This window comes from Juglans microcarpa x Juglans regia, chromosome 5D, assembly GCF_004785595.1.
Source record: "Juglans microcarpa x Juglans regia isolate MS1-56 chromosome 5D, Jm3101_v1.0, whole genome shotgun sequence".
Taxonomy (NCBI): domain Eukaryota; kingdom Viridiplantae; phylum Streptophyta; class Magnoliopsida; order Fagales; family Juglandaceae; genus Juglans; species Juglans microcarpa x Juglans regia.
Genome location: NC_054602.1, coordinates 5,144,560 through 5,274,372, shown reverse-complemented (window position 1 = coordinate 5,274,372; position 129,813 = coordinate 5,144,560). Strand labels below are relative to the sequence as shown.

The window sequence follows — 129,813 nt, the reverse complement described above, 5'->3', positions numbered from 1 at the left end:
AATAAACAATTCTAACTCAAGCCCGGCTCAACTCAAACTCGTTTGTAGGACGAGCTCGAGTTGAGAGTTGAACTTATTGAGAGCTCGAATAAAGAATAAAAAAAAAATCTCAAGTTCAAGCCAGTTGAGTATTTTGAGTCGAGCCGAACTCGACAAGCCAAAAACATGCTTGGCTCAACTCGTTTACTGTCCTAATTTTATCATTTTTCAAAAATATTGCTTCCAATTTTCACTTGGTCTTTATTACGTCATTTACAAATTTATACTTTTTTACTTATAGAGCCTTCTTGTTTTTTTAATTTAAAAACATAAAACAGGAATTAACTGCTAGGTTCCCGATTACCTTGAAGCACCGTTAAGAGCTGAATCTCTTTTGATAATGCCTAACTACAGCTTAACACCGGCTTGATTTTTAAATCTCTTGCATGTATGTGTGTAGAATTTTCTCGCAGTCGGCTCAACTGTTCATATTTCGGTTATATAAAATGTTAAAAAAACAACAGCACAATAGACCATGCGGAGAACGAAGGGAATACCTTTTTAGAAAATTTATATTCTTCATACTTTACACCACACAACACATAATTTTTTTATTTTTTTCTTTTACCAAATATATAGTGAATAGATAAAGTGAAGAAAAAATCAATTAGTTTAAGAAGAATAAAACCAAAAAATAAAAAAAATTAACAAAAAGTATGAAGTGTGTGAAGATGATAAATCCCAAACTTCTACCTTTTATAGCCTCGAAATATCCTTGGAAAACCAAAAGAAAAATAAAAATGTATCTTTGAAAAGTACAAGATGTTGCTGTAATAGGCATTTGCTGGCCGATGCAGAGCAGGCTGGCACCATTCAAGCAAAAATCCTTCCATCACGACCAGATTCAAATACTTCCTTCTATCAAGAGCGAATTCTGTCAATAATCTCTTGGTAACAGTGATGTAGACAAATAAAATTATCCATCTGGAAGAGGTTTTCCCAATAATACACAGAATAGATACATCAAGGTTTGAGCCAGAAGCTTCAAAATCTGCAAACTGGGCATTGAAGAGAATCAGGAAAGGCCAAGGTATTTAAAATGAGATTTACCACAAAACGTTGTGATGTCCTAAAGAGGATGTCATAAACATTATCAAACGACAATTAAATTAACAAAAAAAAAAAAAAAAAAAATCTTCGTAGCTTACAATTGCCAGAAAATGGAATACAATTTGCAAAATAAAGTCATCCTGGGGATATGTTGACCTCAAAACCCAAATTTCAGATTTGACAGAATCCTGCTTTTGCATGACAGGAACACGACACACTAAACTAATACATAACATGGTACTATCATCAGATCCAAGTGAAATTGGTCACTCTAGAAAAAAAAAATCTTCTCCGAAGTTTCTATCCACCTAAATTCCTAATCAATGTCTCCTCTAAATGTCAGTAATTGAACTACAATATAGGTATCCATCACCACGAAGCTTGTTTTCCATTTATGCAGGGAGGGAGGGGGAGTGCACCTAACAGACAAATATGTCATGAAGTGACGCAGTCATCTATACAACTTGAACCCATGTTCCACCACACATCGGACAGCCATAAGCCCAGCGGCTGATCCACCAAGTTTCCCGATCATTTTGATTAGGTGGGTGAGAAGCACCCGGTGAAGCAAAAGCGGAAGTCTGCCGCAAACATCTTATACACTGGATCACAAGAAGTCAAAATATCACAAAGTTAGATTAGGAAGAAAGAGCACATGCAAGCACAATGGCATAGGGAGGAGGGAAGGAGGATGAGAAAGAAAAAAGAAAAAACAGAACAGAACACACAAAAGGTATGTAGGATTATACTCAAACACTAGTCATAACTAATGCAAAAATACCAACGGCATTCACTAATTTTCTCAGGTATCAGTACTTTTCATGATATTGCCGATAAATAAATAGATGAGAAGTGCAAACATTGCCTAAAATACACATTTTTTGGTGTTTGCTAAAGGATCTTTTCATTCAAGTGGATCTAAGAAATCAGTGATTTTAAAAGAAAAAAATAGTACCCAATACTTATAGAATTTTTTAGGTGGAACCCATAGTTCTGCTGATCTGTTCATACATTATGGAATATTCTTAATGTCTGCACATCTTTATCAAGTGATTCTAAGCCAAAGGACACTAATCTACCAGGGACATTGGAAGTTCAAGACAAAACAAATAAAGCAGCAGAAAGAGGACAACAATTAGAAACAAGGAGGCTATCAAACCTTATACCAAACACCTTCAAGGCCAGTCTTCCACACAGCAGTAACAACATCTCTACGAGAACCCATTATACCAAGATATGCTCCCAGTCCTACAGAAGTGTTCAAGCCAAAAGCTGCATCTCTTTCAGACATCCTGCGTTTCCTCGGCCACAGGCTATGGGGACCATAATAGACATCTGAATTTTCCAATGAGTTGAAATCAATCGGGTCTCCAGAATTTCTTAGCTTGGGAGAGTCATCTAGATGACCCATATCATCTGGATCAGACCAAGGCCCACCATACATATTCCGCCTGTGCCACTCTTCAGCAGGAGGATGGAGTTCTAGCTCACGGAGTAACAGACCAGCAGCGTCTGCACCTCTAGGCCGGGGCATATTCTGCAGAATGTCGATAAGTTCAGGAGAATAACTAACAAAAGGTAACAAGAAAAATGACACTGATTACAAAAACTTCAAAGCAAGCAGAGTCTGGACGAAGTTAAGGTTCAGTTGTAGTGCCCAAGCACATAATTTTATTACAGACTTCCAAGCTCTAAACAGCCCTTCGAAATTGTAGTAGAAAAGCACAATCTACCAAACTCTTTTTTTTTTTTTTTTTTTGTGATAAGTACAATCTACCAAACTCTTATCAGTATAACATTTTACTACCCAAGGGATTTTCATTTATATTGGAGGTTTCCAAAACAATACAGGATTACTCTACTCTTTGGCAGAATCATCAATAAATAGTGATAGCCAACCTGATTTTAGCTTCTTTATGATCAGCAAGTTTTTAAGTAGGTTAAAATGCACAGTTACCTGCATATGTGGGCCAAGGGAAGCTTCTACAACCTCTGGAAGTACTGTATAATTTCCGTCAATGTAATGCAGCCGCACCTGGATGTTGTTGCTCCCCACCTGAGAAACAGGTAAGGGATGTGCCAGGCCAACTGTTCGCCGACAAAGATCCATAAGTATAAGGAAAAGGACCCTCACCTGCATGACATCAATGCAGAGTTCTGCGTCAAACCTTGTCTCGTTATGAACATGAAACCAGACAATTTTTCTTGGTTCATGAATCAAACAAATTTCATTTTTCCATATTTGAAAAATACTTGGTGCTTCATTTCTGTGGAGTTTGAATTGATACAAGAGCATCATCTTTCACCTCCTCAAAAGTGTATCCTTGACCGGCATTTCCAGAACCTAATCTTGACCGGCCAGCAGGTCCTTCTTCAACTCCTTTTGCCCCAGGTAGGAGTTGATTAACTCTAGATATCTGACCATCTTCCGACCTGGCCACAGCTGAAGCTGGTTTTGCAGAGACAGAATTGATCTCCTCCAACTTGCTAGGAGCACTGGGCTGAGGTTTTTGCATATTTGTTTCAGCATTTCTCTGTGCACCCAAAAGAAAGCGGGGAAGCTGTGTTCGCCGAAAGAAAAAACAGAAAAGCAAAAGTTGGCATAATCGATGAAGAAAATGGCAATCCCCAATAAGCCTAACAGCAGGTGTTCCTGGAAAAGTTCCTGTGTTAATGCTTATCGGCATGAAAGATGATGGACCACTTATAGGGTTTGGAGTTGAGTTGGACACTCCGTCATTTGTGCTACTGATCTTAGCAATAGCACCTTGTACCCAAGCTTGCATTTGGGTGCTTCCTGTGGAGCTTGCAGTACCACTTTGACCTCCTGGACAATATGGCATTAAATGGTTAGATGAAATGCAGAAAAGATAATTTTTAAACTCTTGCTCTTTTTCTTTTCGTGGTAGTTGGGTGTATCCTTTTGTATACTGTGTACAAGGGTAGCGCCCCTCTGCGCTTTTAATTAAACTGCATTACTTATAGAAAAAGAAAAAGAAATGCAGCATTGACATCAATGAAGAAAGGGGAAGCAAGTTCTCAGAAAATGCACATAAAGGGAGCAGCTTGTTTCTTGAGACTTTTTTTTTGAATAATAATTCCTGTTTCTTGCAACTTTATCTTGAGTAGGTCAAAAAACATTGTTGTACCAATCCTTCTCATCTCTTAAGTAGGTCAAAAATGGTGTGTGACTGATCACCATGTGCTCAATTTTTTAATTTAATCACGTATAGTTAGTACTCTAGAATTTGACCTCTCCTCTGATTTAACCAACCAATGAAATTCTATTCTTCTATATATTTTAATTGTCATCTGAAACATGGGACATACTGACCCTGACTTGTGGCAGGAGTTGCAGAACTTTGGGTAGGACTAGCCACCATGTTGCGATTGCTTCCAGTGCCAGCAGTAACCGCATGACTAGCCAACGTGCGGCAGAAACTTGCATAGCGCCTCAAGCGTGTAATGAAATGTGAAGCTAGATCAAGAACAGCATCAACATATGCCTGCATTATATTCTAACAATTAGAAAAGCTCAAAGAGTAGGGAAAACTCTAACAAAATAGAAGTACCATATCAAGGAACAAATTAACTAGCTGATGAAGGGACAGATCCCTTTGGCCAGCTAAATGACAGTATTAAGGCTAAAGCTGAAATTATCAGCCCAAAACTGGCCAACATAAATGGCTTTGCTTAGGTTTCACTGTCTAAGCTATATGGCCTAGATATAGCCAAAACCCTACTGCATTTCCATAGTATTTACTGAAATATTTACTTTATCTAATAGTCAGGGAGCAGCCTTGGGGGGAGGGTGGGACATCATATCAGCAAAGAAAACAACCACACCACATTATAGGACCGGGATCTACGAGACAACAAAGAAATAATCACTAGCATTGGCAGATCTTTCATCAACAGATCTTAAGTGTTTAAAATTTCAGTGAGCTGGCAAAAAAAAAAAAAAAAAAAAAAAAGATGAAGGAAAAGATTGAGGACACAACAGGTGATATGAAAATTCCGAAAAGTCGGAATAGAGCAAGGGGAAACCTGAATACTCAGTACTAGTGCAGGTTCAACAGCCATTGCTTCAGGATCAATGCCAGATAACGTCTCACCAGATGCGTGCCATGGCTCAGGTACTAAAGCTGAAGGATTTAACAAAGCTGATTCGATTCCTTTCCCCAGCATATCCAGCAGCAACCTTGCTTGCATATCAAGAACCATTGCCCTAACTTCTTGTGCATTTGTACCTTCCAGTAGCCTGCACTTTATCCTGTCTAGACTCTGCATAATGCAAAACCAAGTCTCTTTCATGAATAATTAAAACCAGTGAATAAAATTTTTTTTTGATAAGTACCAGTGAATAAAAATTACGAACCAAAGAAGTTTTTTTTTTTTTTTTTTTTTTACAAGTGTGAACCAAACAAGTGAAGTTAATGAGCATCAAAATAACACCCTTCCTTTCTTCCCTGGCAGGATGCATCCTATAAGACAGTATGACAACTCCAAGCCAACATTAAGCTTTCAGAATATTACATGACAAATGTGTGTCAGCTAGAGATATGGAAAACAGGAAGGCCACCTATGTCGACTCTTCATATCAATTCTAAAGCAAGTTGCAGTCCAGAACTTTACCGAAGGTCATTTTAATGTTATAATAGAAAAATAATGTCCTCAATTAGATGGCAATTGGAGCATTGCAATGTCATTCAGCAGTAGCAGAAACTTTCTAGTGAATGTCCCATAACTTCACCATAGATCACAACTACCAAATATATTCCGGAACATGTCGTATTAAAACATATTAATAATGTCTTCTAGAGTCTGTGGAAGGCTTGGAGCACTATGGGAAGACACAGATAACAACGATGGGACCCTTGGCTCTGGTTGCTGGGCCGTCCACAGCTCCGTCACTTGATCATGGTGTAACGCTGAGATCTAAAGTAGGGTCCGTTGAAGTTGCACATACAAGGTTGCCAGAGGTGAAGGGACTTGCTGCCAACCCTGAATCTCCAATGGAGAGTACCAATGGAGTTGTTAAGGAGGCACAGGATTTGAATAAGGGTTTATCGTTGGTGCCGTTTGGAACTACGTCGGGAACTATGTCGGGGGAAGATGTTGTCCCCTTGGTATCTCTTCCTCCATTAAACAATATAGATGTATCATCTTCGGATTGGGTTTTGCAAAAGGTTAATGAGATTCAGCATATTGTGAGAATTTCACATGGAGGATGTGAAGACCAATTTAAAGCACCACTCACTGCAATTGAGGCAAGCCACTCGCGTGATACCAAATCAAGCTTTAAGAAAAGCAGGGAGTTGAAGCGTCTTTCTTGTGCAATCAACTATGATGCTAAGGGCGGTAGCTCAAGTTGAGGGCATAGAGGGTGTTTTATTCCATAGAGCATCTTTCTCATAGAGAGTGTTTCGGGTGGAGGTTAGGCTACGGGAAACATTGGGTTGGGGTTGGGGAGGTGTGTTTTATTCCAACTCGGGCTTGATGTATTTTGGGTACTTTTTCGCGGGCTTTTTGGGACAGTAGGAGCTCTCTAAAATATGGGTTAGGGATTTTCTTGTATACATCTAGAAATATACATCCAATAATGAATGCGGGTTTTAATATATACATCCAGAAATATACTCTTTGAAAAAAGAAAAGATCAGAAGATTCCACAATAGCAAGCAAAACACGCATTCATTATTGCAAGTACAAATTGACAAACAAAATTTTCCAAAAGCTGAAAAAAGAACACTAAAAATATCAAAAAGAACAAAATTACAAGATTTTAAGAAGGCAAGAGTGCAGAGAAACATACAGGACCATACTGTTGTCTGTGCTGTGTAGAAGGAAGAGAATGAAAATCCGCATCCAAGACTGCAATGACACTGTTCAGAGAAACTGACAGCAAACAAGAACCATTGTCATCAATAAGAGTTGCTATAAACTTAATCTTGGAAAATCCATAAAAAAAGGTAACATAATTATATTAAATTTATCTTCTAATTCTCTTGCACTATAAACTTTCAGTCACACAATAATACTGCAGCGCATTTAGATATTCTTACCAATGCTGTCCTCAGCAGCACTCTGTGTACAGCCAACAGCATCCCACCAATCAACTCCAACCAAAAGGCTCCACCAAAATCTGCCCTAACAAATAGAAATCAGCACCACAATGCAAAACTTGGATAATTTATATGAAAATATCCACCAGCACTGACATGTGAACTACAAAAGTTACTCCTGGCACATAATATATCTCTCAAGTACTTTCTAAGTACCTCTCAGCAATTGCACGCTCCCAGGTTGATGAGTTGGCCTTTGCTTGACTACTTGGAACAGCAGGAGGAAGAACACGAATTATCTTCAACATTGTGCGGTCCTTGCTAGTGTCATGCCAAACAGAAGCTGAACAGCAGCTTGTTGAAGAGAAGGCAGGAGCCGCAATTGCAGATCCAACATTAATCTGATAGTTGTCAACAGGTGCAAAGTTTGGACCAGAAAAAATATGGACCCCACCCCGCAGAAAAGCAATAGCAATCTCGCCACCATGAGCAGAATAGACAATTCGAGCAAGTGTCCTAACATCACTTGGGAGATCAAAGGGATCAAAAATGACTTTTTGTCCCTTATCAACAGTCAGATCAGATGTCTTTCTTACATCAGAAGTGGGACCTGTTGCGGCTGCCTCATGAGATTTAAAATCATTAGTTGGAGGAATGCTTGTATCCACTTTAGACACCCAAACTGTTTGCATGGGTGCTTGCCCACCATAACTAGAAGTGGGGTTGCCAAATATTTGATGGAGGACAACAGGCTTAAGTGATGATTCCCAACGTTGCACTCTCCATCCTGTAATGGAAGGACCCTCATCCGGATCATAAGGAGACATGTACTGTCCTGCACAAGTGAAACTAGCTAAACCCACTAAATCTATTTACATGGTAAGTGAAGAGAAGTGAAGAGAACACAAGGCATCAGATCCAGCATTCTATAAAGTCTATACATGTAAATAAAACCAGAAATGCAAGTCTGTGAAATTTGGAAAGAAAGCCAGATGCCTATATGTCTGTTTGTTGAAAAAAAATAACAGATAAGGTTTTGTATTTATGCCTCATGTCTGTTAATGTGCTCACATCTCAGAACAATTGAAAGTTGGAAAGATTCAAAAAACAATTATATGAAAGAAAAAGTACATATTATATATCTACAAGAAGGATCACACAATATTCTGCACCTTTATGAAGCAATAAAAAAGACTTTAATTGAAGGGTGCCCAAGCTAGCATAAGATAGAGGACAGGGCATAAGTCAAAACTTACCGGTTATCCTCTTTCAGTTGGTTGTGTGATCATATCATGGAAACGTGAAAAATAATCACTACGTTGTGCAAAACTAACCGGTATATTACACAGGAATGAGGGCGGAAAGGGGGAAAATTGGGACACTTTGAATGGATAAAAAATTACATCTAAATACTTACACAAAAAATACATCTATATAAATTACAAAGCAACTGTTACTAATGGAAAAGCATGCCATCATCAATGCCTTGAATTACTCAAACAAATATCATCAATAAACAAATGCCTCCACTTCAGCAGCAGTATGAAACTGAATCTAAATAATAAATATATTTCAAGTGAGAATATATAGATTACCCTCAACTATCACAACAGCTATCACGGAACCACCACGGGTTGGATCAAAGGCAACGGCAGTAACCCCAGAACCCCATGTAGTGGTAGCTGCAGATTGAGCTGCAGCCTCAGGACTCACATAAGCAGAAAAGTTTGAAACTGGTGAGCAATGAAGTGGTACAGTGTCATTGAGATCTTGATCAGTCCTTTTTCCTTGCTTAGCTTCAGATATTAAATATTCTTGCCAACTAAATAAATATGCAGCCAAAGGGGCAAAACCTGCCCAACTGGGAGGATTAAGTGAAGGTGGGACCCCATTGCTTGAACTTGTCTTTGGAGTTGCTTGAAATGCATTTCCAGGGCCAGGAGTGACCTCCCAAACAACAACAGTGGATGGGTTCACGATAGGAACACCTGCCACATGCATAGCACCACTATCTGTTATGATGGCATCAGCAGCCATTATCCCACTAGGTCCAGCACCCAAAAGTCCTTTGCTTGTGCAAAACCACTTCGATGCTACACCATTCTGACTTGGAGGCCACTGTGACCAATGAAGTTGAACAGAGCCTGATGAGAAAACAGAACAGACGCACAGAAAGTTGGGCCACCGAGCTGAAACAAAAACCAAAGATTGCATCAGGTATAACATTCTTGATGGCAGTGTCCAGATTTAAGACACGTTTGTTTGAAAAATCAGACAACCACTAATTGGGAAGACATTATTGTTCATCATTATAATGGTAATGGTGCTAGCAGTTGTACCCATATAAATGAGGTAAATTGATACATTAATTTCTCCCACCTTTTAAAAGTAACACTAAATTTTCTCAGCTTCTGTTCATATCACATAGTTTTTGTCATATATAACTTCGAAAGAGAATACTTTATTTATGTGTACAGTGCATCCTTAAAAGGGCGCTATAACATAAAAAACTATCAGCAGAAAAACAACAGAAAAAATTTTACTTTTTGATAAGTAACAATAAAGAAAAGAAATGAACTATATCCTTCTCAACAATCTAGGATTCAGAATCTCATCCTCTCACTAGGCAGCATAGTTATGAGTGCAACTTCAAGAAATGCTTTTTTTATAGCATGCAACCTCACCACGCAAGGCCCTTCAAACCCACCCCTAGGGACTAAATCCCGGATACATGAAACCATCTACCGGAACTATGTATCAGGTAGTCCAGGGAAAATGCTAGTGCAGAATCGAACCCAGGATGTCTGAATCTAAAGCTCATCCCGAAAACGGCCTTTGGTCACTAGGCTCACCCTGATGAGTACAACATTAAGAAACTAAAACCATAGAACTATTGAAAACAAAAAAAACCCAGTAACAATCAAATTTATTTGATTTCCAGGATCTGAACCACCCAGTTTTGAGGTTCTTACTAACTAGAAAGTAAACATATCCTAAAAGTTAAATATAATGCACATCAAACCTTAAATTCCTCAACATACCCGAAGTTTGAGACTGCTGTGAAAGGAACTTTTCCTCAAAAGCTGACTTTGAGTTTACAGCGGTACCGGCTTTTGAGGAAAGCCACCTATACTGAGTTTTCAAAGAAGTAAAAATAAATAAGTAAAAAAGGCTAAAAAGTACAAAAAAACATAGCTTAGAAGAATTTATGCCTTATCATAAGTTGCTTCTAATAATAGAGCGAAATCAAGATATATCAACTCTATATGGCGCAATTAAATTTGCTTGATCTTATTTCTGTCCACATGACAAGAAGCTCAATGGCAACCATTAGTGCAGCTAAAACATTACAATCCAACCACCAAAATACATAATGAAATACAGAGCAAATAGATACATAATTGACGTATGTTATATACATGGAAGACAGCAATTGCCCAAATACCTGAGACACCCCTGATAGCCACTTTGTAACAACTGCAATATCCTGTCGCCATTCATGCTCAGGCTGCCAGCAGCTCGCATCACGTACCAGACTAGCTGATCCCTGAATGAATAGACCGCATTTAATAATGAAAATCAGCTAAAATATTTTTTTATAGGTAATCAAGAAATTTGATTCATAGAAGTAGGCAAAGCCCAAGTATACAGGGAGTAAAAAAACAGATAAAATATATAAAGACAAAAGGACACGCGAACAGGGAAAAGAGCCTAAACAAAAAGAAGTCAAACTCACTGGCCAACATTATTTCATTATGCAAACCCATGGTAATAACTTTTCTAGTGAAAAGCCATCTACACAAGTATTTAGAGAATTAACTCAGTAGCGTAGCTTACCTGAGAAGGCTGAGTCCAAATGGTTATGCTCCCATGAAAATTAGCTATTAGTAAGGCACGGGGGCAGGAAGTAGGAGACCACTCAATAAACTGAACAGAATCGCGTGGAGAATCTGGAAAAGGTATTCAATGCAAGAAATCATAAGTAACAAAGCCTGACCAATCCCTCCCCCCTTGTATAACATGACAATGAGTTCCATTTCCATTAAATTACACTTGCTATACCAAAAGGACATCCTAAACTTAGACCATATTTTTTTTTTTTTTTTTATAAGTAAGAAGAAATATATTAAGATATAAAAAAAGGTCAAGCCCAAGTACACAGGGAGTATACAAAACTTAGACCATATGATAAAAGTTGGACACTATTCCATATGTATAGCACCAATAAAGGTGGTGATAACAGCAGGGAACAGGTAAATCAATGAATTCAACTACAAAATAAGACATTGTTTTCAATACATCTAAGTTGCTTATGATATAAAGAGGTTTCACCGTCAAATATAGAACTGCAAAACTTTAATAGGAAACAATATATACAATTTTATAGCTTCAATAACTAGCATACGAACTGAAGGTCATCTGAAGCTGCATAAAACAATTCCATTTAAATTGTGGACATATTGAGGTTGGGGTTTTCGCTCAGGGAGCTATAAAATTGTATATATTGTTTCCTATTAAAATTTTGCAGTTTTAAATATATGTGCATAAAAAAAGGATCAGAGTTCAAACTCATACTTGCTTAGCTGGAAGGGTTGGACTGAGCTGGGTTATGCCAAAAGCAGTGGTCGACCTTCTAGCAAGCTGGACCAGCTTTCAAACTCATACTTGTTCCCAAGTGGAAGCCGCATGGAAAATGATGCCTTTGTGTATTATGTGGTGTATTTGGTTGGAAAGAAACGAGAGGTGCTTTAATGATAGGGAACGCAATGTAGATGAATTTTGGAAGTTTTTTATAAGCACTTTGCTTAGCTGGTTCTCCGCTATTGTACTCAAGGGAGGGGCTGTAAACGAGTTCTTGTCTTCGCTTTTCTAGTATTAGAATGTAACTAGGTGTTTCTTGAACCATGCAAGTTTAAGATCTCCAACTTTTACTTCTTGTATTCTTTTTTTCTATAAGTAAGACGAATTTTACCGAGTGAAGTAAATAGGCATAGCCCAAGTACATAGGAAGTACACATTTTTTCTTCTTGTATTCATATGGTTTTCATGGAACTATTTACACCAGCTCCCCATTTGAAATGCACCTCCTCTCTAACCCAGGCCTTTTAATGGTAATGTAAGAGCATTAGCTTCTCCCAAATTTAGGATTCTTAAAAGCAGAATAATAAGAAGATATAGGTCAAAATAAAGCCATTGGCACAGCACAAATGTAAAGAACAATACTAACAGAAGCAGTTCAGCACAAGATCAGAACAGTGAGCACCTAGATTTCAAATCCTATAGTAAGTATTTTCCTGACCTCCTAGAGGAAGCACACTAAAAATGCTGAACCGGCAATAGTGCTGTACATAGTTACAAGATCGAACAATTTAAAAAATCACAACCCAATGATGGAAATAAAGTGGCAATGTGCATGGAGATACCAGCTGTGACATTGAACACTGCACATTCAGTTGGTCGCTCTGGGATCACAATATGTATGGGGATCCAAAATGGTGGATTTGCATTAGAACTGCAAAATGAAGATACAAACAGGGAGACTTGTAAGCATACCATAACGCCATAACAAAACTAGTTCTTCATAAGAATTCTAACACACAATCTATATTATATGGTGAAAGGGCACGAGCAACTCAAAAAAGTATACCAACCTCAGAATTCTTGTGCAAGTCTCTGAGAATTCTAACACATAAATCTATATAATATGGTGAAATGGCACGGGCAACTCAAAAAAGTATACCAACCTCGGAATTCTTGCGCAAGTCTCTGATGCACAAGCTATGGCATTCAGTTTCCCACACCAAGCAACAGCACTGGAAAGACAAACAAAAGTAATATTGAAATCTTAAAGCAAAATTTCACTTAATAACTAGAAAATTGCAAATAGCAAAATTTTCACTAGCATATGAACAAAAAAGTATATAACTCGGTTTAAGATAAGCATATGAATTCAGATGGGCAAGCAAAATCTAAGTTTTAATTTTTCACTTGTATACTTATTGCGCCTTTAGTGCTTGTAATGATAGCTTTCTTATTACTTATTAAAAAATACACCAGGAATGTCATATAGTAGAACTTTTAAATCACACAACAACTGGCACAAGGCAATGTTATCATGAAGTCAATGATTTTTTTTTTTTTATAAGTAAACATTTATATTATATTAATACGAATAGGCATAGCCCAAGTACACAAAAGGGTATACAAGAGACAACACCTATTTAGGAAGAAGAGATAGAAATAAGAAAATCATGAAAATTGAGGCTGTTAAAATCTACAGCTTTGGCCCAAAAAAACAAGGTTCTAATAAAAAGTAAACTAATCTCCTCCAATGTCTTCAAACGTCCTATCATTTCTTTCCTCCCATATGCACCAAAGAATACATAGAGGAATTATCTTCCACACAGCTGAGATTTGTGGAATACCATCCAGATTCGTCCAACATGCCAGAAGTTCAACCACTGTTGCCGGCATAACCCAGGCTAGCTCTACTCGTCTGAATACCTCGACCCATAATGTTCTAACGACCTCACAATGTAATAGAAGATGGTCCATAATCTCGCCAAATTGTTTGCAAATACAACACTAGTCCACTACTATCGCCCCATGTTTTCGCAAATTATCTATCGTCAAGATCTTTCCCAAAGACGTTGTCCAAGCAAAGAATGCCGCCCTAGGAGGTGCCTTATATCTCCAAATTCTTCTCCATGGAAAGTGATTATTTTGCAGTTGTGTGAGGGCCTTATAGAAAAAACGAACTGAAAAAGTACCTTTTCTGGTAGGTACCCACCACAAAGTATCAACTCCTTGAGTACTTGGTCTCATGGAGTATAAGAGTCGGAAAAATTTGCAACATATTTTTGAAATATTACATTTTTCTTAGAAAGCGCGAAGGGCACAACCCTAGTACACAACATGCATACAAGAGAGACACTATCTAGAAGGAGAAAAGATACAAGAAGATCATGAAAGTTAAGCCCATTCTAGTCTATAGAAGATGCCCAAAAGGAAGAGAGTATTAATAAATAAAAGTTTTGAGCTCGTCCAGCATCCGTTCAAGGTCCTCAAAGCTCCTATCAATCATTTTTCTTGAAATACACCATACGAGGCAAGCATCCATTTGTGATTATTTTCACATAATTCACATGAAAACTTTTCTTTTTCCAACTTATTAGTAAAGCAAGGGATGGAAGCATTCAAACTACTACATCAAGACCTTAGAGATAAGAGAGGAGATCTCTTTACTGTATCAGGATTAAAACTGCCGAGTAAGCACCTTCACAGATTCATTAGTCTCCACTATCATCAAAAAGCGATTCTAGCCCGCAGCTTTAGGATAGCAATTCGCTTCCTACAATTTATTCATTCCTGATCTCCTTCAAGTTGTTCCGAATTTTCAAAGCAGCTGGAAAGTTGAGGTAAACTCCGATAATACTTACGAGTTTGGGAAGTAATTCCATCAGAAGTATTTTGCCTTTTGCTTTTTAAAAGGCCACGAGATTTATTATTAAAAAAAAAAAAAAGGCCAAAAAAGAGAAGCTTCAAAAAAACCAGCTAGTACGGAAAGCACGGGTAGACTAAACTCAAGCCCAAACACAATCAAAACCAAATTAAGGAAAAAAAACCATCGTAATTCGCTGAATTGGGCAAGAATCTCGATAAAAATTACCTAAAATTGCGACAAAGCTCGGGGACACTCATCTTGTGCTGCAAATTGGAGCGGGGCTGCTTAAGCCGGATACAGAAGACGGTGGCGGGACTCACAGAGTCCTCATCCATTGGATCGTCGGGCTTCTCCACGGCGTCCTCCTCTGCGGAAGCGGTCGGTTCGGTATCCTCAGCGCCCTTGGAAACTTCAATGGACTCAAAAGCCGCGGGCTCGTCCTCCGCTTCCTTAGGGCCCGAATCTTGACTCATCGCCAAACAAAACCCTAATTTATATAAAGAAAGAGCGAGAGAGTGAGAAAGAAGGAGAGAGAGAGAGATGTGAGTGGTGGAAAGTCGCAATTGAGGGCGACAGATATCCCTACAGTGACAGAGAGAGAGAGTAGTGGGGTTAGTGCGAGTGAGTGGGGAGGATTCACGATTTGGATTTTGGTTCGGCCTTTTTAATTTTTGTGTCTCTGTGTCTGTGTTTTAGGGCTAGCTTTTGCGTAAGAGCTCTTTCTCTCTGCCTCCCTGTGATTGGGAGGGGCAGGCAGTGCTGCTCGCTTTGTTCCCGATGTTTTTAATCAGTCATTTAGAAACAAAAACAAACGAAGCGCACTCCCTCCCACACGACGTGACAAAAGCTTTTTCGTGTAATAAACGGTATACCGTTAATGATTTTTTATTTTTAAGATAATAAATTCAAATGTTATAACTTAGGAATAATAAAACATCTTCACAACAGCGTAAAATAGAATAAGAACATAAAATATAATAATTTGTTCTGATATATGAACTTGTTTTATGAACAAAACTTCCTAGTGTCTTTTTAAGCATCAGCCCCATGTTCTTGGCACTAAAGTCGTCCTTAAAAGCACGCACTGCAACATCGACTATCTGGGTTGTTGCCAGTTGGATGGAGCGCCCATGCTGATAAAGAGTTGATTGGCTAGGAGAAGATATTTTGTCAATCTTGCCTGGAAAAATTGCCTTGGCTCAAAACACTACGTGAAGATGTGTCCTCCTTCTGCTCACTGTTTACATTCAAAAGGCTCCTGGGACAATTTCAGCCTCCAGAGCTACTACTGTTACGTAAAAATGGGGTCTATACGGACGACAGGACCAAGTCAATATGTCTGCAAGAAGAAAACTCTTTCCCTTTCTTCTCATTTTAGGCTCCTTTTAGATGTTAAAAATGATCATAGATTATCTAAATTGCTCTGTAAATACTAATATTTTATAGATCATATTAAAATGTATTTGAATATAAATATTAAGATTTTTGTTTAAATGATCACAAATTATCTAAATTGATTTGTAAAATATTAATATTTTATAGATCATATCACAGATGGGTTTGAAACTCAATCTTTTATTGTCAGGTTTTATTCATTTTACTTACCCAAAATTAAAACAATCTCAAATTCTTATAAAGAAATTTGAAAAAATCTTAAAATCTCCAAAACAAGTTTTACAGGCATTTGTCTTATCTCGACTCTCCAATGGTCCTATTTTCTGCGGGGACGAAATCTCTCGGATGCTACGCAATCCAGCTGTAACAACATATTTGAATATGTTGGAATTGGTCTATGAAAATATATTACACGTCGGATGAAATGAAAGAGAGGCTGGAAGTTGAAAAAACGCATCAAGCCAAGTCAAGCCATTGAAATTTGTGTCACCATGATGATGATGTGAAGGATTATAGCCCTCACATTGCTAAACAACAACCACAATAACAATAACAATAATAATAATAATAATAATAATAATAATAATAATTAATTAAAAGCTATTCTATGCAGGTCAATACTCACCCTCAAGATCCTTTTTCTTTATTTATTTTTTTATGTTTTTTGTATGATGATCTTTATCTTTATTACTCGTGAACTAACTATTTATTGATAGCTTGTTCTAATGCAAGAACCGGAAACAATTAAGAGGATGTTCCATATCAACTATACAATCTATTATAAATAAATATCCTTTTCTAAGTTGTGGGCAACTGAATTGTCTTCACGATATAAATATATATATATATGTATGTGTGTGTGTGTATATGACTGAACTGACACTCAACATATTTAGTCATACTAGCTGAAATATCTGAAATGAATATCTCAAAATAACTATCATTTTGCCACCTCTGATGAACTTTATTTACCACTTTTTAAGGTCACCTTCTAATATTAATTTGCTCATGCCCAGCTTAAGACCAAAGTTGATTGCTCCGAGTGCAGCTGTGGCCTCTGCTAGAAGTGGATCAGGAAAATATGCATGTTTCTTCCTCAAAATAGTCAAAAAGTTGCCTTCCTCATCTCTAACAACAACACTTATCCCTATTTTACACTGACTTGTATCAACTGTCACATTTCAGTTGATCTTACAGAAATCTTGAGGTAGACACTCCCATGTAACTCTCATTGTGTTTGTAGATGATGTCTGATTAACATCTCTTGAGTCCATAGCAGAAATATCAAACATCATTTGATTCACTCTGTGTACACACAATATTTGGATCAATGAGTATGTTCTTAAAAACAGATTCATTCATTCTCCACCATAAATTCCAGAGAATTAAAGATAGTTCAATCATCTCTTCCTTGTTTAGCTTTTTGAACATGTCTTGCAACAAGTTCTTAACACTTTTGTATGACAATTGACTTTCCTAAATTTTCCTGGAACATTGATCCTGAATATCAGTAGCTGAAGCACATTCCCAAAGTACGTGTTTTGTAGTTTCTGGTTCTAATAGACACATTAGGCAAATGGGGCCTTCCAAAATTTTCCTTTTGTGAAGATTGAATTTGGTAGGCAGAATATTCTTACATGCTCTCCACAATAAGTTCTTGGTTGCTGGTGGTATGACAAGCTTCCACAATCTGGTTCATTCTTCTCGAGAGTGGGAATTATGATAGTTTTGTCCTTTTTATCTTTTTTGCAGTTCTCCTTGTAAGTGATAAGCACTTCTAATTGTAAAAACTCCTTTTGCATTGCTTCTCCAAACCAACTTGTCTTACTAACTGTTCTGACTGATTGGGATCTGAATGATTAGGTTAGCTTCATTGTTAGTGAAAACTGCTTTGATTAAGGGTATGTTGCATTCATTGGTTTCTGGTTGAATAAGAACCTCCACTTTAGCATCATCCCCCAATAAATTGTTTCCATTTTGAAGTTTGTGTAAAGTAGGTTAAGGCAACCAAGGATCTGACCAAATTCTTACTGATTTGTCATTACCAATTCTCCATATGATTCCTTCTAGAAGTAGAGCTCTAGTAGATAAAATGCTTCTCCAAATATAAGAGGGATTGCTTCTCAACTTGGCATTGAAAAAAGTAGAATGAGGAAAATGTTTAACCAACAGGACTTTTGATGCCAGAGAACTTAGATTTTTAGTAGTCCTTCAACCTTGTTTTGCTAACAAAACAAGGTTAAAGTTCTTAAAATCTCTAAAATCAAACCCTCTACCTCTTTGGACTTCCCCATTTGAGACCAACTCAGCCAGTTCATTTTCCTCTCCTGGTTAGCTTGACCCCACCAGTACCCTCTAATTAGCCTATTTAGTTGTTTTAGCAAGCCTTTAGAAAGTTTAAAAACTTTCATAGAATAAGTAAGAATGGCTTGTATAATAGATTTTATCAGGATTTCCCACCCTGCTTGTGATAAAAACTTTAGCTTCTAATTGCTCATTTTGCCTATAACTTTGTCAAGTATTTCTTTGAAATCCTTGTTTCTTGATCTGCCTATCAAAGCTGGAAGGCCAAGACATTTATCATAAGAGCTGGTAATTCTGACCCCTGCAATTCTAGTAATGTTGACCCTTGTTGAGAGCCATATGTTTTTACTAAAAAAAAAGAAATGACTTTTCTTTATTCAGTCTTTGCCATGATGCTATTTCATATTGGCCTAAAAGATGTAGCATCCTAGTCCATTACAAAGATGGAGCTTGGCATAATAATGAACTATCATCTGCAAAAAATAGATGATTTATGTGAATTTGTCCTCTGCCTAGTGGTAGACCAATTATCATCCTTACTTCTTCTGCCTTGTAGAGCATTTAACTTAGGACCTCTTAACAAAATATAAATAGATAGGGTGACAATGGATCACCCTGTCTAATGCCTCGAGATGGAGTAATGATTGGTTGTAGGGGTCTATTAATTACGATAGAGTATGAGACTGCAGTTACACAGTTTAGAATTAGGTCAATCCATCTTCTGTTGAATTACATAATTTCCATCACAATTTCAATAAAGCTCCACTCCAACTTGTCATAAGCTTTACTCATATCCAACTTTAGAGCCATGTACCTAGTTAAACTTTTCATTTTATACTACATAGAACGCAAGGTTTCAAATGCAACTACTACATTATCTTCTATTAGTCTCCCTAAAACAAATGTACTCTTAGTTGGAAAAATGATATTAGGCAATATTGTCTTCAATCTGTTGGCCAGAACCTTAGCCATTACTTTGAATAAAACAATACACAAACTAATTGGCCGACATTTTATGACACTTGCGGGATTTTTGGTTTTTGGAATTAAGACTATAAAAGTCTCATTTATAGAAATGTCTCACCTATTTGTGTTCAATGCCATTGTGGTTGTTTCACATAGATCCTTACCTATAGTATCCCAATGCTGTTGAAAAAATCCAACTGAAAAACCATATGGTCTTGGAGAACTCATGGGGTTCATGTTAAGGACAACTTCCTGTGCCTATGAGCAAACAATTTCTTCTGAAATAGTATTGTTCATCTCCTATGTGATCAGTAATGACATAGACTCCACACATTGTAGTTGACCTGAGGGATTAAAAGTAGCAAACAGATTAGTGAAGAAATCCTGAAAAGTCTGATTTATACCTTGTGGAGTAGTATGAAGATGCCTATCACCCTCACTAATGCTATTAATAGAATTAATCTTGCGCCTCTGAGAAACACAAGTGTGAAAATACTTGGTATTTTTATCCCTATTTTTGAGCTATCTTTGTTTAGATCTTTGTTTCCACTTTAACTCATCTTGCTCCAATCTCATATTCACATGTATCTGAATCTGTTTTATTTCTTTCTGATCATTCCCTATGTTCCTCTCTTGAAGTTGTTTTACCTTGCCTAGTTGAGTTTTAATATCTTCTTTGGTTTCCTTCTCTTGGTTCTTGTTCCAGTTAATTAGCTGAATTCTACAATTGTCCAGATTGTTTGAGAAGGCTGCCATTGTCTTTCCATTTCTACTATTGTCATTCCATACTCTAGTGACCATTGCTTTACAATCACTGTTAAAGCCCCAACTGAGTTCATATCTGAAGAATCTTGCTCTCCTTCTTACAGGTTGAGTCTGAGTACTCAAGTTTGTTAGAAGAGGACTTTGATTTGAAGAACATGCTGCTAATGTGGTAACAGTAATAACTTGAAAATTACTCATACATTCAGTAGTAGCAAACACTCTATCTAACCTCTCATTGGTAAATTCAGGTCATTCTCTGTTATTGGATCAAGTGTGTTTGGTGCCAATGTATCCCATGTCACTTAAGTTACCGTCTTGCAAAGCTTGTCTAAATCTCTTCATTTGAGCAAAAGGTCTATGTGGTCCCCCATGTTTCTCATGTTGATGAAGTAATTCATTAAAATCTCTTAGGCACAGTCATGGTCTATGATCCAAAGGTTGTCAAAACCTTAATAACTACCAACTACCTTCTCTTTTTGCAGTTACTAGGTTGCCATAAAACCCTGTAAGGGTCCAAGCCTTCCCAATTTGTGGATCATTAACTTTGACATATATGTGTGAATTAGTATATGATTCAACTTCTATATCAAAACCAGAATTCCACAACATGGCCAACTTTCCACTACTCATTTTACTATTCATTGTAAAACTTATGTCAAAACCTATTTTATTTATAATTATTTCAATCCTCTCCCTCGTTCTCTTGGTTTCAATGATGAAGAGTAAGTGTGGGGACTTTTGGTTCACCATAAAATGAAGTTCTTGAACTGTTCGCGACAATTCTATGTAAGACATCTCATTGTTGATGGTGGGGCTGCCCAACAGCCTCCACCATATGTTCTTGAGTTATGCTTATTTCAGGATTGAGTCCCTATTTTTGTTTTTTGGTTAAACCTTGCTGATCTTCACTATCTATCATTTCTTTATCTCTTTTTCTACCACTTGTGCCACATGTGCTAGTGTCCCCACTTTCCATCTCATATGATCTTAGTAAGTTAACAACTATTGCCCTTCTTTTCCAACTCATTGTCTTTGGTGTTAGCTCCGCATTACTCAAAGAATCGAGTCTTGAATATACAAGATTACCTGGTGAAGAGCTGAGTAACTGAGTTGCTTGAATACTCCTAGAGGAACTGCTAAGGTTGTTATTCAAATTTTCCCGAACCTTATTAGCCTTGTAGCTCTCCTCTAATAAGGCTCTCTTCTGGTCTTCAAGTTGATCAACCCGCCTTTTGTACTCCAATTCTATTTTTTGTTTCCCTTTATCAACTGACACACCAGATGTGTTATAAATCTCAATATGTTGATTGTGAGAGGGTTCCAAGGAAACCTCTTCCTGATCACCATATCGAGTGATTAGACCCCTAATGAGTTGACCCTTACCAATTCCTTAGAAATAAGACTAAGTTTTGTTTCCCCTACCTCCTACTCTTTTGTCACCATTATCCATTAAATTAATAGTCGTGACCCTCAACCATTGATCATATTGGGATTGACCAGCTCCTCTTGTATTTATTTTGCCTCTTTCCAGAGCATAAACCTTGTCTACATGTCAAATTACCCCACATTGGAAACAAAATAAAGGCAGTCTCTCATATTTGAAGTCGATCTAGCTTTGTTTGCCCTCTATTCTAATCAGTCTCCCACGAGGTAAAAGCTTTGTGATATCCATATTTACCTTGATTCTTAGATATTTTTCCCAACCAACCTCATCCCCATCCACATCTACTGTTAAGACTTCCCTTACTAAGGAGCCAATTCTTTCCCCGCCTTCAGTTGTCATGGCTGCCAACGGCATACCATGCAGTTGGATCTAAAAAGGTTCATGAGTAAAAATCACCTCACTAGGAGGAGTACTGTTGTCAAAGGCTTGAATACAGATTAAGTTTTTATCAAAGGACCATGGTCTCCCATTTATCACATGTTCTATGTCCACAGCTTTCTGAAATTCAACTAAAAGCCTAACCCCACCTCATTGAAGATTAGAGATCCTTCAGGATTCTAGATTTTAGTCATGATAGCTTTGAAAGCTTTTTTATTTAGACTCTTTTCTAGAAGAAGACATATATGTACTCTAGCATCTACACGTTTTGTTTCATCTTCTGTAAAATCAACCTATTTTTTCTCTATTTTTGTTAGGTTAAAACCTTCCCAAAACTTAACTGGTTCATTTGCCATGCCCACGTGGTTAGTAACTGTCGATCAAAGCTATGTTATTTGCAAAAACCCTACTCCGCCTCACCCTTCTAAAAAGGAAAAGACAAACACCTTATGCGTTAAGAAAATGACTATGGAATAAGAAAATTTAAAACAAGAAAAAAACAATCGTGGGAACGGAAGAGACGTGTTAAGATGTGCCAGCCTATAGACTACAACTTGTCTCTTTTCATCGTATTGGCTCAGTTTCTTTGCTTGGGGGAATGACTTAAAGTTTTTAATACTAATAGAAAAGAATTAACAAAATTCTTATTCCTTCATGACCATTGACCACCTATATTTAGTTTGAATTTTTATTTTTAAATAAAAATAAAAAATGTTATTATTCATCATTAACTTATTCTATTTAGTCATATAAATTTATAAGTCACGTTTTAATTGATTTTCTTAATATTAACTACTTAAAACACAAATCTAGTTAAAATATATTATATCAATTTTTGTATCTGAATATTTTCTTGTAAAACATACAGAAAGAAATGAGATATATCTTTATAAGAGAGGATGAGAATGTCGTAGATATAAATAATCATCACGTATGTTGTTGAAAGATACGATGTGTTAAAACATGGGAGGAACAAGAAAACTCTACGTTTACAAAGTAATTTTATTAAAATAAATATATAAATTAATATGTTTAATAATGAGATACGTTATATTTATTTAAAATAAAAAATTAATCATTTAATATATGATATTTGATTATATTAATTTATATATTTGTTTTATAGAAAGGAAAATGATATTATGTTCCTGAGTTTATCCATTCAATTTGACTGCTCAAGTATTTTATTTTATTTTTTATCTTTTTTATTTAATAATTAAAAAATTAACTATTAATATATTGGTATTAAGAGTACAATTACTGTATTGACACACCAAGCCGACATATTTGGATGGCACTAAGAGCAATCTCAATAGATTAGCTAAAGCTAACCCAATTTTTTGCTTTTGTGATATGAAAATGCCTTTGCCTATTTCATTCACATCTAATTTTTATATTGGATTGTCTATTTATTCTTTATATAATAAATTAATATTTTTTTATACTTTTAATTAATTTATTTTTTATCATATTTTACTATTATACCAATTATATATTAATTAGTAATCATATTTCAATTAAATAAATGGTTAATAATGTTCTACTAAGAAAAAAAGTGCAATGCACAACGCATATTAAAAGTAATCTTATTTTAAGATTTGATTCATCTACAGTAAAGAGTAAAGATAACTTTTATTTTACATTTATTGCAGCATAGATTAGTTCTTCACACACTTTGCAATGTTTGCATAGTACACTGCATACGGTATTTTGGCCGCAAGTATTTTTTTTTAGCTTTGGCTCATCCATTGAGATTTAGAAGTGATTTGAATTCAGAGATAAATTAAGATGTGATAAAATTATTTATAAATAATAGAATAAAAGTTGATTATTTATTATATTTTGTATAAGAATTTGAAAAAATTATTTTGAGATTTAAAAAAATTGAATTGTTTATTATATTTTGTGTGAAAATTTAAGAAAATTATAATGATGAGATGAGATGAGTTTTGAATACAAACGAGACTTTAGATTCAAGAATCACTCTAATTTATTTCCATTTATCGTTACAAATTTTTTAAATTTTTATATAGAATATAATAAATAAATTTTTTTTAAAATTTTAGATTAATAATAATATTAAAAATAATATTTTAATAATATTTTATTTAATTTTTATTTAAAATCTTTTCACCTCAATTATTACCTAAAAACGAAATTCTACTGACACCAATCAATTTTCGGTTTTAAAAATCCGTACATTTCTACTGACGTCATAAAAGAGATTTTAATTTTGTTTTCAGCGGGCTAATGAGGTCAAGAACGGTCACTTTCGGGTACAGACTACAGAGAGCAGCGTGAAATTGGAAACGCGGAGAGGAGGAGGAAAAGAAAGAGAAGACCGGGGCAGGATTGCGTCATTATTGCAGCAGTCAAGGAAGCGAGGAGCATACATGTCACTCGAGACCGTTTCTCACTGGCCCAACAACTGACCCAAGAACAGAAGAAATCAGCCTCAACAACCTCCACTCATCTGCTATATTATTATTATTTATCACTGTTATAATCATTGAAGGTTTTAATTAAGATCTTAAAGCGGCTGCAATAAGGTACTATTTATTTTTACTTTTTCTAGGAGCAGCTGAAAAATCTCGGAAACAATATGATTTTCAAGGTCTCCTCCATACTTTTGTAACCGAATCAGGAGGGATCCAATTCCAAATCCGCTGAATTGGTTTGAATTGTTCTTACTCAGTTAATGAGGTAACTGATTGCTCTTAACTACAAAGTTGAATGAGCTCGATTGTGTTGCTTTTACGTTTGAAAGTGATCTTGAATTTTTCCTGCTTTTTGTTGAAGATTGCATTTGGGTTTGCTTTGGAGCTTAGATTAACTGAGATTTTTTTTTTGGTCATAATGCACGGGAATTTGGTGTTATGTGCTGATTCGTTCAAATTTTGCTTGAATCTGCGTCTTCTTATATAGAAATCGATTAGAAGAACGCAGGATCTTGGGACTCTTAATCGTATGTCGTAGAATTTATGCTGTTTTTGGGACTTATGGCTGCTCTTAGGGACGTGTTTTTGGTTTGGATGGATGAGCAGCTTGGCATTTGATTATTATCGAAGAACAAACTTTGTTTTGTTGCCTCGGGTGGGAAGGGAGTGGTTGCAAGTGGAATGTGATCTCTTCATATTGTAATTAACGTGTAAGAGACGGCGTTTTACGATTGTCAACGTTACGAGTAGTCTCTATGTTTCCTGTTTTAATTTTTATGCGTGAGATTGAGTACATGATGGGTGCCGCCTTTCATTTATGTACCGCATATGCAAACATACTAGGATGCATCCCAACTCCCCTGATTTCCGAAACCTACATGAACAAAATTGAAAGAAAATAACCAATAGCTACTCATGATGCTTCGGGAATTTAAAATAATCAAAATGAGGTCATAAGTTGAATTTCAACGGATTTTTCTGTTCTTAATTCGAAAATCTTCTTCAAGAAAGAAAAACGAGTGTTTTTGTTAATTTCTATTGAATGAGTCATCTCTGATCCATTCAATCTTGCAGGTGCAAGGTACAACTTTACACCAAGACGATAATAGCCGCATACTTTAGTTAATTATGAGTTGTAGCTGCTTTGGGGTCTCAAAAGTCAGGCGGATAGAGAGATCTGCTCATCACGAAATAGTAGGTACGTCACTTTTTTTCGTCATATTTTCTATTCTGTTAAGTACCACAGAAATTGTTACCTGATTTGTCTGTACTATGTGTGATGCGTAATGTCTGCTCCATCGGGGAGCTTTGTGCCCATTTGCATACGAGCAATGAAACGGCGTAATACTATTTTTGACACATGAAACAGTTCGAGGATCTTTTGTGTAGTTTTGCATGGGCCACTTTATGTGTAGTGTGTACCCTTCTAACCATAAGCCGAGGGGGTGAGGCCATTGATTCTGAGCTCTACATTCAGCTCCATTGATCTAAGAACAGGTCCTAGTGTAAGTAATGGTAACCGTTATAGACTGATGGCAAACAAACTTTGAGATACATCTAATCAACTTGCCAAATTGATTCTTTAATAGATTCATGGATTTGGAATCCGTTGGACAGGAGGCATTCTTTAAGGATGGCAAATGTATGGACCTAAAATTAAAAAAAAAAAAAGTCATAAGTGGTTATAAATTGGTCAACTGATGCCTAACCCTGTTCAAAGCCAGATGCAGTTTTATATTTTCATTATCACGGGGGTTTTCTGACGACCAACTGTCTCTCTTCCAGGAAAAAATTAAAAACTTCCCTACTAATCTTTATTAATCTCTCAGAAATAAATATTTCTCTATGAGATAATCTTAGCATTGTACTACTCCAGTCTTCACCGATAATATTACACCAACTAACCTAAAGCAAAGAAGAAGAAGAAGAAGAAGAAGAAGAAGAAAACTACTATATGGTGCTCGCAGCAACTTGTGCCATGGTGTCTCCTACAATGTTTATGTTTGATCAAAAGAAGAAGTTAATATTTTCTTTTTCATTTTGAGATTTTGTTCCATTTTGATTGTTGTTTAATTCTCTTTGATGTCTTGTATCTCATTCATGGCATGTTTACGTTTGATCAACAGAAGAAGTTAATATTTTTTTTCCATATTGCTTGTCGTTTAATTCTCATTGATGTCTGGATCACATTTGTTCAGTTAAAGTACTAGATTGGTTGAGACTCTAAGAATGGGAGATCCTGATTTGACCTGTGAAGCTGCCTCTGATTTTTTCTTAGCTGCTTTAGACATCTCTTGGTACTAACATCTTTGTACTCATTCTGACTTCAAAAAGAATTATTCACACGTGCTGTGTTGCATCCTCATCAAAGCTTTAGAAAGGCCCTTAAATGTAAAAAGTGAAAAACTTCCAACCAGTCCATCTATTCTTCTCCAAATAACAGCCCTCCAATGAGAAAATGTCACGTATGGGTCCCATTTTATCAACATTGTAACTGTAGCACAGACTAATCTTCATGAGAACAAAATTGGATCCCGCCAGAAATCCTTCTCCTCCCCCCTTATCCAGGCGAAATCCTTGCTCCGCGGACCCTCCCCCCCCCTCCTTCTCTCGCACTGGCGTCGAGCCCTCCCCCCCACCACCTCGCACCTGCGTCGAGCCCTCCCCCACCCCTCTCGAGCTGAACCCCGGACCCCCCCCCCCTCCCCAAGGCGAACCACCCTCACCCGAGGCCCTCCTTCCCCTACCTCTCTTAAACAAGCCCTCCCCTCGCCGCTGGTGGTGTCTGATTCCTACCCTCACACAAGTGTTGACCCTCACCTTCTCTTGACGGAAACTCACAATCTATCATACTTAAGGCATCCTTGAGCTGGAGCCTTATCCAACCTCTCAGCCGGGAAGCGATTGGACTCTTCATCCTTTCAGCCGATGATCGGCCACCAGTCATGAAGGCCAATGGTGATGTTATTTCTTATGAATTGAATTTGTGATAATGGATTTTTTGATGCTCTAGTTTTTTGTTCAAAACAAATGGTGATCTAAATTGGATTTGTGGTTATTTGATGCTTGTTTGAGTCTGTGATCTGAGTTGGTTTGTGTAAAAATCCAACTTCATAGAAGCCAAAGCATTGGTTTTTTGTTGAGTGCAAATGATTATCTGATATGGAATGATTTGAAATGGGTTTGTGATTACTAAGATGCATGTTTGGGTACGACGGCGATGGACACTGCTAAGGGGATGGTGGCGATGGACACTGCTGAGGCAAATGCACTGCTGTGGACAACGGTGAAACTTGATTGTTGTAGACGACGGTGAAACTTCACGACTGTGGACTCAAAGAGGGAACAATGTGAATGTTGGGTGACGGACGATGAACAAAGACAATGAAATTTTGGAATTATCGGATGCTTTGGTTTTATGTTATTTAGTGTAGACTTACTGACGTGGCGCCCTTTGATTGGGGGCTGTTAAAGGCCCAAAACCAGCAGGACCGTTCCAAAGAGGAACCGATGTAAAAAATGATTAATTGACCTCCGTTCCTTGACTTATTGTCTTTTCATGTCTTATTGCAAAATAGGAGTCGCAGTGTGACCATGCTTTGGGTTATGACTATTTCATCTGTAGTCATTGTTGATATTTTTATGCCATCATTTTTCGCCCCCTTTCTCTTAAGATTTTTATGCATTTCTAATTTTTTTTTTTCATCTCTTTGTTTTTATGTTTGTTCATTGTCTTCCATTTGTTATGCAGAGAACTTGCATGTGAATATTAAATATTTCCGCTACAATGAATTAAGATTGGCGACAGATAATTTTCATCCAAGCAATAAGTTAGGCCGAGGGGGTTTTGGAACCGTTTACAAGGTACTAGAATTTACATATGATTTTACCTTTCAATTGTGAAAGTGAAACTTATTATCAACAATCTTCACAGGTACGCATAGAACCATTAAGACATAGAGATACTGCTGCTTGCTTACCTTTTTTATTTTTCATTTCCTATGTCATTGTAATGGTCTTTTTCCATGGCAAGTTATGAAACATGCACTTTTGAATGAAGATTAGTTTTTGGGTCTAGATCTTCAATGGCATAAGAAAGCACCTTTCCATTGGTTGGTTCAAGATTTAGTGCACCAAAAAGTTGAAACCTGATTGCTGACAACCTCAACAACTTTTTAACATTACATTTATATCAAATTGGAGTTGGTTCACAGTAAACACCTAGATCCATGAAAACTTGGGTTTTGTTATCTTGCTATGCAACTTGCTTATTGATGTCTAGGGCACATATTATAAGCTAATCAAGCTGCGTTGAAGAAAATTAGTCACTGCTGTGAATTGGTTTTTCTGACTTCTTTCTCTATCGAAGAATATAATTATAGCTCGATTTTCTTAACTTGAATGTGTTTCTGGAGTGATGACTTTGGTGAGGGAAAATATGACTTAATTTAATTAATATATGAAGGAACATGAAGATGTTTTTTGTCCATCTAGTATTCAAAATAACTGTTAATTAATGCACTGCAATTTTTCTAGGGAACCCTAAAACATGGAATAGAAGTTGCTGTGAAGACACTTTCTGCCCAGTCGAAGCAGGGATTACATGAATTTTTGACGGAGATTAATACCATATCGAATGTCAGGCATCCAAACCTTGTTGAGTTGGTAGGCTGCTGTGTTGAAGGATCCAACCGAATTTTGGTCTATGAATATGCAGAAAATAACAACCTCGATCGTGCATTATTAGGTAATTCAGATTAGTCTGCAAGATGAACTCAATGCCTTTGTACATAATGAAGGATCAAAAATGTAATTTGTTTCCTAATGTTTGTAGGTTCAAATAGTTCGAAGATCAACTTGAATTGGGAGAAAAGATCTGCTATTTGCCTGGGCACTGCTAGGGGTCTTGCATTTCTTCATGAAGAACTTGTACCACATATTGTTCATAGAGACATTAAAGCTAGTAACATACTTCTCGAGAAAGATTTTAACCCGAAAATTGGAGACTTCGGGCTGGCTAAACTTTTCCCAGATGACATCACTCACATAAGCACAAGAATTGCGGGAACAACGTATGTCATCTTTCAGATTTCTGGTTGACTGATTTCATAGTTAAAGCTATATCTTCCTTGCATCATTAAAGATTTTGCCTTTCAAAATTCCGCCCTTCCATACTTTAATGTGCATAATCTACATTTCTGTAAGACTCTTAACTTTTATCTTATTTGAATTAGATGTTTCCACATACAAGGAAAATGTGTTAGATATTTAATCTTGCATGATCATTGAAAGCAAATGCATAACTCGTCTTTGTTCTATGCAGTGGTTATTTAGCACCAGAGTATGCCTTAGGGGGTCGTTTAACTATGAAAGCTGATGTTTACAGTTTTGGAGTTCTTATACTTGAAATTGTTAGCGGCAGAAGCAGTGCAAAGGAAAACTGGGGAGGGACGGAGAAAGTTCTCTTGGAATGGGTACGGTTGTCTTCCCTTTTCCTATTTTCAAAACATTTCTCAGTACCTTTTGACATCTACTGCTCCCCTCATTAATGAATTGCCAGTGCTTCTTTCTTTTCACTTTACCCTTGGACTCGAACCCCCATATTGGATCAAGAGCTCCTATACCAAATTTTAGTGCCTAAAATGAGAAAGAAATATACATATAAAATGAGTTATATAGCATTTATTGAGCATTTTATATTGCTCGGGAGACTTAACAGCTAACAGTAAATGTTGTAAGGTTTACTTTATGTGTTAATCTCTCGTGCACTATAAATCCTAGCGTCCAAATAAGAACCTCTCATATTCACTGGGTGTGGAAACCATTTGGAGCGAAGGCCATTAGCCTCTTTGTGCCTATCCCAACAATCCTCTGAATCATAAATAGCATTACTTTTGTAAGATTTTTTCTTAGACCAAACATTTATCTTGCTGTTATGTGATTCCTCAACCATCTCCTTCCCTTTAACAACTACTATTTGCCGTTATAGGCGTGGCAGCTCTACGAGGAAGAGAGACTTTTGCAGATTGTGGATCCAGATATGCAAGAATTTCCCAAGGAAGAAGTCATTAGATACATGAAGGTAGCCTTTTTCTGCACCCAAGCAGCAGCAAGCCGAAGGCCACTGATGAGCCAGGTAGTTGACATGCTTTCGAGGAACATCCGGCTCAACGAGAAACAACTTACTGCCCCTGGCCTTTTCACAGATTCGGGGGCATCTTCCTCCAAAAAAGAGTCATCCTCCGAGAGCACCAGCTATCGGATGAGCTCAGTCCCAGTAACAATCACTCAAGTAACCCCTAGATGAAGAACGAGGTTTAATAATTCCGGGGTGGATACAACTCACCAAAAGACCACCACCAACCTGTCATAGAGTGCATGCATCTCCCATTAGTCAAAATTATTATTATTTTTGTTTACTTAGTCACATAATTGTTATACATTTTTTTGGCCTTTGGATTGGGGATTCGAGCATAATCTCTTTCACACAAACGCACGCACTATTCTTTTCAGGTCCCAGGATTGATTCAAGTGGGAGGTCTGCGATTGCGTGGATAGCCTACAGTACAATTGTGCAGTATTTCATGTCATCGTTCATGTAGACATATTGTTATATGAGCAGAACAGTGAATTTGTTAACACGCGCTCTCTCTCTCTCTCTCTCTCGTGTATGCATGCCAGGAAACTGTCTCATCTTATGTGCACAAAATTCGCCGCCGTTTGCTTCAGTACAATTATTCTGTCTAGCTTGTAACATTTTCAACGTAGAACAAAGTGGTAACGTATGGTCATCATGATGCACATGTGACCTTTGCATAACATGCTCTTACCATCAAAACAAGTCTTCTCACAGAACGATCAACAGAACAAAAAGGTACCACAATTAGTTTTTGGGCTACATATGTATACCTGCAAGCTAGATCGATCCTCACAAAAGATAAAAAATCAAGGTACACATATGATAAACTTCATAAATGCCCTGCAAACAATGACCATTTTAAATATCCATCATAACACGTGCAACAAAGCAGAGCAAAAATGGGGGGGGGGGGGGGGGTCCTTCCAGTCGAAGCTGAATAAAAATGGACACAAGTATTATACACATGCTTATTCTCCGTGAGCAAACACACTGTAAGATGGCTAGTATTAAGATTTTAGAATCAGGGAATAAATTTTACAGGTTCAAAAAGAGAGCAAGATAGGTGGAGAAAAAACAGATATATAAAGAAAGACGCATGAAACAAAACACGTCATGTTTCTATGGCTATGCTGCAGACGGTTCCTCAGCGTTAGCAATAACTTGTTTGGAATCGTGTGAAGTACTGTTAGAGTTGGCATCTTTGGTCGGCAAAGCGGGCTCTCCTGCTGCAGATCCACTTGCATTTGATGCCGCATCTTTTTCATTTTTGGCATCTTTTCCTCCCTTCCCGTCTTTTCCATCCTTAGCAGGAGCAGGTGGAGGGGTAACCATGTGGGGAGGAGGAGTGTGCTTTAGCTTCACCAGTATTTGGCGCATCCTGGAAAGATCAGTGGGTTTCCCAGGCTTTGGGCCCTGAACAACTGTGATTGAGGGCTTCTTGTCCTGATCTTTCTTACCTCTCTTCTTCTCAATGTTAGGGACCTCATAAGGAATGAGATCCGCTATTGCTTTCCAGTACTGTTTGTCTGCCTCTTTATGAAACTTCTCTTGATTAGCCAAGGATAACTGCACCAGGGAAAAATTCAAGCATTAAAGCAGACTATAACCATAGTAGAAAATAGGGTGCGGCTATGTTAGCATTTCAACATTTTACCTTCTCCCTTTCTCTGTTGTTAGCCTTGTTAGTCTCAACATTGACCTTCCTTTTCTCATAAAAAGCTTGCATATACTCCTCAGCCTCTATGATAATCTGGATTCTCATTTCTTTCTCCCTCTTCTCCTTCTCCTCAAGCTGAATGGCATTTTGACTGCACCAGAAAATTCACAGTTCGTCCTTTCTTATATTTAATTGGCAGATAATTCCAACATAATTCAGAAAGATAAAAAAAAAAAAAAAAAGTTTCTTCACATTTATAATTATCAAACAACACAGAAGTGTTCCTTACTAGAAAAACCAGATCAATCAAGTGTTATACCAGACATTTGAATTGCCTAAAATTAATCCCTGTTCTTTCCAGCTATGCCAGGACCTGCCTGTATGATAAGTTAACTAAACTTGAATCTCACCGCATGTACAATGTGTGGGTGGAAATCACATATATGTGATCAAGCCCAGTAGTATGGCATGATGCACCTGTAGCAAACCCAAATTTGGTCACCGTGCAGTGATCAGCAACGCTTCTAACTAAAGACACAATATGCTGATGTTATAAACTTTGACCATCCTTATCTTTTTTTCTTTTGACCAACAATGGAAGTACCAAGACCCACAAACTCTTGAACAAGTGATAGCGTCACTGTTACTCTTCTCTATCTAAGTGATTATTTAAAGATCTTCGGTGACAATTCCTCTTCTTTCTCTTTCTAAGGCAGAATCCTGTCCACTCTAACATGCATGACATCTCAGGACCTCCCTGCATGAGACCAATGCTGCTCATCCATTGCAATCAAAGCACTCCCATAACATCTAAGCAAAATTTTTATCATTGAATTGAGGAAAAAGTTTGCCTACAGTCAGCAGAGCCTTAATCGTAACTGGTTAAAATCGGCTAAACATGAACCTAAGCTATACCTTCTCCCCCCACCCTCCTTTCTTTTTCCTTCCCTTTGGCTAAGGCCTAAAGTAATCCAAGAATTAACATTGAATCCATCTCTTGATCACTGCTGCTATTGCACAATTAAAGTTCCAACATCTGGCTTCAAGAGTACTTCCCACACAACATCCTGGGAATCTTCATCTATTAACAATAACTAAAATTCCCCAGAAGGCCTAGGTAATATGTAGCATACCAGAGCAGCACAGTCCATATGCCCCCCATGGATCGAGGTACTGAAGAGGTTAATGGAATGAATATGATCATGTAAAGTTGCAACCTTCGAAACACCAGGGACCACTTGTATTTCCACTCCTATACTAAAGAACCACATAATCACATCAATTTATGACATGAGCTACAATAATGAGTCATTCTCTACAGCGATATGTGCCACAAGTCCATGAAACATGATCCTCCAATGCAATAAATACTATCTGATAGGATGGTAAGGATTCAAGAATCATTAACTGGTTAAAAGCAGATATGTGAGGAATCCTTAACTACAGGAATTAAAACCATGGGGTCCCAATGAATGAGATTTGATCCTCGAGATTCCTCAGCATTATATGTTTTTTAATAAGTAAAATACGGATCTAACTGCACAGAGAGAGAAAATAAATCTATGTGGCACACAGATAGCCTAGATGCACAGTTACGTACAAAAACTATGCGTGTCCATGCAAGCATGCCATAAGACTCTGTGACGTCTTCAGGATCATAATGAATTAAGCCATCAACTAAGAAAACTTAATTCTACATCCAGATAATACAGACATTAAGCTGCACTTAACTAAAAGTGAACCAACTTCATTTACTATAATTCATAAACAAGATCAGAAAAAATAAGTTTCTATACATAATTCTCCAAAAAGCACAACTTCGCAGACACAATAAGAGTACCGTTCGATGCAACAGTTTCAACTAAACAACCAAGCAAAGAAAGTAAAAAATTGAAATTAACTATGAAAGAAAATCGAAAGAAATACAGATCTATGAACACTGCAACAAAATCCAAATTAGATCTGAAAGTTATCACATCAAAGAAATCAAATCTCAAAGAATTTTGATAGATAAGTAAGAAATCAACACATTAGAATCCTCACCGCCTCCATTCACGAAGAGCAAACCCTTCCTCGGGCTCCATCTCAGTAGGCGGTGGGAGCACGGGCCCATCCGAGACAAAAACGTCGTCATCAGCGCCGTTTTCACCTACACCGTAACCATTTCCGTTCTCCGCATGGATCTGATCGAACGGAGACTGGGAGTAGCTAACGTTTGGATCATCAAATCCAAAGATCACCGGAGAGTCAGAGGCGTGGTCGACGGCGATGTCACCGTCCGCAGGGAACCCTCCGGAGAAGTCTCCTGTGGCAGCTGGGAAGCTGGAGTAGGATCCGGATCCGTAACCGCCGCCAGTGAAGTTCTCCTCGTCGTCGTCAACGAAATGACGATCAGAAGAGTTCACGTTCATCTCCTCACCATCGATGCCGTACGCGTCGAAGGAAGACATCTCTCTCGAAATGCTACTTTGCCTGTATCGCACCCTCTCTCTGTAAAACGTACGATTTTTTTTTTTTTTTAGCCTCAGACAGCTTCGCGAACTCAGCTTCAGCTTTATATAGATCTCGAGCGCTTGGTTTTATTGATACTAAAACGACGTCGTTCTCCACTCTTTCTTTCAGCTTTTCCCTTTTGTTTTTATATAATTAATCGGTTTAGACGAAGACACATCAGTAACCAAGTAGAGAGTTATCCTCCTTTTCCTTTATCCAGTTTTTGGCACAACATAATGCATTTTTGCAAAACATAAATATCCAAAATTATATGAATAGAAATTGTATTTTTTTTTTTATTTAGCAAATTAGTCAAGACAGTTTAGTGTTTTTTTTTTCCCAAAATAAGCAAATCGTTAAGATAGTTTACAAATGATTCAAATGAATGAGAGTTATTCCGGCTAGGAATTATATTGCTTATGTAATAAGTAACAAGTATTGGCCGTATAATTAATTAATCACAATAACAAGGATGAAGGAAAACTGTGATAAAAAGGGACACATATGACCTAGATTGCAAATCCTTTAAAATTGGTAAACCCTCAAACTAAAACTGACCAAAGTTCACATAAAGATCAAGAGGGAACTAAGGAATTAGAAGTGCAATATGGAAGACAATGGTCTATGATCTTAGAAGAGATAACATGTCAAAGCCCACGAGAATGAGAGACAATTAAAAGGTGCTGCGATGGTGTCTATACTTAAGAGAAAAACAATTCTTGAGCATATTGCTTGTGGTATAATCTGGCCCAAATATAGTAAGTAATAAGTAACTCTCGGTTCAGCCTATTGTGGTTGCAACTTGAAGCCTTATCAACATAGAAATAAAAATGAACCTCTCCAAAAGTCACGGACAGCGAAACAACAACAAAGAGGTGAAAAATCTTATCAAGGTATAAGGGAAGGGCCTGCAAAGAGCAAAACCAAGTACAGGCACAAATATGTGAAATGCTATTTGGCATGCAAAATACCATCCATCATGGTTCCATATTTATTTTAATCACACAAAATTATTTTCATATATTTTAATGGGTCATCTTTTTTTCCCACCAACAAGAGCTAAGCTAAGCATAGTTGAGACGTACAAAGAACAAGATTTTGCTTAAAATAACAGACAAATAAACATGGTACGATTTTCAACATTTACTTCAAACATGCATGGACTCAAGTATTAATCATCTAACCTTTAACATATAAATATATAACATAAAAGTAACTTTGGGCATTAAGTGAATGTGTGTCATACAAATAGCAGGAGAGAGAGAGGTATTACAGAGGGAGGGAGGAGTTGGGCAGTAACACTGGGCACAGAGGGAGGGGCGACGGTGAAGCGGGACCCAGAGCAGAGGATGGGTGGCGGCGACGCGGCACCCAGAGCAGAGGAGGGGCGACGACGGGCTTTGAAGGTAGAAGACACCGAACAATAGAGATGAAACCCAGGCCACTGCTAAAGAGACGAAACCCAGGGCTGCAGATTTTGAATGGGAGAGGAAGTTGAAGAGAAGAGGGGGGCTCTGAAGGTAGAAGACACCGAAATGGCAGACGCGGGAATTCAAATGGGTTTTGAGAAAATGTAGGTTGTCTTTTCAAAACGCACATTTTGAGACAAAAAAAAAAACAAAATACAAAAAAAAAAAAAAAAAATACACGTAATGTGTGCAACAGCTGATGCGTGGACAGTGGCTACTTGTAGTTTTACTTGAGATAAGTAGGAAAAAAAGAAGAAGAATACAAATCAAGGATACTGGGGCATATTTTCAATTTTTGGATGGGAGCTCCTACATAGTATCTATTGTAGTGGATGCACATAATATATTCATTATGTAAATACTTTTGATCTATGTATTTTTTTTTTTCATTAGACGGTTTCTCTTATCTCTCTCATCCCTCCCATCATCTCTCTCATCCTCTCTCTCTCTCTCCTCGACTCTCTCTCATCAGAACGACTCTCTCTCTCCTCGACTCTCTCTCTCTCATCTTTGCTCTCTCTCTCACATCTCCGCTCTCTCTCATCTCTGCTCTCTCTCTCATCTCAAGCTCTTTCTCTCCTCGACTCTCTCTCTCTCACATCTCCGCTCTCTCTCTCATCTTGAGCTCTCTTATCGTCACTCTCTCTCTCTCCTCGAATCTCTCTCTCTCATCTCCGCTCTCTCTCTCATCTCGAGCTCTCTCTCTCTCATCTTGGTCTCTCTCTCCTCGACTCTCTCTCTCTCACTCATCTCGGTCTCTCTCATCGTCACTCTCTCTCTCATCTCCGCTCTCTCTCTCTCTCTCATCGTCGGTCTCTCTCTCATCAACTCTCTTAGTCTACAGTAATTTTGAATTTGAGAGATAAATATTATAGGGTATTTTCGTCATTTGACTTATGTCACGTAGGATGTGCAGCGGCTGCACCCACTACAGTGGTTTCTCCCCAGAGTTTTTCTTTTTGGATTCTCATGTCCTCGTGGGAAATATCTATCTTAGGGGAATATGGGTTTCTGACGCATTGTAAAAAGGCATCTCGCCGATGCAAGTGAAAGAAAGATTTAGATGTACGTGAAAAATGGTGAATTCAGTGAAAATTATTTTTTGTTATTTGCATTAAGAGCAAGTTTGAAAACTTTGAAAATCTCTCATCTCATCATTATAATTTTTTTAAATTATCACACAAAATAAAATAAACAATTCAACTTTTTCAAATCTTAAAACAAAAATAATATTAAAAAATATATTCTAACAATATTTTATTTAACTTTTTAACTTTAATCTCAACTTATCTCCGAAAACAAAGGAGGCTTAGAGGACAATGTTGGAATACATTTGTTTAGAAATACAACATTGGAATTTTCTTGTAGGCATATACAATATTAAAATAATATTATAAAATAATATAGAGTATGAATAAATTATATTTTTGTTTGTAATATGTTCTTACAAAATATAATTTATATATAATTTTAATAACATAATAATTTGTAGTTTATTGAGAATATCAGGTCGTTCATATTTTAAATAGAGTAATAATGAATAGAGTTCTAGTGTATGCAAGTTCCGTATATTCCATTTGAAAAAAAATTAGATAAATCTAAAATTCACATAAAAAATTATTTTTTTAGTGGTAATCCATACATTTTTTTTTATAACGAGTACGCGAAATTTGTCCATTCTAAAACTAAAAATATTATTTCTCTTTTAGATATTACAGTATTCATTCTCTAAGAGTATTAGTATTGGATTATTGATCTATATATTTATATAATATGACCTTAAATTAAGCTGTATTGGATTATGCATGTTTAAAAATTTGTATAGCTATAAACAATATTTTTACAAATTTAAATATGTACTGTACACTCTCTAAATCTTATTTTATTATTTTTTTCTCTCTCCACCAACGGATAGAATTTTAAGAAAAAAATTATAGTAGGTGTTAAATGATAGAATTTGTAGTGGTGCTAATTGTAAAATATAAAAAAAAAATTAAGAAAAAAATAAATAAATAAATAATGTTTTATTATTATTTGACTTAAAGATACATAATCTAATATAAGAGTTTTTTTTTTATATATAAAATCAATCTTCAAAATTTTTAGAATGGATGTAATTTTATATATGCGAATGGAGAAATGAATACTAGAAAATTCTTAAAATGGAATCCTAGCATTTTAAAATGGGAAAACAGACATGAGAAACATATGCCAATAAATACTGTTTAATTCTAAATAGTTGAATTTTGAAACAGCCAACCCACCCCGGTGCTAGAAAATAAATGGCTTTTTTATTGGAGCATATAAATGCCTTAATTAATTCCTGGCAGGTCCAGCTTCATGATTATCCTTTGATGGGATGGTCAATTTGATATATTAGGATCACTTTTAATACAAATAATAATATGCTCTGTAAGAAAATAAAAATAAAAATCCTACTAACAGTGACTGTTGGCTTTGAAAATTAAGGGAAAAATTGAGAACCAAAACTTGTTTGTAGGAATAAGGGTGTAACTGATCCATTTCGATTCAATTTTATAAAAATTTTAGAATTAAATCGGTATATATCGATTTTAGAAATTTAAGAATCGATTCATCACTAAAACTTAAACTTTTGATTTTTTCAGTTTCAATCCATTCTGATTTTTCGATTTATCATTTACACGTGTGACATTATATATGTTTAATATTATAATTTTTATAATACTAAACTTAATTGTACGAATTTAGTATTTATTATTAACAATTATTAATTCTTTAACTTTCAATTATAATAGTATAATATAAGTAATGTCTAACTTATTAGTAAGATTAATAAACTTGAATAACAAGATTAAAATAGTATAATTAGTGTCTAATTATACTAGTATATTAATTTTATGTTATAAGATTAATAGACTTAAATAAAAAGATTAGAATTTCATTTTATTTTAATTAGAAATGTAGCATATAATATATAATAATAAAAATATAAAAATTATATATAATATAATAAATTAAAAAAATATATGTACTGGTCAGGTTAGATTTAAACTGATTTTCAAAATATGAAAATCGGTATCACAACAATTTAGGGCTGGTTTTCGTTTTTAAGATTTACTACCGCACCGGACCTGTTACAAACCGGATAGAACCAGGTCTTGTTCGGTTCAATTAGTTTTTTGGTTTTTTCTTACACCCTTAGTAGGAACCAAAACTGATAACCAAAGGACAATGCTACTCTGTCCCATCTTTACCCTTGATGCAATTTCTTTTCTTTTTTGAAAAAAAAAATACACACACATACACTTTCAAAGTGAGGGCATTTTTAAGAGGCGACTAACATTTTCCAGACAAAAAAGTAGATTGAACTAGGTGTCGAGGATCCTCTGCCTTAATCTAAGGCCTTCCATATGTGCATCAATTGACCCTCAATTATAGGAGCTTGTTTAGATAATTCTTTCCATTTATTTTGTAATCAACACTTATGTGTAATTACGCCATTATACAATCTGTAAATGAATATATATATATATATATATATATATGAAAGGCTCTCACCACTCAAAAGTGTGGTGGTTTTCAAACATTCTCATGGCATCAGAGCATACCTGGATTAGCATCCCACGATCCCCAATGGCCTCTAATTCTTCTCCCACCCTCATTCCCTTAAACACCATGATTCACATGGTTACCATCAAACTCTCCTCCTCCAACTACCTCTTATGGAAGAGCCAACTTCTTTCACTTCTCGAGAGCCAAGGTCTGCTAGGTCATGTGGACGGTACCATTATGCCGCCACCTCCATTTGATCCTTCCACTTCTCAGACACCAAATACCAAACATGGCATGGAAAGCCACCGATCAGCGCCTACTAAGCCTTCTCCTCTCTTCTCTCACAAAGGAAGCCGTGGCTGAAGCCGTCAGCCTCTCCACATCCCACGAGGTCTGGACTACTCTCGAATATACCTTCAGCCACCGCTCCAAAGCCCGTGAAATAAGCCTCAAAGACAACCTCCAATTGATGAAGTGCGGCACACCTCCAGTTTCTCTACTACCCAAATGGCACAAACACCTCTCCCTTGCTTCCTGGATCTTGTGTCCAAGGCTGAGAGTTTTGAACTTTTTCAAAAATCTCTTGAGAGTCCAGCGCCTTCAGCTGCAGCGTTCACTGCTAACCGTGGCTCTTCTCAACGTGGGTGTGGCTCATCTAGCTTTAGACATGGCCTCGGAAATGGCCACAACCACGAGTCTTCCAATCACAAACAGGGTCGTGCCCAACCCACTCAAGGTCAAGGTCGCCGTCCACCACGGTGCCAGATTTGTTGATGGGAAGGTCACTATGCTGATTGGTGCAGGCAATGTTATGATCAGCACCAGCATGACCCCTCAGCGCACCTTGTAGAAGCTTTCAACGCTTCATGCTTTGTGTCTGGAAATGAAGCTTCGGATTGGTTCTTGGACACAGGGGCTTCAACCCATATGACTCCAGCCCACTCCACTTTGGACCAGTCCACCACTTACACGAGTAAGGAATGTGTGATTGTAGGGAATGGTGCATCACTTCCCATTACCCACATTGGTAAAATTTTCCCTTTCCCAGATCTTCATTTGTTAGATGTTTTCGTTGTCCCTCGCCTCACTAAAAATTTTTTGTCCTTTAGTAAGTTAACGCATGATTTTTCGTTATCCGTTTCATTTACTAATAATTTTTTCATTGTTTAGAATTATCAAACGGGAAGGGTGGCGGCAACCGGTAAATGAGATGGAGGCTTATATGTGCTAGAGCGCAGAAATTTTGTTTTTATTTCTGTCCTTAAAAATAAATATCTCCATACTTCTTATGATTTATGGCATTCTCGCATTGGACATGTGAATTATTCTGAAATAAAAAAGGACAGCTTTATCATTCTGAATCATCGTTTGCCTTATTCTCGTAATGAACATAGATCGTCTAATGTTTCAGATCTTATTCATTGCGATATCTGGGGTCCTTCCCCGTAAAATCAAATTTGAGTTTTGCCTACTATGTTTTATTCATTGGTGATTACCCTCATTTCACTTGGCTTTATCCTTGAAATTAAAATTTGGCTTCTATGATACTTTCATTCATTTTCAAAAATTTGTGGAAAATCAACATTATGCTCGTATCAAAATTTTTCAAAGTGACGATGGTGCAAAGCTTACTAGCAACTGCTTTAAAGCTCATCTCCGTACCTTTGGCACTTATCATCAACTCTCTTGTCCATATACCCCTGCCCAAAAGGGTCGCACAGAAAGAAAACACTGTCACGTGACTAAGACCGGCTTGGCCCTACTTTTTCATTCCCATACTTCCCCTCACTTTTGGGTTGACGTTTTTAGCACTGCAACTTATATCATCAACCGTTTGTCCACTCCACTTCTTGGAGATAAGTCCCCATTTGAGCTTCTATATGGTTCCTCTCCAAATTATAAAACTTTTCATCCATTTGGTTGTTGTATTTATCTTTATTTACGTGATTATATGCCTAACAAAATTTCTCCCCATATGATTCCTTGCATCTTTTTGGGTTATAACTCATCTTACAAAGGGTTCTGTTGTCTTGACCCTATCACCTCTAGGCTATATATCACCCGTCATGCTCAATTTGATGAGACTCACTTTCCCTTCCTCGATACCTCACAGGCTCAACCCATATCCTCCCTCCAATTTTCAAATTTTCTGGAACCTAGTCTTCCCCTACAGACATGCTACCATCTTCCCCTGCACCTCATTCTCGGCATATTACACAATCCAGATCTAACCTGTATTGTATTTGTACTGATTCAGTATATGAGTCTTTGTAGGCCAATGATTCTCTTGTAAGTCCATCTCCGCCGCACTCAGATCCTAACCCCGCTTCTCTTGAGCTCACCCCCGAGCTACATACCCCTGCTCCTGTTGCGGCTACTCCGATGGCTTCTCATCCCATACTTACAAGAGCCAAAACTGGTATTTTCAAAACTCGCCACCCAGCGAATCTTGCCCTCTTGGGATCCTCTGGTCTTCTCTCTGCTTTACTTGCATCCACTGAGCGCAAAAGATTCAAATCTGCTGCTAAGAATCCTGCTTTGCTCGCCGCTATGGATGAAGAAGTTCAAGCCCTGCAAACTAATCGTACATGGATTTTGGCTCCTCGACCTGCCAACACCAACATTGTGGATTCCAAATTAGTGTTTCAGACCAAATACTTACCCGATGGATCTATTGAGCGTCTCAAAACTAGCCTTGTTGCCAAAGGCTATACACAGGTACCTAGTCTCAACTACACTAACACTTTTAGCCCTGTTATCAAGGCTACCACTGTCCGTGTTGTCCTCTCTCTTGTTGTGACCAACAAATCGCCTCTCCGCCAACTTGATGTCAAAAATACATTTCTTAATGATCATCTTACTGAACATGTCTATATGGAACAACCTACTGGGTATATTGACCCCCGCTTCCCTAATCATGTCTGTCAGTTGAAGAAAGTTCTTTATGGCCTCAAACAGGCTCCTCGTGCCTGGTTTCAACAATTCAACTCTTTTCTCATTCAACTTGATTTTTATTGCAGTCGTGCCGACACACCACTCTTTGTCTTTCATAGGCAGACTGGCATTATTTATTTGGTTCTTTATGTTGATGACATCATTATTATAGGCAACAACTCATCTTTTATTGACAGCTTTACTTGTAAGCTTAATTATGAGTTCGCTACTAAGGATTTGGATTTTCTCAGTTACTTTCTTGGTCAGGAAGCCACATCCACCACTGATGGTCTCTTTATCAGTCAGCTGAGATATGCACGAGACATGCTCACGCGAGCTCAGTTACTTGACAGTAAGCCTGTTCACACCCCCATGGTTGTTTCTCAGCACATGTCTTCTGATGACCCTCTATTTTCGAATCATACTCTTTACCGATCTCTCGTTGGTGCTCTCTAGTATTTGACTATCATGCGTCCCAATATTGCTTACACTGTAAACTCTGTTAGTCAATTTCTGCACTCTCCGACTGAAGACCACTTTCTTGTTGTCAAGCACATTCTTCGCTATGTTAAGGGCACACTACATTTTGGCCTCACTTTTCATCCATTTGCTGCTCCTGATGCGTTAGTTGCTTATGCTGATGCCAACTGGTCAGGATGTCCTGACACTCGTCGCTCTACCTTTGGTTATTCTATTTACCTTGGTGACAACTTGGTTTCCTAGAGTGCCAATAAGCAACCTACTGTTTCTTGTTCAAGCTATGAGTCTGAGTATCGTGGCCTTGTTCTCACTGTCGTTAAACTTCTTTGGCTCACACATCTCCTTCGTGACCTTAGAATTTCTCTTCCACAGCAGCCTCTTGTGGCGCCCTCGACCCCCACGTGTTATTTTTGTGGAGTTCGTGACACGGGGATGATGATCACACAGATCACGCACCCCAACGACCAGTGCTCAGAGTGTGTACAACATGCAATAAGTGTACAAAAATAATATTCACAGCGGAGAAATAAAAAGGTATTTCTTTATTAAGTACCAGAATTGTTCAAAAATAGTAAAATAACTTTACAAGAATTATACAATCATCCGACAGATAAAATAAAGACAGGAAATAACATAAGGGAAACAAATCTCATAACGCTGAACAATATCTCAACAACTCAGACCTCCGATGGAGTTGATCCCTCGGGTTCATACTCGGGCTCTGCGTAACACTCTACAGCACCATAAGACGGAACCGTAGGGTAAAACACCACAATGAGATTATGACATCTCAGCAAATAATTAACCAAAATAACATCCAAGAGATTTAAAACACATTAATATATTCACGCGTCCTCGTACGAACAAATATTGCAGAAAACAAAACCACATTCTTTTTCCCAAAAATACAGTTTTAATACTCACGCCAAAAATCCCACTTTTGACCCAATCATAATCATTATTACAAAATTACGCATGCACCATGGTCTCCCCTATGGACAATCCGCACACTCTGGCTCTCATCGTCACATCACGGGTAACATCTGTGCATGAGACTTCGTAATGAGCGATACCCAGTTCTGCGCCTAGCGGGTACATGGCCAAGCATCCTCTAACCTCGCCAGCCAAAATGTTACGGAATCGGTACGAGAGCGTTACCCTCTCGTCCGTTCCCGTCGTCGCCCTGCGACAACTCAATGTACGTCACGTCAGTCTGTTACGCTCCTGAGTGACCAGAAGAGCTCCACCAAGATAATATCCTATCTCGGCTTGGGGTTGTGATACACATGCACCCACATAATTCAGTCTCATTTCCAGACAAACAACGACATCACAGCACAATTTATTTAAGACGATAAATGTGCATGACAATAATTTATTGGATGAAATATTAAATAACTCATTTACATAAATTAACCCTCCATTTACAATTATACAATTTCATAACTACACGCGTAATCCCAACCTCCAATCCGGCCCAAGGCCTAACACCAAAACCAACTACAATCACAACCCAACACTTCAACGACCCAAGGCCCAATTTCCAACAAACCAACAGTTTACAATTAAATAACAGTTATAAAGCCAATTTAAATCACTTGAGTCGCGATGGAAAAATTACATACACGAAGATTGAAAATTTTCTGGAAGATCGCGCAAGAGGAGTGTTGCCCAAGGTGGCGGCAGTGGCAATTTTGATGGGTTTCTCACAAGGGCAATTCGATCAAGGTGTAAAATAGATGAAAGAAAGAGTTCTGCTATGGTGGGTTGTGGTGGTGCACACGGCGGCGCAGGTTGGAACTCACGGCAGTGCTCGGCAAAATTGCTATAAAATTCTCAGGTTTACCACCCAAAAATTTACAGAGCAACAATTAAACACAAGCGAGATATAAGAGCTTAAGCAAGAGAGGGAAGATGAGTGACTGGAAAGACTTAATTTGAGAAACCCGTGGCCTATAAATAGACCAACTATGGCAGTTTGAGGAGCTATGTGTCGCATGGGTAGAGAAGATGAAAAAATAACGGCAGTGCAAGCCGTGGATAAGAGAAGTGATTTCGTGCGAATGAATGGCGCAGCAGCTAATAGCGCAACACAAAGCTCACTATCGGTTGACACGGAGCTGCTCAAGGTGGGTGGTGGCCGTGAGGAGCAGCAGTTCGACATCAAGGCTTTGGAGCCTTCACCGAACGACACGGAGAAGAAAGAAGGAAGGAGGAGGTGGAAGTGAAGGTGATGGGTGGCTTGATGTGGGTGAAATGCGTGGCTTAAGATCTGATTGGAGGAGAGGCTGGCGTCGGTAGCAGCTGCTGGAAGAAGAAGAAGGAAGAAGGTGGCGCACGGCGCAAGGAAGAAACTTATGAAACCCTAAGGGGTTCACCTCAAACGGCGCCGTTTCAGATAGTGGGAGGGGCTGGGTTCACTTAAACGCACGGGATGGGCTTCAAAGGCGCACACGGGTTGGGTTAAAACTCAAAAGGATTGAGCTTTAACACAACACACACTGGCTGGGTTTTAAAAACAGAACACACACACACAGCCCAAATAAAATCACTACAATAAACAAGCCCAAAAAATAAAACACAACAATTCAAAAACCCAAACCAAAAAATATACCAACATAAAATTAAAAATAAAATATAATAAAATAACACAAACAACATAATTAAAAATAACACATTTAAATAAGGAATTAAAAACACATGCAAAATTAGAGATCTCACATCTCTTCTCCTATGTGACAACAAAAGTGCAATTTTTTTGAGCTCCAACCCCATCTCTCACAAACGGGTCAAACATGTTGAGTTAGACTACCACTTTCTTCGTGAACTTGTTGCTGGCAAACTTCACACCCAATATGTGCCCTCTCACTTACAGGTTGTCGATATCTTCACCAAAAGTGTGCCTCGACCTCTCTTTCAATTTTTTCGCTCCAAGCTCCACGTCTGTTCAAATCCGATGCTCAGCTTATGGGGGGTGTTGAGGATCCTTTGCGTTAATCTAAGGCCTTCCATATGTGCATCCATTGACCCTCAATTATAGGAGCTTGTTTAGCTAATTCTTTCCATTTATTTTGTAATCAACACTTATGTGTAATTACACCGTTATACAATCTGTAAATGAATATATATATATATATATATATATTTATATGAAAGGCTCTCACCACTCAAAAGTGTAATGGTTTTCAAACATTCTCACTAGGGGCACTTTGGAAGGACAATCTATGACCAAATTAGACTACGATTCCGTTTGAATAGTAAAAGTGTTTCACCTCATCATTATAATTTTTTCACAAAATATAATAAATAATTAGACACTTTCAAATTTTAAAATAATAATAATATTAAAAAATAATATTTTAATAATATTTTATTTAATTTTTAATTTTTATCTAAAATTATCTCATTTCACTTTATTATCAAAACCGCACCTATTTGTTTGGAGTTTAGGCTGGATTGGGCCGTAGCTTCCTCGAGCCCAAGTTAGATATAAGAATTATTAGTTATTCGGGCTTGAAATGTTGGACCAGGTTATTATTATTTTAAAGAGGACCAGGTTATTATTAGTGATTATTATCAATGGCTGAAATACACTAATTTATTTAAAGATATTAATTAATTAACCTGAGGGCATTTAGTTTTGGATAGATAGATGATGCCTCGAGCCTTTCGTCCCACTGAATATTGTAGTTGTGATCAACTTACAGACGGGACAATGTGATGGAGGAAATTGATATCATTTACTTTCATAAAATTTTTTAATTTATTTAATCTAATAATTATAATTTTTTAAAATTTTTATATAAAATAAAATAAATAATTTAATATTTTTTAATTTTAAAATAAAAATATTTTAATAATATTTTATTTAAATTTTAATTTATATCTCAAACTCATATTATATCATATACAAAAATAAACGAGATTGAAGATTATAAAAAATCTAAGATGAAGTATATTGGAATAATTGAAAATGAGAGGAGGATGCACATTCGCAAGGAGGAATGAGATACTTTTCAAGATTACAAAAAATTTATATGAAATTTATCTATTTAAAATTTGTATTTTGTATTACTCATTGACAAGACATAATGGTATGTTAAAAAAAAGATTAATTTACTTGAAGAATTTTATATTAAATATTATTTACATGATATAATTTAATTTAAAAAATTTTAATCTCTAATTTTTAAAATGATTAAACATAATTTAATTTAAAAGATTTTAATCCATGATTAAGTATAATTTAATTTGAAATTTGTTAATACGAAATAAAAGAAAAACTCCGAGATCTCCAACTTTTGAAATGACTAAACTACCCTAGATCTGATGTCAAGTATCAACGCCGGAAAGGCGCTGGGCCGGACGTAGCCAGCCTCTTCGAGTTCGAACAAAAACTCGCACGGAATTTCATAAGCGGATCCAAAATCAGCCGCTTCGACCCCCCGTTGTCACACAAACACAAACACGCAGAGAGTCAATAGAGATATACTCCATCGCTCGTTCGCTCGCTCTTCGATTTGCCTTTTTCTTGATTGGTTCTCCTCAATTCTTTAACCCCAAATTTAAATTTTTACCCAAAAGCCCCTCAGTGTCGTCTAAATGCCCGGTTCAAGCGATTCGAGATAATCCCACCACCACTACCCAGAATCAACGATGATCGTCCGAACCTACGGTCGTCGCAACCGAGGCATTCCGAGGACTTGCTCTTCCGACATCTTAAACGACGTCGCACACGACGACCACTTTAAGGACTCTCTCTCAGAAGACAGCCCCCAAGAGCACGGCCTCGGTCTCTACACCGGTTTCGGCTTCTCGTCCCAGGAATCTTCCTCTCACCACTGGGCCTCCGACTCCGACCCTTACGGGTTTAATTCGAGGCCCGCTTTTGACGATTCGATAAACGGCGTTGTTAGGAGGCCGAAGAAACCGAGGAGGGCCGGGAATAGGGAGCCGGAGGTGATCAATAACTGTAGCAGGCCGTCGATTCCGGCCACCTCGACTCTGATGGAGGCCCAGGAGTTCGGGGAGATGATGGAGCACGTGGACGAGGTCAATTTCGCTTTGGATGGGCTCAGGAAAGGTCAGCCCGTTCGGATCAGGAGGGCGAGCTTGTTGTCTTTGCTGTCTATCTGCGGCACCGTGCAGCAGAGACGGCTTTTGCGGACTCAAGGGTACGTGAATTTCGATCATTCCTGTAATGGGTTTTGAGTTAAAATGTGAGATTTCATGTGTCTTTACTTGGAAATGGGGAAAGTATGTTTGGGATTTGCATATGGGGCTATGTAAAGTCCAATTTTGGTTTGGAAAGTTCTTGAATTGAAGTTTGTGGATATGTGTTCCATGGTGTTTTCTTATCATGTCTTCCCAGTTTTAATTGTAGATTATGACAAGAATGTTTTATATAGATTCATAAAGTTCATGTAAGTGCGTATGTGGCTTTGAAGCTTCATTGACGGTTCAGTGTGAGTTCTGTTAAAAAAAACTTAGTGTGACTAGCAATTGGTGTGTAGGAATGTGTATATAGGGGCGTGTTTAGCCCCTTGCTGTTTGATCTTGGCTATATTGGAAGGGGAGTTAGTTGTTATCATAATTTAACGTAGTACTCCTGATATTGGCTGGATTTTCTTGATTATGTGTCAGTTAATTTACTCTTTAGTTACCTTTTTTAGTGATGCAAGAAGTTACTCTCCATTTGATTCATTAAAAGAATGAATCACGAAGATTAGGTTTTATATAATTTCTTCCAAGTATTTGCTAATGAATAGGGCTGATGTGAAGTATGCATCTGTCTGAGTGTGCAAATTTGCACGCCCTTGTGGGAGTCTAGCTTGTGGCTTATAATATGTTTCGAGTGTTAGTCCGCTTGTGCTTATAAATAATTATAAATGAATTGTCAAATTTATGCTTTTGGAATTGTTTGACAGGAGACTAACAGTTTTCCTATGTTGAATGCACTTCATTGGAGTAGTCTCTTTTTCTTTTTCTTTTCTTTTCCCATATGATATTGACCATTGAAGAAATTTATTTTCTTCTTGTTTTGGCTATCTAAGACAATGCCATATGCAAGCGGTTAGGATGAGGTGGTTTGTGTTGTCCTGCTTTTATCGTAGCTACTTGTTTTATTTTTTATTTTTTTGATAAGTAAAAAATAAAATAAAAAAGAAAACAAGTAGCTACGTTATAAGTAGGACAACACACATGCAAGAATATGCATATCTTCATTCCCTTTCTGAAACCAATACACGTGCAAGACTGGGAATTTCTTACCCTAATCACTGAGTTATCTTGCTTTCAGGATGGCAAAGATGATAGTTGATGCTATTTTGGGTCTTAGCTTCGATGACTCACCCAGCAATCTGGCTGCTGCAGCTCTTTTTTGTGTTTTAGCCAGTGATGTAAGTGATGCGAATATTTATGCCAAAGTACAATAGCCAGTGATGTATAGTGCTTTTGTCTTATAAACTTATGAAAAGATGATAATTCTCCCAATGAAGAACATTCGTACACACGATCAAAGGCCTTTTTTGATTAAACAGATTTTCTATTGTGGTATTTTTTGAGTATGGAGATAAAAGTTAATTGACTTTGACCTGCCAAGGCCCTACATAAGGCCCATGATTTCATGGCAATTACGCTTAAGAATTTTTCTTTTGATTCAGAAGTGATAGAGAAGAGTAGAATTTAATGTCAACTAAACTAGATGCAAACTTATATAGATGCATTTGTCATGCATGGTGGGCCTCTCTTGGGTTATAAAAGGTTTTACTCATATGTTATTGAAAAGGTACTACCTCAAAATTTATATCTCCCATTTTATGACATTTTCAAGTGCTTTTCTATGTAAATTATATCTCAGAAAAAGAAAAAGATCCTATCTTTGTTGATGCTGTGTGATGAGTATGGAGAAAGTAAGTGTTTAAACATATTGAACATATATGTGAATAGTGTTTGTATTTGGTGCTTCACCCATTTATCCGAATATATTAGATTTTTTTTTTTCACTTTTGATTATGTAATAAGAACTTTTTGGTCATTCAAATATGCAATTTTTACTTGCATCATTGTGTTTATTCATTTTTCAGAATTGACCTTCATTCTTTGGGCATGCCTTTTATCATAGAAGTACAGTCCTGAAGGTCTAAATTCTCTATTTCAGGGCCAAGATGATCACCTTTTGGAATCACCCAGCTGCATTTATTTTCTAATCAAGTTGTTGAACCCAATGGTTTCGATGTCTGCTGAAGACAAAGAACCAAAAATAGGTCGCAAGCTTCTAGCATTACGTAACGTCACCAGTGTATGTCGTGATGCAGCAAAAAGAGTAGACTCCAGTTCTACTATTGTTTCCAAGGTTCGGGAAGTTCTTGTAAGTTGCAAGGAATTGAAATCAAGCTTTGAGGGTGATAGTGGAATGGTAAGGCCAGAGCTATGCCCAAAATGGATAGCTTTGTTAACTATGGAAAAAGCTTGCTTGACCACTATCTCTCTTGAAGGTAATGCAAGGAATTTCCCCTTCTGCACTCTGTATGAGAAGCTCATATTTATTTTTATGTCGGGATGAACTTGGATGGGGGTTTGTGCTATCAAGATTAATAGGGCTCACCCAATTTTATATATTTTGTGAAAAAACATATCAAAAGGATATATTTTGTGAAATGTATCCTGATCTAACCCGTTCAAATAGATCTACATACAATCTAATGTACCGCATCAAGCTATGTAAATTTATGAATTGGTTCCTTGTAATTCTATTTGTAGGCCCAACAATTTTCCTTTTCAAGTTGTAACATCAAGAGCTTTTCAAGATCTGGGTGCTTACCAGCTAGAAACTGAATTGGGATTTCATTTGTTTTAAGTATTTATTTATTTTTCCTAGCATATATTTTGCCCAGCTCAAGGTCTGTTTTCCAATAGAGTTCTTCTTTTGTCTTTCCTTTCCCATTGCAAAGTTCAGAATGCCTGTTACTGCTTTTTTTTTTTTAATCAGTAAACAAATTTTCTTGATAGAAATAGGCATAGCCCAAGTACACGGGACACATACAAGAGCAACACCTAGTCACGATTGCCTGTAACTGCATTTATCAATAATCAACCTAATCCAAACTGACATTTAATCCTTGAAGATGTGTTGTTTGCTTCTTTTGTCAATTACTGATCCGAATTGCAAGTTTCCTATGCTCTATTTTATACTTTTCACAACCATGATGGCTTTTATTTTATTTTATTTATGATGCTAGTATGTCAATGCGCAACAAATTGTCAAGTTCTTTTAGTTTGGGCAGGAATCTTTGCTATCCTCAAACATTGTTATTTTGTAGATAAACCATTATGCCCTATATATCCATGTTATATGTGTTTCTTTATCTTTTGTTCTTTCTGGGTTTTCCTCCCCTTATGTGTGTCTTTACATGCATTTAGAAACCACTGGTGGAGCAAGGAAGACTGGGGGCAATTTCAAGGAAAAGTTAAGAGAGCTTGGAGGACTTGATGCCGTCTTTGAAGTCATCATGAATTGTCATTCCGATATGGAGGTGTGAACCTGTATGTTTGTTTGATCTCATTATCTGTTTCATCCTTTTGCAAATGAAATGGTATAAATAAAGTAGAAGATGTCAAGAGGTCATAGTGCTATAACTTTTGAAGAATGTGTGCTTATCAAGAAGAAAAAAAAAAGGTGAATAATATGTTTCACTTTGTCATGTGTGCATTCTTTAGATTTTTCTAGCACTAATTCTTCGTTCCAACTATTCTTATTTTATGAGACATGAGAAACCATCAATGCCACCTCTAAGTTCTATCATTTCTTCATGAAATCTAAATTAATGTTGTCCCAATGATAATTTTTTTTTACTTTATAGGTGTCTTAATTTTTGAATGATGGTTGTGATTATTAAAAAATGATTCCTTATATTCTCTCCTGTTTGTTTCGATAGAATTGATTATATTTGATATTATTTGGGGAAGCTCTCAAACTACCAAATTTAATTGCAGGGTTGGATGGAGCATGGTTCAGTCACTCAGCATGTCAAGAATGGACTGAATCTACAAAGTCTGATGCAGCTATTGAAATGTTTGAAGATAATGGAAAATGCCACATTCCTTAGTAAAGATAATCAGGTGAAGTGAAATGTGATCTTAGCTTATCGTGAAATTTGCATTCTTTGAGTTTTCTTTGTTTCTTTCTCTTTTGATACATCTTTTACATAGATTTCTCCATAACAGAGTCATTTGCTTGGAATGAGAGGAAACTTGGATCCTCTGGCAACCCCACTGTCTTTTGTAGAGCTCATTATAAGTCTTATTAAGATTCTCTCAGGTAACTGAGAATAAAAAAATCGTTGCTTCTTATACCAACTACTACTTCCTTATTTGTTATGTAAAGAGCACGACTACTGTAAATATTGCTTTGGTCCCGTCTTTGTTATATATAGCACTTCTCTATTTACCTTTTGACAATTGTTGGTTTTGATTTTAGGTATTTATCTACATAGAATTTCTTCTGCCGCCTACAAGGATGAAAAGTCTAATAATCTCTCCAATGGGTCTGATCAGGCTTCTAAATTGGCTTTGACTGAGGACTACAAAGGTACTTGGTTGCAAACTACTCTCTCCCCCCTGTGCACACTTTCATTATTTGGATCTCTTATCATTATATTTATGTGCTTGTATGTTTCGGTAGAGTTTGGATAAAGGAGCGCTCAATAGAGGAACTAAGTGCTTTTTTTATTAGAACCTTATGTACATGGGCCATAGCTATAGACTTTAATGGCCTCGATTTGCATGACTTCCTTGTCTCTTTGATTCCACATATATAGAGCGTACCTTTGTATATCTTCTTGTGTACTTGGGTTATGCCTATATCATTATTTAATAAAATCGTTTACTTATAAAAAAAAAAAAAAGATGTTGGATAAAGTTTTTCATGATATAATTGAGGTTAAAATTGAATAAAAATATCAGTTGTACATATCTTCTCTTCATAATTTATGGATGATGTACATTTTGGGCAGAACAGTTGAACATTATGATGAGAAACTGATGAAAATCTCAATGACTTGGGTATTAAGTTAAGGGGCTTTACCACATGACCCTGGATTTTTTTTTTCGATTTATCATTTTGGTTTTGAAGTAGAAATGCCACCTCCAAAAGTTAAGTAAATCTCTACATTTTTCGATCATATTGTGTCTGTGTCTTTTTGCTCTGTGTGAAGACAAGGACCACTCTCTCTCCTAAATATTTTCTTTCCGTACAATTTTCCGTTTCCTCTTTTTCTTTTGGTTTTTTCTTGCTGCTTGGTTGGGGATTCATTAATGGCTTTTGCTCTGTGTGAAGATTAACGTACCGGGTGAAGATTTGGGTTTTCGTTGTGGGTTGGATTAGATGGGGAGATGCAATGAGGTTTTCATTGACCAGAAGCTTTTCGAGTTCAGGAGGGAAAATGATAGGTGGTGGAAAATTATAGAAAGTAGTCACCGTGTAGTGAAATACATAGCTTTAGATAATGAAGCTATGGGGTGGTTGGGTTCTATGGTGAGGGAATGTGCAGTGTTTAGGGGTGTTCATGAGTTTTTGAGAACTCGTAGAAAAGGATACACGGTGTTAATGGTGCGGAAGGGACATAATCATTATGGCAATTTCATTTCACTCTCAGAGTTTGGTCGTGATAAGAGGAGAGGTTTGATTGTTGTGCCGGAAGGGAGGAAGGGGGAGGGGTGGAAAAACTTTGGAGATACATTAATGGAGCTCCATGCATCCTCTGCTTCGTGCAGGAGAACCAGAGTAGTTCCTGTTGTTCAGACAGGTAACTTGAAGATGATCAGTGGAGATGGTGGTGTTGCTCCATCGTCGACGACAGGAGGTGCAAGGTCGTACAATGAGGTGCTTCAGAAGAAGGTAGTGCATCGAGCTGCTAGTGCTGCGGTGTCAGACGCGCGCATCCCAGAAGCTGTGCAGAGATGTGAGGGAGAAGACAGTGGGCTGTTAGGGCTTAATGAGGAAACTATTCTAAGGATTCTAGTTGGCTTAGAGGAAAAAGTGGGAGAAGTGTTAGAGGAAATCAATTATATGAAACGATGCGTTAAGGGCAAGGCAGAGATGAAGTTTGATATGGGCCCAGTAACGGGCCATAAGAGTGGGTCGTGTAACTCGGGTATGTGGGGATTTGGGATGGGTCGGGTCGCAGGCCAAATGAAGGCCTGGAGGGTTCAGGCTCCCACCGAAATATCGGGCTAGGAATCGAGTCGGGTTCCTGTGGCGCCGATATGTAGCTTGCCGGCACCACCACCGGCACAAAAATTTTCACTGGCCTCTGTTGACCACTTGGGTGTGCCGGTTGAGTTATTCCGACGAGAGGGGATGGAGGATGGTGAGATAGCGTTGGAGCCGGGAGCGATGGAGACCGTGAGTGAGGTTGTATCGTCATTGTCTCTTGAGGTGGAGCTGGGGGGTGGGCAGACGGAGTTGTTCGTGGAGAGTGTAGGCCAAGATGCCGTGCAGGTGCTGCCTGTGATGACGGATCTTGGGTTATCGAGAGATGACTCTGGGGTAATAACTCAGGAAATGGATGTTTGTAAAGGGCATAATGCTGGGGAAGATAGTGTCATTGAAAACTTGGTTTCAAGTGATGAACCAATTTCAGTGGGGGGCTCTGAACTGTCTTTGCTTTCCAAGGACAGTGCAGGCGAGGAGGGGGCAGCGACTCCTCTTTGTACACTTCCTCCTAGTTCTAATTATGGGAGTTGCTCGCCTAATTAGATTTTCAAGAAGTTAGAGGAGCTTCAAGATATTTTTGGGGTTTCTTTTGGAGGTTATGAAGAGCAATTTAACAACAAAACAGGATAGAGAACTTAAACGTTTAACGTGTTCCATTAATTATGATGTCAAGGAAGGGAGTAGCGGAAGGGATAGACCGAAAGGGAGGGGCAAGTTAAGTTTTTTATGAAGCCTAAGATTTTATCTTGGAACATACGGGGACTCAATGATAGTAATAAACGTCTTCGTATCAAATCTTTATTGAGGATGTGGAAGGGTGATGTGGTATGTTTACAAGAAACAAAATTGAGCCTCATTGATAGAAACATGGTGCGTAGTTTATGGGGATGCTCACATGTGGATTGGTCTTATTTGGCCTCACTGGGAGCCTCAGGTGGAGTGTTATTAATGTAGGATAAAAGAGTGGTTGAGGCGATCGAGGAGTGTGTTGGTGAGTTCTCAGTTTCGATTTTATTCAAAGATGTGAATGATGGATGGGAATGGGCTTTTGTAGGATGTTATGGTCCAAATATGGACAGTGATAGGCAAAGGTTGTGGGAGGAATTGACAGGTATTTACTCTTTATGGGATGTTCGGTGATGTATGGGTGGTGATTTCAACTGTACTCGCTTTCCTAGTGAACGTTCAGGGCATCATCGACATACTAGGGCTATGGAAGAATTCTCTGAGTTCATTTTTGATCTGGACCTTATGGACCTTCCCTTGGTGGGGGGTGAGTACACATGGTCAAATGGTCGGGCTTGGTCGAAGTTGGATAGATTCCTTGTCTCTCTGTCATGGGAAGCCCACTATCCAGAAGTAAGTCAAAAAAGGTTACCTTGAGTCAGTTCAGATCATTTTTCCATTCTTTTAGATTGCGGGGCATTCATAGGGGCCGCCGGTATTTCAAGTTTGAGAACATGTGGCTGACAGCGAATGTGATTGTAGAGACGGTGCGTGATTGGTGGGCATCGTATCAGTTTAGTGGCACTCCAAGTTTCATTTTAGCAGGTAAGCTTAAGGCTCTAAAACTAGATCTGAAAAAATAGAATTTGGAAGTTTTTGGTCACACAGACAATCAGAAGTCCACTTTGTTGGAGGAATTGCAGGATATAGAGGGTAAGGAATTATTGGGAGATGTCGCGGAGGAGGTATTATTGAGGAAGAGCACGGTTGTGGCAGAGTTGGAGAGGGTATTGTTGTCAGAGGAGATATCGTGGCGTCAAAAATCCAGGGCGCTATGGTTGAAAGAGGGTGATATATGTACAAAGTTTTTTCACAAAGTGGCTAATTCACATAGTTGTAACAATGCGATTGAGTCATTTCATTCTGGTACTCAGGTGTTATCCTCTCCTCCGGAATTAGAAAATCATGTTGCACATTATTATGACATTCTTCTCACCGAATCGGCAAATTGGAGGCCGAAGCTTGATGCTTTGTCTTTTGAGGTAATTGATCCGCAATATGTGAGTGTTTTGGAGAGACCGTTTGATGAAGAAGAGATTTTTAAGGTCATCTCTAGTATGGCTAAGGACAAAGCGCCAGGCTCGGATGGTTTCTCAATGGGTTTTTTTCAAACTTGTTGGGATGTAGTGAAAGGTGATGTCTTGCAGGTGTTCAATGAATTCTACGCCTTTCAGAAGTTTGAAAAATCCTTTAATGCGACATTTATTGCTCTCATCCCCAAGAAACACGGGGCTTCAAGCATTGAGGATTTTCGTCCTATAAGTTTGGTTAGTAGTGTTTATAAGATTATTTCGAAAGTTCTTGCTAATAGGCTAAGTCCAGTGTTGGAAAATATTATATCCAAGCCTCAGAATGCTTTTATTCGTGGGAGACATATTCTTGATTCGGTGCTCATAGCAAATGAGAGCCTCGATGCTGGATTGAGGGAGGGAAGCCTTGGTATTCTCTGCAAATTGGACATGGAGAAGGCTTATGATCATGTGAATTGGGAATTCCTCTTGTACATGCTTGAGAGGTGTGGCTTTGGAAATAGGTGGATTTCTTGGATGAGACATTGTATTTCAATTGCTCGTTTTTCAGTTCTAGTTAATGGTACCCCTGCTGGTTTTTTTGATAGCTCGAGGGGTTTGCGACAGGGAGATCCGTTATCTCCTTTTCTTTTTGTTATCGTTATGGAGGCATTGAGTAGGATGGTGCAGGCTACTGTTGATGGAGGTTTTTTATCGGGGTTTAAGGTGGGAAATGGCTTTGGTGGCCCATTTATCATCTCACATCTTCTTTTTGCAGATGACACGCTGATATTTTGTGAAGCGGATAGCAGTCAGGTCCAAACTCTACGAGCATTGTTACTTTGTTTCGAAGCAGTGTCAGGGTTCAAGGTGAACCTTAGTAAATCTGAGATGGTACCAGTGGGTGAGGTTCCTAATATCCGCAGTCTGGCAAGCTTTTTGGATTGCAGGGTGTCCTCACTACCATTGAAATATTTGGGTCTTCCGTTAGGAGCATCTTTCAAGAGTTGAGCTGTATGGGATGGGGTGGTGGAGAAGATAGAGAAAAGGCTGGCGGGATGGAAAATGGTGTATTTATCAAAGGGGGGGCGTCTTACTCTTATCAAGAGTACACTCACTAACCTCCCCACGTATTTCTTATCTCTTTTTCCTATGCCTGCAGGGGTGGTGAATAAGATTGAGAAACTTTTTAGGGCTTTCTTATGGGGAGGCATAGGGGAGGAGAAGAAATTCCACTTGGTTAGTTGGAAGACGGTATGTGCCCCGATTGTGAATGGTGGTTTGGGTGTTTGTAATTTGAGAACTTTTAATAAAGCACTATTGGGGAAATGGCTTTGGAGATATCATCGGGAGGGGGGGGAGCATTGTGGAAGGAAACTATAGATGCGAGATATGGTGTTGCTTGGGGCGGATGGTATTCCAACGAAGTGAGGGGGGTATGGAGTGGGGTTATGGAAGTACATAAGGAAGGGGTGGATATGTTTTGAAAATCATATTCGCTTTGTAGCCGGTGAGGGCAACCGAATCAGTTTTTGGCGGGATGTGTGGTGTGGAGATCATGCATTGGAAAGGGTTTTTTCGGCTTTACATCGTCTTGCAGCTAATAGGGAGGTTTCAGTAGCTGATGTGCGGATATTCTCTCATGGTTTATATCAGTGGAATATTCTGTTTAATAGAGATTTTCACGATTGGGAACTAGATATGGTTATTGACTTTTTCAGCCTATTACATTCCTCGGGGACTACTAGGGCACAGCATGATAGCTTGAAGTGGAGGTCTAGGGAGCATAAGTTATGTACTGTTAAGGTGTATTATAAACTTTTGATAACACGGGACCATACTCCATTCCCTTGGAAGAACATTTGGAGGTCTCATGTGCCTTCCAAAGTTGATTTCTTTGTTTGGAATGCCGCTCTTGGGAAGATCTTGACCACGGACAATTTGAGGAAGAGAGGATGTGTAGTGATGGATTGGTGCTACATGTGCAAAAAGAATGGGGAATTGGTGGATCACCTATTACTACATTGTGATGTAGCGAGGGTGTTGTGGGATGAGATCTTTCAGAGGGTTGGCGTCGCTTGGGTAATGCCTTTGAGGGTGGTGGATTTGATGGGCTGTTGGAGCAAATTGCAGGGCTGTCATCAAGTGGTAGCAGTTTGGAAGATGATTCCGTTGTATATCATGTGGTGCATTTGGATGGAAAGGAATGCGCGTTGTTTTGAAGACAAGGAACGCATAGTGGTGGAGCTGAAGAATTTCTTTCTAAATACCTTATTGCTTTGGTTTTCTGCTATTGTTTTAATTGGGAATAATATTCATGACTTCTTGTCTTTAGTTCATCGCTCTTAGAATGTATTTAGGTGTCCTGTGGTATACTTCCTGTGTACATGGTTTAGGCCTATTTCATTCAGATTAATAAAATTTATCTCTTACGTATCAAAAAAAAAAAAAGTAAATCTCTACAAAGTTGTTATTTGAACCTGTGTACTCGGGCTTCACCTTGACTTTCATTCTTTTTTTGTTATATTTAAAAATTTAATTGACTTTCATTCTTAATAAAATTCTTACTTATATAAAAAAAATTGTTCATCAAATGATAAATGAAACAGAATTGACAGCTGCCAGCTGCCTGGTAATTACTGCTCTGAAATCCTTATTATGACAAAACTGCATCGACCCTAGATTCTAAAATGATGTTCTTCTCCTCATTTCAGTGGACTGTACTGCATCTCTTCCCATCATTTCTGCTAGAAAGTTCAGTAGCACAGAGAGGACCTCCTCTCAGAAGAGCTTTAATGTATCCGGGAATGGCCATTTGTTGCCAAATACTTGGTTTGATTATTCCATATCCAGTTCTGAGACTACCAGTACTTCCAGGACTCATACTTCTTCATTAAAGATGAGAGCCAATTCTTCCACATCTGGCTTGTTCAGTGGAACTTCAAGGGGTTCAAATAGTGGAACGTTAATAACTGATAACGGTTCCAGCAGTCATTTTGGTCTTGGTAAGAGACCAAACTTTACTGAAGATGCCAAGTTTGAACTTCTAGAGGAAAGCCAGGATCCTTTTGCTTTTGATGAAGATGAGTTTGAGCCCTCTAAGTGGGATTTATTGTATAGGAAACCAAAAACAACTCGAACTCAAAAAAGTATGGTATCATACAGTAAACTTGAAGATGGGTGTCAATCTCAACTGAGGCAACAAGAATCGAGTAATTGTGAAAACGATAATTCCCTTGAACTTTCATGTCCGAGTGCTGTTGATGAAGAGGATTCCAGTCTTCTAGCTGACTGCCTTCTTGCTGCTGTTAAGGTATTTCACTGATTTAATGTTTGAAATTTTCCATATTTCAGTTTTGAGCCTTTGTGGCTTCTGCGTTATCGAGTGGAGGGTGATGGTATACTGTCCTTGTGGTCTACTAAACGAGACGTCCTCCTTGGTGTAACTTCGAGGGTTCTCTAATATGAATTAGCTGATCGAAAATTGAAATTGATTTATGTGGTTTGTGTTAGGATGGACAATTCGGTATTTAAATTTATATAAATTGTACTGGTATTCTTTCATGGCAGGTTCTAATGAACTTAACCAATGAAAACCCTGTTGGCTGTCGGCAAATAGCTGCCTGTGGAGGACTGGAGACTATGTCATCTTTGATTGCCGGTCACTTTCCTTCATTCAGCTCATCCTCATCTCCCTCTAGTGAGATAAAAGAGAGTAGCTTGAGCACTGTTCTTGACCGCCAGAACGATAGAGGACTCACTGATCAAGAGTTGGATTTTCTTGTTGCTATATTGGGCCTGCTTGTGAACTTGGTGGAGAAAGACGGTCATAACAGGTTAATTTTATTTGTCAAAAAAACTTTCTATATTGGTTCTTGGAGATGTTGGTGCCTATGGCAATTCAACTAGCATTCTAATTTTTCCATGCATTTATCAACCCTTCCTCCTCTTCCTATGATCGTTCAATTTATATATACTGGCTGTTGAAAGATGAGGCAGTTACCACTGCCTTTTCCAAATTTTGTGTGTTCATATTTTCCTTTATTGTGATATTCCCATATAGGTAGTGGGAAATGGTAAGTCACTATGCATGACTACATTACTTCCAAAATCCATAGTCAAAACAAGAAAACTATTAAATTAGTTTTTACCAAAAATCATTCAAATTTAAGTTCTATTTATGTGGTGCTTATGGCAAGAGCAGAATGATCGGACTTTTGAAAACAAGGAGCAGTCACTAGAGGAACTTCGCACACATTTTTTTCGTACTTTATTTCTATGGGCCATAGCTTTAGATTTTAATGGCCTGAATTTTCATGACTTTCTTGTTTCCAATACTGTGACCTAGATAGGTCTTATCTCTTGTGTACTTGGGCTTTGCCTATCTTTATTAATAACATTATCGTTTACTTAAAAAAAAAAAAAGATGTCAAGGAACCATAGGGCCTTCTGATGGGTTTGAGCATCTCTATTCTTTTACCACATCATGGTGGGGGTAGGGTGGATTTCTAACTAAACTGTCGGTGGGAGAAGGCATCATTTTAAACACACCTAAGTTTAAGTGTTTAGATCAACAGCTTGTGGCGAATGATGTTGGTCCTCCCCTCTCTCTCTCTCTGTCTCTCTCTCTCTCTCTCACACACACACATGCACACACATATATATATATGCACAGATGCCAATGCTCTTTATATATATATAAGTCTGATGCCAATGCTCATTGAAAAGTTTATCTTTGTTTTGTTCATGCAAGTTTTGCTGATTAGACTTCCATTTTATTGATCTTGAAGTACAGTTACTCATGATGGCTTCAGTGCCATAGTTCCTGGAGCATGGAAAGGAGTTTTCATATAAAGTTTATCAATACTTACAACTAGATTTCCTGCAGATCACAGCTTGCAGCAGCCAGTGTTCAATTGCCTAGCTTGGAAGGGTTAGAAGAGGAGAGTCAGACGGATGTAATTCCACTACTGTGCTCTATCTTTTTGGCAAACCAAGGAGCAGGTGAGGGAGCGGAGGAAGGAGAACATTTGCAATGGGTGAGTGACCAGCTGTTCAAATTCACTTTAACCAGGCTAAATGAGTAGTAACAGTTGAGAAAGTGGAAGTGAGGAAAAAAAAGTTAAAATACATTTATTTACATTCTATACAGAAGGAATCTGATTCTACCAACTCCTAATGTGCATGGTGTTTCATGTTACAGAATGATGAGGCAGCTGTGTTACAAGGAGAGAAAGAAGCTGAAAAGATGATTGTAGAAGCTTATGCAGCCCTTCTTCTAGCATTCCTTTCAACAGAAAGGTCCATTTACCATCTCAAGATTTTCTCCTGTTAATTTAGTTTCCTTGCAGATTTTCTCAAAGAGATTTTTGTTGTTGTTTACAGCAAGAGCATACGTGACGCAATTGCTGACTGTCTCCCAAATCGCAGCCTGAAAATTCTTGTACCTGTGTTGGAGAGATTTGTGGTATGTATTTCTTTCGACTTGTAAATCCCAAAGTAATGAAGAATGAAACTATAGAACAATCAATATGTGAAATCTGTGTTGAACATTAAAGTGATGATGATTATCTTGGTGTTGCAACTTTCCCTTCATGAGGCCACCTGTTGGACTTGAAACAACTTTTAAAAGCCCATAGCCTGTCCAATGGTCATTTAGGATGGTTGTGTGTGCGCACCTTTCTTTAGCAGCTAACTTATTGAGTTGCTTTCGGACAAATTACACAAGGCCTGCTCTCATTTTGGCTTTGCTGTGGGTGAGAACCTCATCGCCCAATAGCAAGACTTGACAGTGCTTGCTACTAACATGGTGGAAGTGACCAACAAAGGGACTATGTACCCACAAGTGGTGAATAAACTTTGCCCAATGTGATGGAACACCCCATGATGGAACGATGGAAACCCAGGAGATCCCTCTTTTTCTGAGTAAATATTATTACTGATTGCTGACTTATTGAAGAAGGAAAAGAAAAATACTGACGGATGACTTATTGGGGTACTTATTACGATAACGTGAATATGTTTTTTTTTTTTCCTCTCTTGCTCCAGGCATTTCATCTGACGTTAAACATGATTTCTCCGGAAACTCACAAAGCAGTGAGCGAAGTGATTGAATCATGTAGGATGCCGTGAGAACTCGAGACACATTTGTACAGCCTCAGTGTTCCTTTCGTATCTGGCAGCAGTGTTGTCACTGACTGGAGGACTACCATTTGGTCCAAACACGATCTTGCTGCTGCAAATACATCAAGCTGACGACGAGCATGTGTTATTGTCGGATTGATCTTTTTGTTTGTTTCTCTTCTTTCTTAGTAGGGTCCTTTTCGTTTCTTTACTCCATTGTATTCTTTTCTTAGGTCTTTCTGCAATATTTAGTGCAGGCTGAGACGCTTTGTATACACCCCCAAAAATGGAAAAAAAAAAAAAAATTAGTAGAATGAAAGTGTTTACGTATGTTCAGTATTCATGTCACTCTCTCTGTTTTACCTGAGGCTTGTTCCTAGTATATTTTCCCAGTAAATTTTTGACAACCCTTGCACACATGCTTGATACAAAAAATAAAAATACTGCCGATGAGTATTCAAAAACAGATTTTCATTCGACCTTAATTAGACAGTTAAACTCTTCAAATGGTTGATTATTGTAATTAATCATTACAATAACTGGGTTTATGATTTTGCAAGTACAACGGAAAACACGGCCAAACTTCAGATATACCATATGAAAATTAGGTGTAAATGAAGTGCCCACAATCAAACATGCTTGCCAAGGAAGGAGAGTATTAGCTGGTTAACCTCATCAGGTGACTGCTCATGAACAAAATGGGTTCCTTCCGGCAAATATGTGATCTCCAAATCAGGGACGAGCTCTTTCACCTTTCCACTCTTCATGTAGTCCTCTATTCCTGGAAATTTGAGAAAATAGTCCTTAACACCCATTATAAGAAGTACTGGAACTTTTAAGTGTTGGATCGGGAATCTCGAAGTCTTCACCAAATGATCTGTTAAATGCATAATATCAACCAAAATAATTAGCAAGTATTCACCTACCGCTAACAAGTTAACAAGTTGGTGGATTTTGTAGGGACTGGGCACTTCCTACAGCAATCATAGATAGACCCGTTGTAACCGCATTACTCCATCATAATGTCACAATCATGGAATCAGAAGAACAACTATAATGTGAATTGCTTTCGGCGAAATGATGCTTGCCTTTCTAGAAAAATAAGTGATGGCATACTTGCTGCAACAGGGTCAATGGTTGTCATAGTAGTGTCCAACTAGCAGCTGTGTGGTGGATGATTCCTTTGTGCTTAATGTAGTGTTTATGGTCGGAAAGGAATGACAGGTACTTTAATAACAAGGAGCGTGCAGTGGGAGAAATCTGAAACTTTTTTGTATTTTCTTTTCCAGTGGTTTTCTGCTATTGCATTGAAGGGAGGGAATGTTCATGAGTTTTTATCTTTTTTCTAGCCTACTAGAATGTAATTAGGTGTCTCACTTTGTATACTTTATGTGTACTTGAGCATCGCCTAATTTCATTCACATCAATAAAGATTATTACTTATAAAAAAGGGTTAATGGTTGTCATATGTAAACCAAGCAATATCCAATAGGATGGAAGGTGCTACGGCTATATGAGTAATACTTATCGGTGTCAATCATGTCGGTTCATTACCTGTATGGAACTTGTAATGTATTTCGGAATCCAGATTTCTCATACAAAGCTCCATAAGCTGCAAGATCTTCCTCGGTGAACCAAGGAGGCAGAGGAGTAGAAGGATCCACCAAATCCATAATCTCTTGGTTTGCTGCAGCTATTGGTATTTCACTTCTTGAAAAGAGGATGTAAATGTTCCTCACAACTGTTTTGGCATCAAAGCGCCCAAAATCAGCTTCTGCTCGTCCTGGCTCCTGGAAAGAGTTAAACGCATGAGATTGCAAGCAGGTCCATACATATATTAGTGCATTCATATGTGAACCTTAAGAGAGAAAGTTCTACCCGCCATCTTGAAATGTAGAAGCCTTCAGGAAGATACTTGTGGTATGTAGAGGGGCCTGGGGGTTTATATGGCACTCCAATGCTTACAACTCCCAAGACCCTCTCCGGGTGGAAAATGGCAAACAAGTAGGTAGGCCGAGCTCCAAAATCCTTTCCGATAAGAAAAACCTACGCAAAAAACATGAGGGAGAGTATGAGAGATACTACAACGGGGAAAAAAATAAATTTTCACCTAGGAATTTTATTTTGCTTGTTAGGTTAGACGCTTTAGAGCGGTGACTTCTGCACACCGCTTAAAAACATATGATTTTATTTTTTTATTATCATATTTCATGAATTAAAAACATGTGAGGATAATGTGATTTTATTTTTATATGTTTTTAAGAAGTGTGCAGAAATTTGGCATTTTTCATTTTACAAAGAGAAACCCAAATAACAATATAGAATAGAGGTGCACGAAACCAGGGAAGTGTCCAGTAATGATACCAACTTCTCTTTATTCTCATATGTTTTCTTAGCAAGCTAATAGCAGAGAAAACTGAAAGCACCGTTTGTCCAGGACCAAATAAATCCCGGTTTAGTTCAATACCTTCTCAAGTTCGAGGGCATCAAGAATGGCAAGCAAATCAGCGTTAAGGTCAGCAAAGGAAGCCTTTTCGGGTTCGGCAGGCGTGTCGGAGAGTCCGTAACATCTGTAATCGGGAGCGATCGCCCGGAAGCCGGCGTTGGCCACGGCGATCATCTGGTGGCGCCACGTGTACCATATCTCCGGAAATCCGTGCAGGAACACAACGGCGTTAGGACCTGAGGACAAAAACCAAAAAGAAAAAACGAAGGGTGTTCGTCACGTAAAGAAAAGAGAGTGAACTGAAAAGATTGTGTGCAAGTGTAGCGTTGGAAAATTTTGAGACCAGATCCGATGTCTGCTAAGTGGAGCTAGAGATTTCGTTTGATTATCAAACTCACTTCAACTCATCTCAATTTATCATTATAATTTTTTTAAATTTTAATATAAAATATAATAAATAATTTAATTTTTTTTAATTTTAAAATAATAATAATATTAAAAAATAATATTCTAATAATATTTTATCATCACAACTCAACTCAACTCAACTCACTTCAACATCCACACACACCCTCTCCTCGTACGTCCACGAACTTGTGCTGGATTTGGTCCATTTCTACTTCTCAGATCGTTACTTTACTGCTTCCCATTGAACTGCCTCTCCTGGGTCTCTTCTCTTTTTGTATGACCATATACCCTTTTTTTTTTTTTCTTTTTTTTTTTTTTCAACGCTGAAGACCATTTCAATCTGGTTGACTATATTAATATGCACATGCTCGAGTAGGAAGTCTACGTCTAATTAATATGCACATGAACTTTAAAATAAAAAAATAAAAAACAGAAGAGAAATGAGTGCTCATTAAATGCTCAAACGGATGTAATTAACAAGATCCTAATCAGCATTAGGCATAATTGTTAGGCTGCATTATGATATTAAAATGTTTATGGGTTTGCAACTATTTTGTTTATACTAATGATTGGTACAAGTTTCAAATGTATAATCATTATATAATTTTTTTTTTTTTTTTTGTAAAATTGTGGATCTCATCAAGGAAAAATAAATTTTTCATATTTTTTCATAGTGAGATCTACATTTTTATAAATGACTTATATAAGACTTGTGCATTTGAGACTTTTATATATCATTTTTCTTTTTATTATATCAAGAATATGCATGTCTTTCTTCCCTTGCAAAAATCAATATGCTTGTGCAAGATTGGGCATTTATTGGGCATTTCTTACTCCTAATCATTCGGAATGTTTGAGAAATGAGATGAGATGAAAATTTTGTGAATAATAATAAGATGATTTGTAAATAGTAGTAAGATAGTTTGAGTTAATTATTTATTGGATTTTGGAAAAAGGAGAGAAATTTGAATAAAAAAATATTATAAAGTTATATTATTATAATATAATTTTGCAATATAACTTTTATTTTAAAATTTCAAAAAATTGAATTATTTTTTATTTTTTATTTGAAAGATTGAAAAATTTGTAATGATTAGTTTGAAAAAATTGTGATAATTAATTTAAAAATATTTATATTTGAATAATATTTAAAAAAAATAAAATGAGATGAGATTGAAACTTTTTCCAAACATCCCGATATCTTACTTTCAGCGTGACTGATAGTTGATGCTATTTTGGGCCTTAGCTTCGACGACTCACGCACCAATGAGGCTGCTGCTGTTCTTTTCCGTGTGTTTAGCCAGTGATGCAAGTGAATGCAAAAGTACAACTACATTGAAGTGTACGTTACTATTATCTTCCAAAGAAGAACATTTGTACAGAAGTATAAGGAATGAAGATCAAGCTGCCATAGATCAAGCACAAAATAAAAACAGTCCAGCAATCACTTGATTTCAGCAACTTACCTTAAACTATATCATGGTAACAGATGCATGATTTTAGAAAGATATCCAGCTGTATAATCATTGTGTAATTCATTTAATTTAGCATTCTTTCCATATTGTACAGATTCCTAGTTTAGAAACAGTTGTACATGATCAATATATAAATGAATGAAAGCACACTCACAAATATAACTCGTGAGATTGTTTTTCTCAAAAACTTCTTTAAGAAGATCAAAGGCCTTTTGTCTCCATAATCCAAAAATACCACAATAGAACATGCGTTTAACATCAAGAATATAAGGCCCATGATTTCATGGCAATTAAGCTCTAAGAATCTTCCTTCTGATTCAGAAGTGACAGAGAAAAGTGGAATTTTACGTCAACTGAAGCAGATGCAAACTCGTAATGAAGCATCTATCATGCATGGTGGGCCTATCTTAACAATTAAAAAGCCCAAACCCACGTCCACTTTCGAAATGAGACTCTCGGTCCTCACATTCAACTCAAATAACAGAGCCGAAAACATCCCCTTTACATCTCCGTCCGCCACGCCGGCATCGGAAATCCAAACGCCATACTTCTTTATGAGTTTTGCAACCTTTGGCTGTACGCCGTGACCCTCCACTGCTCCTCCCACCCGAATGTCTCCATCACCTCTAAAAGGCCATTCCGAGCTGCCGGGAAACATGCCGCTCTCTCCAGCGCCGCCTTGTATGACTCCTTTATTTATATTTATTTACATTCTAGACGGAAGGATTCTAGCTGTTTCCTATTCTGCATGGCGTTTCGTGTTACAGATGATGAAGCAGCTGTGTTACAAGGAGAGAGAAGCTGAGAAGAGGATTTTAAAATTAACTTATGCAGCTTTCTCCTAGCATTATATTCGTTTCAACGGAAAGGTCCATTTACCACAGCAAAGAAAATACGCGACAGTGCTATTGCTGACCGTCTCCCAAATCGCAGCTTGAGAATTCTCGTACCTGTGTTGGACAGACAGATTTGTGGTATGTCTTTTGACGAGTAAATACCAAAGTCAGTATGCGAAATCGTGTGTTGAACATTAAAGTGATGTTAATAGAGATTAAAATGTAAAATCTAATGTGAATAATAGAGATTAATACGGTTTGGCATCTAGGCATGGATCTCAACAATTGGTTCACATGATGTTAAAGAAACTTCTCCCCTATTCACACGGTTCCAAAAATTCCACCAGAAGATTCGTTTCTACCTCATGGCACTGCTTGAAAAAAAAAAAAAATTGCTGAAGAGTAATAAAAAACAGATACTTTTACCAAATCAGATAGTGTCTTTTGATACAAACACTGCAAATGGTTGATTATTGTAATTGATCATCACAATATTTGGGCTTACATGTTGCGAATACAACGGAAAACTCAAAGCCAAACTTTAGATATACCATATGACAAGTAGCTGTAAATGGAGTGCCCACAATCAAACATGCTTGCCAAGGAAGGAGAGTATTAGCTGATTCACCTCGTCAGGTGACTGCTCATGAACAAAATGGGTTCCTTCAGGCAAATATATGATTTCCAAATCAGGGACGAGCTCTTTCACCTTTCCACTCTTTATGTAGTCTTCTATGCCTGGAAATTTGAGGACATAGTCCTTAACCCCCATTATAAGAAGTGCTGGAACTTTAACAGTTGGATCGGGCAACTTGAGGTCTTCACCAAATGATCTGTTAGTTGCATGACATTTACCAAAATTATTAGCAGGTATACACTACCCATGAACAACTTGGCGGATTTAGCAGGGATTGGGCACTTCCTACAGCAATCATAGACCTGCTGCAATCGCAGTGGTCTACACTACACATTACTCCACCATAATGTCACAAACGTTGAATCAGATGAACAACTATAATGTGAATTGCTTTTGGGAAATGATGCTTGCATTTATACAAGAAAAATGGTGGCATTCTTGCTGCGAAAGGGTCAATGGTTGTTATAAGTAAACAAAGCAACAGTAGAAGAGCGTAACCCTCCAATAGGATGGGAGGTGCTGCAGTTATATGAATAATACTTATCGGTCAATCGTTTCAAATTAGGATCAGTTCATTACCTGTATGGAACTTGTAATGCAGTTCGGAATCCAGATTTCTCATACAAAGCTCCATAAGCTGCAAGATCTTCCTCAGTGAACCAAGGGGGCAGAGGAGTAGATGGGTCCACCAAATCCATGATCTCCTGATTCTCAGCAGCTATTGGTATTTCACTTCTGGAAAAGAGGATGTAAATGTTCCTCACGACTGTTTTAGCATCAAAGCGCCCAAAATCAGATTCTGCACGTCCAGGCTCCTGGAAAGGGTTCATACACGTGAGGTTGCAAGCAAGTCTATGTATAGTGGTGCATTCACATGTAAACCTCAAGAAAGAAAGTTTTTTTTTTTTTTTTTTTTTCCAAGTAACCTCAAGGAAGAAAGTTATAACTGCCATCTTGAAATGTAGAAGCCTTCGGGAAGATACTTGTGGTATGTAGAGGGTCCTGGGGGATATGTGGCACTCCCATGGTTACTACTCCCAATACCCTTTCTGGGTGGAAAATAGCAAACAAGTAGGCAGGCCGAGCTCCAAAATCCTTTGCAATAAGAAAAACCTATGCAAATAACATGAGGGAGAGAAAGAGAGAGATTAAAATGGGTAAAAAATATATTCAGTTAGGAATTTATTTTTTACTTATTGACGTCTTAGTAATCCTTCGCTGTGCAGACAAAAATAGGTTAGATGCTTTAACTTTATAGATAGGCATTATCAAGAAATGCTTCAAATAACCTGTAAATCTGTACTCGAGTTCATGTCCAATTGGACATTTCATGGACCATTAGTTCAATACCTTGTCAAGTCCGAGGGCATCAAGAATGGCAAGCAGATCAGTGATAATGTCAGCAAAGGAAGCCTTTTCCGGTTCGGCAGGCGTGTCCGAGAGACCGTACCCTCGGTAATCGGGGCGATCGCCCGGAAGCCGGCGTTGGCGACGGCGATCATCTGGTGGCGCCACGTGTACCATATCTCCGGAAATCCGTGTAGGAACACGACGACGTTAGGACCTAAGGACAGAAAACAAAAAACCCAAAAAAAAAAAAAAAACAAAAGACACGAAGGGCGTTTGATTAGATCCGGGGGTGACATGTACGAACAAGAGAGTGAACTGAAAACATGGTGTGCAATTGTAACTCCGATCTCTGCTAAGTGGAGCTTGAGTCCTCCTTGTACGTCCACGAACTTGTGCTGGATTTGGTCCATTCATGCGGCTCAGATCATTACTTTACTGCTTCTCCCCGAAGTGACTCTCCCGGTTACCCACCTCTGGTTTTCGATGAATATTAGGGTGGTGACACGCTTACTACCTTATTACCTCACGTCTATTATCAATGTATATTTCAAGTTTTTTTTATTTTTTTATTATTTTCTTTTAAATATTTTTTTAACATTCTTAATCATCAAGAAAAAATTAAAAAAATATATAATTTTACTAATATTCACTTTCTTAATCATTAAGTAAAATAAAAAATTAAAAAAATCAAATATAAATTAGGTAATAAATAGGTAGTAGTAAGGTAGTAACTCTATCATTATTCATATAAGCAGGGGTGATATCCAATGGTGCAGGTTGGGCTGGACCTTTCCCCGCACCCAGCCCCGCACCATGCGGTATAAGGATTTTCAATTCCGTCCCAATGTCAGGAGTGAGATCGAAATCGCATTCCACCCTGCCATCTGCCCAAGTCACACCACCCATTGGGTCTAAAAACTATTTTTTTATCTGAAAAAAATTTTTGGATCCAAATTATAATATGATTAAAATTTTAAATTAAAATTTATAAATACAAAAAGAATTTAAACTCATTAAAGTTGTATTTTATATTATCTTGGCCTCCTATATAAATGTTGGTTTAAGAGGTTAAGGCAATCCGATAACTTAAATACAACTTCAAGTTTTCAATAAATTGGATATATCTATATACAATATATTTATTTAATAAATATTTATATAAATATTTAAAATTTAATTTTTTATATATAAGGGAGGCAGAGCAGGGGTAGGGCGGCGCACTGTTGGGGTCAGCCCGCCCCTAGGAGTGCAACCCGACCAACCCGGTTCATGTTTGGGCCCGACTCGGCTTAAAAACAAACCAACCCTATATGGGCTAACTCGACCCAAGATTGGAAGCAGGTAATGGGAACCCGAATTGGAAACAAAGCCTTGTTACAGAGTACAGCCAGAGACAGGGCCCCACCGATCAATGAAGTGAGCTCGGCCACTTGATTCCACTTCTTCTCTTCCATAACCATCGTCGATTGAAACTCTGAAGTTGGTCTCTCATTTTCGACCACAAACCCATCGGAAGAAAAAGAAGAAGATTCAGGGGGAGCGTGATCCTTGGTGGATGAGCCGACACCACCCATGTGCAATTTCTCGAGCAGGGATTCGACGTCGACGTTGTTCTTGATGACGACATAAAGTCCTATGATAGAAGCCGCAGAGACTAAGAAGTAGACGTCGAAGGCCACCTTCCCGTATTTCTTTAGGAGCTCGCGGAATCTCCTGCTCGCCATTGTTGGATGAAGAAAAATGGAGGCTAGGGTTTTTCTAGGGTTTTTGAGCTTTTGGGCTTGTGCTTTGTTGGTTGCACGGAAAACATGCAAGCTGAACTTTTACTTGCTCAAGGCATTATAAACAATATTGCTTTCAACAGGTTTGACCTGCAAATTACTTCAACTCGCTTTTTCGAGTCGGGCCGAGTCGGGTCCTATAGCTTTCTACACAGGCCTACTTGCCCCCGCTGGGTATTCTCCCTACGGAATGGGATAACGGGGGGCGGGTTCCTGCTACCTACCCATAAATATAAGTTTTTGGTATATATATTATTATCGTTATTACTGTTCTCTACCCTTTTTTTTTTTTTTACCGATAGAGAATATAAAATAAAACTAAAGAGAAGAACCTAATAAATAGTAAATACCTCAAGGGTTTAACCTTAAACCGGAAAGAGAGGGCCATTATGATGGCTGTGAGTAAGGCAATCTAGCGGTTGGACTGTTGAGAATCATTTGTCGTAAAAGAGACATACAACACAAGAGTGCATTGATGATCATATGATTAGGTAATTGATGGAGATCTTAGAAAAAAATAATAGAGAAATGATAGATCAACTACTTGGTAACAATTTTGTTTTACGACTATATATTAAAATAATATATTTTTTGAAATTTTGGTTTATTTTTATTTTTATGTGATGGATTTAAATATTTAAAAAATATTATATGATTAAGAAATGTAAATTGACTGTAATTCTATCACCGCTCAAAAAAAGATATTATGCTTCACAATAACTTCAAATAAAAAAAAAAAAAGAGAATCCCTCCCACGTTTTACCTGCAACTCTTATATAAGATTGTACAGAAATTGGAATCATAACGTGGTCATGGACGCAGGTCTATTTATTTGAAACGGCCACTTGTTATCAACTTTTGGTTTTTTATTTTTTATTTTTCCAAATTGGAGATTGTTATTTGTTCATAGACCGGTCAGTGACAAAACTAGCTGTGGATGGATATGATGTGATCTCAGCCACCAATCGTGGATGGTCCATAGACCGGCCAATGAAACGAAAGAAATCGGGGGCCATAATATAATTAATAATATCTGGAGTCTTCAAGGACGCTTTAGAAAAATAAGTAATTCTACAGAGAAAATGATTACCTTATAACTATTTTACAACTCTACAAAGAGATTTGAATAATGAATTTAGATAATTTGTAAATGGTAATGAAATTATTGAGTTGAGATAAAATTAGTTAGTTTTTAAAAATTTGTGTGTCTAGATTTAGAAATGAGATAAAATAGTTTTAACTTTTTGAAGAATTTGATAGTTGTGGATCCCACCAAATAATGCATAATATTTATAATGATTGAGTATTATTTATAAATATATTTAAATATATTCAACGGGTTACAGGATGGAGAGAGGTAGGGGTGTAAATTTTAAACAGAAAATTGATCTGATCTGGGTTTAGACCGGTCTGGTCCGATCGGTTACTAAATGTCAAAACCGGCCAGAACCGGTTCTATGATTTTTAGGACCGGACCGGACTAGTTCTATTTATTATATATTTTAAATTAATTTTTTAAATATTATATATAATATTTTTTATATAATATATATAATAATATAAATTATAATTATATATAAGATAATATTATTATAATTTATAACATAAAATTTTAATCTAAAACGTGTAAATTCATTTGATCATATGCTTTAAACATAATATATATATATATATATTAATAACATTTTATGTGTAAAATAATGTTATTATAATTTATAATATAAAATTTTAATCTTAAACATGAAAATTTATTTGATTATATGCTTTAAACATAATATATATATATATATATATATATATTAATAACATTTTATGGTCGAATAAATTCTCAACATATTCCTTTTGAATATTTGATAAATACGTTATTGATAATACATTAGTAATGCTTTAATACATTAGTTTATTAATTACATTTTGTTTTAATTTATTAGTATACATTAGTATAATAATTACATTTTATGCCCTGATACTAATACTATTATTAGTAATCTACTTTAAGTCTTTATATAAATAACTATATAAATCGTTATAGTATTAGTAGTGATACTAATACTATATCACTATAAGTCTATATGATACTATAGTGAAGAAGTGATATAGTAATACTAATAATATTATATATTTATACTAAATTAAAATCACTATAACAAATACTAATATGTAGTTATACTGACCAGTAATCACTATAACCAACACTAATATATAATTATACTAATACTAATATTATTATATAGTATTGATATTACTATTAGTATAGTATATAATATTAGTAATAATTTAGTATCAATGTATTATTATATAATATATAATATATAATATATAATATATATTCCATAATGTATAACATATAATATTAATATTACTATATCATTATATACACACTATATGTAGTAGTAACACTATAATAGTATAATATATGGTATTAGGCTATTAGACTATTAGCATTTAGTATATATTAATATATTATAAGAGTTATAGTATAACATATGTATAATAGTATAGTTAACTTAATATGTTAGTATTAATTTCACTATTAGTATAGTATATAGTATAAGTATTAGTAATAGTATTGGTATAGTCTATAGTTATTTAGTATTATAATATATACAATTATTTATTAATCATATACAAAATGTAAAAACTAAAAATTTTAATATATTGACAATTATCATAACACATTGACATACTCTAAGTTAGTAACAAATTAACAATTAACATCATATTATAATTATAATTAATTATTTGTTTAATGAGTTAATTAAACGATCCACATTCAATAGTTTACTTAATTTTAATTTTACTAATTTAAACATATTTTTTAATTAATTTATGTACTAAAAAGATAAAATAATCACAAGTTTAAAATACATCTCATGTGCCAAACAAGAAATGACGCCGTTTAAGCTCACCGCCGAATCAATTTTGAAATTGGATTACATGAAATAACGTCGTTTCACGCAGTTTAATTTTTTTTAAGTAAACATCTAATAAAACAATACCGTTTGGATCAAATTTCAATTCAAACCATATGGTTTCATTCATTCAAATAAGATTTCGTCTCCCTCTCTCTCTTCTTTTGCTTTTTTTTTTTTTCAATATTTTTTCAATTCAGAAATAGTTAGCCAGCTTGAGAAATAGTTGGTAGACTTCTTTATTCTTTTTCTCCCCCTTTATTTGAATAGTCTCTTTATCTTCCTCGTAAGGACTAACTGTTTTCATTTTTTTAAAAGTCACATCGTTTTATTGTTATTTCTGATGTCTTTCTATTTTTTTCACTTCCTTTTGCAATATTTGAAATGCTGTCTTTTGATTATTATTCTTTCCCTTTGAAATGATGTGTTTTGATTATTCTGTCACTTCCTATTACAGTATTTCAAAAGTTCGTGACTTGGCCAACATGACAAATAGTTAGTTGACTTTTTTGAATAGATTAACTTTTTTGAATTTATTTCGTTTAATTATTATTTCTGATGCCTTATTTTTTCCTTCACTTCCTTTGTTATCGTTGCTATTGGGCATGGATTAACTTTTTTGAATTTATGTGTGTGTTTGCATATATGGATTATATTGTCTAATGAATTTTATCATAAGATTCATATTTATGGGGCCTTACTTCCTGTTTCAATTGAGAATAATGAGACATAGAATTAATTAAAAGAATAATTATTTCATGAAGATACATAAAGCTAATTGTTATTTGATTCATATTGAGACATGGAAATAATTAAAATAATAATTGGTTTTGGATATAACTGGTACGTAATCAGTTTTAAAAATACAAAATTAATGATACCATAAAATGTGCTAACAAAAAAAGAATGCATCGCGCTGGAAAAAAATCGAATGGGATAAACAGGACGCGTCGACCTTGACACTTGCCTGTAGTGCACAACATTAAATGATCTACATCGGCAAGTGAACGGAAAGAACATGCAACCTTTCATTCTCTGACGATGGGTATGGGTGAAAAAAAACCGATGAACCAGTAAACCGAACCAGTCAAAATGAATTGGAGGGTTAGGTCCAGTACTAGTTCCATTTTTCTCAAAACTAGTCAAAATCGGTTTGGTTATAATTTTTCTTTTTTTAACATCGGACCAGACAAGTTCATATATATATTTATTTTTTTATATTATATAAAATATTTTTTATATGATTTTTTATAATGCATATAATTATATATAAAGTAATTTTGTATTATATGATAAATTACTAATTAATATAATATTAAATTTTAAAATCCTATATAAATAACTATATATTACCACTATAGTCTATTGTATTAGTAGTTATACTAACACTATATCACTATATATTATAATATACTATAATATATCACTATATTATATATCATAATATATGACTATAGTCTATAATACAAGAAAAATTATATTTACAATCGGCTGGGGAAACCCCCACGAAACCGGATGACAAAATATATTTTTGTTATCTCTCTCTTCATTTCGTTCTCTCAATTTATCTCTGTCAATTTTTTCCTACCCTCTTCTTCCTCTCTCTTTCTTCCTCTCGATTTCACAGTTTCACTCTCTCTTCGGCGCAGCCCGAGTTTAATATCCCGAAAGTTCAATACCTCGGACAAGCTCACACCAATTGATTTCTCCATTAGAAACCGATCGAGTTCTTCCATTACAATGATGGAAGTTCCAGAAGGTTTATCTTCAAATCCAAATATGCAAGTTCATCTGCGGGATCCTACATATAATATAAAAAATACATTTAATAATTAATTAGCTGCGCAGAGAATGCACCAACCAACCTTTCTTCTCGTTTAATCACACCTCTGAGATGCCTCTCCTCCTCCATCTCTACAGATCACTCAAAGTAGCTTCTTGCTAGCTGAAGCAGGTACTACACAAATATCTTTCGATCTCCTCCACACAAATATCTTCCTGTTCTTATGTTGGTGGGTAGTGCAGCTGTAAATTACATCAAAGATTTTTTTTCCAAAATTTGAACTCATTATCAGAAATGACTGTAAGTATTTTCCTTTCTCTTTTTTTTTTTTTTTTTTTTTTTTTTTTTTTTTATAAAAAAAAATGATAACGAGTAATGACGTTTTTCTTCTCAGATGAAATGTTCCGAGTTTTACTCTAACAACGAAAAGTTAAAGATGGAAAGAATGAAATGATTTTTCCCGAATTTCACTCTAACAACGATTCAAAAATAAGTTATCTAGAAGTTTGCTAGAATCGTACGACGGCTCTTCTCGGTGCTGGGCGATTTGTGCTAACCAACATTGGGCTACTACTTCCTGGGCTGATTATGAAGTTGCTTTCTCTCCTTGAGATAATGGAGATTGCAGATTGCAGATGAATGGATAACGCCAACTGACTTTTTTTTTTTTTTTTAAATGTGAAAGTTGATGGGAAGGAGATGACAGATAAACGAATAAAAAATGAGATTGTGTCAGCCGGTTGCACATCGATGTCGCATGGGCGGTTGTACCTAGCAGGGCTGATAATACAATTATAATATACTACAATATATTATCATTAGTTTATTATATATTATAATATATATTATATTATATATATTTAATATACTGAAAAAACCGGACTTGAACCAGTAAAATTGGAAGTACCGGTTTAGGGTGTAATCGGTACGGTATCGGTTTTTCAAATCTCAAAATTGGTATATACCGATTTAATTCTAAAATATGTATAAAATCTGACTGAACCGAACCGGTTACACCTCTAGCAATGGGGGACAAGAAGTGACCGCGTCGATAGCCAACCGTCGAGACGCAATCCTGAAAGCCACGCTACATTAATGGCGTTACCTCAAATGCCATACCGCATTAATAGCGCTACCTTAGACACCACGTCACATTAAAGGCCATGGCCTGGACAACTGTGGGCATGACACAAGGTACGAGAATGTCCCCCTGAAACCTCGCATAAGTCATGCTCCAGGTACAAATAAATATCTTTGAACTCTATTATTCTCCTATAATTCTCTCAAACGAAGTACTAACTTTAGTATCGGAGGCTCCTCGGACCACGGAGCCCACTTTTGTCTTTGTGATTGCAGGTAGAAACATCTCGGCCCGAGTTGTAGGAACTTGGCCCAAGCGTATGAAGCACGACCTTAACAATATGTTTCGCATACCAATCACTGAACTCAACCACCTACAATACAAGGAAATTGGGGGCTCAGGGTTGATGAAATATCTCCAATGCCTAAGTCAGTTTCTTGTCCTTTAGAGAGAATTCTAGTTTGTCTTTCATTTAGGACTTCATGTTGTTGCCTTTGATAAGGCATGGCCTTCCCAGGTCACATCCTTGCAGCAAGTTGGTAAGTGCAGCTACCTTCTACGCGTTCTGTCAGGGACAGGGGTTGTGTCGCGCACCCTATCAAGGACAAGGTGCCTAACCGTGATCCCTGTCCGCGTCTTTAAAGGCAGCATGACCCTATCATTACGTGCATGTGTAGGGCGGCGTCAAAATTGCCAGCGTCCTATCATTCCACGTCTACTTCCTTCTCGAGTGGGCCTTGGACATTTTTTCCATTTCTCTTATTTGGGCCTTTTTTCCATTTCTCTTATTTGTGGGTCGACTATACTTTGGTCGCTAGGCCTTCTGAGGTAAGTTCGGCCCGGCCCGGTAGAGGATGTAAATATCCTTTCCAACTACAGCCACAAACAAATTACATAAAAGTCAACTTATAAATTAACATGAATTCATATGATACATTAGATATATTTTATAATAAAAGTAGTTTTATAATCTAACATACTACATTAAACCATGTTAGTTTATGAGTTTACTTTTATAAAATCTTTTTGTAACTAAAACATTTATGTTTTGACATATTTGTGAATACTCAAACTCGGTTTTTTAAATCAATGATGTTTTAGTTCCACGGGATTAAAGTTTTGCGACTTTTTTTGTTATCATCTGTTCGGTATGTTTCTTTTTTATCCCTAGTATATTAGTGAAAAATTTTAGGTAATTTTTGCGAGATTTTATAGGCAGGTTTTTCTTTTGTTGTTTAAACACGTTTTCTAATTATTCTTTTTCTAAAGTTTCATATTTTCAAGTGGGGAATTGCTTGGGATGTTGCCTGTGATTTTATTTCTTGAATAAAGATGGGAAGATTACAATGTAGATCAAGGAGTAGTGTACTATATGCTTGCATCGTGTGATGAAAAATGGAAGGGATAAAATATATCCGGCCCAAAATAAGCCTACTAGGCCCAGCTTAAGGAAAGAGGTCCCACCACTAGAAGATAAAGGAAAAGAGATAAATAGGAGATAAGAGGGTATAAGTGAAATGAGGGTGTGAGGAGAAATGGATGGAAAGAGAAAAAGAAAAAAAGGGAAAGAAAAAGAAAATGTCAGACACGCAAGAGAATGCGGCAAATCCTCACCACTCCCTATGGGCACATGAAAATGGGCACATGAAAAGATGGGCAAATAAAAGGAAACAGCTAGACAATTTCTTCAACCTCGCGAAAAGGGGCTCCAGGGAAAACATATTTTCCAGTAAATATATTCGAGATCTCCATTGTACAGTAAGAAATGAGAGGATATGAGATACTGTAAATAAGCTTATTATAATGGATATTCTCTCTCCAAAAACTCTATGGACATAGGTAATATGCTGATCCACGTAAATATATGTGTTAATCTCTTTTTTGCATTTTTAGTATTTATTTTATATTCATTGTCATGGCCGTGCGCACAACCGCACCGGACCATGCCGGAGGCTCTATACTACACCGATCGAGACCTACATTGTCATAGCAAATCGGAAATAATTTTTTCTCTCATTCTAGCCTGATGTGCAGTTTTTGACATTAACAGAAAAGGAGGCCGTTAGAAAGACCAATACATATGTTTACTCGGCAGCCATATTCAAGCAGATGTTACAAGAGAAATAATATGCGTCGTCAAGATCATTAAACGTTGCAGCTGAAAAGGACCAGCTGTGGAGGGAGTTGGTAATTGCACAAAGCAAGCATAATGAGGCGGAGGAGAGGATCAAGTCCAAGACAAGACTGCAGCAAATAGAGGCATCCTGGCAAGTACACGTGAAACATTAATGCTCAAGAATTATTAAGTCAATTATATGATTAAACGAAATGGATCGCAGATGTGTCAGTCTATATATAGATTAATGCACCCAAGTAATTCATCTTTTCACTAATCCGTTAATTTTTTTTAATAAATCAGCCTCAGATATGTTGCACAATTAAGCAATAAACTTGTGAAAATAAAAGGTAGAGAAGTGTTTTCACTATAAAAAGATCCTAAAAAAATAAATTCTTAACTTGACAAGTTGATGTAGTAGGTTAAATTATAAAATTAATTTTATTATAAAATAAATATAACATATCATATAAAATTATATTAATTTTTAAATTTATTTTTAAAAAATCTATTTATGAATATGACATTTCCTTCCAACATATACTGCACAAATTTGAACCACCCATCGAAAAAGGGATAAATTTGAACCACAATTAACTTCACATGTTACACTTTTCAAAAGGGTGATGATGACTTTTTAAAATTTTTATTTGAATATTAAGATTTTTAGAGTATAAGAAGATAAACACACGATATTTATGGTTAATTGTGTGAGTTTCAAATAATATTATACAGTGTTATACTGCTATTGGTATATCATTCTATCTTTCTAAACCTTAAAATCCAGACAAAACTATTGATCATTTTTTTTCTTTTTCTTAAGAAGAAAAAAAAAAAAAAAAAAGTCGAACCACCTTAACAGGTACTTTCCGGACTAGTGTCTCTCTCTCCAAAGCCGGTTGGAGGAAAACCGTCCCACTTGGCTAAATACAAGTTTTGTTTTTGGTTCCCAATGTCCAAAACACCAGAAACTACTTTTTTTTTTTTTTTTTTTTTTCTACTTTTTTCTTATATTTTGCCGCCTCCACCATTAAAATGCCTTTCAACTTCCTCCGCAGTTACTCTTCTCAGTTTCCCACCACGCCAAAACTAAAGGGAACTGCACTCAAACTTCTTTTGACAAAGCCCACTTTTGATCAATCAAGCACGACCATGTACGAATGCCCCGCCACCAAACCCTCTGAGCCTTTCCTTCTCTGTCTTCTTCACCATTTACAGGACCTCAAGAGATCCATCCTTGCTCTTCTCTTTTGCTTGCCCACCTCGCTTTTCGCTCTCCTTCTTCTTCTCCTCTTGCTCTACAATGGCTTCTCTGTCTTCTACCTTCATCTCCCTTTTCCTGCCAAGTCCCCATCCGTACCCGCCAATTTCTCTCCTGTAATTACCGCCGGCGAGCCCATGAGAAAATGGTCTTCTTTTTCGACTGCTTCCTCGTCCTCTTCTTCAAAGCTGGCTTCTTCAGTAATGTATGCTACGAAAGAAGAAAACTCACCCGTGATTTTGAAGACTCAGTTGCCCCTTTTTCTCAAATCACGCTTTTCAATCCTACCCCTCACCAATTCTACGGTTTCCAGGCCGAGACGGGCCCGGAAGCCCAAGCGCAAGCTCAAGAGTGTGCCCTTCGAAGCTCGGTCCAGTCCTTTTCCAGTAAGAATCGCTGAGTTCTTCGCCGGAAATTCTACCACTTCCTGTAAGTTTCGGTTCTTTATGACTAGGATTTCTTTGAAGTCATTTGGTGATAGAGAAGTGTTGGCCATGGAGAGCTTGTTTAACTCTCACCCAAACGCTTGTTTGGTCATAGTCTCAAACTCAATGAAATCAAGAAGAGGAAATCGAATTCTTAGACCATTTTTAGATAATGGGTTTCGGGTAATGGCTATTGATCCGGATTACGACTATATATTCAAGGATACTCATGCGGAAGCGTGGTTTGATAGGTTAAGGAAAGGGAATGTGGATCCTGGCGAAGTTTCTTTGGGTCAGAATCTCTCCAATTTGCTCAGGCTTGCTTTGTTGTATAAGTTTGGAGGCATTTATATAGACACAGATGTTATAGTGTTAAAGAGCTTCTCGAAGTTGAGAAATGTAATCGGTGCTCAGACAATTGATCTTGCAACTGGGAATTGGAGCCGATTGAACAATGCTGTGCTGATATTCGACAAGAATCATCCACTACTTTACAAATTCATTGAAGAATTTGCGCTAACCTTCGACGGGAACAAATGGGGGCACAATGGCCCTTACTTAGTCTCGAGGGTTGTTTCCAGGCTGGGTGGAAGGCCTGGATTTAATTTCACGGTGTTGCCACCATTGGCATTTTATCCGGTTGATTGGAGTAAGATTCGAAGTCTATTTCGGGGGCCGGGAGACGAGCTGCATTCGAAATGGTTGCATAAAAAATTGAGGCAGATTCAGTCCAGAAGTTTGGCTGTTCACTTGTGGAATAGGCAGAGCAGGAAGCTAGAGGTTGAAAAGGGAAGCATCATCAGTCACATAGAGTCCGATTGTTGTATCTTCTGCAATTCTGCACTTTCCAGTTTGTAATCGCAGAATAACTATGGCAATTGCAACAAATTGTCTTATGCATTTCAGTTTGTTGTATGCGGTTTATGGACCCGACTTGGTTCATTCCACCATTGCAGTCCATAAAGAAAGAATGTTAGGGAATGATAATCTTTTTCTTCTTCATAATCCATCCGTTAATTCATATTTAAGTTTCCATGTTTTTTTTATACCCGAAGAACATCTGTGGATAAACGCTTTGTGAAAGTGGTTTTTATCAGCTTCCACCTGATATATGGCACCAACTTTCTGGCCTCTGATTTGTCTGTTTATGAAATTCTTCCATCATTTGGCTCTGCATCTATGAAAATTCTAAAGTTTTTTATGAGCATGAAAAACTCTTTAACAGTTGGCTCCAAGTTGTGCCGCCCTAGTGAGGGCATGAGTCATCATTATATGTGAATTAATATATGTGTCTCACCCATGTGGAGTTACAAGATCTGTACAAGTCAAATACATATTAATTAATGGCACAATCTCTTCTATGCTTGATGCAGGATCACCATTCCAAGACTTCCACTTCCAAATAGTACTTATCTTTCTCACGTAGGCTTATTTTATAGTCTATAACTCTCTGTTAAATGAGCAATCTTGGTCTCTTGTTATCCGCGAACACACCCCTCCCCCACCTCCTTTTGGTCTTCCGAGAGAGAGAGAGAGAGAGAGAGAGAGTAAACAAGAAGACAAAAATGGCAGTTGTATCGGATTTTAGAGTTCTAATTTGGCAAATAAACATATTGCCTTAAAGATTCAGGCCCGGGGACCAAATTGTAAGAATTGCTTGTGAGTCGGGAAAATCAGCAAACAGCTAAAAGGTATTTGTCAGTGAAAAAGACAGAGTGCACCCAAAACGGATCATAAAATGAAGATGATCTTGCATGCACTAATCATTTTCTCCTAAGTTCTATTTTCCTACAATCTTTTCTTGGTTTATCTTAGGAAGTTGAGCACACGCAACTTTGGTGATCCATCTACTGCTAAGTACCCTTTGGTTAGTTGAGTCACTAACTTCTGGCTAATTTTTGAAACGTGATACTGCAGGGAGGGATGGATGGGCTTAGCAGGCCTTATCTTCACAGTATCCTCATAAATACCTTGTGAGACAAAAAAAATATTAATTAAATAAAATAGAATATCAAAGGTTCCACCTCAGTCAACGACTGCACCATGTGTTGGTTCTTGTTTATAGCATCGCCCACACCAATTTCCACCAACATTAATGACACGAGATACTAAAATCATTTCAGAAATGCATGAAATTGGAAAGCCTTTGTCTCAAATCTCTCATTACTATATGTAAAACAGAAGCTGGAGCTGAAGAGATGGGAATTCTGTCCAATTGCCACTGTTGCTAACTTGCCTTGTTCATTCAGACCCTTGTATTGGAAGCCACATTAAAGGCTCAACATGCCATTATGGTAGAAAGCTGCATTTTATTGGTAAATTAGGAGGAGTTGTGCGCACATGGGTTCATTCGTCTAAGTTCAATATATCCTCCCGTTCCTACGGCCTACATAGTTTGTCTACATAGTAATGTCTTGGACCAACAAAGAGGGATTAGTTAGCGAACAGCTAAAAGCTTGTGGACAGAAATCCACGGCTGGCATTTCCATTTATATTCTTGGTGCTACCAAAACTGGCCCTTTCGGCCCGTCCGTGTTTTTATTCAGTGCATGCGCATGTGGTCTTCATGCTCTTTCGCTTTCAGAAAGTTCCTGGCTCCTTCGACTCACAAGGTTTCTTATCCTCGAACAAGTGATCATTGGATGTCAAGATTTATCGGGGTTAAAAGTTTCTATCCAAATTTTAGAGAGTAATTATTAGGTACTCCTAAAATATATACACGTGGACTGAACGTCCTATCATAAGATGTCATATCAATTAAAAAGATACTTGCATAAACAATTTTAATTCTATTGTATGTTGTGACATGATGAAGTTCCTATAGTTTATTAAACCCAATATCATGTCTATTTCTCCATCCATATATTTTTTACTGTTCGAATAAATTCCAAGAGACACATTTACAATTATTTATAAGCTACAGAGATGCATCCCTCTGCCATTTACGCATGGGTCACGGCACCATTTGTCGGATATTGGGACCTTCCAAATTTAAGCAGAATCAAGACCGTAATTGAAAAGGAAACACACGTTGTGGTTAGTACGTTATGTCTAAGGGTGTACAATTTTTGGTAAGGATCGGAAAAACTGACTGGATCGGATTGAAAATTTATTTGGTCGGTTTCAATCTTCCATTTGTGAGATTGAATATGTTTAAGTTTGGTCTCGGAGTGGGGTTTTTCCACCCTGGACTAGACCAGACCAACCGAACTATAAATATATATTTTTAAATATTTTTTTATAAATTATATATATTATTTTATATAATAGTTATATAAGTGAATTATATAATTTTCATCTAACCTATGAATATGGACAATATAAAATGTTAAATATATAATTATTAATGAACTAATATCAATTAACTAATATATAATTATCAATTTTGATAATTTGAAAAACTTTTTTTTTTTATGTTATTTTTAAGTAAAAAAATGTGTAAATAAAATTAAATAGTTGTATTATTTAAAATTATAAACATTGTGGGCTTTTTTTTTTAATATTAATGGGCCGAAAATATTTTTTTGTATACTTAAAGAAAAATGAACTTTTTTGTATGATTAGGCCCACATATGAAACTGGCCTGGACCGATATGGACCGATAGCTAACGATTTGATTCGATCCAGTTTGGTCTGGAAAAATGATAGACTGAAATTTTCCTTCCATCATCTCCGGACCGGATTAAACCAATTTATACCCCTAGTTATGTCTTGTAAAACGACCTCGCTCTCTAGTTCCTTGGTTGTTGCGAGACCAATTTTATATATGGTACAACCCCGGACGGATGATCAAGGCTTAAGCCTGTTCGCTATAGATATTCACTGGTAGATGCTCTAGAAGATTAATCTAACTAAGCCAATATTAATTTAGTTCGAAAATTTGATATATATTCAATTTAGACTCTTGATTGCTTCCAATTAAGTTTCGGATCAATTTTTTGGATGGAGAAATGTTTTAGCACAGAAATTTCACAAATATAAACTTATAAAGTGATGTGTCTTGATGTGGTACATTAAATTGTAAAGTAAATCTCTAATGTATTATATATTCATATAAAGCAATTCGTAACTTTTCTCTTTCGATAAATACTAAGCTGGATTTATGAATTTATAGATAGTGGTGATGATGGGTATCTGCTCTGATCTTCACCCTTCCGGTTGCCATCCATGTACTTGACATCCTTGCAAGCGAGATACTGCGGCAATCCTGTAAATATTGTGGCCCAAAATGGAGAATAGAGGGGATGAAGTGTGAACGACAAGAGAAAGTTGAATGATTTAGATGATAAATGGAAGAAAAAAAAAGAAGAAACACCAGCATTGATATTGAGAAATTTTGCTTGCTAGCTGGTTGCTTGCTTCAAGACTCGACAGTATTTTCTAGAAACCTGTCTCTAATTTTTCCCGAGTTACTGCATGTTCATCTTGATCTTCTCCTCAGTAAAACTTTTGGTAAAATCCATGGCTATACTTGAGATGGAAACTATAGATTGCTTCTTGGAGACAGCATTGTCATATAGTCTTCCGACCAAAATTGGGCTATGCGCATCACCATACTTCATGACTGTTATATACATAAAAAAAATTATATAAAAATAAATTTATAAATTAAGGTGACTTTATATAATTTGATAGATATATTTTATACTAAAATAACTTTACAATTTAACGTACATCAAATCACGTCAGTTTATAAATTTATTTTTGTATAATTCTTTTATAACTAAAGTATTTCTCTTTTTAAATTAGCTCACCTTATTTGTTTTGGACGTCAAAACCATTTTTACTTAACTATGTCACTGCCGCCTCCGCTACCACCTCTAATTGCCTACGCGGCAATATCACCAAACCACTAGCCCCACCACCACTGGCATCGACTACAGTAGTTTTTTTAAAAATTAATAGACAATACCATCTCATCACAGTGAAATATAAGCATGATGTATAAAATTTTCTTTTAAAAAAAAAATCAGCATCTTAACCTAACAACATAAAATAAATTATTTTTATTTGAACAAAAAAGTCCATTACAAACATTAACATGAAAATAAATGGAAGCAAACAAAAATATATACCGTTCAAAAGTAATTTACCGTAATCCCCTCCTCTCTGCTTCGTTAAACAGACAGTAAAACGACAAGCGTTACGATTGAAAATTGAGGCGACTCATGAAGATTGGTAACTGGCTTTAAAGGTCAGTCGTGGTTGGACTGGACTCTGGAGGCCGTCTATATCTGCTACTCGTGGTTTGTAGAACAAAGTGTGACAATCTGGAATTCTCTATGCCATCGTTTTCCCCGGAAGAAGCAACTACGCTCTAGATTGATTCAAGGGTTGTTCTAGAAATTATCTACTGGTGCACCGACCTTCGTGCGAAGACCTTGGAGGCAACAGTGATAAAACTTGGGCAAACTCGTAGTCGTGGAACAACAAATAGTGATTAATGCATTTATGCAAATGGTCCTTCTACAGGAACACCGATGAAATGCACCGATAATTTACACCGTTACTTTTTTTTAAAAAAAATTATCGGTACAACCCATCGATGCCCTTAGCATTTTCCTTTTGTGCAAATTATATTTCCGTTATTATTTAAGATCAAACATTACTTATACACGAATTTCTTTTTTTTTTTTTTTTTTTTTTATGCCCTCGGAATTTGACTAAAATATGCTGCGTAATTGCTTTTCATGAATTCAACTTTCTAAAATTATAGCATTTGTTAAAGCGCAGAGAATTTCAAAAGGAACAGGAGATAATCAGTCCTCCGAATACAACAAAACTAGTGCACGCCGCAAACGGAAGAAAAAGAACGATTTCATCTATAACATATGGAGGACACAACAAAGCGCCTTTCTTAGTTATGATAAAAGATACTGCGCTTTGGATAAAACGTTCAACAGAGATACTAAAGTATCCAACAAAGCTTAACGGACACATGAAAGCCATCCTAAACACTGCAAATACCATCAATGTTCGGGCCAAACCGTTACTCTCCTAAAAACCTCTTCCTCATACCCAGGACAAATTCATAGACCTTCTGCTGGTCAGGAAGAGTCTTGGCGACACTCTCCTTTTGCATGCATCTCTTGGCCCATGCAATAATCTTGGGGTGCTCTGCCTCCATGCTGAATTCTCCAAATGTCTCAAATGCATTGAACCAGCTGTAGAAAGTGACAAAAGCAACATCCACAAACCCAAATGTTTCACCCCCAAAGTAAGGCTTCTCACCAAGCTCTTCCTCCAATGTCTTCAAGATTTCAAGGAACTCCTTCTTTGCCGCCCCGTGCTCTTCTCCTTTTGTGGTCCATAGTTTCCTCCCAGATTCATACACCTGCACTTGGCACGCACATTGTATTACCACTCTCCATAGATTATAGATTAGGATGAACAATGTCAGAACAATTCCTCCCAAATGCAAATAGAATGACGTTAGTTTGCCCACAGCATAAATTTCTGGTTCATTGGACTGAAAGGTAATCTCTTAGTTCCAAGGGTCAAATTATTTCCCAATAGTCTCTCTGCTAGAGTTCAAGGACATCCTAAAATTAAAACCAAGAGACTGAAATTGGGACAGAATTGCAGAAGCAGATGGAAGACAATAAGAGCACGAGTTCCACGTCAATTCCCCAAATACTTTTTTTAGAATCCAGAAAGAAAAGCTCAATTCAGTCTGTTGATTGCGAGATAGAAGATCAAGACTCTGTCTGTCGAATCTAGGAGATTCATAGTAAATTAACCCAAATTACATTTCCAGTACTAGAATCGTAATCGTTTCTTGAATCTTTCCGATAAAATATGGAATTCTGATGAAAGTATTAACGTCACGATATATTTTTAAAAGGAATCTTGCTAGTCTACACTGATAGACCTAGTTACTCCAAACAAAAAATCAAGTAGTCAACATATGTGATACCCAAGAAATGAAAGCGGCCTAATCAAAACAATAAACTTAAATGAATAGATTAAAATATTTGAGCTGCTCTGACTACTATAATGGACTTAAATTTAAAGAACAAAAAAACAAACATCAATAAAGAAAATACGCTAGATCCCAGCAAAATCTGTCGGACAAATGAAGCCGTAAAAGGAATTAAAGCGACACTTACAAACAAAAAAGGAAAATAGGGATCGCAGAGACATGTACCTTCTTATCAACAAAATCAGCCCAGAACCTAGCTTGAGCTCTCTTGTAAGGATCAGAGGGCAACAATGGAGACTTGTCGTTCCAGACCTCGTCGATATATTGAACAATGATTAAGGACTCGCATATCGGTTTCCCATTGTGGATGAGAACTGGGATTTTCTTGTGAACCGGATTCATCTGGAGAAGCAGATCGCTCTTGTTCCTCAAGTCTTCCTCCCTGTACTCATACTTGATCCCCTTCTCAGCAAGGGCAACCCTGACCCTCATCCCAAACATGCTAACCCAAAAATCGAGCAGAACCACCTCCTCTGCCATTGTTACGGGCCTCAGAATATCGAAAGCAACCGACTTCAGGCTTTAGTGAGTATGCGAACTGGGTAGAGTGGGACCGTATATTTATAGAATTTGTACGAGTGGCTTGGAAGGGCTTGGCATGCAAGATTTCCCCACGTCATGGATGACGGATTCCTTCCGGTAACTTCCTGTCGTTTTTTTTTTAATTCATTATTTTAAAGAAAAATATTTTTTTTTATCATCTTCTTATCATATTAAATAATAGATTAAAAAATAAATATAGCATTAAAACTATTATTATATTATTTTTGTAAAATAAATAGTAATATAAAAATTATGAGTAATATCACAATAATACAATACAATAAAAATAATGAGTATATTATATAGAAATTTTACCATTATTCTCTCAACATTTAGAATTTGTTTGGAAAAAGTTTTCATTTTAAAATTTTCATGTCATCTCATTTTTTTTCTCAAATATCATTCAAACATAAATATTTTCAAACTAATCATTACAACTTTTCTAAACTTTCAAATAAAAGATAAAAAACAATTCAACTTTTTTAAATTCTCAAAAAAAATTAAAAAATATATTCTAACAATATTTTAACTTTATAATATTTTTTATTTAACTTTTTTCTCTTCTTTTCCAAAATTCCGTAAAATATTATTTACGCTACTATTTAAAAATTATCTTACTACTATTTACAAAATTATCATCTCATTTCACTTTCTAAACTTGTCCTTAATAACATGATATCAAATAATTGATCTACAAGTTAAACATAAATAAATCATCTTCAATTATTTAATACTACATAATAAATAATAAGAAAATGATGATAAAATAATAGTGGTTTGCATCAATCCATCTATTATATAACATGTTAAAACTATATTTTGGACAAAATGCCAATGCATCTAACTTGAGAGTCGAGAGAAAAAATCTTACTTTTCTTAATTATTAAATGAAATAGTATGTAAAGGATAAAATAAAATAGATCTATGGTGTTTTTTAATCCCAGCCCAAGATAGGAAGACTCGTTAGGAGAGAATAATAAGAAGAGAAATGAAATAGACAAAAGGCTTAGAGGGTGTAAAATGTTAAGAGGAATATGAGAGAAGTGACATAAAACAAGAGAGAAGAGACGTAAAGCAGGGGCAGGAGATAAAAGGGACACAGACGACTTCCGGAACTTTGAGTCAGTCTTCTTCCGGGGGGTTTCTTCAACCTCATGATAGGAGCTCCAATAACGATGTCTCCACCAGAAGATATATCTTCAATATTCATTGTATAGTGAGGATGAAATATTATGAGAGATTGTAAAACAAATATATTATAATGGACTCTCCCATCCTCAAACTCTTGTGGACGTAGGCTTAGTGGATTTTGTGTCGAACTACGTAAATTTGTATGTCTCATTCTCTTTATTTTTTCTGTATTTATTTATTGCTCACTACAATGGAGGTATGTATGGACACCATACAACCGCAACGGACTACTACTGGGAGCTCTATATCACACTGATCAAAGCTCAAATTTTCATAATGGATCGAAAATGATTTTTTCTCCTATTTCGACTTATTGTGCTAATTTTAGGCGTCAACTAATAATAACAGTAACATCATAAGTATTATATTCATGGGATGTTATGGATGTGATAGACATAATGTAATTGCATTAAATCTAAAACTTATAGCCTCTAGTGTACGTGTATTAGGTTGTGTACGTCTATCGCGTTTAATCTTAATAGTGTTATGGTGGCAATGTTATGACTAACGTCGACGGAATTAAAATGCCCCTGCGGGTGTCGTTCTTTTCTTTCGGAATGGAATGGTCTCGGCAATGGGCTATTTTTAGCAAATCTTTATTTGGATAGTATGGTAAGGTGAGATTGTTTTAGATAAATTAAATAAAATATTATTTTTTAATATAATTATTATTTTAAGATTTAAAAAAATTAAATTGTTTATTATATTTAGTATAAAAATTTGAGAAAGTTATAATATTTAGATGATATGAGTTAAAAGTGTTTCTGTATCCAAACAGGACCGATTCATCCTCACATTACCTACCATACATAATTTTTTAATTTTTAAAATTTTGTTCTCTTACCAAATGTGTGATGGATGATGAGTAGAAAAATTTAATTAGTTTAAGAAGAATAAAACTAAAAAAATATAAAAAATAAAAATAGATATGATGTGTAGGAATGATGAATATCAAAGTTCTTTAACAAAATTGTGCTAAATCTCATATGTGACAATTTCATCAAGATCTTTTGTTTAGTTGGGGAAGAAATTGTAACATTTGATTGTTAAAATTTAAATTTAAATTTGTTTTTTAAATTAAATTATAATATGTAAGTATTTTTTTAGGAAAAATGATTTATACACAATATTTTTCACAACACATTTCACAATAATGTGTTAAATAAGGAGTAATTTTATGTAATATTACTTTATAAAAATACATTTATCTCATAACATTATTATAAAATGTGTTGTGAAAATATGTTGTGTGTATATACTCTTTTTTTAGATGTGCTCTATACATTTTAAAGATCAAATCTGCCAAGTCAATAATAAGATTATAACTTAATTAAGACATTAAAGTGTTAATTTATATATATATATATATATAATTTAAGGTTGGGATGCGGTAATTTTAATAATTTATATTGCAAAAGGTTGTCGGATAGTGCTCCCTTCTTTTATTTTGAATAAAGGTAGAAAGGTTACATGCACTTTCGACATAGCCAATAAAACACACGCAAGTATTTTAAACAGACACACAACCTCATCAGAGAGTGTTGGTAATATTCTTTCTTTTTTACGTGCTTCAAAAAATCTTGCTTTTTTATGTACTTCAAAAAATCATTTAAACATGCATTAGCAGAATGTTTAGCCATTTGGAGAACATAGGCTCGTTTGTTAGTTAATTTTAAGTTAGGTCTAATATTTAAATATTTAACTCTTATTTACTAAATTCATTTCAAGTCAAAATTATTTTACACATGAGATTCATAATCTTTTTCAATTCAACACTTCTTTACACGTGGGATCCACAATTTTTTTTAACTTCTCATAATACATCTAAACTCATCTTAACATCCAAACACATTTAAACTCATTTCAAATGAATCCTATAAAACTCACTCTACCATCTCACTACAAGAAATCAGGCATTTTCTAGTGATTTTAAGATCGTCGCAAAAAAAATACCGCAAACAGGCCTTATTTGCGATGATTTTTCTTTTGCCGCTAAATCCAACGCAATATATTCAAAATGATGATGCTGAATTTACAGTTCACTTATTTGCGAAGATTTTTAGACATTTTGCGGCGATTTTTGTAGTCACAAATAAAATTTAAGACTATAACGACATTTTATTTACGACGAATAGGAAAATTGCCACAATATATACTTTATGCGGCGAATTTATGCTTGTTATTGACGAATAAAACAGGTCGAAAATATCCGTCTAAAACAATTGTGGAAGACTATTTCCGAATAATCTTTAGTCGCCAGAAATGAGTAGTTCCAACAATTTTTAAAGTTGCCGAAAATGAGCAATTCTTCAATTGTGGCGACGTCTGTAGCATTTGTAGCAAGTTAATCTCACTACAAAAGCTACTAAAATTAAATAGCCCATGTTTCCCTTCTTCTTTACCCTCCCCCTGTCTCCCCAATCCCTCTTCTCCCTCAACCCACGGCACCGAGCACAACCTGTCACCAACGACCACACCATGCCACCTCCACCTCACCTTGATAGCCACCCCCTCCTTCTCCCCTAGCCCCCACACAGGAAATTTCATTTTTCCCGAATCTGGCATCACCTTTCTCTCTCTCGGATTTCTCTATATCGTTGCAGCTAGGGCATCTTTTGCCACCGCTCACACCTCGATGCCATCACTAGTCCTTCTTTGGAGCCCCATTCTCGTCCACCCGTAGCCCAGCAACCCGAGGTCCTCCCTTTCTCTGTTTCTCTCTCTACTACATCTCTTAGGAACCACTCTATGGCGCCGAGCACCTCTTGGTCTCTCTCTCATCTCTACGCCTCCTCGATCCTGCTCCGCCACCACAACCACCATGCTCTTCATCCTTGTCGGTTGGTCATCTCTCCCCCAGCATCTCTCTCTCTCTCTCTCATCTCTTTATTCTGTGTTGGTGGCTTAGAGTTGTGAGGTGCTTTGTGATGGAGGTAATTAGAACTGGATTGCTACTTTAATGGATCTAGGTTATGAACATGAAGTTAGGATTTTGTTTCAATTTTTGTGTGAATGATGTTGGCGTTATACTAGCAGCTCTAAGGTTTTGTTTGCTTATGATTTTTTTTTGAGTTTGAGTGGGATTTTTTTTTTTTCAATTTTGGTATGCAAGAGGAGTAGTGACATGAAAACACTACTTCTAATCCAAAGTTGAAAACACTGTGAGTTAATAATTCAGTAAGATGATTTTCTACTATAATGAGATCCTTATGGCTACTCAGTCTTATATACCGATCTAATCCAAACAATATTTCCATGATTTTCCTTTATTTATCAGAATGGCTGTGCATCCATAGTTATTTATATTATATCTTAATCATATATCATTAATGTTTTTGGGAATTATGGTTTTATTTTGTGTAGATCTGGTACTAATTCTTGTATTGAGAAAATGATTAATGATCTTTTGTATTAATTTGTACTTTGATGCAAAGTTAATGGTACTTTGTGTAAAACACCCATGTTATTGCAAACTTATTTAGCAGCTCGTTGTTATGGCAAAATTGTTAATGCTTTTGAAGAATATGGTAATTCAAAACTTTATTCAGCAGTTACTTTAGCATGACTAGTATAATCATTGGTAATAACCATAGCTTAATAAGTGGCGTATATATAATTGGAAAATAGTTTCATATGTAATGTATTATTGGAAATCAGCTTTACCTTTTTCCAGCTTCACGTAAAGGCCTCTTTTTACTTCTTGTACTTTAGCAAAACCAAGCCTTACCTATTCTCTCTTTGTAGCATAACTGGTACGAGCTAGTATTAGAATATTTGAAACCATTCTTATATATTTTTGGAGATCAATATCATGATACAAGGATTAAACATCTTCTCCCTCCGTCACAAGGAATAAGAACTAGTTCATGATACAAGGATCGGATATTCAAACATCCTAGATATTTTCAACAAGATGACTTTCTGAGCATGCACAAAACCAAATTACGCGCTGGGAATACTTAATGGCGACGATAATTCATAATTGTTGGAAAAATGTCTAGTCATTTGCGGCGATTTATTGAGTATTTGTGACGAATTTTTTCGTTGCTATTGACTTTTCTTAACGATTTCATGATAAACGAATCACACTAGTTTCGGTGAGTTTTTGTGCATTTGTGACAACTAAAAATCTCCGAAAAAAGTAATTTTTCTCGACGAGTTTTGCTTATCGATGGTTCAACTTATAAATGAATAAACAATTGCGACGAACATTCGGCGCAGTAGAAATCGCTGGAAAAGATTAAATGCAGTGATTTTATAGATTATTTGCAACAATTATTAATGTCGGAAAAGACAGTTTTTCTTGTAGTGTCTCAACTCACTACTATTCATAAAGAACTCAACTCAACATCCAAATGTAATCTATAACTTTGTGCAAATTTTTAGATTCAGAGTGTTTCTTCTCGTTTCATCTCATCTCATCATTACAAATTTTTCAAATTTTCATAAAAAATATAATAAACAATTCAATTTTTTCCAATCTAATAATAATAATATTAAAAAATAATATTATAATAATATTTTATTCAACTTTCATTTAAAACCATCTCATCTCACTATCTAAACCAATCGAGAACTAGCTGTAGGGCTCGTTTGGATACATAAACAATCTCACATCATCTCATCTCCTCATTATAAATTTTTCAAATTACTACATAAAATATAATAAACAATTCAACTTTTTCAAATCTCAAAATAATAATAATATTAAAAAATAATATTCTAACAATATTTTATTTAACTCATCTAAAACTATCTGATCTCATCTCATTTTATCTCACTATTCTAATACGCTATACCTCCCTCATTAACAGATTTTTTCAAACTAAAAACAAATAAGAATTTTAAGGAAATTATATGCTCCTTGCTTTTAGAAAATTATGAATAGAATTATGTCTAATTTGCTCGGTTAAGAACAAGTGAGTCTAGGAAACTATCTCATGGAATCTCGCTTTACCACATGTTTTATGCACATGGCAAAGTCTTTATGCTAGTTCGATCTACCCTTATAAGTCTCGTAAGATTCTAACAAAATCTCTCATTCTTTAAAAAATGATCAATTTCCATGCCAAACTTACCCTAAATCAACAACCAAAGTGTACCTTGTTTTCTCATTAAAATGCGACAACCATATATATATATATATATAAAATTAAAGCAACATTTAAAAAGAAATAGATCGAAAATGAATATTGTAGCGACGCACAACCTACTCATTAACAAAATCAACGCAAATCTAGCTTGAACTCTTTGGTAAGAATTTAAAATTCATCTCAACTCAACTCATCTCATCATTACAATTTTTTCAAATTTTTACATAAAATATAATAAACGATTCAATTTTTTCAATTTCAAAACAACTTTTTTAAATTCTCACACAAAATATAATAAATAATTTAATTTTTATTTTACTATTCACAAACCATTTCAACTTATCTCTGAATTCAAACGACTCGTAAGAGAGCAACAATTGAGACGTATCATTTCAGATTTCGTTGATATATTGAATGATGATGGTGGCCAATTTACTTGATGCGTATAATATTGTGGTAAAATTGTAAGTACAAGTACTACTATTCAATAAATAAACAAAAATAGAGGGAGATTGACGCTCTAGCATTAAAGGTTGGCCGCTGGTCCAACCGGTAGTCAGCCACCCGAAGAAAAAAGCATCACAGGCATTGGACTAGTGAAGCCCAGAAGATCACAAATTTACCACAAAAAATATCCAATCAAACTTCGTCTTCCGTTTCCTACGTTTTCTCGGCATGCACAGAGAAACAATTATGGAAGGCATATTCAAGACCTCACTTATAAAGTCTAGATACACCGTTCTTACTAGTTACGTGAATCTGCTTCCAGGGTCAATGCCCACACTGTCCACAGGACTGTAAAATGAAAGAATCATCCAGGAGAAAATGTACATATTAATCTAAAAAATATTTTCAAGCACATTGGTGCAAAGAACTAACATTGTACTCTAAGAGGAGAAGTATTCACTTCTTTATGCTTCCGTTATGTGTATAATAGCTCTTGTCCAAGGGATCTTGGATTTCTCAAAAGGTACCATCTTCGAATTTTAGAAGAATCTATACGATGTGAACTTGGTATATTTCGCGTTGGATTTGAAACACCTCCAACTGGCTGAAGGGGTTTTAGAATTATAAGCCTTTTCTTGGGAGATTGTGGTTTATCAATCAGGCATGCAACCACTCATTCTCTCTGCACCAGACGCTCTGCATCTCCCATTTCCATCTCACCTTCTCTCTCTTCTCCCTCGTTTTGAAAGACCAGTTCAATTTGCTCCAAAGACTTCCCTTTTGTTTCAGGAACACATGTATAGACAAAAGCAACAGAGAGAGCTGAAAGTAGAGAGAAAACAAAGAAGGTTCCAGCCACCGTAATTGCACGAGAAATTGAGAGGAAAGACATAGCAATCAAGCCACTACTGACTCTACTACCGACTGCCCCAAGGGCTGATGCTTGAGCTCTAAGCCTTAGAGGGAAAACTTCAGATGACAATACCCAACAAATCGGGCCAATCCCTACCGAGAAGAAAGCTACATTCCCACAAACTGCTAAAATTGCCAATCCGATCCCCATTTTTTCCTTCCCCAATAAAGCAAGAGTAAGGCTTAGACAAAACAAGCAAACAGTCATTCCGATTGTGCTTATGTAAAGCAAAGGCTTTCTCCCCACTTTGTCAATAAGAAATATGGCTACCAAGATGAACAATGTTTTGGTAAACCCAACAGCAACAGTTGCTGCAAGGAGCTTTGTATTGCCTTTAATTCCAGCGTCTTTGAAGATTGTGGGGCTATAATAAACAGTTGCATCAATACCTGTAATCTGTTGGAAACATTGGATTCCACATCCAGCAATTAGCATCCGTCGGACTGGAGGAGAAGGTTTTAGTATTTCACGCCAGACAGATTTTGCTTCGTACTTCTCAGCATTAGACATCCCAGCGGCTACCTGTATTTCTGCCAATCTTTCTTCCACTTCTCTTTCACTCTCATTTGTCTTTAACAACACTGCTCTTGCTTCCTCAATCCTGTTCTGCACAACTAGCCACCTTGGAGATTCAGGGATCACAAACAGGGAAAACCCAATAAAAACAGAGGGAAGAATTCCCACACCAAGCATGATCCTCCAGCTTATATGAGTGGGCAGTCCTGAAAAAGCATAGTTTGACACGTATCCAAGAAGGATTCCTAGATTTATAAATATCTCGGGGAAGGAGGTAAGAGATCCTCTAGCAACGGCAGGTGATATCTCGGCAATGTATACAGGAGCAATCATGACCCCAAAGCCAATCCCTACCCCAGCCAAGATTCTGCCAACAATCAGCACCCTAAAATTCGGAGCAAGAGCCATTACAGCAGCACCTGTCTGAAAGACAATGGCTGCAAAGGCAATTGTCCATTTTCTGCCAATGGCATCTGATGCTTTTCCACCAGCCAAACTACCCAACAACGATATTATGCTTAAGATTCCAACAAGGACTTCTTCTTGTACCTCTGTTATCTTCAGATCCTCCTGAATGAATAAAATTGCTCCACTCATAACACCAACATCTGCATAATCATACGTACAATTTGCAAACCTTGGATTCTAGATACAGTCAATTAAGAAGTTTCAATAACAAGTTAATTGGACTAAATTTTGTCATCATAATATGCAAATACAATAATTTTTACATTAACAAATTTTTCTGGAAACATTTTCATAAACTTGCTTCATTCAGTCATGTCTATAAATGGACCAGGAGCCAACTGCCTTCCCTGGTCCACTGCGTCTTAACATAAAAATTATTGTCTTTAAACATTGATTGGACATTGCATTCAAACTTTCTTCTACCATTTTTCCCCTATCAGCATTTAAGGGCGGCTCACTACAAATTGAGGCTTAAGGCGAAACTTAAGTGAGTCATTCGTAATAATAATATAATAAAATATAAATTATTATATGGAATATTTTCAAAATTTTCAATAATATGAGATTTTATTTAAAATATTTAAATACAATTTTTGTGAATTTATATTTACAACAACAACTTAAAATGAGGCCTCAATGCAGATTTTGTATCACAATTTAGCATGATTTTAAAAAAAATATTTAAAATATAAATAATTCATTGTATTACTGATAAACAAAAATTCATTGCATTAAATATTAAATTTAGTATTACGGACCTTGCACGCATTGAAAACTATAAAAATTATTTAAAATTTTATTTAATAAAAAGTTTTTATTTTTATTTTTTATTTTTTATTTTTTAAAAAACACCTCATTTTTAATTTTTAGGGCCTTAAATAGATGGGGCTTAGGCAATGGCCTAAATGCCTTACCAAGCCGGCCGCATTTTCCTCGTTCAAATTCACATTCGAGTGCTTTCCCCATTACTTGGATGAAATATAGGTTTGGGATGAGGTGAGATTTTTGTATTATGTTTTAATATTATTATTGTTTTGAAATTTGAAAAATATGAATTGAGATTTGAAAAAGTTAAATTATTTATTATATTTTGTATGAAGATTTAAAAAAAATGTAATGATGATATGAGATGAGAATTTTGTGTCTGATCCCAAACCCAAACCTGCCCATCCATCATTTTAAAGCCACAATACATTTTCACATGACATCAGATGGGATTTTAATTTTGAATTTACATAATATGGAATTCCTGCCAAATAAGCAGATCAAAGAGGGAAGATAGAAGTTGCAGCAACGAATAAAAAGAATAAAAATATCATTAAGGGTTATGATAATCAACCGGATCAAACTAAAAACAAACAGATTATAAAGAAAAAATGGACAGAAAGGAAGGACTAACCGTATCCAAGGAGCACGGAATTGAGGGAGACAAAGATGGCACAGACGAACACAAAGTTCCTGGTGGTATTTTTCCTAATTGATATACCTTCATTGGAAAATACCACATCCTCTTCTGTGCCATCAGGATTCATCCTCTTATATTTGTTTTTGCTTCCAATTGGAATCTCCACCAGCCCCTCTCCATTCCCATTTTCCTCACCACCCACCAGCCCCATCTCTCTCTCTCTCTCTCTCTCTCTCTCTCTCTCTCTCATATATATATATATATAGTTTGGCTATATCAGCATGGATGAAGGTACAATCATTGATGGGCCTCTCCCCCCTCCTTCTTTGGGTGCATGGTAAGCAATAGGAAAAGAAAGGCAGAGACTTTTGTCTATTAAACTCTCGAATAGCAGCAGATCTGGAATGGCGGAGAGGGGTAGAATTTTACACATTTGAGGTGTGCGGCGGTGGTCCCCACCCCAACTGAGCTTTTCCTTAAACAATGGTAATTGACAATTGTCAAAGTGGGGCCTGTTCTCCTTTATTTTTGTAGGAACGAAGCAACATATATTCCGGCATGGGGGAAGAAAACCCAGCGTCGACCGACGGCGACAATTAAACCCTACGCTTCCTTGACCAGCATTTCTCGCTATTTCTTTTGTCCATCCACGAATGATGTTGCGCCACGTCATTAAAATTGAGTTGAGTTAAATTAAGATTGATTTAAATAAGATAAATAAAATATTATTTTTAATATTATTATTATTTTAAAATAAAAAATTAAATTATTTATTATACTAAATTATAAGGATAAAATAAAATAAATTAATACTAGTTTTGAATTCAAACCGATTGTAAGTTTGTGAATGACCGTGCGAGTGTGGGATTGCGTATGACTTTTTACTTGAGTCGTTCCAGTAGACCTTAAATAAAAAATAATAATTTTACTCATTATTTTCGTATCATACATCATACATAAATAATGTTTTAATTTTTAATTTTTTTACTTAATAAATATATGATATATGAATGATAAATAGAAAATTTTAATTAATTTAAATATAATAAAATCAAATTTAAAAAAATTAAAAAATTAAAAAATATGTGTGATATTGTAGTACATGAAGATAAAAAATAGTAAATTTCTATATTTTAAGTGTCGTTTAGATTTAAAGATAAGTTGAGATGAATTGAGATATATTGTGAATAGTAATGAAATTTGTGAGTTAAAGTTGATAAATAATAATAAATAGTAATGAGTTAAATTGAGATGGATTCTGAATACAAACCGGACCCTTACATAGATTTCAAGCCTCCGTTCATTCCTGCACTTTGAACTTTGCGGCTTATTCGGGACCCAATAGTACGGTCCACCTTGATTTAGAATTAAGATTAGAGCTTATTATAAGAACGTGTTCGGATACTTCTAATATTTCAATATATCTGTGAATGAGAATGAAATTATTTGAATTAAAATATTTTATTAAATTTTAAAAAATGATATAGAAAAATGTTAAATAAAAATATTATAAAATTAAAAAATTTAATATAATTATTATTTTGAAATTTGAAAAAATAGTATTATTTTTTATGTTTTGTTTTAGAGTTTGAAAAAATTATAATAATTAAACAAAAAAGTTAAAAATTTGAAATTAAAAATATTTTGTATTTGACTAATGTTTGGAAATGAAATATCTAAGAATCTGAGAATACTTAAGAGCAGTTATGTTGTCAAACAGACTCTAGAGTTAAATTTCAAGTTAAAATTGAAAAATACTTGTAAATTAATGGTATAATATGTGAGCTATAGTCTCATCTTATTTTTATTCCATTATATAAAATCTAATACTTTTTCTTTATCGCATTTAAATCATCATTTATTATTTTTAAAGAAATATTTAATAAATGATAGACAATATCATCTCACTATAATGGAATGAAAGTAAGATAAATAATTTTCTTTTTAAAATTTGGATTGTTACTACACAAACTTTAAGAGAATGTTTGGAAAATGTTTACATCTCATTTCATTTCATTACCAAAACATCACTTAAATAGAGATATTTTCAAACTAATCATTATAATTTCTCTAGATTTTTAAACAAAAAACAATTCAATTTTTTTAAATCTCAAAACAAAAATTATATTTTAATAATATTTTAACTTTATAACATTTTTTATTCAACTTTTTCTCTTTTATTTTTCAAAACTCAATAAATATTTAATTCAAATTATATCACTAATATTCACAAACTATACTACTACTATTCACAAAATGTTAATCTTATCTCATTCTTCAAACATTTTCTTAAAATTAGAATTCGAGAAAAAAATAAATAAAATAAACTTCACAATATTTATTAAATATTGAATGTTACAAGATAAATTGCTGTCTGAAAATATTGTTGAGATCCCTCATTTCCCAACTTAGATCATAAAATCTTATCAGGAATGGTAAGAAAACTAATCCAATATTTTACGAATTATTCTATTATAGGTGGGTAGAAATATAATGCACTATTTACTTTATTTAAATGGTAAAATTTAATTTGTTAAATTTAAATTTTAAAATTTATATTATAAATAAAATTATATCTTGTAAATATATTATTAGGTATGCTCTACAGTCTTCTTATACAGTGATTTGAGAATATAATTTTCCATCTTTCACATATCATTCCTGATTAATAATAGTCACGTGCCAAGAAGGGATTCACATGTGCGTAAGCTTTCTCGGATATTTCTAATCGAACCGGACGGGCCATTTATCGTTATGTTCAGATCCCTTCAATTCTTGCTAACCTTGGGCTTGATACCCGAAGATGGTCGCGGAAACTCTTCCGCTCCTTAACGGCGTCGTTGCGAACGGAGGTCTAAGCTTAAACCCTAACCCTGACCCGGCCTCCGCCAAGAAATCCCGTGAGAGCGAACGGCGTCGCCGCCGGCGTAAGCAGAAGAAGAACAAGAAAGCCTCCCAGGCGGCGGACCCCTCGGCCTTTGACGACAACGACGCTGCCGATAAGAATGCCGAGGAGAATAACGATCCTCAACAGGTTCTCTCTCTCTCTCTCTCTCTATAAATATATATATATATATATATATGTCTTGTTCGTTAGGGATTCTGGTTGATTTTAGGATCCGAAATGCTTGATTCTATGTTCTTCGGTTTGATTGGAGTGAATTTACGATCACTGCATTGAAGCTTAATTGGAAAGTTTTCCTTTTGAATTTGGTAATGAATAGGTGACACTAGGGTTTTTGTGTTATTTTGAGTTGACTCTTGGCTGGTGATTCATGTCTTGCTTGACTTGTTCGCTTATCTTTCTAGAAAGTGGAGAGAAACGCTTGAGAAAGTAAATGAATTGCTAAGAATTTATCTTCAATCAGGTCGAGCAATAAAGTGACTGATTTTGTGAACTTAAAATGAATATATGCTCAAGTCTTAGTCCAATCAACATTTTTCAGCACCTGAATTCTTATGTTTAGTATTCCAGTTTCTGTTTGGATTTTTCAAATCTGGAAAGATTGATGAAGGAAATAATGCAGCTCGGAATTCTAGAGCGTCATAGTCTCATCACGTTGAATATTGAAGGGATACTTAGGTTCCATGTTTGGTTCTAGAATCTGGATAAAGGAAAGGAAAAAAGAACATAGGTTTTATTCTTTTGGGAACCGTGTAGCCTGTGTTGTTTCTTCCTAGCATGGATCTTGGTTTTTTTACCTGTAATATTAATATTTACATTACTCCTAGGCCTTGCTCTTGTATATGTCCTGTGTACTTGGCCTATTGCCTATTCTTATGATTAATAAAATCTTAATTTTTTGATAAAAAATATTAATATTTATACTACTAGATAAGAGGAATAATTGAGTAAATAAGATGTTTCATTTTCAGTTTAGGCTGATTCTGCATTACATTGTAAAGCTTATTAAGATCTTGTAATAGATTCATATCCTCATTTTTTGGTGCCTTATAAATATGGTAGCTTTTGTATGTGGATCTGAACATGTGTATAATTCTTATTTTGAGAACTTTTTAGCTTGTGGAGCAAGTTGAAGTGGAGTATGTCCCAGAGCAGGCAGAGCTTGATGATGGCCTGGATGAAGAATTCAGAAAAGTTTTTGAGAAATTCAATTTTCGTGAAACTGCCAGTACACAGGTAAAGGGATTCTTTTTCTTCGTAGTGCAATTTTCCATCACATAATTCTCATCTTTTGTTAGGAAAAGTATGACCCGATACATTAATTATTCAAATCATCCAGGAGAATGATAACAAGGTCGAGTCTGTCCCAAATGCAGCAGCGACCAAGAAGGCTGACTCAGATTCAGAAGAGGAAGAACAAGATAACCAACAAAAAGAGAAAGGCGTATCCAATAAGAAAAAAAAGGTATGATTGTCTTGTTAACATTTATTTTCTCCCTATACGTAATCATGTCTTGGTTCTTGGGCTCTTGCCTATCCTTATGATCAATAAAATCTTGTTTACTGATAAAAAAGTCACCATCTTGGTAGCAATATTTTATAAGGAAAAAACTACTTTGCTTCCCAATTGTACCGCTCAATTTGACCGCTTGCCAATTTTATTTTATTTTATTTTTTTACTTAGTGATTAAGGAAGTGATTATAAGGGTAGGTTTGGGGGAGTATTTTTTACTTAGTGTATTGGAGTATTTTTTTTATTTTTTAAAAATATTTAAATATATTAAAAAAATGTGAAAAGAAAAATGGAAAAAAAAAAAAAAAAACCAAAAAGTGAAAAGTAGTCAACTTGAGCGGGCTACTCTGGGCGGCAGAGTAGCCCGACTCATTTTATAATGATAACAGCTAAAGATCTCTGTTTTCATCTTCCAGCTTCAACGGCGGATGAAGATTGCTGAACTGAAGCAAATTTGCTCAAGGCCTGATGTTGTTGAGGTAGGAGGTCTTTGATTGTGCTTTGATTGCTTCTTCTTATTCTTACTATTGTTATTGTTCTCTGCTTATGTATACTTCTAAGAAAATTTTTCTCTAGTTATGAATATATTTTTTTACTCAATTCTAGGTGTGGGACGCAACCTCTGCAGACCCAAAGTTGCTAGTTTATTTGAAATCGTACCGAAATACTGTTCCAGTCCCCAGGCATTGGAGCCAGAAAAGGAAATTTTTGCAGGTTAGCTGGCCTCACTATGTTTAAAGACTCCTCCTCCTCCTCCTTTTTTATTTTGAATAAGTAAAAGGTTGGCGTTAATGTTAAAGCTTATGGGTTAAAATGTGCATGCCTAACTGATGCATAGAGGGAACATGTGGGATTTAGGGAATAGGGAAGGAGTGGGAAGATCACGTCGATAAGGTTTCTCTTATATGTATATATGTGGTTCTTGCAGGGGAACTGCTGTGACAATCGTGGAGCCTGGAAATGTAGGTGTTTGGCAATGGGAACTCTTAAATTAATTTTATTTTTATATGTTTTCTAGTGTGGCTTTTTTTTTGGGGGGGGGGGGGGGGGGGGGGGAGGCCCAAGCCACATCTAGGCCTATACTCCATAAGGACTAGTCAATGATATCATTGGTGATCCATTGGAACCATTATAAAGAGCAATAACTTCTCTTTCTCAAGTAACGTGGGATCCCATACATTACCTACTCTTATCATTTATCAATTAATATGGAATATCACAATCTCCCCACTTAAATTCCTGGCGTTCTTGTCAGGCCAGTCTGTCGTACGTGGCACGGCTTAAATCCTATATTTTCGGTTGGATTTTTGGTTAAGATAGACTTTAATACCATTTGTAACGTCCCAAAGGAGGCCCAAGCCACATCTGGGTCTATACTCCAAAATGATGATGCAATTAGAGTTTCATTGGAACCATTATAAAGAGCAAAGACTTCTTTTTCCAAACAATGTGGGATCTCATACACTATCTACCCTTATTACTTATCAGTTAATATGTGGTATCACAGGTGTAGAAATTATATGATTCCATTCATGTGGAAATTTAAGCTTTTAGTTTTATCAAAGCACCTTTGCATCATAATTGTTGGGGATTTGTTTACAGTTAAGGTGCTTGTTAATCTGCTTTGAGTTTACAGATGAATTTCCATTGTGCTTAATGCTCAGGCTGAATCCCTCTTAGTTTTGAAAGAATCTAATTATTGACCTGATTCCGATGCAGAACTGATTTCATATTTGTACTTGGTATCTCATCGGGCATTGGATATTGTTTTGTAGGGAAAGCGTGGTATCGAGAAACAACCTTTCCAGCTTCCTGATTTTATTGCTGCAACCGGGATTGAGAAAATCCGACAGGTAAGTTCAATTTCAAGAGTTTATTACAGTTAGATTTGATTTCTTCTGTATTCTTTTAGAGAAATGCTTTAGCCACAAAAAGATCCCATACAAGTAAGGCTACAAACTGACGTGACTTGATGTAGCACATTGGATTGTAAAGCTACTTTTATTGTAAAGTAGATCTAACATATCATTATTATCATATAAAACCATGCAAATCTGTGAGTTTATTTTTGTAGGATCTCTTTGTGGCTGTAGCACTTCTTGTTCTTTTAATCTTTATATTTTTAAAAATGAAGAATAGACCGTTTGTGTAGCTCTAAGACTGCCTGACCCATGTCAAGTTATAGTTTTTATAAGGTATCAAATAACTGTTTTTTCCACTGGATAGATAGGTTTTTTGTCCTTGGCTGTTTTCATCCACCTCTATGGTCCTTTTTGTAATGGTTTTTTTATTTTATCTTGGGAAATTTACTTTTTTCAAAAGGCCGGATGGTGATGAGTAAGCAACTTAAATATCACATTTTCTCACCCTTTTTATGGTGTTTTGAGTCTTACCTATAACCATCAAGATCTAAATCGTAGTTAGTTTGTTTTGGTGGTTTTAAACTTTTAATTTTGTCTTGATTCATCTGCCAATATATACATTTCCCTGAGGCTAATGGCCCATTGCATTTGTTTCCTGGTGGCCTTATACAGGCTTACATTGAAAAAGAGGACAGTAAAAAGTTGAAGCAGAAGCAACGAGAGCGGATGCAGCCAAAGATGGGAAAGATGGATATTGACTATCAGGTTTTTTCCTTTTTTTTTTTTTTTTTTTCTTTTTTGTTTTGTTTATGATTAATATACTTTGTGCAAGTTGTAATTAGGCATGTTTGATGTATACTCCCGGTGTACTTAGGCTATGCCTTTGCTATCAATAAAATTTTACTTATAAAAAAAAATATATACCCCGTGCAAGTATTTTATGATTCTTTTCTTTTCATCTCTCGTTTTTACTGTGGTGTTAGTTTAGAATGATTCCTTATTTTCAAATTAACAATTTATGGTTGCTGTTTGTTAGGTTCTTCATGATGCATTCTTTAAATACCAAACTAAGCCAAAGCTTACAAGTCTTGGAGATCTGTATCATGAAGGGAAAGAGTTCGAGGTAAGACTCTTATTGTGATACTTTTTTTTTTTTATATGAATAACTCTTGTTGTGATATTGACCCTCTTGCATGCTTTCTTACTGTTTTTTTCATTGCCTACGTTGGAGAATTTAGATTTTACCTATGTATGCAAACCATAAATGTTTTATGATCACTCAGAAAAAAGTTTAAACCTACTTTTTTCTTTTGAAGATGTTGGTGAATGAATGTATTTGTAATGATATAGTTGATCTACTTGCTCATATCATCGTATGATAATATTTCTATGTTTAGGATATTTATTGATGATTTCAAAACTGCCTACTTATTATGGTCATAATCTTAAGAAAGACGTTTTCTGTGGACTGAAACTTAATCTGTGATTTACATTGCATCTTTTTTTCTGGTGTATAGGTGAAGTTAAGGGAAATGAAGCCAGGCATGCTGTCACTAGAACTAAAAGAAGCTCTCGGTATGCCAGAGGGTGCTCCTCCCCCATGGCTCATTAATATGCAGGTCCGATTCTGAAATATGTTGTGCTTGGTTTTTTTACGTAATATTGGCACAACATATATACACTGTCTTGACTCACGGAAAATATGTGAAGACAATGTAATATTTTAAGTGTATATATTGTCTTGGCAATGTAATATTGGTGGATTGAAGAAGACAATGTAATATTTCTGAAATGTTTCAAATGTAATATTTTTTTAATGGTTGATTTTCTTTTAGAGATATGGTCCGCCACCATCCTACCCACATCTGAAAATTCCTGGTTTGAATGCTCCTATCCCTCCTGGAGCTAGCTTTGGTTACCATCCCGGTGGCTGGGGCAAGCCTCCTGTTGATGAGGTAAGTTTTCTAAGTGTTGATATCCTGTATCTTGATGTACATTAGTTTTGTACAGAAGCTTTCTGTAAATGTTGTTGGTGTTTAATCATTTCACTGGTCCTTTTTTGATAATAGTTTGGACGTCCTTTGTACGGAGATGTATTTGGTGTTCATCAACAAGATCAGCCTAACTATGAGGTACTTTCACATAATATGTTTTCTGCTTCAGATTGAAAAAGTCAAATATTTGTTTTTAGTTTTAACTTTTGAAACTGGCTAAGATGGTCATAGTAGGATGGCAGCTGCATTAAATGTGAAGTAGAATCAGAATTCTACGGTGGAGTTTGGATAGTGAGATGAGATGAAATGGTTTTAGATGAAAGTTGAAAGTTGAATAAAATATTGTTAGAATATTTTTTTAATATTATTGTTGTTTTGGAATTTGAAAAAGTTGAATTGTTTATTGTATTTTATGTGGGAATTTGTGAAAATTGTAATGATGAGATGAGATGAGATAGTTTTGGCATCCAAATTGAGTCTACATCTAATTTAGAATATTGACTGATCAGAGTGGTTTTCCATTAGATTGAATGTTGTGCATGTTTTAATTATAAATTGTACGGCCATGTAGGAAGAGCCAGTTGATAAGACCAAACACTGGGGGGATTTGGAAGAGGAGGAGGAAGAAGAAGAGGAGGAGGAAGAGGAAGAAGAGATTGAAGAAGAAGAATTAGAGGCTGGCATTCAGTCTGTAGATAGCCTCTCAAGGTATATAGTATTTCTTTGATCACAAGCGGTTCCTGATTCCTGTTTAATCCATGAATTCTATCTCACGTTAGGAGTGTTTGTACTTGGAGGTGTTTTTATATTCGAGCACCTCCACTTTTTTGGGCTAGGATTTGCACATATGTATACCTAAATACTGTACCTTAGATCATTGCTTGATTGTGGATTGCATATTGCGTTTTCCGTTATTTATTTGCTTTTCTTCTTTTTCAGCACTCCTACTGGTGTTGAGACACCGGATGTTATTGACCTTCGAAAGCAGCAGAGAAAGGAACCTGAGAGGCCACTTTACCAAGTCAGTATTGTGATTTAAGACTCCAACTCTGTTTTATTAGCTTTTTGTTTGTATTTGATGCTTCCATACATGATATCACCTAAACCTTGTCTTTGTGTTTGTGTTTTGTTTTAAGGTACTGGAAGAAAAAGAAGAGAAAATTGCTCCTGGGACCTTGCTTGGAACGACGCACACGTATGAAATGTTCTTGTTTTGCACTGGTTTTTTTTTCCCCTTTTTGGTTATAAGTTTTATTTCCTTTAACTTAATTTTATTTCACCTTTCTGCTTACAGATACGTTGTTAACACTGGCACCCAAGACAAGGCGGCTGGCAAAAGGGTAAGAATGAATGCGTCCTTTCTTTTGAAAACAATTGTTTACCATGGTAACTAAGCTTGTGGTTCTTACCTAAAGAAGCTGAGGTGCTTGATTTTAACTCTTATCGTCATAGAATCATGAACTCATGCATTCTGATTCTGATCAAAAGTATTTTTCCTTCTTTGAGGTTGGGAATGAGTGATCTACTTTGTTTATTGCTCTGTAGGAGTGTCGATCGCTGAATACTAGTTGGTCATATTCTTGCAGGTTGATCTGCTTAGAGGTCAGAAATCAGATAAAGTGGATGTCACTCTACAGCCAGAAGAGTTGGAAGCCATGGAGAATGTGTTGCCAGCAAAGTAAGTGATCCTTTTGTATGCTATTATTAGTATTGTTGTTAGTGCTTTCTGAGGCAGAAAATCTTCTCAACTTTGTTCTATTTTCATAGGTATGAGGAAGCAAGGGAGGAAGAGAAGCTGCGGAGTCAGCGGGAAGATTTCAGTGACATGGTTGCAGAGGTGTGCCTCATATGTATCTTAAAAGAATTTACTTGAAAATTTAGACTTGATGAGATATATTTAAGGGTTTTGGTGGGGTGGGGGTGGTTGAGCGGGATATACTTAGCGATTGACACATGTACAAAATGAACGTTTCCCATTTTAGTCGATTTTTAATTCGAATTTGTTTATGGGATTCTGAGATGTAATTTGTGCAGAACGAGAAGAAAAGGAAGCGGAAGATGCAAGAAAAGGACGGGAAGTCAAAGAAGAAGGATTTCAAGTTCTAGAGCGCATGTCCGAGTGGTGTTCCTTGAGGAGGGTAGACAGGGCAATCATGAGGCTAGCGGTACTTTCCATGGAGAGTATAGAATGTATGTTGCCAATTTGTATTTGTAACAGACTAGTAGTCCGACACGTTATTCGTAATTCTCTAGTAGTGAACAATCTTCGATCTACCAATATCGTATGGTGGATTTAGAATTGTCCTGATCCCAATTTTTTTTTTTAATATTATTATTATTATTATTATTTTTTGTTAATATTATCTGCCGTTCCTGGTTTTACTCTGTGCATCGAAACACAACTGAAGACATCCATCCTGGAAGAATACAATGGCAACTTCTGAGTGATGTTTTATTTCTTTTTAAACCATTATGTATAATTGGGGGAGAGATTAAAGATCAAGACTTGCCATTCATTGGTCACATTAAAAAATGCCGACTCCACACGACAGCTTTGTGCCCCCCCCCCGACTGCAAGATTTCTTTTTTCGTTCTTCCTTTTCTTCATCAAGAGGAAAATGTTTTGAGTTGGAACTCGATTTGCAATGCCGATGTAAGGGGGGTTTATTCACTTCTTTTTCAGGGAAAAACATCCAAAAGCCTAAAAGTGAAATAAAAAGATTGGAGATGCAAAAGTGAATTGTCGCCATCATCTATCTATCACCGACTTTGCTTCTACTGTCTAGCTAACAACTTCTCCATTAAGCAAGATCCACGGGTTTCGTGGTAATTCTATTTTATTTGTTTTGGCCATCATGGTATCTCCATATAACAAGCTAGCTACCAAAATAAAATAAAAAAAGAAAAAGAAAAAAGAAGCCGAAAATATTGAACAATCTAAATATAATTAATCCTATTGTTCGAGTACTATATTGCATCCTGGTATCGCCTTTAATTAAAGCCTGAATTTACGAATCCTGGTATATATAATATGGCTTGTCATGGGATGGCTTGTCATGGGATGTCATGATTTATAAGACAACGCGCGTGTAAAAAATCGCAGACAACTGCTTCATGATCAAGGTTTAGAATGGACAAATAGAATTGGGGGGGGGGGGGGGGGGGGGGGGGGGGGGGGGGGGGGGGGGGGGGGGGGTGGGGGGCGGCATGCCGTGCCGTGCCGTGCCATGCCAACAGCCAAACAAGACCCACTTCTGGCGTAGACGCAGTCCATTTTGTTGGATATCTGTTTGGTGGCAAATAAAGGGTGCTATCAAAGCCTACTTTGACACTAGGTTTTTAGTATTTTTATTACTCTTATGAATTAGAATCCTTTTTTTTTTTGTACTCTCTGCGTTACTCTTCTGACTCATCTATTTTTCCAGACGTGCATGGACTAATTGAGATTATTTTTATGTAATTTATTTGTGGGTCGAGTATTTTTTTAATAATTATATATAATATATATTAAATAAATATATATAATTAAACATATATTCCTTACTTCCTCGTTACTCCGTTTGCCGCTAGAGACATACAATGTCGAATCATGCGTGGACCTACCACCACGATTTATACCTCAAGTGGAAGGAAGGATCTGATCTGATGGTTATATACCAACGAGACTTTTATTTATTATCTATTATTCGATGGCTGACTGGTTTTGCACTTGTCCACAGACCATGCACCTGTTTCATCACTGAAACAGCAGTAGGTTGAAACCAGGAAGAACTTTTTTTTGGTTTTGTTCCCATTATTTCCCACCCTATGTAACCACACTAGTCTTCCCTTTTTTCCTTCTGGTTCGATTTAGTAAACCAAATGGATCTAGACATTACGTGTCAAACTGGTGAAAAATTATATGGATAAAACAGAGCAATTTGAATTAATCTGTCCTTGTCAAAAGCAGCACAAAGGCTCAGTTGGGGTCAAATTCCCAGTTCTCACAGGCACTGCATGCATGCGGTAGTACTTTTGTTGGGAGGTCTGCATGGCCTTGCAGGAATTCTACCAGCTTTGTGTGCTTCTCTTTGATCCATGCTCACTTGCCACCTTAAACACTGAACTAAATGGGTAGGAAGTCGATTGTTGGGTAACATCAAGCTTTCAACGAAAGAAATTTGTAACTTGATCAAATAATTAATTGATAACATGACCCAGCTAGCTAGCACATGATTGTAAGGCTAGCTCCAGGGTATTTTCCTATGGAACCTCGTCACAGTCATGTATATATATGCTACTCAAGATGAATGGACTAGAGGGTTGAAGGTAAATGGCATCTATGATCTAACTAGTCAAGAAATTATATATATTTCAATGGAATCTCCTACCATCTAAATTCTCAGTTCATGTACGACGTTTTCTGCATAAGACCTTTAAGGCTCGGTTTGTATTTGTAACTGATCTTATTTCAACTCATCTCAACTCAGCTTATTATTATTTATTACTAATCATCAACTTTAACTCACAAATCTCACTACTATTCATAACCTATCTCACTATTATTCACAATCCATCTCAATTCATCTCAACTCATCTTCGAATCTAAACAACAGTTAAACTTTTTCGTTAAAACAAAAATAACGTTAGAAAGAAGACACGGTAATTTTTTCAGATATTGGTGATCGATGACACAAAAGAAACGAACAGATCAAAGAGGTACGTACGGTTCTATATATGGAACAATACAGGCAGACCGAGCCATCATATGGGCATCATCCATCGATATCACAGGTGTTTGATAGCATCAAAGTCCTGCACAAGTATCGTCACATTTTGATGTGTCACGCTGCATTTGGCTCTACCTTTGGCAACCTAGATTTCTCTCTCGTAATTTTTAGCATTTGTAGTTTCTTTAAATTCATATATATATATATAAATATTAAGAGTTGAGATGACATTTCCCACCTTGACCCATCAATGACACAAGTGGTACCGGGGGGGCACCATTGCCCCATCATGCAGTGACACGTGCTATAATTTCTGGATCATTGCTACGTACTATCATTGAAACATTAATCTTTAATCAATTAAAAACGCATATTAATTAATTAACCGAGGCTGCAGGCTGCTTCTTGTGGCCACCAAACATTGTTCATATTTCGAAGTTGGCATGATATTATATGATATATAAATGTATTTTATAATAAAAATAACGTTATAATCAAATAAATCTATTTTAAAATATTTCTCTTATAAATTAAATAAATGTATATAATGAACTGTTAAAATATATAGCTTTGCAGATGGACATGTTAGAATCTTTCTCCAACAGATCATTATGCTGACTATTAACATTTTAATCAGCAGTTTGTTTCCCCCTTTTTTTTTTTTTTTGGTGCCATTTTTGTTGGATATGATTTGTCCGAGTTGTTGCCGTGATTCCATTGATAATCTCTACGTGTCCCACCATGATCACCATTCCCATATGTCAATTCACCAAATCAACCCTTTCACCATTCACATTCATCGGCGTGTGACTCTCACACGCCGCGAGTCATGACACGCCGTCATCGACATGCATGAATTTTGCGCGCCGCCCTCAATGATGGCACTGTAGCCGCCATTTTGTAATCCAAGACAGATCGATCTCACCTTTATCCTATGCATGCATTTGCTCAAACAAGTCTAATGCTGGGGATTCGGGTATAGTAATAGTGTGCTGTAGATTTTACAATAGCACAAATAGGGTAAAAAAAAAAAATAGGGTAGTGGTAGGGTTATTATTTTGATCTCTATTACTACATATTTATTACTTATAGTTTATATTAAATTTTTTAATTTTTTATCTTTTAAGTATTTTTTTAACATATTTAATTATTAAGAAAAAATTTAAAAAATATATAATTTTACTAATAGTTACTTCTCTGACCATCAAGTAAAATTAAAAATTAAAAAAAAAATCAAATATAAAATGAGTAGTAAATGAATAGTAAGTGAGTAATAACCCTATAATTTTTCAAAAAAATATAAGATTATGTAAATTGGGATAATATTGAGCACATCTCAAGATTCTGATTATAACTTTAGTTAGAAGTATTAGAATCACGTATATATTTCTAATTCGGAAAGTTCTTTTTTTGTACACACAATGTGGTCACCATGCTATGTCTATTGTTCTCTGTTTCGATCCTAAAATCAGCTCTTTTCCCCTCGAATCGTAGTTTAAGTTTTCTTTTTTCATTTATGGACTATGGTAATATTTCGCTGTTATTTTTAGAGATGATTCTTATTCCGATTTGGGACAAATTTTTGGCGAGATACTTATTTTATTCCTTATTTTATTTTTACATAATTATTTTGATTTTGCCTTTTCGGGAAAAATTCTCAAGATCTCAAATTTTCTTTACTATCTAAGTTCGGGTTATATAGTCTTCGTAACCAATTTTCGATATTTATAAATAAATTCAATTCTCAATGTATTTTCTATGCTGTATTTTTTTTAGTCTCAATCCTTAATTTCTGTTAATTAGTTAACTGTCAAAATAATTCCTGCCCAAGTTTGGGAAAGAAATGAAGACCTTCAATTACTATTTACCTCTCCACAATGCAACCAGAAGAAGTTTGTTCCTTCTATTTGTTGTAAGTAAGATACCCTTGCAGTAGATCTCACAAGGCGGCCCGTCTAGAAATTTGCCTCTCGACAGTCATTTTCGTTGTTTATGATCCAAGTTGTACGTACGAGATTAAATAATGAGAACATTAGTATGCCGCTCTAATTTGACTGTTTTTTTGACTGTTTGACAATTTTTTTTTATTTAATAATTAAAGAAGTATTTTTAAATATATTGATGTATTTTTTTTAAATATTTAAATGTATTAAAAAAATATAAAATGAAAAAAAAAATAGACTGAGCGGGAGAGTAGTATTGCCCTAAATCAATTATTTAGTATCAATTTCTATTTCTTTTATTTATTTTCTCTATATATATATATATATTAATGCATCTCCTATTTTGAAGTGTTCATTAAAATTCTCATTCTAATAATAATACTATAAATTATAAAATTTCTGAACGAAAAATTAAAAAAAAAAAAACAAGAGAAGTGACAGACATTCTGTTCTGTCCTTTTGAGGATGCAGATCGAAAACGACCATACAAGAAACTTTACCTAACCAACCGACCAAGTTTGATTTCCATCCACATTCCGCAATATCTTTATATTAAAGATAATTAAAAAAAAAATTGTTTAAGATTAAGCTTACGTACGTTCGCTTCGACCGTTGCTTAATAGTATGCATGTGGCACTCGTGGTCCTAATTAATTGTCGTACGTGGCCTTCGATTTCCTTCTTCTTCGATGGGTTTCAAGGAATATCTTAGACATTATCTGACGCAATTGGAATTTAATTAACCTAAGCTAGCTGATCAATAAGATCATCAAGCATAGAATGTAGACCAACCGGCCACAAGAAATATAAAGACCAAGCACGTAATCAAACCATATTTATTTGTCACGTACAAACGTCTATGACTTGACTCATGTCTTAGTGAAAAAATAACTATAATTGATTTATTTTTTTAAGAAAAATATGGTATCCTAATTCTATTAATAAGTCTCCATTTATATTAAAAGATATCATGAGTACCAAATCCAACACGTACCAACCAAAGTGAATAACCAATTAGCTAGAGAGTATCCATGCATCTCCAATAGAATAATGCTACTATGCCGTCTCATTTTGATTATTTATGTATTTAATTTTTATTTATTTATTAATTAAGGAAGTAACTATTAGTGTATTGGTATATATATTTTTTATTTTTAAAAACTATTTAAATATGTTAAAAAAATATAAAAAAATGAAAAAAATAAAAAGTAAAATTTATACTAGTGGACACACTAATGGTCAAAGCTAGGTAGCAAGCACTACCCAATCCAATATTGACTGATGATCTTCTTATTAATGTATGGATCAGAGCACTAGCAATAACTTATTCATCATCTTTATTTTTATCTTTATATTTGTATAATATGTCTTTAAATTCATCTACATTGACTTATGCATCTCTAAATTTTTACATAGTTTTGAATAGTACTTCTTCAAGTTTGAAGAAGCACTATTCACTCTCCAAATATTATTTTTAATGTTTTTTCTCTCTCCTACCCATTAAAATCAATTTTGTGGAATTTGTATTAAGATAATTTTGATATATGAAATTTGTATTAAGTTGATGATATAAAGTGTTTTTTAGTACATATTAATATTTATTGATAAAATTGGTCATTTTGATATATGAAATTGATAATATTAGATATGCGAAATTTGTATTTTTGAGCAAATTGTACTAATTGTATAATATATAAAAAATAATAATTTTAAGAAAAGAAATTAAAAATAATATTATTATTTTTGATTAAAAAATGCATAATCCAATATGAGTGTTTTTCTTGATATGCAAAATAAAATTTTAAAAGATGTGATTTTGAAGATAGAGAAACCAATGCTAGTGCTCTCACGTACGGTCGTAGAAATCAAATGCTCACTCGTGCGAACAACATGTGCATGAAACACGAGTACCCTAGGTTGTTTGTAACATGATGTAGTCACATGAACGTCATTAGGGCCATAGGATCACCACCACATCTATTGTGGTATCCCACCCAGAACCCACGTGATGCCAACTGTTTTTTAACCATACAAAATGAGCAGCTAGGGTCCCATTTTATTAATTTATTTATCATCTAAACAACCTAGCTAGAAGAAATTAATAATTCATGGGCCAGAAGAAGATGAGTGCATGGACCGTAGTGTACTTCTTATTCCATCGCGCCAACTTTATATGCATTCATGGTTAAGTCAATTACAATCATGTATTATTATTATTACAGCATGCAGATCATGATCTACGTTCTTTTTACAACCCAAGCACGCAAGGCCACTATCGACGGTCTAGGTACGCCCACTTGTCACCAACCCACATTTACATGACCTTCGGGGCTAAGAAACTGATCATCTCTCTCTCTCTCTCTCTCTCTCCTCCCTTAATTTCCTCCCCCACAAAGTCTTCTTGCTATAAAATTGTGTTGGTAGTTCTAGTTTTGTCGCCAAAGTTCAGCATAATTATATAGGGTTGCCACCACTAGTACTACTACTACTGCTGCTGCACCCCACATATATCAATCAAAACTCTTTTGGTCCTTCCAAAGCTCGAGTAATCTTTGATCGTCTTTTATTCATCTTATAATTATTGCTTCTTTCGTAGCGATCATATATAGATCGATAGGTTTGTAGCTTTAGATAATCGCTTCGTTATATAGAAAAGAAAAGATAGACTCGAAGACATGCTCGCTTCTCACCACCGTCCTAGCCATTTCCCTGCTTCTAACAATATTGTCGGCTCACCAATTTCTCTAGAGAAACACACTGTTTGGTTTATAGGCAACAATCTCATCCTCTTGCTCTTTTTCAGATTGATTTCTCTTCTCGCTCCTCGATCCAAAGGCTAGATCAACTTGGTCTTTCCAATTTCCCGGAAATCCTCGATCGATTTGAAGATATCTTTTCCGTTGTTAATTTTGGGTGTTTTCAGAGATGGGTTTGAGTTCTAGGCAGGTTTCTGGCGATGGGCTTGATTGGAGCCAAGCCTTCTTGCAGGATCAAACAACTTTGGAGCTGCCCAAAACTCCTCCGATCATGAGACGGCAACAGCAACAAAATCAGCAGCAACAATTCGAGCCATTAAAGTGTCCGAGGTGTGATTCATCAAACACGAAGTTTTGTTACTACAACAACTATAACAAGTCCCAGCCTCGGCATTTCTGCAGAGCTTGTAAAAGGCACTGGACTAAGGGTGGAACTCTACGCAACGTTCCGGTTGGTGGCGGCCGCAAGAATAAGAGGCTAAAAAAATCAAGCACTGCTACCTCTGCCAGCACCAGCGCTAGTGCAGCCACCACCAGCACCACCAATAGCGATGTCGATAATAAGCTCAAGACGGCCCACATGGCTATTCAAGCTCAGCAGCAGAGGAACAATCTTCCTCTTTCACTAGGTGATCAGAAATGCACGTCTGATATCCTCTACCAGGCGTTGCTTCTTCCACCGTCTTCGCTGCCGCAAAAGAATTTGTTCAACTCTAGCAACTTGGACAGCAAAAATCTCAGCGCCAACAACAACGTCTGTTTGGGTTCAGCTCCGCATCTTCCTCTAGATCAAAACCTAAACTTTCCCTTCTCAAGCTCAAGCTCTTTTAACACAAACCCATCTCCAATCCCAACCTCTTTCCAGTCCTCAGATGTTTATAATAATTACACCGATCAAGAGTTCAAAACCATGGGGGAGCCAACCATTACCAATATCATGGCCAACCCAAGCAGCACTGCCACTCAGCCATGGCAGATACCTACAACAACCAGTGGTATGGACATGTCTACTTACTGGACTTGGGATGATATTGATACCTTTGCCTCCACCGATCTCAATCTTCAATGGGATGATTTTGAAATCAAACCATAAAAAAGTTTAACCATGTTAGCAGTGTCTATAAGTGTGAATCCATTGGGTGTTTACATATATGCTCGTTAAAAGAAAGGCACTTCTTTCACAGTGTCGCCGGTCTTTTTGTTGATCTTCTTTTTCAGGTGAACGTACATCTTTATGGTATCTCAATCTGTAAGCGCAATAGAGAGATGTGGAGTACTGTTTGAAGCTGTCTTTTTTAGTTTCAGCTTCAGGCTAAGGTGTCTATGATCAGTAACTAGATCTACATGTCCCTCTCTCTCTTGATCTTCTCCTTAATTTGATGGAATAGTGGCATGATATATGTTGTAAGGAGCTCAGTTTTGTTCTTAACCATAGATGTCGATAGAATTTTGGATGCTTTAGATGATCACAGAAGGGTCATGATCTCCACTCCAGCATGGCTGATCTGACAGAATGTGATGGAAGATTCTTGTGGATATGTATTTTTGGATTAATTTGAATGATATTAATTACTTGGATTTGTTTGCTCATGGTTCATGACCACTTGTTCATGAGAATAAATCTTTCCTCATTTTGGTTGTAAAGTAGTTCTTTAGATATTATTTTTATTTTCTTCTGGAATAATCATATTGTAGTTTAATTTACGGCTTCATGACATATAGGCTCTTACTTTAAGGACTAAAATCTCTTTCCAAGGTGGTCATTTCCCATGCATCATCCTCTCCTTCTAGTCTAACGTATCAGCATCATCATGTGCATGGTGGTGACCACTGTTAAATGATTGTTCCTCTATGATATTATATTTTCCTACGGTTCAATGGCTGAGCCCCATTATGTGAAAGGAATCTGATGTACAAATTCAGCTTAAATTAACCCACCCAATAACGTTGAAAGGAATCCCTACACCATTACTAATAATTAAGCCAGGCAATAGACTGTCGTTTTTAAGTACCTGACCCATCTTGCTAGTTAGGTTACATGCGACACGTTTCAATTGGTCGTCTAATAATTTACCACTTGCATATATTATTACAGTTATTCTATTATCAAACCAATATATAAATCACACCATTCACATCACTTTTAAAATTTATCTTTCAAATTAAATTAATTTGAAATTATGTCAAAAATTTTGAGTGATATATCTTCTTTTCAAATTTTGAAAACAAAAAATAAAAGAAATAAAGAAAGAAAATGAAGAGTTAGTTCATTATCTTGCTTTCTCGAGGAAAGTCAAGGGCTATGACAGTTGAAAAAGTACTGGTGACGGATGTTTCAGAGTAAGCTTTTAATGTATCTCGAGATTTAAATTGGGCTTGTTGCAACAACCATCCTGCTCCATTACCGCACATGCAATGTTTTGCTATTACTTCGGCTCTATATATGCATGGCCTCTTGTAGAGAAGTTCTCAATTTCCACAGGTTATAGGAGCTGGAGCTGGAGCTGGTGCTGGTGCAAAGCGCTGCCATCTAGTCTCTAGTGGTGCAACATGAGAGAGTACTCACGCTTTTCAATGTTTTTGTTGCCCATGTACGTTGAAATAACCATTTGCTTTCATTTGGTGCAGAAAACTTAATGAGCAATGAGACAATACAACAAACAAGGCTCGAGTATTTGGAAGATCTAGAAACTAAAAACTATGGAATTAACAACTACAAAGTTCAACAAAAGAATTCTGCTATTTACAAACTTAAATAGCAGAATTGCAAATAAATTTATGTTTGGTGTGTCAATAAACAGATTTGCAAATAGATTTGTTCAATTCGAAAAAATCTACAAAATTACAGATCACAATACAGACGTGGATATCCAATTACACGATCAAACACTCTAAGAGAGGAACATGATCAGTTGACATGAAACCCAATCAACTGATCAATTACATAATAGAATATCACAAGTCTCTCTCCAAGAGAGAAATTATAGTTTCTCCATCCTCACACCAGTGTCCCTTGCATAGGAAGACGTAACATCGTTTGCCTTACAATAGCTAACATAATAAAGCTGGGAGAATATACCTGTTAAGACCACGAAAGCAGCCCCAGCCCCAAAAACTCCCTTTCTTAGCATCTCACAGGAAGGAGGATTACTTGTCAATCGAGTCATGTATTGGGTGTGGTAGGCATTCCGCACAGAACCAGCCAGCAAGCATGCTTCAGCAATAATAAACATCACCCTGAAATGTAATACTGCAAGTCAGTCTCGACTTTGAGATCATTACAAGGAAAAACATCCTCATTTTTCTGTTGGGCAAGATCTAAACACAGAACCTACCCTAACCCTGCCCTGCCCTTTGTCTTGACTCAAGCGCTAAGGCCAAAGGGCACTAAATAGCACATTTCATGGGCAAAATTCAGTAGCAACTCCAAGGCTAATCAAGCCAGGGTTGATTTTGATCATCCGAATGAAGTCATATCGGTGAAAAAGACCAAATCCTTTAATATGACTCTTGTTATTAAGCACATACCAGCAGGTAATGAATAAGCAAATTGCCCATGCTCTAGAACCACTTGGTCTCAAAGCTTTCCCGCAGCACAAGCAACGACTTGCCACCACAATCAGGACTTGACTAGCCATTAGGAACAGGAATGACCCAACACCTAAGCCAGTTGCGATGTCAGAATCATAAACGCAATAACTGTAGTTTGGATCTTTTGTTAACCGGGCCTGTCAGAGGAAAGGACATCAGAATTAGGACCATCTCATACAAGAGTTCAGAAAAATCTACCCTGTTTTCTAATTGCACATAGTGAGCAGGAGGAATAGTCCATTTTAACGAACGAACTCTGAATTTTCATTTTAGGGTTTGCAAACTGATTTGATTATGTATCAAACAACCACTAAACCCCTATCAAGAAAGGACAAAAGGAGAGGAAAAAGACGGGTCTGCAGAAACAACAAAACAGATAGTCGATGAAATATCCATTCCAAGTGCTGGAAATCCATCCCCGACACCAAGACAAGACACAAAAAAATCACAATACGAACGCAGAAAGACCCCATTTTTTTTCCCACTTAGCACACCCAAATTCCAAGACTACACTTACTAGCCTTTAACCAAAAATCACATAAACGTCATAAAAGAAACGGTCACAGATAACGAAAACAAACAGATTGTTAAGGAATACGAACTAACTTTGGTCCTTCTTTGCTCGGCAGCAACAGCAAGAGCAAAAGCTATCAGATCCAACACGAACACCACGACAAGTAACAGCGTGGAAGCCATGACTTACGACCCAGAAATGTTGCAACTCTATCTCTCTGTCTATGTCTCTCTCAACTCACAAAGAGTCACAGAAAAAGATCAAAAAGGTTTATTAAAGCTCAAGGAAATCCAAACTGCATGAAAAGAAAGAAACAAACAGTAAGATTGTTATAATATATACACATATATAAAATAAATAAATGCACGCGATATCTGCCGGTTACTTTACCCGAGGCCGAGGGAGAGGTGGAATGCACAATCTTTCGAATCGACTATGATGGGGAGAGAGAGAGTCCTCATTTACCTAGTGTTGCACTCTGTTCCTTTTCCACGTATTTTGCACTCTCTTCCTCTCATCAATATTCGTGTCCAGCTTCATTGACCAAATAATGTCATTTTGAAAAGGAAAATGACAGTGAAGCCATCACTCAATCTTTACCGCTCATTCATTTTAATTTTTTATATTTTTATATTTTTTACTTAATGGATGGGGGAGCTACGAAGCCGCTCAACGTTTTTTTAACTTTTTTTTTTTTTTAAATTTCTTAAATATTTTCAAAAAATTAAAAAATTAAAAATTAAAAATTCATTAAAAAATACATCATTATCCATTGAGTTAAAAAAAAACCTCAGTCGGTGGGTTTTATCATAGTGTTTTGTAGGTAGTAGTGTTTTCTTTTGATTCAAAAACTCGGGCGGTCGGGACTTTTTGTGAAGTGTCATTCTATTCATTATTTTTATATTATATACTATATTAATATTATTTTTATTCTTATTAAATTAAAAAAATTCTTCTACTCATAATTCACATACTACATATTTAATAAGAGAAAAAATAAAAAAAATTATATATGATATAAAGATGATGAGTATAATTTTTCTTTTGTAAAAAGAAAAATATTAATTCAAATAAATAAATTACATATACAAAGAGATTATATAAAAGTAAATTTATAAATTAATATGGCTACATATAATTTATTAAATCTACTTTATAATAAAAGTAATTTTACAATCTGATATATCGCAATAAATCACGTCAGTTTGTGAATTTATTTTTTTTATAATTTATGAAAATACAATTATTTTTATAAAATATTTGTTAAGAATATAATATAAAAAAATTAAATCTATCTCTTTATGTAAGTATAAATTTTTAGAATAAATAATAATTTCAAGAGTAAATATCTTAAATTTAAAATCTAACTTTATTCCCGTAGTGTTAAATTTATTAAGAAGTCGTGATTCGACCAAGGTACCCAAGGTCTTACAACTGTGCAAGTTTTATTTGTCAGTGATATACACGGACTTCCGGATCACATTCAATTTCAGATTTATATCACTGTCGGTCGTAACAGTTATCTGCCACACCACCAACTAACATAAAACAGTTACATAGTACATCAACTAACATAAAAATATCTGTATTTAAATTTATAATAAATAATATGTTTATATATTCTACTTGTAAATAATAAAACTTCTAGATAAATGCACTAAATGAAAGACTTCATTGTTTTTAAAAGAGTTAGCTGCCCTGCAAGTGCAAAGCAGTAATACAATATACCATACTTTCATATTATTTTGATTATATTAAATAATATGTGACACATTCATCACTATTAGATAAAGAAATATATAATAAGTGATCATTTAATGATGATAAATATATTATATCATACTTAATGAAATAAAAGTGAGATGATAATATGGTGTATAGAATTTTCCTTTATCAAATTGAAGACGAGGGAGAAGTGCATCAATTCTGCTCGTTAATTTATTCGAATATCATGCACCAACTAGGATGTGTTGTTTTGGGTACTTCAATTTAAGAAATCGTGTCCAAGGTGGTTCTTTACTGAACTAAAGCTCATATCAGAAGAATCTCTATTGCTCAAGAACTTAAAAGTAAAACTCAATAGGATGTAATGTAAGTTTTCTTTAATGCCTATATAAATCCAACTTGATTTCTTTAATGCTTTGATTAACAGTGCTGCCAATTGATAAGGTTGAGTTTATAATTTTCTTCAACCTACAAAAAGTTGACTACCTTCAATTGGATTTTACAGTGAAAAGACAACCTTCTACAAAAAAGAAAAAAAAAAAAAAAGAAGTTTCATGAAGCATGTTTGAACGTACATTGCATCAGATCAGCTTAGAGAATAAAAAAGGAAATAAAAGAAGAACAGAAATGAAGACTAGTTGCAGTGTTTTAGTATTTGGTGACAGCTAGGCCAATGCAATGTTTAAGCCTGAAGTAATTGCAGAAGTTCTTTGCAGATAGTCTTGTTTGAGAGCCCTGAATTTGGCTTCCAATTCGTCATAGTCTGGTAGCTTAGGGTGCACATGGCTACGAGACGAGATGGTGCTCTTTGGTCTTTCAGGGGAGATTGTCATGGTCCCAGAACAAGTAGTACGTGCAAATCTTTCCGTCTCTGCATAACGATTAGATGCCTTCGAGCAGGATTCTTGGGACGAGGCACCGCCGCCGGTTAGACAATCTGATACTTCTGCTCCTCCCAGTTGATTGCTTTTCTTATAAATAGGGTCAGCCTGAGATGCCATTTTACTGTTTTTTCCCCAGGGGTTCTTAGGAGGAGAATTCCAAACCTGTAGACACTTTTGTAGACTAAAATGATGAATAGAGAAACCTGCTAATGCAGCCATGCCCCTCTTTTGCCTCCAAGATAAACTTTCCCAGTCAAATTTGTCCTTGATAATGCAGTCTGAGCTCCTATGATTGTGCATGCATTTCCCATGCACTTCCAGTTGCTGATGAGACAAGCTTTTCTTATGAAATTTGTATGAAGAGCTCCTGGCTTCTTGGGCTGGCATCTTTCTCCAGTGCTTATTCTGCTGAAAGAATCGATGATACAGGCACTTTTTACTTGAAAATTTGCACGTTGAACCATAAGAAAGTTGATCTCGTGCATCGTGATTCCTGATCATTGCTGGTGACGGACAAGATTGGTCTGAATGACTCTTCTTAAAATCAGATCTCCTTTCCCACCATTTCCAACTTGTTTTCACCCTTCTGAAATGATCCCCTAGGCATGCTCTCTTGTGCTGTGTTTCAGGTATTGTAGTGACAGATTCACAACTTTCCGGCTGAGACGAAACAAACGAGTCTGCTCTGCGTACACCGTTATTGCCTTTATGTGGGAGGATAGTTGTATTGAACATAAATATTCTTTTGTCCTCGCCAATGTCATCTTGTACACAAAACTGAAACTCCTGTATTTCATCCAGGTAAACAATACCTCTCCTGTGAAACTGAAACGAAATCTCGGATGATGTAGCTGTTTGTCCTGTTTTTACCCTGTTATCAAAAGAAGCTGCAGAAAGCGCTTCCGAGCAGAAGGTTTCAACACTTTTCTGAAAAGATACGTTACTTGGGAAAAGTTTAGGTTCATATACGTATTCAGGATTTTTACTGGAAGATGCATCAGTTGGGACATCGTTAGCATATGAAACTAACGCATGGACTCCACTTGCAGTGTTATCATTGACCTGTATCTCCCCAGTCTCTCCCTCAAAACCAAATCCTTCCCATTCGCAATCGTTTTTCCCTGACAACTGCAATTGAATGACTCGTTTCAGGGTTTGTCTGATAAGACTTCATAAATAATAATTGAAATGACGAGGGATAGTATCATAGTTGTTGTGGCATGGACATATATACCTGCATGCCATGCTGTTTGTGATTATTACCATACGCAAGTTGCCCCAGATGGAGGCTATACTCGATAGCTATTTCATTTATCAATCCTAGTTTCACTTCATGTGGAATGGAGCTCATGCAGAGTTTCTTCCTTATCTAAAACATCAGTGTTGGGGGTGGGTTAGTGCAGAGTAACAACCACAGGGGAACAAAATAGGTGGTGGAAACCCTCAGAAATGTCAAGGAAGGTATGTCAGTGACAATCACCAACCTCTTGATTCACAAGACTTCCAGGATACAAGTCTACAGAAGGCTTTGTGAATATGTGTCCATAACGCTCTCCAAACAATTTCCGAATTGTTTGTAGTTCGGGCAGATCCCCAAACCATGCGGCGGCAAATACCAAAGTTGAAACCGCTTCCTTAACATCATCATTAGGACAATCCCTAGAAAAGACATGAAAAAAAATGCATGGATGCTTTTATTATATATTTCCATAAGATGAAACCTTAACATTAGAGAGAATAGTTATGTAATTTTCAATATACTTGTGCCTGCGAATGTAGGGGAAGTGGATGATGATGAATCCACAGAAGTGATCCAACAGATCATATGCAGCCAATAAGCTCTCGTCCTTAAAAAGTTGTTCAACCTGAAAATTCAAACACAAGTTTTTGTGACATAGAAGATGTATCGATTTCGATTTAAATTTACTAGAGTTATACAGCCATGCATAGTTCTGTGCACGGAGCCAAATGACATGATTTCATTCCCATGCCACAATCATACCTGAAAACAGAACACACGATTACAAGTACCTCAGTGATCTATTTCAATACATGATTGGCAATATAACATTTACTTGGCAGCTTCAGAAAGAAATTTAATGGTACCCGGGCAAAAGCACTTTCGTCTTGGCCGTTCTTGAGAAGCTGAGCAATGTCCTCGCGTAAATGCCTCGCAATTGAGCATCTCCTTTTTTTCAGAATCTTAAGACGGCACTGGACGCGTTTCACCAACTTCTTGCTGCAAAGAGCATGATGTATACATGTATAAGCACTAGTCAATTCTTATTGCTTAAGAATAAAGAGAATGTTGATGGTTTTCATCTAATTTACCATTTAGAAGCTTTGTTCCATCCAAAGAGAATGTCAAACATGTTGGAATAATCATGCCAGGCCTCCGGCAGATTACAGGCAGAAGTTGGTGTGAAGGAGAGTGAAAGAGAGATGCTCTGTGGTAGTCATGGAGGTAACTGAACTAGGCCATGTTGTTCTCATAATATGGGACAGTTGGGATTCAACTTGGGAAGTTCAGCCAGCATGTATAGCTAAATAACAAGCTTTATTGTTTGAAATTGGCATGACAGTTTTCCTCCAAAAACTGCTCCACGTTCTGAGTGGAGGCATTTTCAGTAGCGGAAGTTATGTTTTGCGCGAGCAAAATGAGGAATTTTAAGAAGCGAAAGTCCTATAATGTGCACGTATTTTTTTAAAAAATGTGGCAAATCCGAGATCTATATGAAAAATCAACCTTTTAATAGTGGCCTGGAAGTGCAGCACCCTAAGACTGGGGGTTTATTTGGGATTGTCGTTATCTGATTGTTACATGTTAAATTACCTTTTAATATAAAAAATATAAAACGTTTGTATCTCATTTTACTCAAACAGGTTCTTTTTTAAAGAGAAAATCTATTCGTAGTCCGGTTTGGGTTATCACATGCCACACGAAACCCACGTGGCAAACCGAATCAACGACAAGTCCGGTCCAACTCTCTGAATCTCGAGTCTGAAATAGATTTCCCTCTCTCTCGTGAAGTCTCTCTCTCCTTGAATGAAATCTCCCTTCAGAAATCAACCAATCCCTCTCTCGTGAAGCCTCTCCCTCCCTGAATGAAACCTCACTTCAGAAATCAACCACTCCCTCTGTCGTGAAGCCTCTCCCTCCCTGAATCCAAAGTCCTAAACCTCTCTTAAGAAATCTCTCCCAAGACTCTTGACTACCCCGAGCCACGATGACAACTCAACCTCTCGAGCTAGGTGTAGGACGGAGCTTGACCTCAAGAAAAGAGACGGATCTCGATCTCGAGAGAGCGAGCTTTCTATCGGTGTTCATGGATGCAAGGTTGAACATGGAGGCAAAGATTCATGGATGTGAGCTGAATGCAATGGGTCGGTTGTGGTTAGGATCTCGTCGGTGGTCCCAGATCGTGGCAAACGTGAAGAGGCCACTGGCGGTGGCAGAATGTCAAGGGGGGAGGGAAAAAAATTTGAAACCCACAGATGATTTGGGTATTTACACTATTTAGGTCTCTCTAAACGTACGTTTAACTAAAAATAAGAAAGAAAATAAAAGCCACATCATGATTCGTGTGGTGTATGTGGGAAGGATATAGATGAGTAGAAACTCTCTTTTTTATAATACAAAATATAGTTTCAATTTTAAAGGAGATTGTTAATAAACGAAAATGCCATAACAATTCTTAGATAGTTACAATTTTGTCCTGTGATTTTATCACAAGCATGACACTACCTCAAATAACCTTTTATGTAATTTCAACCTCTAAAAGTACTTTTTTATATTATTTCTAAACAAATGTAACATGTTTAAAAAGATCTTAGACATATGGTTACTAAATAATAAATACTTTTTTAATAGTATAGCTTATTACTTAAACTTTACAATTAAAAGCCTTAAAGCTAAAAGCTTTTAAATCTCAAAAAAGATAAAAAGTTCCTTTCATATTTTTCTCAAACATGCTTTTTGAATAATGCAGAACGTATTTTGCCCCGCGATCTTGTTACAAGACTACGGCCTCAAAATCAAATGACCTTTTATGATACTTCTAAAAACACATTTTATATTATTTCCAAATAAATGTAAAGTGTTTGAAAGTGTCTTAGACATATGATTACTAAATAATAAGGCCTGATTTGGATAGACAATTCAAATGAAATGAGATAAGATGTTTTAAATAGTAAAAATATTTTTTGAATTTGAGATAAGATGTTTTGAATAGTAAAAATATTTTTTGAATTAAGATGAGATGAGATAATTTGTAAAAAAACATATGTTTAGATAGTGAGATGAGATAAGATAGTTTTGATTTTTTAGAATTTGTTTGAGATGAGTTTAAAATTTATAGATGAAATAAAGATAACATACTAACCGTTTGGATGTTCAAAAACCTCTCATCCGTACAGACCAGATGAGATAAAACTGGCCATCCAAACCAAGCTGAATGATAGAGCTTATAAAAGCTACAATTAAAAATCATAAAATTAAAAACTATATTACCCATTACAATCTAAAACATGCATTGTATATAATAATAATAATAATCATTTAAACCATCGGGTTTAAATGTAATGTATCTTTGACATTTCAGTTGCCATCCTTTACAAATCAAACAGGACATAACAAATTAGGTTGACTTTTATGTTGTTTATGCATATAATTACGTTCCACATTGCGTACCCACGGGTCCCGCCCAATACTTGGTATAGAAATATTAGTAATCCTATCGATGGAGATGTTTCAAGTGTACTGGATTGTACTGCTAAATCTATATCATCGTGTACTCTCAAACTTAACAGGAATGTAAATGTACTACTGGATTAATCATGATTATTGCTATATATATACATAAACCTCAGCTCTTTAAGCTCTAGCTAATATATATATATATATGTGTGTATATATATATATGCATGGTGTCGGCCAAGCCCTCCTTCAAGGTTCTTACGTCTCCTCTTCTGATCTATCCTTCTGCCGACGGCCGTTTCCTTAATTCTTCATGTACATCTTCTCTTTTCTTTTCCATTACTCCCAAGACGACACTTCTAGCTAGCTAGCTCTTTACCTTTTGGTCTTCTACGCCAAATACTAGTGCAACCGGCCATATCAGTACAGCATTGAAGGACGAGACGAACAGTCAAAAGATTCGTGGTATTTTTCAAATCAAGCAAGCTGTCCTATATTATTTCAATACTGTGCAGCAACCCGCGGAGAACTTTACCGGTTTTCAACTGGCCTGCGGTTTCTAGGGTACTTCACGTTCATTTTATTCGTGCTGCAACCTGCACGTCGGTATTAATTGGTATGAACCGAGCACGATTTCTTTGAATCTTCTAATTTATTTCTAGTTTTTATTTCTCGAGGAATTTGCGGCCATTTTGACTTTTTCTTGAGAATTAATGAGAAATAATGTACGCTTGTTTAAATCTAGCTTATCCTTTTTGATAGGTTCAAACAATGAATCACTACTTTTCTTTCTTTTTCACTGGTCCAACGACCCACCATCAATAGAATTAGCGCGTGAATGATCGTGCTCTAGTTTGTTTTTACATTTTTTTTAAAATTTATCTTATTTAATTATTATAATTTTTTTAAATATCAAAATAAAAAAATATTAAAAATATATATTCTAATATTATTTTATTTAATTTTTAACTTTAATCTCAATTCATTTTATTTCTTCCGTAAATATAAATAAGAATAACTTTAATCTCAATTTATTTTATTTCTTTCGTAAAAACAAAGAAGGATCAGCTCTATACCAAATCCACTAGGTTGAGACCAAAGCAACATGCTGATAGGAAAATGAGGTGTTTAATTTTAATTTTCTAATTTTATTAACGAAAGCGGATTAGCTCTACCAAATCCTCTAGGTTAGTAGCCATGGATTAGGTTTAGTATTTTTTTTTTTTTAATGTATCCAAATGACGTTCTGACAATTTCGTCTACTCTACATACACCTCGAAAATTCTTTCATAATTTATCATATACATATAATAAATTTACGAGTTTTGTCAAGTACAAGTAAATTTATGTATTAATCTGCGTATTAATATTGTTATCTTCATATTTTAAATTTAAATTAGTACTGTTTTCAATAAAATATATTTTTTGACTAATTATATTGAATGAGTGCATGTATTAATGCGTAAAATCGTTTATAATTAATTTTTTTTTAAATTTACATAGGATGTCCACCTTGGGAGGTGTGCACTCTATTTCACCATATAGATTCATTTTCAAGATAATATTAAGAAATAATAGATCGAACCCGAGATCAAGGTGGTGACTTTACTTAATTAAATGGAAAACCCATGTGAATGTGATGGCCAAGTCATGCTTTTTTTTTATTGGATGGGATCATAGGAGGCCACGTTGTTGACTGTCTTTTAGAGTTGTCCCGCATGACCCGCAATCGCATAGCTAGGCTGCATTATTCGCTTTATTTTTATCAACTTTTAGTAAGTTCGACGAACTTTCATCTAACTTTCAAATTCCATGGCTAAAAAGTCGGTGTTGATCAATTGTTAATCATACTATATATTGAGAATATTTTATTCGTATATAGTAGTCGATCTAGAGCTAGCTAGACAACTTGCATTGGCTCGATCCTTATAAAGATAATTAATTAAACAGAAAATTCAAATTAGTTTGGTCAATGTAGCAAATCCAATAAAATAAAAGAAACTTTATCTCCTAAATCAAATTTCCTGCCGGCAAACAAGGAAAAGATATCTAGAAAAGGTTGACAAGCAACCACCGTCACAATTAAGATCAGATTTTCTTGATGAGAAGGATTGAGGAATCAACATCAGTGTAATTGCTTTACACATTCTTATTTATTACTTATTAGTGCTTATTTATTAGTATTCATCCAAAATTTGCTTCTTGAATTTTAAATTATTGTGTTTTAGGACTCGTTTAGACAGTGAGATGGGATGAAATGATTTTAAATGAGTTAAATAAAATATTATTATAATATTATTTTTTAA

The 129,813-nt window shown here is 36.1% G+C and overlaps 12 protein-coding genes and 2 pseudogenes across 23 annotated transcripts; 5 read left to right on the top strand and 9 right to left on the bottom strand.

Annotated features, from left to right (window-relative positions):
• Positions 1 to 714: 714 nt before the first annotated feature.
• Positions 715 to 15,347, bottom strand: LOC121266316 (mediator of RNA polymerase II transcription subunit 16). 6 transcript variants are annotated; one of them, XM_041170105.1, is made up of 17 exons: positions 14,824 to 15,343; positions 12,899 to 12,967; positions 12,578 to 12,666; positions 10,992 to 11,104; positions 10,600 to 10,701; positions 10,196 to 10,286; positions 8,750 to 9,343; positions 7,371 to 7,989; positions 7,155 to 7,234; positions 6,905 to 6,987; positions 5,137 to 5,373; positions 4,424 to 4,595; positions 3,396 to 3,916; positions 3,047 to 3,223; positions 2,249 to 2,626; positions 1,509 to 1,691; positions 715 to 1,030 (listed from the first exon to the last, which is right to left on the bottom strand). In XM_041170105.1, exons 1-16 carry the CDS (start codon positions 15,069 to 15,071, stop codon positions 1,545 to 1,547), a joined length of 3,720 nt encoding a protein of 1,239 aa, XP_041026039.1. In that variant the 5' UTR covers positions 15,072 to 15,343; the 3' UTR covers positions 715 to 1,030; positions 1,509 to 1,544. The 6 variants fall into 6 exon arrangements, with proteins under 6 accessions (XP_041026039.1, XP_041026035.1, XP_041026040.1 ...); XM_041170104.1 differs by having other exon boundaries at positions 907 to 1,037; XM_041170101.1 differs by lacking the exon at positions 1,509 to 1,691 and having other exon boundaries at positions 715 to 1,037; positions 14,824 to 15,346.
• An 8,753-nt stretch (positions 15,348 to 24,100) lies between these two features.
• Positions 24,101 to 30,923, top strand: LOC121266318 (cold-responsive protein kinase 1-like). 2 transcript variants are annotated; one of them, XM_041170110.1, is made up of 8 exons: positions 24,101 to 24,553; positions 24,944 to 24,998; positions 25,363 to 25,486; positions 28,040 to 28,152; positions 28,825 to 29,035; positions 29,123 to 29,360; positions 29,612 to 29,762; positions 30,278 to 30,923. In XM_041170110.1, the coding sequence occupies exons 3-8, from the start codon at positions 25,417 to 25,419 to the stop codon at positions 30,593 to 30,595; spliced, it is 1,101 nt and encodes a 366-aa protein (XP_041026044.1). In that variant the 5' UTR covers positions 24,101 to 24,553; positions 24,944 to 24,998; positions 25,363 to 25,416; the 3' UTR covers positions 30,596 to 30,923. The 2 variants fall into 2 exon arrangements, with proteins under 2 accessions (XP_041026044.1, XP_041026043.1); XM_041170109.1 differs by lacking the exon at positions 24,944 to 24,998 and having other exon boundaries at positions 24,102 to 24,553.
• A 438-nt stretch (positions 30,924 to 31,361) lies between these two features.
• Positions 31,362 to 34,627, bottom strand: LOC121266319 (clathrin light chain 2-like). The gene is made up of 3 exons (XM_041170111.1): positions 34,128 to 34,627; positions 32,082 to 32,235; positions 31,362 to 31,993 (listed from the first exon to the last, which is right to left on the bottom strand). Exons 1-3 carry the CDS (start codon positions 34,532 to 34,534, stop codon positions 31,553 to 31,555), a joined length of 1,002 nt encoding a protein of 333 aa, XP_041026045.1. The 5' UTR covers positions 34,535 to 34,627; the 3' UTR covers positions 31,362 to 31,552.
• A 12,723-nt stretch (positions 34,628 to 47,350) lies between these two features.
• LOC121266317 (wings apart-like protein 1) lies at positions 47,351 to 62,677 on the top strand. The gene is made up of 13 exons (XM_041170108.1): positions 47,351 to 48,168; positions 49,293 to 49,392; positions 50,154 to 50,490; positions 51,416 to 51,528; positions 51,989 to 52,114; positions 52,220 to 52,313; positions 52,473 to 52,583; positions 58,939 to 59,537; positions 59,795 to 60,060; positions 61,113 to 61,263; positions 61,428 to 61,525; positions 61,610 to 61,691; positions 62,273 to 62,677. Exons 1-13 carry the CDS (start codon positions 47,651 to 47,653, stop codon positions 62,354 to 62,356), a joined length of 2,679 nt encoding a protein of 892 aa, XP_041026042.1. The 5' UTR covers positions 47,351 to 47,650; the 3' UTR covers positions 62,357 to 62,677.
• On the bottom strand, positions 62,559 to 67,334 carry LOC121264790 (annotated as a pseudogene).
• A 650-nt stretch (positions 67,335 to 67,984) lies between these two features.
• On the bottom strand, positions 67,985 to 69,935 carry LOC121266315 (annotated as a pseudogene).
• Positions 69,936 to 70,788: 853 nt separating this feature from the next.
• Positions 70,789 to 71,223, bottom strand: LOC121264788. The gene has a single exon (XM_041168088.1). It carries the CDS (start codon positions 71,221 to 71,223, stop codon positions 70,789 to 70,791), a length of 435 nt encoding a protein of 144 aa, XP_041024022.1.
• Positions 71,224 to 80,172: 8,949 nt separating this feature from the next.
• On the top strand, positions 80,173 to 81,863 carry LOC121266312 (uncharacterized protein At4g19900-like). The gene has a single exon (XM_041170099.1). The coding sequence runs from the start codon at positions 80,208 to 80,210 to the stop codon at positions 81,714 to 81,716; it is 1,509 nt and encodes a 502-aa protein (XP_041026033.1). The 5' UTR covers positions 80,173 to 80,207; the 3' UTR covers positions 81,717 to 81,863.
• A 4,796-nt stretch (positions 81,864 to 86,659) lies between these two features.
• On the bottom strand, positions 86,660 to 88,389 carry LOC121266313 (probable glutathione S-transferase). The gene is made up of 2 exons (XM_041170100.1): positions 88,006 to 88,389; positions 86,660 to 87,192 (listed from the first exon to the last, which is right to left on the bottom strand). The coding sequence occupies exons 1-2, from the start codon at positions 88,318 to 88,320 to the stop codon at positions 86,848 to 86,850; spliced, it is 660 nt and encodes a 219-aa protein (XP_041026034.1). The 5' UTR covers positions 88,321 to 88,389; the 3' UTR covers positions 86,660 to 86,847.
• A 6,899-nt stretch (positions 88,390 to 95,288) lies between these two features.
• Positions 95,289 to 98,996, bottom strand: LOC121266311 (probable polyol transporter 4). 3 transcript variants are annotated; one of them, XM_041170096.1, is made up of 2 exons: positions 98,411 to 98,996; positions 95,289 to 97,151 (listed from the first exon to the last, which is right to left on the bottom strand). In XM_041170096.1, the coding sequence occupies exons 1-2, from the start codon at positions 98,664 to 98,666 to the stop codon at positions 95,788 to 95,790; spliced, it is 1,620 nt and encodes a 539-aa protein (XP_041026030.1). In that variant the 5' UTR covers positions 98,667 to 98,996; the 3' UTR covers positions 95,289 to 95,787. The 3 variants fall into 3 exon arrangements, with proteins under 3 accessions (XP_041026030.1, XP_041026031.1, XP_041026032.1); XM_041170097.1 differs by having other exon boundaries at positions 95,289 to 97,188; positions 98,411 to 98,784; XM_041170098.1 differs by having other exon boundaries at positions 95,289 to 97,113; positions 98,411 to 98,784.
• A 2,164-nt stretch (positions 98,997 to 101,160) lies between these two features.
• LOC121266310 (splicing factor 3B subunit 2-like) lies at positions 101,161 to 109,236 on the top strand. 2 transcript variants are annotated; one of them, XR_005940778.1, is made up of 19 exons: positions 101,161 to 101,450; positions 102,438 to 102,557; positions 102,661 to 102,786; positions 103,251 to 103,313; positions 103,441 to 103,548; positions 104,610 to 104,687; positions 105,369 to 105,461; positions 105,733 to 105,819; positions 106,214 to 106,315; positions 106,532 to 106,651; positions 106,766 to 106,828; positions 107,262 to 107,398; positions 107,630 to 107,711; positions 107,827 to 107,885; positions 107,985 to 108,030; positions 108,277 to 108,368; positions 108,458 to 108,527; positions 108,725 to 108,880; positions 109,061 to 109,236. XR_005940778.1 is itself a non-coding variant. In XM_041170095.1 (18 exons), the coding sequence occupies exons 1-18, from the start codon at positions 101,220 to 101,222 to the stop codon at positions 108,794 to 108,796; spliced, it is 1,749 nt and encodes a 582-aa protein (XP_041026029.1). In that variant the 5' UTR covers positions 101,162 to 101,219; the 3' UTR covers positions 108,797 to 108,989. The 2 variants fall into 2 exon arrangements, 1 of the variants encoding a protein (XP_041026029.1); XM_041170095.1 differs by lacking the exon at positions 109,061 to 109,236 and having other exon boundaries at positions 101,162 to 101,450; positions 108,725 to 108,989.
• Positions 109,237 to 115,746: 6,510 nt separating this feature from the next.
• On the top strand, positions 115,747 to 117,675 carry LOC121266309 (dof zinc finger protein DOF1.4-like). Its single transcript, XM_041170094.1, has one exon. The coding sequence runs from the start codon at positions 116,267 to 116,269 to the stop codon at positions 117,188 to 117,190; it is 924 nt and encodes a 307-aa protein (XP_041026028.1). The 5' UTR covers positions 115,747 to 116,266; the 3' UTR covers positions 117,191 to 117,675.
• A 1,143-nt stretch (positions 117,676 to 118,818) lies between these two features.
• LOC121266308 lies at positions 118,819 to 120,713 on the bottom strand. Of its 3 annotated transcripts, none has more exons than XM_041170093.1 (4): positions 120,593 to 120,713; positions 120,295 to 120,494; positions 119,626 to 119,825; positions 118,819 to 119,334 (listed from the first exon to the last, which is right to left on the bottom strand). In XM_041170093.1, exons 2-4 carry the CDS (start codon positions 120,382 to 120,384, stop codon positions 119,079 to 119,081), a joined length of 546 nt encoding a protein of 181 aa, XP_041026027.1. In that variant the 5' UTR covers positions 120,385 to 120,494; positions 120,593 to 120,713; the 3' UTR covers positions 118,819 to 119,078. The 3 variants fall into 3 exon arrangements, with proteins under 3 accessions (XP_041026027.1, XP_041026025.1, XP_041026024.1); XM_041170091.1 differs by having other exon boundaries at positions 120,295 to 120,497; positions 120,593 to 120,705; XM_041170090.1 differs by having other exon boundaries at positions 120,295 to 120,700.
• Positions 120,714 to 122,419: 1,706 nt separating this feature from the next.
• Positions 122,420 to 124,186, bottom strand: LOC121266307. The gene is made up of 2 exons (XM_041170089.1): positions 124,046 to 124,186; positions 122,420 to 123,939 (listed from the first exon to the last, which is right to left on the bottom strand). The coding sequence occupies exons 1-2, from the start codon at positions 124,160 to 124,162 to the stop codon at positions 122,593 to 122,595; spliced, it is 1,464 nt and encodes a 487-aa protein (XP_041026023.1). The 5' UTR covers positions 124,163 to 124,186; the 3' UTR covers positions 122,420 to 122,592.
• Positions 124,187 to 129,813: the final 5,627 nt, after the last annotated feature.

Coding starts and splice junctions, on each gene's coding strand:
- LOC121266311 (XM_041170096.1), bottom strand. CDS start 98,666: ATGAGAGAGAGAGAGAGAGAGAGAGAGAGAGAGAGAGAGATGGGGCTG. Junction 97,152..98,410: donor TTCCGTGCTCCTTGGATACG/GTTAGTCCTTCC, acceptor ATGATTATGCAG/ATGTTGGTGTTATGAGTGGA.
- LOC121266308 (XM_041170093.1), bottom strand. CDS start 120,384: ATGGCTTCCACGCTGTTACTTGTCGTGGTGTTCGTGTTGGATCTGATA. Junction 119,826..120,294: donor CCGAGCAAAGAAGGACCAAA/GTTAGTTCGTAT, acceptor TTCCTCTGACAG/GCCCGGTTAACAAAAGATCC. Junction 119,335..119,625: donor TGCTTATTCATTACCTGCTG/GTATGTGCTTAA, acceptor ATTACATTTCAG/GGTGATGTTTATTATTGCTG.
- LOC121266307 (XM_041170089.1), bottom strand. CDS start 124,162: ATGAGCTCCATTCCACATGAAGTGAAACTAGGATTGATAAATGAAATA. Junction 123,940..124,045: donor ACAAACAGCATGGCATGCAG/GTATATATGTCC, acceptor ATTCAATTGCAG/TTGTCAGGGAAAAACGATTG.
- LOC121266309 (XM_041170094.1), top strand. CDS start 116,267: ATGGGTTTGAGTTCTAGGCAGGTTTCTGGCGATGGGCTTGATTGGAGC.
- LOC121266316 (XM_041170101.1), bottom strand. CDS start 15,071: ATGAGTCAAGATTCGGGCCCTAAGGAAGCGGAGGACGAGCCCGCGGCT. Junction 12,968..14,823: donor GAGCTTTGTCGCAATTTTAG/GTAATTTTTATC, acceptor TTGTCTTTCCAG/TGCTGTTGCTTGGTGTGGGA. Junction 7,990..8,749: donor AGCTGTTGTGATAGTTGAGG/GTAATCTATATA, acceptor TCACTTGTGCAG/GACAGTACATGTCTCCTTAT.
- LOC121266312 (XM_041170099.1), top strand. CDS start 80,208: ATGCCTTTCAACTTCCTCCGCAGTTACTCTTCTCAGTTTCCCACCACG.
- LOC121266318 (XM_041170110.1), top strand. CDS start 25,417: ATGAGTTGTAGCTGCTTTGGGGTCTCAAAAGTCAGGCGGATAGAGAGA. Junction 29,361..29,611: donor ACAAGAATTGCGGGAACAAC/GTATGTCATCTT, acceptor TGTTCTATGCAG/TGGTTATTTAGCACCAGAGT. Junction 29,763..30,277: donor AGAAAGTTCTCTTGGAATGG/GTACGGTTGTCT, acceptor TTGCCGTTATAG/GCGTGGCAGCTCTACGAGGA.
- LOC121266310 (XM_041170095.1), top strand. CDS start 101,220: ATGGTCGCGGAAACTCTTCCGCTCCTTAACGGCGTCGTTGCGAACGGA. Junction 106,652..106,765: donor GCAAGCCTCCTGTTGATGAG/GTAAGTTTTCTA, acceptor TTTTGATAATAG/TTTGGACGTCCTTTGTACGG. Junction 108,369..108,457: donor GAGAATGTGTTGCCAGCAAA/GTAAGTGATCCT, acceptor CTATTTTCATAG/GTATGAGGAAGCAAGGGAGG.
- LOC121264788 (XM_041168088.1), bottom strand. CDS start 71,223: ATGGCGAGCAGGAGATTCCGCGAGCTCCTAAAGAAATACGGGAAGGTG.
- LOC121266317 (XM_041170108.1), top strand. CDS start 47,651: ATGATCGTCCGAACCTACGGTCGTCGCAACCGAGGCATTCCGAGGACT. Junction 51,529..51,988: donor ATTGTCATTCCGATATGGAG/GTGTGAACCTGT, acceptor ATTTAATTGCAG/GGTTGGATGGAGCATGGTTC. Junction 61,526..61,609: donor GCATTCCTTTCAACAGAAAG/GTCCATTTACCA, acceptor TGTTGTTTACAG/CAAGAGCATACGTGACGCAA.
- LOC121266319 (XM_041170111.1), bottom strand. CDS start 34,534: ATGTCTTCCTTCGACGCGTACGGCATCGATGGTGAGGAGATGAACGTG. Junction 32,236..34,127: donor GCTCTTCGTGAATGGAGGCG/GTGAGGATTCTA, acceptor TTTCTGGTGCAG/TCAAAATGCCATTCAGCTTG. Junction 31,994..32,081: donor ACAACAGAGAAAGGGAGAAG/GTAAAATGTTGA, acceptor TCCCTGGTGCAG/TTATCCTTGGCTAATCAAGA.
- LOC121266313 (XM_041170100.1), bottom strand. CDS start 88,320: ATGGCAGAGGAGGTGGTTCTGCTCGATTTTTGGGTTAGCATGTTTGGG. Junction 87,193..88,005: donor CTGATTTTGTTGATAAGAAG/GTACATGTCTCT, acceptor TGCCAAGTGCAG/GTGTATGAATCTGGGAGGAA.